General features: G+C 38.6%; 2 protein-coding genes across 9 annotated transcripts; one reads left to right on the plus strand and one right to left on the minus strand.

Moving 5' to 3' along the window:
* Positions 1-16,493: 16,493 nt before the first annotated feature.
* Positions 16,494-29,520, plus strand: ZNF518B (zinc finger protein 518B). Of its 3 annotated transcripts, XM_041123808.1 has the most exons (4): positions 16,544-16,613; positions 17,168-17,347; positions 18,979-19,054; positions 23,429-29,520. In XM_041123808.1, exon 4 carries the CDS (start codon positions 23,637-23,639, stop codon positions 26,871-26,873), a length of 3,237 nt encoding a protein of 1,078 aa, XP_040979742.1. In that variant the 5' UTR covers positions 16,544-16,613; positions 17,168-17,347; positions 18,979-19,054; positions 23,429-23,636; the 3' UTR covers positions 26,874-29,520. The 3 variants fall into 3 exon arrangements, with proteins under 3 accessions (XP_029872605.1, XP_040979742.1, XP_040979737.1); XM_041123803.1 differs by lacking the exon at positions 18,979-19,054; XM_030016745.1 differs by lacking the exons at positions 17,168-17,347; positions 18,979-19,054 and having other exon boundaries at positions 16,494-16,613.
* A 951-nt stretch (positions 29,521-30,471) lies between these two features.
* CLNK (cytokine dependent hematopoietic cell linker) lies at positions 30,472-80,040 on the minus strand. Of its 6 annotated transcripts, XR_003923784.1 has the most exons (19): positions 79,874-80,040; positions 65,107-65,178; positions 64,038-64,087; positions 60,192-60,229; positions 57,604-57,766; positions 55,754-55,833; positions 55,415-55,460; positions 52,592-52,620; positions 52,229-52,248; positions 50,627-50,755; positions 47,469-47,496; positions 43,780-43,798; positions 42,500-42,575; positions 41,274-41,314; positions 37,044-37,177; positions 36,586-36,663; positions 36,302-36,457; positions 31,127-31,273; positions 30,632-30,714 (listed from the first exon to the last, which is right to left on the minus strand). XR_003923784.1 is itself a non-coding variant. In XM_030016766.1 (18 exons), the coding sequence occupies exons 3-18, from the start codon at positions 64,060-64,062 to the stop codon at positions 30,568-30,570; spliced, it is 1,209 nt and encodes a 402-aa protein (XP_029872626.1). In that variant the 5' UTR covers positions 64,063-64,087; positions 65,107-65,178; positions 79,874-80,040; the 3' UTR covers positions 30,472-30,567. The 6 variants fall into 6 exon arrangements, 5 of the variants coding, with proteins under 5 accessions (XP_029872626.1, XP_029872638.1, XP_040979745.1 ...); XM_030016766.1 differs by lacking the exon at positions 31,127-31,273 and having other exon boundaries at positions 30,472-30,714; XM_030016789.1 differs by lacking the exon at positions 30,632-30,714 and having other exon boundaries at positions 30,888-31,273.
* Positions 80,041-144,179: the final 64,139 nt, after the last annotated feature.

Below are 144,179 nucleotides of genomic sequence, written 5' to 3' on the forward strand. Positions count from 1 at the left end.
ACCACAGGGCTAAAGTTATGTAATATTATCCAGAGGCTGACATCCCATTTCACTTGATTTAGGGTAAGATAAGTGGAGTGGAAAGTATGTATTTACAACATCTCAGACAGCCAGGACAGCTACACAGTTACAAGTGTTTGTAAAAGGCACCAGTGAAAAAAAGAAAGAAAGCTGCGCTTTAATCTTTTTATACAAAAAATTAAATCTCAAGTCTGTCTGCAATCAGCCAACCTATTGTAGGCTCTTTGCTGGCCCACAGTCAGGAACTTCTCTCTTCATCCAGGCTTTCTGTCAAAGGTTACATTTATCAGAACAAATCTCCTTTATTGGCCCCTTTCTTGAAGTTCTCCTTATTCATCTCTAACATGCTTGGAGATTGCTCTGACACTCCTCCCCTAAACTAAGGAGTGTCTCATCTCTTTCAACAGAGGTCATTTTGGCAGTTCTGTTATGTTGGTTCTTTATAAAGAAGTAAACATTACCCAACTTCTACTCCAGTAAAAAGTATGTGTACCTGATGAGCTATAAAGTTTGTGTATATGACAAGCATTCTTGATACAAACATGCAAGTGAGATTCATCCATGCAGTACATCACTGGCTTCTAGCTGAGAACAGACAGTATGGGAGTCATCTACTTTAGGGTGATATTAGCATTGTGATGACTGAAATCCAGATCCTATCTTTGAAAAGGTGTGGTAATAATAGCATAACTTCAAATGAAGCAAGCTTCTAGGTGTGCATCAGGCATAGTGCCAGAAACAACCTTAAGAAATATAACTAGGGAAATAATGATGGGTGCTGCAAGGGAGGGCGTGCAGGAACTTTCTAGGAGGTTAGCTACTAAAGCTCTCGAAGAGAGTCATGGTTCAAGAAGTGTCTGAATATTTTGCTCTACTGTCAGAATAGTCATACAGGAGGAAATAAAATTCACTTTACTTCATCTGGATGACTTTTCCATGACACATATGAAGCCTTTTAGGCAGGCAATGAAATCCCGTCCACTCAGCAATGGGATGCACTATCTATGGCATATTCCATCTATGAAGGAATACAGCAACAGTTTCACAGCTCAGCAGTCATTCACTGGTGACTATTGTACATTAGATAGGTAGAATCCAGTTATCTACTCTGGAAATATTTTTTTGTGTGTGTCCAAGTGTCAGTTTTTTAAACACTATGAAAAAAACAGTGAGATTTGTTAAGTCATTGCTTCATCTTTGTCTCTCTCCTCTAACAGGTATTTTCACAGTTTATTTCACCATCTCATAATTTTAATTTCAGTGTTAAACCGTTAAACATTTCCAATGCACGCACACCATCATGACTATTGCACCCTATTTTACACTGGTTTGGTAATAAATCACTGCAGTAATAAATCATGCTGTCCTGTGGGAAAGTTGGAGCAGAAAACAGAGACACACAAACTGCTCTTCAACATACTTATTTACTTAACCTAATTATTTGATAAAAGAAAACTCTTTACATGTAAATGCTGGATCACAGGAGCAAAATGTGGGGGGTGGCAAATCAGAAAGTGCTCCTTCTCTACTAAAGGTGAGGGAGGTGGCAGCTGTGGTGGAGCAGTGACATTACTCAGACATTACTCCTCTGTAACTGGAAGAGAGGATACTGGAGCAATTCCTTTATTTCTGCTCTTCCTTTGTTCCCTAGTAGGGACTGTGACTGTCACTTACACTTCACTGTTAACTTCTTTGTGTTTTCACTGTATATGGGATGTTTTACATATGTTAGATACATCTCTGTTCTCTTTGTGATGCCCTAAAACCAGCTCTGCCTGGCTGCATTCCTGCACTGATGAGTCATTGACCTTCTGTGGTTTGTGTCTGCACCCCAGTGTGGAGCCTGGCTTCTGCTGTTCTCCTCCTCCTGCACTCTCAGGGGCCTTTGCAATGCTACTGTGAAATCCAGCAGGCTTATGGCACACAGTGCCAGATCTTCAAAGGGGAGTTGCATCCCGAAGCTCAATACTAGCACAATAAGCCCCATTGCTCAAGCTTTCTGCATAGTCAGTGTAGAGAGATAAGCTCTCCAGAGAGAAATTTGAAGTGGTGAAATTGGAGTTTCACTCCCTTCTGAAGCTCTTTCTGAAGGACCCCATCTCCGACTGTTGACACTAGAAGGAGCCCAAGAAGTTCAGTCTCAGTAGGTTATATCAGCCTTTGAACATACTGCCCACCATCCATCATCCCCCACCTATTGCCTTCACAGCCTTGCTAAGGAAGCATAATTGTTCTGAGGAGCAATCAGTGTGGGATTGCTGTGCAGAACTGACAGGCGATATGAACAATAAATCTTCCCATATACTAGTTCAGCCAAGGAACTGAATTCGGTTATTGAAAATACAGAGAAGAACAATAACATTTGAAGGATACACTTTAAACCCAGTAAAAACAAAGGAGTGAGTTTTTCCATCTGGTATTGTTATAGTATCACTACAGTCTTTATAAGTCTTCTTGGAGAACCTTTCAAGGGCAGAGAGGTTTGTCTTAACTGTTCTCACTCATCAGTCATCTTACTGCTACATCTGAAGAGATCTTTTGGACAGACCTTCTCACTGAGCTTTTCTCACTTTATTCATAGCGTACTTTCCTAAAGAGTATTCACACCACTGGTGTTCATTCCTATGCTTAATTAATGAACTTCTTGTCTCTGACTCTAAGCTTCCACCATTTTTAACATCCAAAGTCCACAACCATAGCGTCTCAAGCTTTGGATCAGTTCTTCTGGATTATAAAATTGTTTTATGGAGGAATAATATAGAAAAATATACAGCAGGTATTCATATTATATAAAATTTATGAAGTAATTATGCTTTTTTCTGAAATCCGAGCCAAATATCGATGGGTAACTTGAATTCCCACATGCTAAAGAACCCCAAATGCCTTTGGACTTCTAAGTTACAATCTTATTATATCACTTTTTAACTTCTGCTCATGTGGTAACAAACGTGCTCTTATGTAAGACATGCCTATTGCTGTTTTCAATGGTAAAATCACCACCAATAGCTTATTACTTAATTATAGTGTACTGATCCCTAGCAACAGCTCTCTGTTGCTCCTGTCCTTTCTTTTTGACAGGGTGGAAGATAATTTGTATTGGGCATCAACCTGATGCACAATACAAATTAATTTTTTTTAAGATACAAGCACATAACTGCAGCAGCCCGAGAGTATAAAAATGGCATGTTAGGCAAAAGGTCCTTCTAACCCAGCAACCTGTAGCAACCAAGAGCAAATGCCTAGTGCAGAGTACAAAAAACAGTAATCGTAGTGAAATTTTCTGAGTGATGTCCCTCTACTTAGACCCCCGTGGATATTTCTTCTTGCATTTGCCCAATCACTTAATGAATCCATATACACCTTTACAATGAACAACACTATCACTAGAATTTTTGTAGTTTATTTACTCATTGTGTGGAGGATCATCTCCTGTGGTTTGTTCTGCATCTGCTGCCTGCTTGCTTTATTTGAGAAGGATACCACTGTCTCTTGGATTGTAAAAAACAATTGTCCTCTATTTATTCTCTGTGTTGCTAATGGCTGCAGACGCCTCTATTGTATTCCCTCCTCTTCGTTTTCTTTCTCATGTCAGCACTGGTTCCTCACAGAGCCGGTGCAGACCCTGATCATCCCCGTTGCCCTTCTCTGAACCCATTCTAGTCCCTGGGATGGGAGAGTCATAACATCCCAGAATACCCAAGGTGCAGGCACACAAATTTCATACAGAGAAAAAAATAATGTTCCCAGTTCTGTTCTCTATTCCTTTCTTTGTCATTTCTAGCATTTGATTTGTTTGTTTGACCAGAGCACTTGAGCACTTAGTTGACATTTTAATAAAATTCTCAATCCCAATGAAAAAGATCTTTTCCCTGAATGATAGTAGCAGTCAGAGAGGCCATTATTTTATATATAAAGTTTTCCTGTGTGAATCACCTGATCTTTAATACTTTTCTCACTCTTGGTTTTGTTCCCAATACTCCTGACCTTTGTTACCAATAATTCAGTGATGATTTTGAAAATCTTGTTTTGCTTCAGATCATTTTCAGCTGCTGCCTGCTTTGCATGTTGGAAGTACAGATCCAATTATTTGATGTAAATCAAAGCTTCCAGGCTACTACTCAATTTAAATTCTGCTTCAAAGCCATGCCTAATTTGAATAGAAAAGGTTAATATCCCCTCTTTTTATTCAGAGACATATTTTAATTCAATAAGGTTTTCTTCACACAAGACAGTCCTGAGATTTCTACCTTAGACCATATGCAGTTCTTTTTTAAAAATAAAATGTCCTTATACTTTTTCTCATAAAGAAATTTTCATCAGGTTTTTTTTTTTTGCTGTTAAGTTAGATCTATCACCCTCTATTTTGATTCCACTTTGCTTTTCTCATTCCTTGGAATTCCTTCATAAGTATCCACTTTTCCTTCAGTAGCATGTATTTTCCATGTGGAATGCACTGGGTATGAAATTTCCTGAATTTCTGGATTCTGTTTTTTTACAAAACTTATGTTGTCATCTGACAAACTGCACTTGGTCATGCTGCAATATTTTTTGAGATTTAGGCATCTATAAAGCAATTCAGAGCTCACAGACCTGTACAAAATTCTGTATTGTCACTAATTCTCCTGTCGTTACCTATCTTGTGCACTTAATCCCTGAAGGATAGAGATGCTCTTCTGTTGTGCAAAAAGATTCTCTTGTGTCAGTGCCACAGAGCTGGAAACTGCAGCAAATGTGTTTTCTGTTTGTCCTGTCTTCTTTCACAACAAACACCTTCTGTTCTGACCAGAATTCGTCATTAACTGCTTGCTGATCCTACTAAACATTCATTAAAGACACCTCTCTGGGGAAAAAGGCTATCGGCAATTTTGAAGGCACAACACGTGATGTTTGGATAGGGAGAAGAAAGGAAAAAAGGAAATATTTCTTGTCCTGGTGGTGGTGGATAAGAGTCAGTGCACTGAAACAATGTTATATGTGATTCAGAAGGTATGTGCAATTATACGCTAAAGAAAAAGAGGCAGCAAAAAGGCTTTTGAATAGATTTAAATTTCTTTATGACCATATCTCATTTCTCTACTTGCAGTACTCCAGTGGAGATGTACAGCAGTATCAATCCAGTATATTTTTCCATTTAACAGTTTTCAGGCTTTCAGGCCACTTAGAATATTGATTCAAACAATCCCAGGAGAATTAATTTTGTTTTCTATTGAGTTTGTTTTTCCTCTTCCTGTTCTTGCAGTAGCATGGAGGAAAGTATTGTAATGTGTGGGTGTTCTGTAGAGCCTTATTCATCTGCTTCAGTGAGTTTGCTCATTTTGCATCCAAGCATTCAGTTGCTAAAATGAGCAGTATGTCTAGAGCCTCTCTTGCATGTCTTACAATCTGTATAACAGCTGATACAAGAGCAAATAGAAATTTCAAATGATTTGTATAGATTCTTAAAAATTTAATTAGAATAAATTATCATGAATTCTAAACACAGAAACATACTTGGCAATTGACACTGAAATAATTAGTATCTCCTTTTGTGCTGACAGATGTGACATTTGCAGTAGAAGAATTTGTGTGTGTGTGCTGTAAGAAGGGACCAGAGTCCTTAATAATTTTTGTATTTTTTCTCATGAGAGATAGTGTAAATTGAAGATCATGCTGGGATTATGAATAGACCACCAAACATATTTACTAGTTGCAAATGTTATGATAACATTCCTAGAGTTGAACATCAACCAGAACCACATGAGGCTTCTGTACTGACCTTCAGAGGAATTTACCATCCTAAGTTTTGGGTCACCTTTCTGTACTAACAGCTAATGTAAATGGCCAGTGCTCTGGAGACAACAAAGCTGTGATGGTTTATTATAGGAGGGCTCTCACCTGAAGTCTCATCTAGGTTTATGAATGTGTGAGAATTATGGTTTCTTTTAGAAATGGTCTGCAAAGGTAATAGCTTGTCTTTTCTTTTCATCCTTTGTTATTTTGTGTTTCAGAACTGGTGTGCCCACCATGCAATGCCTACTTCATATTCAGCTTTGCTTTGCTCACATGCCAGCTGTTCGCTGTGCTTATCCTGTAGTTTGGTGTCTCTTCCTCTGCATGGGGAGGCTTAGACTCATCTTGTGAACATTAAAACTGATGTGGCCAGTAGCATAGCAAACATTGGTGATGTCTTTTAAAAGTCACTTTGTGTTATATACCCACTTCTAAGAAAGACATGTGTATGTTTGGGTAGTAAGAAAAAACCTAAGACAGTTCAATTCAAACCTAGAAGCCTGTGAGTGGGAGGAAAGTGCAAAGACACTGGGCTGCTGGGCAGAGAGAAGCAGCTGGAGGCAAGGATTGCCCCAGGTGGTCTGAGAGGACCACGTAGTCTTACTGATGGGGTGAAACTCCCTTCAAGCTTACAGGTCTTTGCACTGCGCTCTACGTTGTGTGCATGCATCCATTTTGCCAACATAAAAAGTAATTGAAAACAAAGATAGGGAACAGAAATAGCATTCTTAAGTTAATTCTAAAATGTTCAGTTTGTAGCAGGTTGTACCAAGAGAAATCAAGATCAGAGAACTAAGGTAATTAAATGACTCTTGCATGGCAGGCTGTTTCAGGTCTGTCTCTTTTAAAATCTGCCTTTTACTAGTGTGCTGTTTTATCAGTGGTCTATCCAGTATAGTGAGATTAAATGAGAATTTTGATCTACTTCATTGCTTCTGTAAACAAGCAGATTCAATGAGTTTCAGCTTGTTCATTGACATAATTATCTAGGTCATCTGAAGCTTGACCAAAGCCCACTGAATATCAGTGGAAAGACTTCCATCAGCTTTAGTGGATTTTGAATCCTGCCTTTGGAGCCTGGAATAAAGATGACAGTGAGGAAGGAATCCAATTCTGAGCATAAAAAGAACAGATCATACTTCCATATTTTGTTTTGATCAGTTAATGACTGACCTTTAAATACAGAATTGAATACAGACCTCATGATGTTTCTGATTGTGTTATGAAGCGTCTTGATAGACATTTGTTATAAAAAAATAGGAATATAAATGAAATAAATTTAATATTGGTAAAATTGGGTGACAGAATGTAAAAGGAGGAGTCATTTGCACTTCTTAATTTTAGTTTTGAAGAATTATAGTTAAAGGTACTAGCAAACAATATAGCATTTTGTGTTATTAAATAAGTAAGTCAGTGACGTGTGCTGGGTAAGGGCTTTAAAGTTCTGTTAGTAGCTAAAGAGATAGATGGGGTCTTGGGGCCATTTAGATATATAAGCACTGAAAGACCTTAAATAAACAATTTGTGGAACTCTTAATAGCAAAAAATAGTAATTTAAATAAATCTGTGGTTGTTGAATACTGCTGTACAGTTTTAGGGTTTTTTTTAGGCAGGACTCCCAGAAACTCTCAGTAATGACATAAGATTTTATGCAGAAGAATAGTTCACTTTAAGGACTTAATGAATTTAATCAATTTTAACTCAGGGCCATGTTTTAGCAGTATCAGTGCAGAATAAAATGCACGACGGTAAAGTAACACCATAAAGAGTGTCTCCATTGGAATCTTATTGTTGTTGGTTCCCTTTATGTTGAACAGTTTCCAGGAACGGAGACGGAAGACTACATTGTTGAAAAAAACCACCAATTTGCAGCTGCTAGGAAATGTATTCTAGTCTTAGAATTCTAATTTGACTAAAGATTTCCCTGTTGCAAACCTCATTGTTTTATGAAATTTTTTAGTGCAACTGAAAATATCACTAAGGTTGCCTGTTGAGACAACAAATTGACTTTGAAAAGCCAAATAAGCTCATTAGGTGTATTCAGAAGATTAGCTGCATCCATTATCTGTTTGAAGTCAATTAACTGACTTTTATTTAAAACCAGAAATCCTTTCTACAACTGTGCACATTTTTTTTCAGTGATGATTACAAGACTAAACATATGTAAAAAAGTAATAAAATATCAGAATACATTTATAGCTAGGTCTCTCCTCATCACAAGCTGCTTAAATCTATTTCCTTCCAATGTAGCTTGTAAAAGCTGCAAAAGAAATGAGGTATATCAGTCCTCAAACAGGAGTCTCTGGGTATCTAATATTCTGCCAGCATGGTTCTCCTCCCAATTTGAGTTGTTCTCTGAACTGTCCAGACTGGTGCCATCAAACTAGACTTAGGCAGCTAAATGTTGAAGCCTAAGAGACTCCGACTCCCTCAATTACTCATCCAAGGTCTTGCACAGCACCAATTATGTTTGGCCATTTGAGATTGTCTATAGAACAAAGGAGGTTTAAAGTTCCAAAGGGGAGAGACTAACTTTAAGTATGTGGGCCTGAAAGTGGTTATACTAAAAAAAGCTTATTTTTTAGCCTTATCTAAAGTAATTTATTGTTTACCACCTTTCTCTTCTGGGCACATTTAAAATAAAATACCTATAGTTGTAGTGTATAGGGAGCGAGTGTGATAGTATTTATCAGATCTAATTTCTGATAAACAGTAGAGATGATAACCCAGAATGTATAGTATTCAGTATGTTGTATTTGATGCTCAACAAATTGTTTTTCAGACTTGTGAATAACCAAGATTTTTGAGGCTCTGTTTTGGAGCTGTTTGGTAATGTGACACAATGTTTCTTCTCACCACCCTTGGGACTATGTCTGAAGATCTAGAACTAGATGATCTTTAAGGTCCCTTCCAACCCAAACCATTCTATGATTCTACAATCAAGGAATTTGGTGAGAGTTCTTTTGTGACTGTACAAATCTGGAACATTGCTTTTTTCTTCCTTAATATTAGATTGGAGAGTGAATGATTACTATAAAAGAGCAATGAGACTCTTTGAATGGAAAAGGTAGTTCACCACAAAGAGAGTTTAATAGACACTTGTGACTCATCAAAGGGGTATTTAAAATGCATTTATTGCTAAAGTTGCCATAGCAGCAGGAAACTTTAAAACACCATGTGTCTCAAGTATGGAAAATCTGTGATTCTGCAGCATTTTCTAAAATTCAGGCTCTTTTGCATCAAATGATAAATGGGGAATAAGTTCTACAGTAGTAGGCTTGCTGGAGGAAGACTGTCCTAAAAACTACACTCTTCTCTCTTAAATTGTAAGGGTGCAGTGTTGGCACTCTTAACTATTTGATGTCTGAGATACTTTCCAGCAACCTACAGGTTCAGGAAAAAAGTAAGCCAGAAACTGTATAAACTTTTAATCTCCTCATCCCTTTCTAAGATAAGAAATTAAAAGATGCCCCTTAAATGTGATTTTGATCCAGAATGAGGCAGTTTTGATATCACATCGTGTCTCAGGGTTGTATTGAAGGGCTTGTATTTCATAAAGCACAGTCCTGCCTGATGCCATCCTCAGTGCTCTGTGCTGACAGAGCAGCTCCAGTGGTTTGGGATGTTGAGCAGGAGAAAGAACGTGCAGTTCTCAGGCTTGACTGAAACACGCATTTACTAATTATAGAACCTTGAGAATTACTAAAAACATTTCATTCTATTAATTCATCACCTTTACTTCTTCAGGAATTAAACCCCATAGATACAAAAGTAAAACACAAGCAATAACGATGACCTGAATTTCTGAGCTACTGGAGAAAAACAAAACCAAAAACGGCCCCAAACTCCTCTTTTGCCCTTCATTTATTCTAAAGAAAAAGGCACACACTGAGCAGTCTTCTTCTGGATTTATAGTACTTTTGAATATTTTCTTTAATATAAAACTAGAATCCTTTTATACAAAGTCATGAGGTAAAATTCTTTTAAATAAAAGAATGTCATTTAAGATCTCTATAGCTTTAACAGGGTTTAAATATGTATAGATTTAACAGGGATGATCTTCCACCTGTCTTTAATTTCCTCATAGATGACAAAAGAGAAGCTTCACAGAATGGCTAATTATCTGAAAAAGCTCTTGTAATAGTTACAATACTTAAAAGAGAAGTGTAAGGCACCTTTGAAGTTTTGGTAAGTCACCAGAATGAGGCCCCTACTGCAGTGGGGCAAATCTGCTTTCACAAAAGTATGAAAACAGTTAATTTCTAAAGAAAAAGATATGTAGTTTTGTTATCACACAGCAGCTAGCACTAATACAGGTAAGAGAACACCCACACTGATTTTACCACTTGTTTGCTCATCACTGTGTGGAAAGCCTCTCCTATTTCTCCCAGACAGGTATATTTTTCCTTGTATGAACAGTCCTCCAGAGGATCTGAAACAGATAAATTAAGCCTGAGGAGCCAGTGTTGATGGAGCGATTCCTAGGAAAGCACTGGGTGTTCCTGAGATGTTGGAACAGGATTACTGCAAGGTTTGTTTTTACCAGATTATGCCACTATACAGTAGGAATGGATTGTGTTACTGCATGTGTATATATTTGGCAGTGAAACAAATACCTAGCAGAGTATTTATCCCACTTAAAATATACTATATTGTTGGTGTTTTATTGAACCTGCAGACTGTATAGGAAAAGAGAGAAAAGAGTATTAGGACATGTTAATGATATCTGGCTAAGTGCTATTTTTCTAATTTCTGTGTAAAATGCAAGACTATTCCAGATTTCTCTTACTGTATCAGTTTACAGGATACATTTTTACCATGAACACATTTTTTTTGCTTGACTAAGACTGTTATTCTATCCTAAGGTAGTTTCAAATGTTTTTAAGGCATATCTTCAAGCCACAAAAATAAGTGGTGAGAGAGAACTGGTCACTTTTAACTGTGTGTGTTTTTAATCTAGTTGATCTACTTTTAATTTTTGCTTTCACTCACTTCGTATTTCCTCCCCATTCTCCTTTAGGAAGCTGTGGGGTGCACTGGGATCCCCCCCGCCCCCCGCCTGTTGGCTTCCTTCCTGGGGGCTGCCACTGGAGATGTGCCAGCTGACAGCAGCCTTGCTAGAAGGGGCTCTGGCTCAGCTTTGGTCTCTTTCTTGCAGGTAATCATTGCGTGCTGCCCTTCACAAAAGTGCCCAAGTCACCTCCAAATTAATGATTGCTCAGTCTGTCTGTTGAAAAGCTGTTGCAGAAGCTCCCATCTCCAGTAATTCAGAACGTCGTTTCAGTTTGTGCCCTGACCATACTCTCGACTGGCTTCTCTCTTCTTTGCCTTTAACTTTCATCTGTTAACCCGATTCCCCAAGGGAACAAGGCTTATGTGATCACACAGCCCACAACCTTCACCCTCATGCTTAGATTTTTTTCCAAAATTAAACAATTCGATAAATGAGTAGAGGTTTACATGAGAATGAGTTCCCTGTAAGACTGTAAAACCTGGTCATTTGCTGGAGAAGCAACAGCTAAATTAATCCAACTAGTAGCTGTTCTGCCTTGCTTGCTACTAGCCCATCAAAACATGTTTTGCTTGGCGAGAGGCAGAATGAGGCACTGCCACGTAGCTCAGGAACAGGGGAGCGAGGCTTTGTCTGTGTATGTTTGGGGGCGGAGAAAAGAGATAACTATCTGTGAGTTGCCGAGGTCACTGACAAATAAGGATGTGGGTGGAAAGATTAGAAATGTTGGGGCAAGAGAAGATAGAAAAATGCAAGAGACTTGTATTTTTTCTTCCCCAAGGCTCGAAGTGTAAATTTCCTTAAACTGAAGGTGAATGTCTGCAGACGAGTTTATGATGTTACAGCAGCACAGTCTGATAACAAAACAGGAAGGCAATCTTTAGAGAGTGTAGCAGTAGGGTTACACGTTGGCCACTAGAGAGCAATAGATAACCAGTAGTCGTATGCTTGGTGCAGCAAAATCTGAGCACCCTCTAGCCATGTAACGCTTTTAAAAATACAGATGCAGAAATTAAAGTCAGAATGTAAAATTACCCTCTTGACACTTCTTAATAGTCCGAATGCCCTCCAATCAAACAAAATAGCAGGAGGGAGCACTCTGGTAATTAGCAGCAACCTGTATCTAAAGAAACCTCTAGAATGTATCATGTAATTTATGCGCTTTGCTTAGCCACTTGAAGCGGGAATGTAACATACAGCATTACGATCAGCTGCAGAAATGCAGAGCAATAACTAAGCTGGTTCCTTCAGTCTCCAGTCCAAGCCCGCATTATCAGGGGCTGGGAAACCTTCAGAATTGAAACTTCTTTTGCTGCTATTTTTAAATCCTGAGTATTGTCATTGTACACAGTTTGTGCTTGCACATTTCAGAAAACAAAGATTGCATTTTTCTTTTCTAAGCGCTCTGAATGCTTACAAAGTAGTGTATTTTCATCCTGGAAGCCAAAATGTTCCACTCAACAGAACTGAGATCTACAAAGTGTATTCACAGAATATATACCCAAAAGAAGCTCTTTCCTCTGCTTTCCCAGAGCTCAACAGACAGTGCTATTGTATTATTGCAGCCTATAGAGTGAAAAACCATATCCACCTGACTATAGTTATGATAGTGTCCTGAAGGGGATAGAAGCTGTTATGTGAGGGTACTGCAACGTCTCAGAGAGAAATTCTGTGTGTCGCCAAAAAGTGCCTTATTTCATTTTCATCTTTGGTTATCACTGCTGGTTTTCTCAGGTTTTCCAGTACGTTGCTTTCTTACTTTTTGGGGAGGGCTTGTGAATTTAGTAATGTGCAAAGCAAAACTGTTCCAAGAAAAGCTCTGAGAGCAGCCGATTTATCTTGTAGCCCATTTACTCACCCTCTTTATTCTCTTTCCTCCTGACCCTTCTCCAAACACAGCTGTTTCACAGTTTTGCAGTTGAGCTGCAAAGCTGAAGCTCTACAGCAGCAACTGTCTCCCTGTGGCTCTCATGGCTCTAGAAGCCATGATCAGCATTTCATGACAGATAATCTTGTTAGAGGGTGGAAAGATATGCAGGCTGACAGCAGGACAAGCAGCAGCAGCAGAGGAGTTGTGGTGAATTTCTGGTATGTGGGTGTCCCACAGCGCATGACAGGACCAGTCTCACAGGGGATAGCAATGGTGCAAAGGATGCAGTAAAGGCATTGTGTCTTTGCTGTAGAAACTAAGACCCGCTATGAAGTAAAATAGGCTACTTGTTTGGATGCTGCTTCTATTTGCCAATTAGTAGCATTACCACCAGCATCTCCTACCTAGGTAACAACACTTACCATTACTAAGTGATGACCCTCCCTTCAGGGTCCTCATCAGGGATGCTCACAAGTGCCTAAATAGCATTGCGGGGTGAGTGAGTCACAGGACAAACTGAGAAGGAATAAAAGACCTCACCAGAGCTGGGAATTCAGAGCTCACTAAAGATGACTGGCAAATGGCAAATGAAAGGCGAGTGGTTAGGTGGTAATTGCAGCAGAATTACTCCCTCTCTGGTAGTCTAAATAGGTTCAGGGCTGGAGACTAAGTGAGAAAGAGGAGCTCTGATCTGATCTGACCCATTTCTGTGGAGACAGCATGGAATACCTTTGAACGCAAAGTTAGAAAATGCAGGGAAGGGACTGAATTTATGTAGCTGGAAAACACTGAGGAAGATGCAAATTGACTCTCAAGCTTTCCATAACAGAACTTCCTCTGGATGACATTGTTTAGTCTGGCCTTATTTAAATACTGAATAATCTCTTTGCATTTGTTACAGGCAATTGCCTTTCTAACTTCAGAGTAGGCTAGCTACACATATCTAAGAAAGAGTGGTGAAAGTGCTTAATCAGTGTTGTGTATCAGATAACTGATTCCATTTTACCGATATGAAGTATATTTATCGCACTCTGGACTGTTTCAGATACAGATAGATGAGCTGAAAAAACACACTTTCACCAGAAAACTATTTATTGAATTATTACTTGTCTTACAGAATATAATCTTTTATTTTAGGAAAGTTTCTATTTTTTCCTGGTTTTGAAGAAAACAATCTGCTAAGTGTGGATCACTGTTAACAAGTATTTGCAACTGGCCCATGCAGACTGAGAGAGGCTAGGAAACAAAGTATTGAATTACAAGGGTAAGTATTTATTTGTGTGCATGAGGTGTCCCAGACAAACTGGGTCACCCTGAATGTGGTTTTAGACCGGGTTTTTACACATTTCAACCATTCAGGTACCACACGATTTGACTAATTACTAAGACCCACACTACTGATTACTAATCATAGTAAAACTTTGCAAAGTAACTGTATTTCTGCAGCATTCTTGCTGCTTGTCTATTGATCCAGATATCCCTGAAGTCAGTCTTGCTAGAGTTACTTATCTATGATGCCAGATGACACCAGGTGGGTTTCAAAGACGTATTAGAGGGGCTAGGATGCTGGCTTTATCTGGGTTGCCCATGGGTGTCCTTTATCCTTCGTGGACAGCTCTATGCTTCCACGAAGCAAAGTCCTTATTTCCAGGGCTGGGCTGGCCTTTAGTTTGTTTTAGTTGAGCATGAACAATACCAAAGACTCCAGTAAAATTCCACTGCCTCATTACATTGCAGTGTATAATGTGAACTAATATATATTAACAAAGTTAATAGACTTTAATATTATAAAGACTGATTGATATAATAGTTAGGGAAGTGAATTTTCATAACACCACATGATCACCTTTGCAGAGTAGCTGACACAAGTCAGTAAGTGCAAATTGTCCCTGGTGGCTTTCATGGGATCCACATACACAACTCCCACCTGTAATGGTTTACATCACAATGCATACTCATGATTTTTAGCCCTTTGTTATATCAATAGTCATCTTTTTTTCAGAGAGAAGCTTACTTTGTTGTTCCTTACATGAAACCTGAGAGCAAAGTACCTTTGGTCATCCTTTTTACCTTTCATTGAACCTTTTCCACTACTATTCTCTCTTTCCTGAGCTGAGGAAACTCAGAACCACAGCTTCCAAGACGTGGTCAAATCATGAATTTACACAGCAGCATAAGGATGCTTTGCTCTCTGTTCCTTTTCAAATCTCAGCATACAGCTTGTTTTTCTGAAGTCTATTAAGCACTGAAGTGAGATTTTCACTGAAACGTACTGTAATTCCAAGATTTTCCTCCTGCACAGTACTAGTCAGCTTGGAGCTCATCATTTTATATTTGAAGTTAGGATGTTCTTCCCCACTGCACATCACTTTTATCTACTCAAAATGTAATCTGCCATTCTACTACCTAGTTATCCAGTCTCATAAGGTCCTTCTGCAGATCTTCAGTGGGCTTTTGTCCTTAAGACCCTGAATAGCTTGGTATCATCAGAAGGCTGCCACTTGAGTGCCCAGCTCCTTTTCTGAGTCACTTGTGAGTATGTTGAACAGGTCCCAGCAGAGACTGCTACACAGTGCACCTGTGACCTCTGTATGACAACTACCACACACTCACTCCCACCCCCTGTGCTCCATCTTTAACCAGTTATGCATTCCAAGACATTTGGTCTTATGCCATTACTGCTTGGTTTCTTTGACGGTGTTTGTCAAAAGCCTTCTAGAAATCCCAACAGGCTCTATCAGCCAGAAGACCTTCTCAACAAGTTTTAAAAATGTTCAGTAACCTACAGTATTCCAAACTCCACCATTAACAATGTTTTCTTATACTGCTGATCGAGAGATGTAACAGACTCTGATGGAAACCTCTCATTTTAGAACTAAAAAATTCCTAGTTGAGAGGATTCTTTTCCCCCAAAGTTCCCTGTCTGATAGCTTTAGCTTTCCCTTTCCTTTTTTTGTGACCCAAAGAGGCTATCCCAAAATCCAAGATCCCTGAAGATCCGTGTTCATGTCTAGACAATGGTAAGGATAGGTCAAGCCCTGTTTCTGATCACTCAAGTACAGAATTGATCAGAAGATGCAACTTACTTGTGGTTCCTCTTATCACACAGAATCCATGCTAACAGAACAATCAGCAAAACAGAGTTTAACTTTGAAGTCATCTACCAAAAAGCTCAATTTTAAAGGTGCCACCTGGAAAAACTTTGGGCCCCATGTTAAATCTGGTTTCCTTTTTAAGCAGTGGGGTTAGATACTGCAGTGACGTCAAAGGTACTTTTAAAAGGCAAGATGCTGGTAGTTAAAATCCTTTTTTCTCCCTTCAAATTTGACCAAGAAGAGTTTATTTCATGAGAAATTTGGATTTTATAGGAAGCATCTGAACACACACGACGTGCTACTTAACCAAGCGATCCCTGTGAAATGCGTGCCCACACCACACGCTAATAAATCACGGTGGTATCAGGGGGAACATAGAGAGATTACTGGGAACAGCAGCTCTTCCTTCGGCCTGTTGTCCTGTCAGAATCCTTGAGGGTCGGCCGGCAGGCAACAACCTGAGGGCGCACCTTCTTACATACCCTCGCCTGCCATCTTGCAGGTGATCCAACACCAGCCCAGCTTCGTTCCCCGCGCGGTGCTGGGTCCCCACGCGGGTGCGGGCTGCGCTCCCCGGGGCTCCCCCAGGCGTCCCCTCCGCGTCGGGGCCTCCCCCGCGGGGCGCCGGGCCGAGCCGAGCCGCGCAGCGCGCCTGCGCCGCCGCCGCCGCCGCCCCCGGGGCGCCTACAGTAGAGCTCTACACGGCGCCGCCGGCGGGAGCAGCGGTGCGGCGCTGGCCAATGGGGCGGCGCGGCGCCGCAGCGGCCGCTGAGGTCAGTTCCGCTGCCGCGGTGGGCCGTGCTGAGGCGGCGGAGGCGGAGGGGGGCTCGCCTTCGCCGTCGTTGAGGTAAGTACCTCAGGGCGGAGGGGGGAGGGCGGGAGCTGCGGGCCGGGAAGGATGAGGATCGGCGCTGCCTTTTTTCTGCCTCTGGAGACGAGGGGAGTGGTGGCGGCTGGCGGGGTCTGCCCCTGACGGAGGCAGCCTTTTTTTTTTTTTTTTTTTTTTTTTTTTTCCTCCTTGTCCTCCTCTGAGCACAGGTGTGGCTCCCCCGCCCTCGGCCCCTGCCAGCCGACTCAGCACCGCGGCTGTCGCCGGCCAGCTGCCGCCCTGCCCGCCGGCGGAGGACGGGGGGGCCGGGCCGGGCCGGGCCGGGCCGGGGGTCCCAGCGGCGAGCGCGGGCCGCGGCCCGGCGGGCCCGCGCGGTGCTGCCCCCTGCGGGCCGGCGGCGGCACTGCGCGGCGGCGCGGGCGGAGCCGCCTCCCCGGCGGCGGCGGCGGCGGGCGAAGGTCTGGGCGGCCTGCGGAGGGTCCGGCGGCTGCTCGGCCGCCTTCGCCCGGGTAGCGGCGGGGCTCGGCCTCCGGAGACGGGCCCTGAGCGAGGGAGGTCTCTTTTTCCCGGAGAGGCGGCAACACTTCTGCGTGGGTGGGCTGGATGCCCAAGAGGATGGGATTTTTTGGTGTTGGCTGGCGGGCGCTGCTGTCGCGTGGGCGCCATCAGACTGCTTTAGACTCGCCTGGACTGTAAAGCTGTTGTCCAGGTTTGTCATCTTGGTCTTCTTCCCGAAGAAAAGAAGCTTTCGGGTTAGTAACTTTATTACTGAGCAAAATAGATCATCCTGTGTTTTGTACGTAAATTGTGGTCTTTAGAGTGTTTGGGCATAAGAGTCGTTTAATTAAATCCTACGTTCAATTTTGTTGCAAGAGAATCGATCATAAAAAAGTATTACACTGGACACTTAACATAATTTAGACGTATAAAATGACTTGGATTTCTTCTAAATAAATGATCCAGTGTTACCGTAGATGTAGCCGAAGTGTCCTGAAATACATGTTTAATAAAAAAAGTTTGGTTTATTATTAAAGAGCCTAATTTTATTTTACGGGATTTTGCTAGCATTCTGTTCTGCATTGTTTCTACAGTAAATGGTTACAGTGAAGGCCCTTTCATTGCACATACAGATAGTATGTGGCTAATTTTAGCAGGAATTAAATCTGTAGAAATGAATTTTAGCATTTACGTGAGTGTTTTGAGAACTGGGCACAGAGGGATATGTGTTTTTAATGGGACTTTCCCCCTTCTCTCCCATTTTCTTCAGTGCCATACTTGCTTTATTGCTTACAGGCCTTAAAGCTTAGAGTAAGGTAATGCTAAATGCTAGTCTGTATGCTTTGGATATACAGAATGATTTTGAAAATGGTTGTAAATTGTGTGAAATGATGAAATGTGCACCATAATTTTAGAAGTTGATCATACATCTAATGATAAACAACTGTATAAACATCTCTGAGCATTCTCTAAAATACTGCTTTTGATACAGTAGTTATTTGAGAATGCCTTGCTTATCTTATTGCAAGAAGACCGCCAAGCAATTGAATGATATGTTAGAAATGTGTGTCTTTCAGATACAAATAAAGGTAGGCCTCAGTCCTAGAACCAGAGAAGCAGACCTCCATTTCAGTAGAATACTCTATAGTCCATATACGTACCTGACTTCTTACAATGTCAATAAATGTCGATAAATTGGACAGTTTTTCACCTATGCGTTCTAAAAATAGTGATTTACTTTTAATCCATATTTTTCATAACTTTATATTATAAATAGTAAAAATTTTGAATGTAATTAAATTTTTTCTGTAGAGTGAAATACCTGTATATTGTATAATAAAAGTAAGCTCTGAAAACTTGGTGCATGGTCTTTGCTCTTCTTAATTCTCTGCACTGACATTCCTTATTCATGCTGATGGAAAAACTTCATGTGAATTTCAGATTTAAAAAGTGTTATGACTGTGTGATTAGCTGTTATTGTGAAACAAAATGTCTTTTTAAGAAGAAATATTTGTAGATGAAATTTCTTTGGTGTATTTGAATAGTTTGTTTTTAGTACAGAATCAATTCTTTTAATTAGTACAATACGTTATACTTGAGTGAAGCACTTTGGATCTCTCCTAGTCATTAGGCCTAAAATTAATGACTGATAATTGTGGCTACGTAGCTGGATCAGTAGAACAGTTAACTCTGCTTGACAGAGATATACTATCCATTTAACGTTGATTGACTATGGCATATATATAATTGTAAAATACAAACAAGGTAATTTTAAGCTTACACAGAGATTAAGTTTTTCACAGAGACTCAGATTTTACACACTGTATTTTCCTGATGTAGTGATGCACAGTGTCTTCCAATTCTGTTTAAGGTTTTCTCTTAACAGATGACTTGTATGAGCTTTTCAGTACCAAAGCAGGCCTTGATTCTTGGATGCAGCCTTTGAATTTAGTGTGTGAGAGGTGGGTGCTTTGCTGAAGTAAGGTCTTACTTATTTGATCACATACAATAAATGCATGCTGCTTGTCACATACATTTCGTTGATAGCAGCATATAATTTGAGATGAAAAAGGGATCTAAAACACTGGAAAAAAAATATTTTACTTTGAAAAGATGAATGAAGTATTAATGTATTTTAAGTAAATGGAAATGTCAAGATTATAGAATAATGGGAAGACACTGGCAATTGCTGTCTGACAGTGGCCACATCAGTGGTCTGTAATCTACTGCAGTGCAAAAAACTTGTACTGGATGAATTTGCCATAGTCAGGCTGCAGATGATGTTTTTGCCTATTTTTCTTGTTTTTAATTGGTCTTTGTTTTTTAACTTTTGTGTAAATGTGATACCCACTGTTTAGAATGCCTTTTCACTCCTGCAGATCTATTGATCTCTGTGTCTTGAGCAGCAGGGTCCAAGATATACTAGTGTTATGTGAAAGGCAGGAGTATTTGCTTTTATTAAATGCCCTACTTTTAAATGTCACTGAATTGCAGATGTTTGGTAGAAGGAGTGGATGAGAAAGTTTGGTTTATCTTCCTTCTATTGTTCTTCTTCCATGTACCTCCAAGTTTCTGCTTCCAATCTTTTTCAAAACTAGGGCCTCTAAATTTTTTTCAATTTCTCCTAATTCAGATACCTTATTGTATTTCAAAGTATTTTTACAAACTTTTCCTGAATCCATTCCTGTAAACACAGGGACTGGAACTGATATTAACACTCCTAGTATCTCTTATTCCATTCTTCATCCATCCTGTTCTTGTGTTTGCCATTCAGGCTCCTTGTAGACTTTCAGGTCTTCCTTTAACAATATCTTTGGATTGGTCTCTGTGCTCTGTATTTGTAACTTGAAAAATCGAGCATCTATCTTTTAATTAAAATTTTCTGAAGCATATTCCCCCTCCCCCATACTGCCCCCCCCCCCCCCCCCCCCCCCCCCTTCCCTGGTATGGAGTGAATGGATGCTGGATTGCACCACCTTTCTGCGTACATTGGTCTCGTTTTTCTGAAGTAATCAGAAAAAGCAAATCATTTTTTCAAATATTAGAATGAAATTACAATGTATGTTGGGGCTTGTTTTATCCAAAATAATGATAAAGCAGGCCTGTTTGCATCAAAACTTTTCTTAACTATTTAGTATTCAGGAAAGACTGGTGCAAAAATAGCCAGGGAGACAATAGCGGTGTCACTTCAGCATTACCTGGTTATTCAGTTCTTTTTCACCCTCCACTGGGTCTGGCTGGGATGGAGTTAAATTTCTTCATAGCAGCCTGTATGGTGCTGTGTTTTGGATCTGTGGCTAAAACAGTGTTGATAACTCACCAGTGTTTTGATTGTTGCTGAACAGTGTTTGCACAATGTCAAGGTTTTCTTTTCCCCCCTTCTCTGCCTCCACTGCAGTGAGTAGGCGTGGGGTGGGCAAGAGATTGGGAGGGCACACTGCTGGGACAGCTGGCCAGAATTGGTCAAGGAGATAGTCCACGCCATATAATGTCATGCTCAGCAATGAAAACTGGAAGTAGAGGAAGAAGAAGGGGAGAGAGGGGTTGGCTTCCAAGGTGGCTGTTGCTCAGAAACCGGCTGGGCATCGATCTGCTTGTGGAGGGTGCGTCACCTCCCCACCTCTTTGCTTCGCCTATAAAACTGCCTTTGTCCCGACCCATAAGCTTTCTTGCACTTTTTCTCCAGTTCATTCCCCTTCCTACTCAGGGAGTGGTGGGGAGCCAGCAAGTGGCTGTGTGGCTGCTTGGTGGCTGGCTAGGATCAACCCACTGCAGGTCTGAAATGCAGTTGCAGTAATTAGTGAAACCTGGATTCTGTCAACATGGTATTTGTCACAGGTCTGAATGAAAGCTTGGTTTTGGGGTTATATACCTATTTTTTCTTACTTTCATATATAAGGATTTTTGAGTTAGGAAAGTTTAGAAGGATTAAAAGCCTGTTCTTTGACTCATCTCTGTCAAATTTTTCTAGTGTCCTCTTGGACTGAGCAGCCCAGATCTGCCTGGTAGATTGAAGCATTCTTAAAACATTTGACAGTGTGTTTCTTGTACTTTCTTGCTCTTTAAAGGTGGTGGATCCTTTTTCCATGTTGTCCTGTAAGGTGACGTTTACAGTGTTAAAAAAAAAATATAAGAAAACACACCGTGTTTTTAATACTGTTTTTTGTGGTCAAGGATGTTGATGGCATAAAGTGGCCTATGCTTGTCTTTTGGTCGGTTCATATAGAGGGCAGTTTCAGTATCAATGGATAGCTGTTAACAGCAAAAAGCAAATACTGATCTACATTCACCCTTCCAAATGCAATTTTAGTTCTTTCTTAAAGCTGTATAGAAATCTTCAAAGCATCTTTGGTCTGGATCTTGAGCTTATCAAGATCTCTTATTACCTTTCTCCTGAAATAAAATAGTGGATCTCCTGGACATAGGCCTACCATCACACTTGTGTGTCAACAAGGTTCATCTTAAGTCTAAGAAGTGATATTAGCAGGGGGAGAATAGTCCATCTGAGACTACCACAAATATTTGTTTTTCTTTCCTCTTTAGAATCTGGATAATAGAGGGCATAATGTTACCAACATTAGAACTGCTTAAAAAAAAATAATCTTAAGATCATGATGCAGTAGTCATGTATACTTTCCTCCTTCCCTGGAAACTGCCATTGATTTGTTTTTCACATCGGGATATAGAGGTTTTTCACACAGGGTTGTACAGTTGTCTGCATTGCAATGAGGTGGGATTACTACAGTCCGAAGAACTACCTACTGAGGAATTTTACAGGTGTACAGCCATCCATCTGCTAAGGAGTGAAAAGCCCATTATATTGTCCCTAACCATTTTTCTAACTTTTACTGTTGTTTGAGGTTATGTCAGTATATTGCTCTTTGGAGAGCCCCATCTTTAGGGCAGCATTCCTGTAGCAGTTAGGGATATTGGCAGATGGAGCACAGGGAGATGCAAGAAAAACTTTCTGGATCAGATGCTTACTCTTGTCAAGCCAATGTGGAGATGTACCATAGTGTAAAGTTTTCCTCATTCATGTAGGCTTATTGTAATAGGATGCTACCTAAGTGATCTCAGCACTGAGCTTTTGTAGCCCAAATCAGGCCCTGGTCTCTGTAGATAGACTTGGAGAGGAATTGGATTTCAGAAGCAGAAGCCTTCTGTAGGATATATTGAAATCTAAAGGAATCTAAAAGTAACCTTATGAAATAGGGTCTATACGTGAATGCAGATCTGTGCAACAGTATGCCTGTAAGTAAGAATGTTTGAGTAAGAAAGATGTTGAGTAGATTTTACTTGCTGCTGTTAGCTTTGGACTTTGTTTTATGTATGTCTCAAAAGGCTAATTTAGTTGTTTATTTTCCAAATAAGAGTGGTCTCATAGTCTTGGCAAAAGCTTAAAGGCTGAAATCTTGTGCATGTTAAATATAGAAAAGAGACAGTAAGAGCGCTGGAACCTGTGGGGCCAAACATACTGCAGAAGTTAACGTGGTGGTTTTACACTGATATTACTGTTTGCCTTCTGCCTTCTGTTGCATTGTTTATTTTGATTGACACTTTCTGTATTATCAGGATGGAGTGAATTATTTATATGCTTGTCCACTTACATAGAAGTGATTACACTGTGATATTAATAGAAGTGAAAGTAATTAATTTTGCAGCCGCAGATTGTTTTGACTCCATTACTTTGAGAACATGTGAAGTATAAACCGCATCTTGTTGTGAATTAGTGTTCAAGACTCCTTGGATCTGAAACATTGGCACTGATTAGAAAAGAACTTCCTTCTGTACTTCAGGAATTTCCATGCTAACTTAAAAATCCTTATATTTAAAAACAAACTCATAGTTATGTGTTTCTCGTAACCATTGTAGTCACTGTCCTTTTTCCTGCTGGGATTCACAAATGAGTGGCACTTGCAGTGTTTCATAATATCTTTTCCTGAGTTAAGGGCTGTATATGAACCAAAATCATATTCTGCTGCTCAGTTTTGTTACCAAGTATCTTTCTTGTTAGGCTTATAAATACATTTCTTAAATGTAAAATTTTTCATGACATGGAAGAAATAGCATGAACTCTTTAGGTTTTGATGCATAGCAGATAATTTTATGAATTTATGAACATTTTGAATAAGAGCAAATGTTAAAAGATTATTTGATTTGGTATGTTTTGCTTAGAGTTAATGGTTCTATGTGCAGAATACAATCAGTGGTATATTCACAATAGACTTGCACTCTGTAATTCAGCTGTAGTCCACTAATAGTTCAATTCATAGTTCATTGTATTTCAGTGATCAGTGAATCGTAACTGACTTAATCTTCTGCTTTTTATTCTTTAGTGCTGCAAGTTGATTGAATAAAATTAAGAACATGGAATATAATATGGATGCAGTTGCTTGAGCACCATTTCTTCCAAAGTGTATATTCTGCAGATTGGTGGCCTGAAGGATTGATTGATAAGCAGCATACACAAGACTAATATCAAGAAAATATTCTGTCTGCTGCTACTGTGTTTGACAAAACTGATGCAGAGTCACGTCTTCTGAAATGCAGTTGAAAATGAGGGAACTTTTACCAAGATTGTACCCTGGCCAAGTTAATGATAAAAATAATTCCTTAACTACATCCCCAAAGCAATCTTCTGAGGATAAAACAAATCCATCAAAAGGGGATGATGACCAAAACTGCTGTTACCAAGGGACTGAGGCTGAGAACAGTAAGTTGTCACTGATAAGCTGCATAAAATGCAGCAGCGTTCAGAAAATTTCAATGCAAGATATAGAAAAGCATAAGAAGCTTGGGTGGACTGAAGACAAAAATTTCATCTGCAAGAAGTGCAGTCATATTACACCACCAGCTTTTCATTTTGTTCCTGAGGGTGCCAATGCTGTAGACTTTGAAAAAAGTGAAAAAAAATCCCCAAGTAAAACCCAGAAAGCATTTAAAGTTAAAAACTTTCTGCCAGGTAAATACTATTGTGATAAATGTAGATTTTCAACAAAGGATCCTTTGCAGTATAAAAAGCATATAGGTCAACATGAAGAAATTAAATTTATTTGTTCCCACTGCAGTTACATATCCTACACCAAAGGAGAATTCCAGAGACATTTGGTGAAACACACTGGAACTTTTCCGTATCAGTGTGAATACTGTGAATATGGTGCTGTTAGACATGACTATATAGTAAAACATACGAGAAGAGTACATGAAACACCCACAAAACGGCTGTCAAATACCACCATAAACCACAAGCAAAAGAAGCCGAGTCCAAGCACTTTATATGAAAAGCAGAAATATGATAAAATTCCTTTTCAGAATGAACTCTCAAATTCATCTTCAAGTGTGGTTTGTGAGATTCCAGGTAAAGCAACTAAAATGGTCTACTCGTCTCATGATGTAGAATGTAGCGTAAACACAGCATCAGTCCAGGATAAAACAATATTGGAGGCATCTGAAATAAGTGTATGTGAGAATCAAAGTGTGGAAGTTGAGGTTTATTCTCCAAAAATGGAGCCTTTACAACCTGGGATGCCTTTGACAGTAATTGCACCATCTGAACTTGTAGTTCCTTCTAACTGTTTAGCTCAGATAGTAGAGATTAAAATAGTGAATGGTGCACAACAGCTGGTTCTTAAACTAATTCCTATGAAAGAAGCAACGTACAAACCTGTGAATGGTGCTGAAGAGGAACTTGAGAATCAAGGTATAGAACGATCTGCAGAAGGAAAAAAAACATCGTCTGTGTCTCAGAATGAGTTACTAACCATGGAAGTGAATGTAGACAAATTATCCAGTGTTAGTAACCAGCTTAATTTGGATAGTACATATGACAAGAATTCTGAATGTCTTTGTTTTCCTGATTCTCAACTCTCAGACTGTAACTCTGTATCTGTACAGAGGGAAGATGCATCAAAATTATGCTTTCATTTGGTGAAAGGTATTGATGTCCATTCAGGTGTTATAGAACTTTGTTCTCCGTCTCTGGTGATGAATACTACTGAAAAAAGTAATCTTAAATCCTCAAGGTGGGAAGTAGATGGAAAAAATAACTTACATTATGACTTGTATTGTTATGAAGAAGGTGTGGATATACCCCCTCCAAAATATGCTGCTATTTCTGAAGATAAAAGTTCCAAGAACATTTCAGTAGAGGCTGCTCAGAAGGGCAAAAATTCTTCTGCAGTCCTTGAACAAAAGGATACATTGCCTCTAAAGAGGGATGACAACGACTGTAGGAGTCTGCCAGTCAGCTCTACAGAAACACATTTAGCTGGTAAGGGTTTTGATAAAAAATCTGTAACATCTTCTGAAGCAGGAAAAAACTTTAATGTCACTAAAACTCCACCTTGCAAGAACATGACTTTTGGCTTTAGCAAAGTAAAGAGAGCTGAAACCAATAGTCAAAAGAACAGTCGTCTTCTGGAATCATTAGAACTGCAGAAGATGGAAAATAAAGGCAACACTTTTGAGGGACCTGTTATTTCGTCTGTATTTTCTCTTAGCGGTGGGGCTGAAAACGTTCCAGAGGGCGTCAGATGGGACAACACAACATGCAATAAGAAGTCAGCAACATTGCTCTGTAGAAAGATTGCTCAGCTCATGTCTGCTGCTGAATCTAACATGAAATCCATGCCTTTGAGATGTCAAGCTTCTAGTAAAAAGGTGCTTTTCCCTCAAGAAAATTCAGCAAGCTGCGAGAGAGTTGTTCCTGCCACTGAAGCGGAACAGTCTACATCTTTGCCTCAAGTGCATGGTAGAAACAGTGTGATTAGTAGTGAAGAACACAGTAAAGATCAGTTGCTTACATTTGCAAGAACATCTAAAAGCAGGGTAACTAAAAATTCCCATGTTGCTACTCCAGTGTTTATCCCTAAAGGGACAATGCTGAGAGTACTGAATGCTACTAGCAGTCAACACTCAAACGGAACAGAAAACAGGAGTGAAACATCAGCGCCTTCTATGTATTGCAATGAAATGTTTCTGCCTCGCCCAGTTCCCATCAGTGTTTCTGAGACACTTAGCAGTAATTTGCCATGTTTGCCTAATCGGAGTGAACCGAATGCTGAGTCCCGAAGTATATCACTCAGGCAAAGACCGAAGCGAGAGGCAAGCATTAAAAATAATAGCAAACAAACTGGTGTACCATTTCAGAAAAGCAGTGATGTGAGTAAGCAAAGCAAACCCTATTCAAAAAGTCAACTAGGTCCCAAAAATAAGGCAAAACAAGCAAGCTTCAGGGAACTTCCTAAGAGGAAAACAAGAACTCAGTCAGAAACCAGTTCAAGTTCTGACATGTCATATCTGTTGACAGCAAGACGTCTTCGGCTTGTCCCTTTGAGAACGAATCAGTTGATAAAATGCCCTCGTCGTAACCAGCCAGTTGTGGTACTAAACCATCCTGATGTTGACTCACCAGAGATAATTAATGTCATGAAGACTATCAACAAGTATAAAGGTCAAGTCCTGAAAGTAGTCCTGTCAGAAAGGACAAGTAGTTGTCTTGGTGTCAAACGTTACCGAAAGCGTCTTACTCTTCAGAATGTTGAGACAGGAAACCAAGCAAAAAAGCAGAGTATGCTAAAAATGAAGCTTAAAAAGACCCATAAAAACAACTACCAGGTGGTGGAAACTTCACCAGCTGAAACACTTCAGTGTCTGTTTAAGTGTTGGTTTTGTGGAAGAGTATATATGGACCAAGAAGAATGGATAAGTCATGGACAGAGGCACTTGATAGAGGCAACCAAGGGTTGGGATGTTCTTTCTCTTCCAGCAAAAAAGCATTGAGAGACTAGGGGAGGTTTCCCCTCTTATTTTTAATGAGTGCCACTAACTTGCTTGGAAGGGACGATTGAAATAACTGCTTTATTTTGCCAAAAGGTTGCTACTGTTAATGAAGTGGAAGGAGAGCAGAGTTAAAAAGATACAGAGAAACCGATAGTGAGGATTAAGCACTACTTTGCACTCTTATGTTTGAAATTTGTATTGGAGGTCAATTTCATCTGTTCCATAGGAGAAATTTGAAAAAGATTTGCTATGCAAACATCTTTCTAGTTAACCATTCTCTGTGCTAGGATACTGTGCTGTAACTGGTTTGTGGTAGGTCTGTATGGATTAAAATCTTAGACAATGAGATCTTTGTAAATTTAACAGGGTTTAGTTTGCTTTATTACAGCATGGTGTTTCAGAGAGCGAGCATATGTGTACTGAAAAGCACCTTTGATCCTCTGTGGGCAGCAAGTGTGTATCATAGGTTTTAGTGGCAAATTAAGCACCATGCATAAAAAGTAAAACTTAAATGCAAGTACTGTTTCAGCAAAACAAAACCACTTCTGCTGACTTCAGAGGAGATACAAGGGTGTAAACAAGGAATCTGTGGGATCAGAGTTATTCCCACTAGCTCGGATAGCACTAAAAAGTTAAATTTTGTTTAGTACTTAGTCTTTACCTAGCCTGTATTCCGTAGATGTGAGATAGCAGAACACTGTCAGCTTTCTGTACCATCTTTGTTCGGGACAGGCAGAGCCGGAGACATCATCAGACTTGGAGCAATAGGAGAGAGAAGCTTTTCTCTATATGGTGTCAAGGCTGTTCTGAAATCTAAGGATGTAAGAGCCAAATGTAAACCCTCTACCACCATGTGTGTGTAGCCTGATAGAAAAACATTTGCAGAATTGGGCATTTGGTTAGAATTCTAGTTAGTGAGTTAATGCTTATTTAGAGGGGGAACTTGCTAGAGATGAAGATTTTTCAAAATGAAAAACCATGCTGCAAAGCTTTTACATTGACAGTGTTGAACCAGATTTTCAGTGCAATCTTTCATCCTTCTTAAGAATTTAGATGTTAGAATATATTTTTTGTAGGCCTAAATTCATACAAGCATGTGCCTAGTTACAATGTACATCTAACGTGTATCTACTGACTTCAGTGCAGTGTAAACATTGCTCAGTTGCTTAAACACTTTCCTAAATTAGGGCCAAATTTCAAGTTTTTAGTGAAGAGGAGGGATGGATGATACTGAAGTCTAATGTTTTTTTACATGAACAATAGATGTTTTTCTTCATCTTGTCAATTTTATATCATTTTAAAATCTGAATTATATTGAAGCACATATTTACAATTAAAATCACATCTTACATTTTTACAGATAAGAAGATCAATACTGACCAATGCTGGATGTGTGTTCTATGTTTGAACTGGGACTACTCTTGAAAAACTGGTAGTCCCTAACTCTTTTCACTGGTGCATTTTTGTAAACAGTTTAAGCTGGGAATATTTTTTTATATACTCCAGCAAATGATACATTGTTTTGATAAAGTATGTATCGTATCTGCATTGAAATGTAAATATTTTAAAACATTGCTTTCCCCTCATTTTGCAATACAGTGTTAAAACCCTTCAGATAGTTGGTGCTTTAAGTCAGATATTTTTCATCATATACACATGGAAAATTTTTGTATCATTTCTATCAGACTAGCCTATTCCATGGAACAAACTTCTTTTTGCCTGTTTTGTCAATAATAATGAAATGACAGTTCTCATTTTGTATTCAAATGGAATTATATTTTTTTAGATGGGTACACTAGTAGGGTTTTTTTCACTTCATATACTTTGATGCCAAACCTAACAGTACTATTTGCATTTTCAGTTGTGAAAATAGCTTCCATTTTAAGATTCTGGCATATCACATACAATAAATATTGAAATTCTTAACATAAGAAAAAAACATGGTTAAAATTCTTTCTTTCTTTTAATTCCTTCAGTCCAGGTTACTGTTTAAATTACTTTTGTTTCTGTAGAAGCTACTAAATAAATAGTTTTGAATTTGCTTCATAATAGTTGTCACTGGCAAAATTAGAACATTCCCCATGAAAGCTCTACTGGGGGGGGATGGGGGAAGTGTTGCTGCTCAGCTTTATAAACTCTAGGTCGTTTAATTATACTAGTAATGCTTGTCTTTTGTAAGCAAGTTTACCGTTTTAGTAAACATCTGCAAAGCTTTGTATGTTACTGCCATAATCTGCTATCTAAATTGTTAAGACACTTTTTTTCCCATGGGTTTAATTTAGAAAATATTTTTTTTCTTTTAACGCGAAAACCTTTTGTAAGTTAAATTGTATGGTGGCTATGAAACTCTTAAAGCAGATTATGTCATGCCTCTTTTCCTTTTTATGAGCTCTGCTAAACTCTGCTTAGCAGCTTCTGTTTTGTTAATTTTCATTCTTATTATTAGATAATGTCATGTCAGAATAATTTCCTTCAATTTTAACAGTCTCAGTGGTTTGAGAGAAAAAATTATAATGAGTGTTCTCTTGCATTTTGATGCAGCATCGAGAAATAAAAAGTTTGCAAGAAAGTAAAAAACAACTGCTAAATTATTTTAGAGCTAGTTTGTGCCACTACATACTACATCATAAATTGGGTTGGAATGTCATGTTTTGGGCTTGAATGTTTTTATTCTTGTTCCTGTTCTGTAAGGACAAAGTAACTGAGGTTCCTTTCTTGGTATATTCGAATTACCTAGTCAAACTTCTGAGTGTGCTTAGAAAGGAAGACTGTGGATGCTTTGCAGAAAAATACTCAAGTTTGCCTTTCATATTTATAATGAATTTAGTTAAGCCTTCCAAAACTCAAATTATATGAATAAATATTACCATATTTTTTTCTGAAAAAATATTACCTTCTTGTCTTCTTTGATACACACTGGAACATGTTTTCTTGCTGAGTTTGAAGCACATCTACTGTTCCTACTCATTATTTTTACTTCTATATTTGCACATGGTGTGAATTCAAAGGGATGCATAATGGTCCTACAGCGTGTCTGAAGGCCTAGATATGGAATGCAAGTATCTGCTACTTAAGCTAAAGAATAAGTGTTAGTTAAGTAATAGAACTTACATAATTAAAGCTAGCTTTATAACCTGCTTCAACACCTGTGAGCATCAGCTGACGCCCACTGACTTCAGTGGCTGCTGAGCACAGCTTGTTGTTGTGCAAACACATACACACATTGAATGAAATTGTTAAAGAGTTGAGTACTCAGATAAATAGCATTTCATGTGTATTTTTAAAAGCAAGAGTATTTTTGTATAACCATAGTATGCTTTATTAGATTTTGCTACTACCTGAGCTTCAGTGACATTTATGTAAGCAAGATTGACTTCGGTTTTCGTCTTGTGTTAGAAGGTAGAGTGCAAAATAAGCAATTGCTCAATTATTGTCAAGATATCAGGACTAGTCACTCTTGACACTTTTCTGTGAATTAATACAATGACATATACTTTAACTGTATACTCAAAGTTAAATTACAAGAATCAAAAAATGGAGTAGATCTGTATTCTCAGCTGGAGAGAAGTTTCTTAGTGGAGCATTTAGTATGCTTCATAATGTTATGGGGAGCTCCTCACTCAAAAGGCTGATCTGATTTTTGAGACATTTAAATAATTGTTGTATTTACATTTATACAAACAAATCGGTGACATTAAGGCAGAAAACATCTTTTGCACGACTTGAATGGATATGTAAGGTAGCATTGTTCTCTCTGGATTCCTGATTTATCCTTTCCGTCAATGAGTGTGATGGGAACATTTTTGTAGAAGTCAATGATCTCTTTCACAGAATTAAATTTCTGGGGGAAAAAGAAAAATTGTAATCAGTGACTGAAAATGAAATTGCTAGATGGTTTTTATCTGTAACATTAAAAGACTTGCAAATGACAGTATTGGAAATAGGTAATACTTCGCATAGAATTATGATTAGATTAGATGGAAGCAATCATAAAAGGAAAAGGACCAGATTTTAATCTTATTTCCTTTATGTGTCCCTGTCTTGTGTAGGAGAAAGCAGTTGACTGCTTAGGGCAAAAGGGGAGCATGTCTAAGCCCTGAGAATGCAGTATCACCTGTAAAAGTTTGTGCTGGCAGATGTGATGATAGATTTTGAAAAGATGAAGCAACTGTAAATCATTACTAACTTTACCCTGTCAAAAGTTACACTTAATTAGTAGTACATAATACTTTACACTGTGAGTTTCTTTGTACCTTTTTAAATGTAGCTTTTATTTTCCCATTCCATTCACTGAGAAAGTTGCTACAAAATCCCTTTAAAGTATGGAACAAGAAGGGTCTCACCAGGGTTTTAGTCTTGTTCTCTGGTGTTCAAAACAATGACATCCTCCAAGCCTGTTCCTAAAATGATAAAGGTGTGGTTCGAGATTCCCAAACTGATCAAACAGCAACGGAAAGCTATCCAAGGTATTTATCCTCATCTGTCCTGGTGGGAGTTTCTTAATCCTGCCATTCCAACGGTTAGCAGTCCTTCAGTTGAAATAGTTCTCTTCCCTGTGTGTAATTTCTAAGCTCTCATCACACCACTAAGCTGTCATCACATCGCTATTCCTTCTCTTGAGCTATTCTTTGGACTCATTGGCATTGAATCACTAGAACTGTACACAGTAATGCAAGCCCACTGTGACATTTAATACTTATCTTTTGTCTATTACATCACATTTACTGTAAGCATGGGCATTCATTGTATGTGTGATGATATCTCATGGTAGTCTTTGTCATTTCCACCTGATCCACACCTAGTTTATAACAGGAGAATCTGATAAAATCTGTGATTTGGTGAAACTGTTCCTGTATTATTTTAAGATGAAAATTATTTGATCTCAAAACCAGTGTGCTAATTTTTTTAAAGTTTTGTTTTGATAATTTTTACTTGTATGCATTTGTTCCACTTTACTGTTTTGTCTTTGCCTTATGTTCAAGGTCACTGTTGCTACTAGAAATCTAGGCAAAACTCTGGTTTGTATTTCATGCTTTACTGAAGTAATCCTAACTTTTTTTATTCTAAACTTTCTCTATCAGCACCAGTTCTTTTCCTGTTTTCTAATGGTTTTTTTTGTTGGTTGGAAAGTTAAAAAGTCTTACTGTAATTGTTCATGTCTGGAAATTTAACTTGGCTTCATTTGGCTAATGTCACTATTTTTCATCACTGTACCTTTAAGCTGTAGCTCTTTGGTAAAGAGAGAAAGACCTCTCAGGTGTTACTTAGATCTTTTTTCCTATTTTGTTTCAGCCTGTACTCTTATTCAAGTTAGTGAGGTCTAAAATATTAAGCTTTTGAGTCTCTTCATGGATGCTAGAACATGAAGATGACTTAGACATCATAGTGATGAGCACTGATGTTCCGGAATTTCATGTTTCTGGCTCTTTTAATGGAACCTCACACTTTGTTTGGTGTAAAGACACCTAAAGACATAAAGATGAAGAAAATTTAATACTTAGATTTGTTCATTTCCCTTCACTGTCTGAAGAGACTCAAACTGATCTCTGCTGTCATAGGAATGTCCTATCTGCTGGTCTCCAGACTGTTCTGGGGAGATAAAAATATGGTCTCAAGGATTGCTCATGAAAGGTGTAGTTTTGAGTTGCATTGGGGTGGTGGTAGGACTGTAGAGTACGTCACACATCCTGAATGAGAACAGTTCATTTTTGAACTTTCATTTAAGATGTGGACAAGATGTTTACCTTGTAAACATCTCTCTCAGTTGAAAGCATTAGCATCCCCTGACAGGTGTTCACTGTGCGCATTTTCCTGGCGGTAACTTTTGACAGTGCTGTCACTGGAAGGCATTGTGGAAGTTCTTCCTCATCTACTCTGACGAGTCAGGCCAGTTTAATGGCTGATGAAGGTAGATGGAGCTAATCCATTTGATTCATTTTGAAGTTAACTGAGTTGAAATTATGTGACTTGTATGACCGATGGTTTGAAAATGAAAGTTAGCTGCAAATAGTGATAGGGAGTGGTGAGGATGGAGAAAACATCTGTGGCCGGAACAGTGAGATCCAGAGATACACATCAGGCTGTGCTCTGAGCTTCTGTGTAAAACAGGCACTAAGTTGAAGAGCCTACTTCTGCCTTTGATTTTTAGTTACTGCATTGTGAGTTGAGCCTGATGCTGCAGACGTGCTAAAAGCATGTATTTTGTGTGTGGCAGATCTAATTTTGCAAAGGAGGTGAGAAAAATACTTAAATTTTCTGTCACGATTGGCTATAAATGTGAGCAAGGTTTTGATCTCTATCTTCAAAAGAACTATGTATGTGAAAAGAAACAGCGTTACAGGTGTCTCTGGATCTTTAATACTGAAAACTGACTGGAGTAGAAGAAGGCAACAGTCAAGTAAAGGATGCTCAGGACAGCAGTTTTGAATGTAAATGACTAAATTCCATATATGTCCCATTTGGGGATCTAGTCTTTATAGCTTTATGTGATTTGGCCTTTAGTGAGCTCAGTATAATATATTAAATACTTACGTAGGTGTGAACATCTGTGGCTAAATTGCTAGCAAAAGATACAGCTCTACTAACAGAGTTAGTGGTGGTTTTTTTTTCCCTCTACTTGTATTCATTATATTCCAGCTTGATGCTAATTTAGCTGCATGGAACTTCAGTTACTTCTAACATAAAAGTCTGATGATCAGCACTTCCCCCCTCCCCCCCCGCCTATGGCCTTATAGGGCTACATGAGGATTAATGATGGAAGCACTCATGAAAATTGAATTAAATACATTTTAAAAAAAATAATTGAAAACCTTCTTTGATGATAGAAAGTGTTAACAACTCGTAAACTGTATATGAAAAATCAAAAGTTGCAATAGGATAGGGAAAACTTTGAATAATTACATTTACATGTAAGGAAACCTGTGTTTTCAACGGATGAAAACAGACTAATCCAAAAGCGAAAACACACTGCAGAAAATCTGTAAGACTGAACCTTTGAATAAAATCACCAACTAGGGAGAAATGTAATAGGTCTGCACCTGTTGTTGTTGCTTAGGTTTCTTTCTCTGGCAGGTGAAGAGGGAATATTCAGCTAATCTAGATAAAGCAGCTGGTTGGTCTGCATTGCATACTGCAAAATGTGGTGTGGCAAAGGATTTCTCTGCAGAGGGACAATGCAGAGCACTCTGGAAAGCATTTTAACAGGCATCGGAAAATTATTGGCAGCAATTTTGCTGTAATTCACAGCCTTACAAATTGTTTTCACCCTTCTGATAAAAGAACCTTAAGTGAGCTGCAGAAGTCGAGGTGACAATTATCAAGAAAGAGCATTTTTTGGGATCCTTTGAGACTGCCTGAGATTGAAGTAGCTCTTCTGAGCAAGGTTGGTGCCACTGATTGTTCATTATTGCACATGGGCTCTGTGCCCAGTTAATTCTATTTTCATGTCTGCTGCTGAGAGTAATGCATAGAAGTAGGAGGCTGTCATCTCTGTGGCTCCCTGGTACTACACATCACTGACTAGCAAAACAATTCTGAAATTTTCCTGTTGTAGTTGATCTACAGGAGGATTTCTGAGTTAAAGAGAAACAATACTCAAAAAAGAAGGCTTAAGTAACATGTCATGATTACAGATTTGGCATGGTAGACCCAAGTGTTAAGATGTACTGTTGGTTGTTAACTAGATGCTTGAAATCCTTGTTCTGGAATTGTAACTTTCCAGTTTGACTGTTGTCAGTCCAGACCCGCTGTTTTAAGGTACATACTTTGTGCGCACAAGTTGGAACAAACAAAGTCATGTATTTCTTGAGATGGTAGGGATTGTGTTCTCTTTCCTTTTAATTCAGTAAAAATTGTTCACGTGTTGTTCAGCTAATTTCTAGTTGCCTTAATTGTTAAATCTGTTAAAATGATGAAAATTTAGTTTTATGTCTTTATTTGTAGCATACCGTGCACATACTACATTATCCTGTAGTGTACCATATTTCAGTTCCATTCCACTTTTTTAGTCATTCATTGTTTCTAATGTGAACCTTTTTTTTTTTATCAGGGCCATTATAGGAAGACTAAACAATGTAAGAACCATGGAAAACTAAAGTTGCTTTCTCCTAAATCATACTAAAACTCCAGGAAATTATCTGGAAGGTTCAGTTCAGAAATGCAGCCAATGTTATACAGAAGACTGATGGTTTACTAGTACCTGCAGTAAAGTTCTCTATTTGTTCTACCCTTCTGCTTCCCAAACTGTTTCAGTGTGCTTGAACAATGAAGGATATATTTTTCCTCATTATTAAACCAACGTTTCTGAAGAACAACTTGCCAGTAAACCTCGCCCTTCATCTTTGAAAGCTCATGAATCTTTTCCCATGTTTTCTAGTAAGAATCCAAATGTAAATCTTGGCCCTGCCAAATTTCTTAAGTTAGCTTGGGCCAGTTTTGATTTCAGAATTTTTTTAGTCTGTCTATAGAAAAGATAAGTTTGGGAAGTATTGACATGCATGAAAAAGACGAAATTGAAGATTCAGCTACAGAGGCTTTGCTGTTTCACCTTAGTTGGATTTCTGTCTGTCACTTACATAGCTAATAACCCTCATAGTAGGTTGTTGCTTTGCTTTTTTTGCTGCACAGCTGAGCATTCCTTTAAGTTTTAAATTTTTTTTGGTGAGTATCACATCTTTATAGAGATGACTGTTTCAGTTTTAACTTTTTTCTTCTGTGAAGGACATGCAGATACAGTATATGTTATTTAACCATATAGGTAGAATAAGAATTAGACTCTTATCATTAATATAATTGATTTTAATTATGCAAAAAAGCATTGCTAATCTAAAGGGATTTTCTAATTGAAATTTACCGTATCTGAAAGACTGATTGGTGGGAACCCACATGATTTAATTGCTTCTGAATATCCATGACCACTTTTGTCCTATTTCCTCATTTATTTTTTTTTAAGATACTAATTCCGCTTTTGCTGTATGAGAGACAGACAATAAGAGACATTATGCAGCAATAACAGCAACAGGCCATACTGTCAGATATGTGGAGTTGTATATATTTTAAAATATATGCATATATTATAACAAGTTAAAAAATATGCTAAAATAATACACATACGTGGAAAGGGAGGACTTTTCTTTCCCCTTTACTTTGCAGGTGTTAGAGTAGGTAGAAGTATTATAAGTAATTAGGAAATTTTCACATTGATTTAAATCTGAATCTGAGCATGGTATGTAAAATTAATTTTTAAAATTATTATCCTGAAGTTGCTTGAAACTTTGAGACATACTTGAAATGAGAGTATTGTAAAAGAAACCTTAATGAAACAACAAGTTTGTTACGTGGGAGAGTTTGTAACTAACCTTTAGTATTAAGAACTTGTGAAGTGTGACATAAAAGCAATAGACCGTAACATTAGATGGGATTTTACTTACATCATCTCCTCTGAGCCCTGTTCCCAGTGCATATTGTTGGCTGTCTTCCAGAAAACGTACTTTAATGTTGTATACTTTTCTTCCGTAATAGACAACCAAAACGTATGGCTCAGCATTTGATTTCTTTGAACAATCTCTAACCAAGAATGTCTCATCCTGTATGACATGTTTAAATTATGGATTGAATGGTTAGTTCACAACAAAACTTGTAAGCCATCGTGGACAGTTTACAGACATTTTGTCTAAGAGTTTAGACCCCAGGTTTTGAGATAAATTGTACTTACAGTGTTTTCCTGTAACAGTGCCTTCTCTGCTTCATGGCGATCATATTCTCCAATGTACCATTCATATTTGTTTAAATCCTTGATTTTAAGATAGCATAATCAGTGTACAGAAATCAACCACAGTTGGCAGAAGCAAAAGCCAGTGACAACAGGTTATATCTAATCTGCATTTAAAGAAAGTTTAGCAGAGTTTATAAAAATAATTGTAATGCATCTATATTGAGAAGTCCTGTTAGGAAATCTGAATCAAATTAGACATTTAAATTCTTATCCATGGTTTCAAGAGCTCATATCGGACTTGTTTTTAAGGGTGCTGAATACCCACAGCTTTCGGACTGTTTAACGTCTTGGGGGAACGTTTTCACTAAACAGCAGTTCTTGTGCTCTTTGTGTGTGCCCTATAGTGATAATCCTGTTTTCTAAAAACCTGTATCTTTATGAAGCAAAGCGTTTTTTACCTTTTCAGTGGGTTGGGTAAGAGATTGCATTTCCTGTTTTACAAGTGAATGTTTTGATTTATTTTTGAATGCTGCATATGGTGTAGGAGGTGTTGACCTCTTCACTGACAAATTCTCCACATTTAACATGGACCCTGTAAAAGTAAATTCAGAAGGAAAAAAGTTGTATTTTTTTAAACTTAAGTTATAGTTTTATTTTACCTTATCAGTTTTATTTAGTAAGTCTGAGAATAGCATTTACCATTTAGAAATACAGTATTGTGACACTAACCTTTAAAATTTAGAGCTGTCAGTTATGAGTGGTCTTGTGCTAATGCAGCATCAGCGATTTCAGATTCGTGCCCCAAGAGATTTAACACATTAGTTTCCTGATTTTTTTTAATTGACATCACTCTGCCAGGTTCTTGCACACATCACAAAATATTAAAAATAAACTATGAATAAAATAGCAAATGCTAAATAACATAATAAATATGGGACAAGTGTAATGGTTCATTCTGTTCTACTTTCACCTTTTGAGCCCCTTTTATTTGTGTTGGATCAGAGCTGCTGTTATGTTGGATCATATTAAAGCCCCTTATTATCCCATTGCCAGCTAGCATTGTTTCTGCCAAGCTGTTGAAACCTTAAAAGATTCAGAGGTTCTGCCATGCTGATGAATTTCAGTCTGCTCTGCAACTGGTTTCAATTAATAAATGTAGGACCAAGAACTGCAGTTGCTTTTGCATTAAGAAAAAGATGAAGGTGGTGGTCCTCTGCTGCATGTTCCTGCTCCATACTGCTCTGCTGAGAAGACAGCTGACTGAGGGAGCTTACATAGCTGAAAACCATCCTCCCAAAGTAAATGTGATTTGCTGTCTGTAGATTTAGGGCTGCCATTTACCAGCTGGACCCAGCTCGCCATGTCACCGGGGAGCTGTGTGAGCGCAGGGGATGGGGCAGGAACACAAAGCGTGGGATGATGTAGGAGGCTTGGACTGAGTCCGATTAGGATGCAGGAGAAACAGCCTGAGAAAAGCAAGGGCTTGCTTTCAATGTATAGGTCAAATGCAGTTTGCAGGTACATGACATGGTGAAAAAATGGTTAATTGAAGATAAAAACCATCATAGCCTGCTCTACAACAGAAAGCATTTTTGTTTGTTTCATGCAGTGCTGGTGGGAGAAATGACCTAGTGTGTCTGTTGTAAGAGTAAATGAGAAAAATGTGATTATCAATGGCTTCCATCTTTTCCCTCTGGTTACTGTCACGAGAGACAGTAGTGTTTGCCAAAGCAGTATTTAATTATGTTTTATCTATTGTTCATGCTTTATCAGTTTATTATTTTTCTGCCTATACATAGCACATGACAGAATATTTAAGAAATTTTATTTGGAAGACATTCTTTTACAGAAGAATAATAGTTTTCACAGTGTTTCACTCTTTCATGCATACATGTACCATGTTCTGGTTTATAACAGCATTACATTTGTTTTTAAGACAGTAAACAGCATCCACTGATCTCAGTAGACAAACAGCCATGATCTTCAGCAGGCAATCAGTCCGCTCAGAAATGAAATCCCTGTTCAAAGGGTCTGGGACCAGACATCTACATTTTGTTTCGGCAAACAATTTGAGTTGTCGAAATGCCAATATGTCAGCGTTCAGCTTATCGGATCCTGATTTTTGGCATTTGTGTTCACATTGCATTTTTGGTGGCTATCCCCAGACACTTTGTGTTTAAAAAGAGACCCCACAGCTAGGACCATGTTTGCTTTGTGACCAGTGCTGTGTATGTTCTGTGGAATTTTTTCTGGTATGCCTTAAGCTGTGGGACAAGAAGTGGAAAATTCTCTTGCAATTCTCTTGCAATGGGTCTGGCTGGGATAGGATTAACAATGGCTTGTCGAGAAATTGAAGAAGGTTTTAGACTTACACAGAAAATAATTTGCTTTCAACAATAAAAGTGAAAACTACCAGAGAGAGAAATACGGAGTCATAGAATCATTTAGGTTGGAAAAAACCTTTAAGATCATTAAGTCCAACCGTAAACCTAACACTCATGTACTTACATAGGATAAAAAAAAGGATATTTGCATAAATTTAATAAAATTAATATTTCATATTAACATATTTTTTAATCCAAACATGGACTTTAAAGGCAATTGTAGGGTAGCAGGGACAAAGGCTACTTGTTTGTTCTCTCCCTGTTGTTTCAGGAGGGCAAGGAATTTACAGAGGGAAAAGGAGAATGTGCTGTCCCAGAGAGCCTGAATGACCAAGCGCAGTGGTAGGGATGGTAGGAAGTGTCTGAAGTGGAGATGGGTATGGGGCACCTAGGAAAAAGACTGAGAGGCTCCTGAGAACAGCAGCAAACAGAGACCTAGATGAGCTTTGTGGATTATGTAAAGAAAGATTTTTAGGAGGTATCCAGAGGAGAGTATGTGGACTTGCACCCCCAGCCCAAGAAGGATGTTAATAACCAGAAGTGGCTCAGTGGAGGGCCACCACCAGAATCAGGGAGCTGGAGCCTGTGAAACAAAGCTGGGGGAGGTGGGCTTGTTTAGCCTGGCAATGACCAAAGTTAAAGTGAATCCTACTTTATCTAAACAAATAATACAGTCCATATGTTCTTCCTGGTGGTATTTGCTTTTACCATTATGCAACTCTCAGTTTCTTGGTACAGCTTAAGGGTTTGGGTTTTTTGATACAAAAGGGCATTTGCAGAGGCAGTTAAGGGGGAATATAAAAGTATAAGTGTAGTCAAGGACAGTAGGAAGTTACCAGCATGGGTTATTCTTACAGCCCCTCAGATCCCAACGTCCCTGGGTCTCCCAAGGCACGAACTCTCTTTTTGAGGAATGGAGATACAGCATGAGCTAACTTGGCTGGTGCATTTTAATGGCATTCAAAAAACCAGAAAGACCAAGGTCATGGTATTTATATGTATTCCATCTAAGGTGTAGATACACCTCTTTACCAATCAATCTATTTATGAAAGACAAATATATCAGAGAGTTTCCTTTATAGCATCTTTTATCTTTAGTATGCAGTTCTGCAAAAAGAAATCATACTTACACAACAGAATAAGTGTTTTCTTTTGCTTACACAATTCTTATCATGAAGTTTGGCTAATAAAGGGATTTTGCTCTTCAAAAGTCTATAAGTATATGCTGGGGTGTTTTTGTCTCTTTTGGGTTTATGGAAAGAAATACTTTTTAAAGCAGGTGTAAGTATATTGAAAGGTAGGGATGAGCTATATAGCAATTTGGGGTTAAATACTAATGAGGCCATATTTTTCTAGAAGAAATTAGGTAGAGGGGTTGGTGGACAACAGATACAGTATGATATGACAGCAAAAAGCTAACACAACTTTTAATAGTGTTTGTAGAAGTATTGTCTTCAAGATTAGAGAGACTGCATATGAATCTAGTGAAACTACTCCTGTGTGTTGGATTCAGTTCTGGCAATCTTAAAGAAATCCAGGGAAAATGAGCAGAGGGACATTGCCATGGTTCCTGGGCAAGCCACACCACAGGCCCTTTCTTGGCAGGGCACCCCACCAATGTTAATGTTTGCTTCCAGTACCTTCCCTTAGGTAAAATCACACAGTCCAGGGGAAGTCCTGTTTCCAACCGTAATTGACAGACCTGACTGATAATGGCACCTGCAAGTCCTTCCCTCTAGGAATCTGGGATAAATCTAAAGCAATTTCTTCAAAGATCAGTTTACGTGTTTACACAATGGCGTTAAATCCATAGTAGCTGCTCTATAATGTCCTGAACATCTGTAGCTTCCATTTAGCCCAGCTGATTGCATCTCTGCCTGGAAAAGCAGAGATGGTTGTGCTCACAAGCATGCTCGCTCTTTGTGGGTGTCTCTTTGTATGCCCAAGCAATTTGCCTTTTCTTCCTCTCCCCATCGTCTTTCAGTAGCTTGTCCAAATCCCCATCCTTTTCTGGGTGCGGGGGTCTGCAGTGGTTTAACACTTGCGTTCTAGGTTCGGCATTTCTTAGCTTGAACCAGGCATGGGGTATAGCCAAGCAAGTAACTCTCTGCTTGTTTCTTCACTACTATTGACTGTGCCATTGTTTCCCTTGCTTTCTGCTTGCTTTCTTCAGCAATCCCTTTGCACTAACTCCATGCATTGAAAATCCCCAGTGCACTCATACTCACATAGAAACATGGTTCTGTTTCTTATTCTTATTTATCCATGCCTGGTTTAGTTTTCAAAGCAATCTCTGGTTCTTACCTGAGCTGCAAACCATTTTAGAGCTCCGTGTATATTGAAGGCTAGGAAAAAGCAATGAAAGAAAGTAATGTCAGAAAACTATTTCTGTTAGTGGTAGTATTTAAGTAACAGTAAAATTATAGAGCAATGCATAGCTGCGCTTCCCCAGAATACCCCTTCCTCTACTGATTGCAGCTTTGGGCCTTCCTGGGTTTTGGGTGGTAATTTTGTATTTAGCATCTTTTGACAGATTTCTCTTCCATTAATTTCACCAGCCACTTTTTGAAGTTATATAAATTTTTACTCTCCTCAAGACTATTTGGCAAGAGTTTCACATTTTGACTCCATGTGTAATGAAGCACAATTTGCTTTTGTTCATTTTGAGCCTGTTCCCCGCTAATTTTACCTGATGTTCCTAGTCCTTCTATTGCAAGACCCAGGGAGCAATTGTTCCCTGCCCTGATTTTCTAGACCACTGCTGAGTACCCAGCTGGTATTTTGTTGTGCTATTAGTAAGAATGGTTACACTGGGAAAAGCACCAACCAAATAACTTCACATAACAGAGCCACTGGTACCACACAAGAAGCAGCAAAATACTAGGGGTCACAAATACTGTCACATTTACTCCAGTCAATAATTTTATCCTGGAGAACTGGCATCATTGTAAACAAGGCTAGATGAGAGATTCAGTATTTGTCTAGGAAACATGTTGAATCATTCATATACTTTCTATACTTTATCCCATACTTTTGGGTTTTGTTGAGTACTGTAGGAGGATATAGATTTAAGAGCACACTTAGAAAAGAAAGATTTGTGTAGGTTGGAAAAGAAAAATAGAAGCAACTGTGGCAGATTTCTATAGAAGAATAATTGGCCTTTGAAAAGCCAAGTATGTATTCTTTGTATATGAAAATAGAAAATAAGGGGGAGAGGAAATGCTGAGGCTGGAGATGGCAGAGCTTCTTTATACAGTATATTTAACACCCTGTCACGGAAAGTGAGGCAAAAATGTAATATAGTAATATGCTATTAAAGATAAAAATTGAATGTGCAATTACAATACCTTGAAAGCAATTCCCAAAGATGGTTCTTGTCATGCATCAGGGCAAAACATAATATATCACTACCTGGCATCAGAAAGTGATATCATCTTGTTTTTATTGCATAGTGAAGTATCATTTTCTAGGACAGAATGTTTAGTCCTTGAAGCATCCAGTACAAACTCATTAAATTCTTATATTCCTACCTGGCTTCAGGATGATGCTTTGGTTTATACTGTTGTGCTTGAAAAGATGCTTCAGGTTTCTCCCCCAAATCTGTAACTATTAATAAAAAGAATAAGAACTTACTATTTCCTCTTATGTGTAACTTTGACAGTATCTAGCATCTACTGTGAAATAAATTAACTTAACTAAATTTGTATGTAAGGGGGAGGCAGTTCAATAGAAAAACCTAATAGGCTGCAATCAGTCTGGCTTAAATGAGTCAGGTAATGATTTCAGTGGGGAACATTTATACTAGTACTGAATGTTACATGGTGAAAGTTACAGGTTTTGCTGATGCCAAATATGGCTTAACATAATGGTAAGTAATGTAGAATGCTGTACTAGGAGTATATGGAAGGTTCATAAATCGCTTAACATAATGGTAAATAATGTAGAATGCTGTACTAGGAGTATATGGAGGGTTCATAAATCTTTCTTATAGGACAGGATAGATAGGCATTGAATGTATTAATGCAGTCAATACTATTTCTAGCTGAAAATCAGGAAACTGTGCCTTAATCCGCAAAAGGAAATGCCAGAGGAAATTATGAACTCATGAACACAAAGGTGTAAACAGCGTAAACAACACGTAGCCTGTAACTATCTTCAAAATATTTCAGAGTAACATTTTTTTCATGGACCTTCATGTGCACATACACAGCGAGTGGCTTAAGCTGGTTTTTCAAAGCTGTATATACATATAAAGAATTGACATGTTTTAAACATTTTTTTTTTTAAATCCTGGTTTTTTTAACTTTAAATACCTAATTCTTTTAAAAAAGTTTCTTTCAAAAGTCTCACCCTTGAATCATGGGAGAGGAGCAAGATGGAAAGAAGGGTGATGTTCTCTGTGCAGATCAGATTAATCCAGTCTTTTCTTTTGGGGTTATCCTTCCCTCAGTTTTTTAGGTTCCAGCACTCTTATTTTCCCCAGAACCTTAAGACTTTGATTTGCTTAGAACAAATGTGATACCCTGGTACCCCAAACAGCTGTAGTTAATGCCAAGTTAAATTCCTTTTTTCTGCTACATCTTCAACAACTGTTGAGGTCACTCTAAATCTCTCTGTTCTCAGCAGACATACGCCTGGGGGATGTCTTTTACTCATTTAAATATAGAGCCAGATGGCCTGATGCTACTTGGCAGGGTAGAAGTCAGGTTCCTATACTGATTACTTCAGCTGGAATTTTAATGATAGAATATTTTGTTCTTGGAATATGAAGTAAAGACAACAAATTAATATCATATTATTAAATACTAACCTTGTTCTCTTCCAGGTGCCTATATAAAATGATAACATAGACAGTAAATATTTTTCAATTACCAACTTGAACATACCCCAAAAGACCCAACAGTCTTTTAATTTTAAAACAATTTATAGACATTCAACCATTAATTCCTGATCACTTTGTCAAAAACTCAGGCTGAATGCTGATTCAGTCCACTGCCATCAATGTGAACTGAATTTTTAGGGGTATAGGTGAACATACAGTGATCATACGTGATCACCATTTTGTGATGACTGTTGTGCATCAGTTTAACTTACAATATGGTTTTCCTTCATTGATCTTGTATTAAATCAAGAGATTGATTTTGATAGACTGGAGATACACTATCCAAAGATTAAAATGAGTAATTTCTTTTCAGGCTCCTTAACTGACCGTACAACTATTTTTACTGTCGCGGCAGATACTTCATTCAATATCACTGTGTAGAGAGTCTTAGTTCAGTGTATTACGTTACAAAGAAGTGAATGGTAGACAGGTGTCTAAAGACCAGAGTTTGACTCATAAACTTTCACTATATTTCTGTATTATTTTGATTCACATGGGAATAGTAATTATTTTGTTTGTTAATTTGATACACACAAGACTAAAATACATAAAAATCAAAGAGAAGAATGTTTTACTCTTTGTAAATGTTGCACTTTGAGTCTTCCTTAAAAGTCACTTCCTCAATAATGTTTATCCATTACTTAGAAATTCATAGTCTCATTCAGGTCGGAAGGGACCTAGGCAGGTCTGTAGTCCAAGTTCCTGCTTAAAGCACAGTGAACTGTGAGATGAGGCCTGGGCTCAGAGCTTTGACCAGCTGGGTCCTGCAAACCTCCAGAACATAGATTTCACAGCCTCTCTGGGCAACCTGTTCCAACACCCTCATAAATACCCTCATAATTAATTTATCTTCCTTATTTCTGGTTGAAACGTTCCTATTTCAAGATCGTTGCCCCTTGTACTTTCACTGTGCACTCTGTCATGTGCCATGCTCTGCCTCCTTGATAATCATCTCTAAGGCAGTGGCAGGCTGCTATTGGGTTCCCCCAGAGCCATCCCCCCTCCAGGCTAAGGGAGCCCAGCCCCATCAGCCTCATTTCAGAGGGCAGGTACTGCACACCCTGACTGTACTGGTGACCCTCTGCTGACCCACTCCTTTCTGTCAACTGCAGTCTTGTGCAGTACTCCAGGTGTTGTCTAATGAGTGATGAGTAAAAGGGAATAGTCCCTTCCCTTGATCTCTTGGCTATGCTTGTGTTGATACAGCTCGATATTCTGTTAGCCTTTATGGCCACCAAGGGCACACCAGTGGCCTACGTTCAGCCTGTGGTCCCCAGGTGGTTTTGAGAAGAGCTGCTGCCCAAGGGGGTGAGTCCATCCTGGGGCAGGATTTTGCATTTGTCCTTTCTGATTTCAGGAGGCTCCTCTTGAGCCTCTCCTACAGCCTGTCTGGGTCCTGGTGAAGGGCAGTCCTGCTCTCAAACCTGTTGACCCACTGTTTGGTGTCCGAAACCCTGACAAGGGCACACTCTGTCTCCTCTTCCAGGTCACGCTGAAACTATTTATGTCTTCAGATCTATATGAATGGGAAGTGATCCAAATTAAATTTTATCTTTTCTGTATTATGAGATATATGATATTTCTCCTTAAGGTGTAGCCAAACTAAGAGCCTGTTAGGAGCTGCAGTATTTGTGCAGCTGTACGGTGCCCAGCCAGAAATATTAATTACAGATGTAAGATATTTATTGTTCTTGGGAGTGTTTTCATATTTGGTTTGTAATGAGTCAGTATCTAGGAGAAGACAAAGCTTTTTGTGTTAAAATATTATCTTTCTTGCCAATATATAATTTTTTTAGTATTAAATGTTAATTACAATATTGCAATCAAACCATGCTTTCTAATGATCTTTCAAACTATAGAGTTTCTAACCACAGGAGGAGTGAGGTTTGGGACAGACTCCCAGTCAGAACTGTGGAGAAGAAAAACCCAAAGGATTTGAAAGTTAGAGCTAGACCAGTCTATAGATTTCTGCTACAGCCCACTGTGGTAGGATACAGCTGGGCTTAACTAGTATAGAGATTCCTTTCTTTCCTCTGTTCCCTTGCAGTGAGATAAAACCCCAATACAATAGAAATGTATTAGTGCAGTAAACAGAACATTCAGTAAGAAACACAAAATGCCATAAATTATAACCTATCTCTGAATTTTACAAACATCCTTAAACACTCTGCATTACTGTAGGGACTGTATCTCTTAATACATCCTCTAGGCAACCACTTGTCATAACTAAACCCCTTTATTGCTAAACCCATTTCCTCTGCTTCACTTCACTGGCCCAAGTAGAAAGTGAAGGAACTTGTTAAAAACTTTTTTACAGAAACTAGGATCTGAAAAAAAAAAAAAAAAAAAAAAGACACTTGCCTTTACCAGTCTCTCTGTAAAAGTTAGTGCTTTCTGCTTTATATATGCCTATAGGTGCATTCCCAGCATCGCCCCTCTCAGCTTCTGCCCTCTGGACACAGCCAGCTGGTGCAGGGGTCGCCGGCGGCAGGGCTGCAGGTGGCCGTGCTGGGGGGAGACGTAGTCAGCTCGGAGGTACGGGGAAGGAGGGAAGAGCCCTTTTAGCCTCTCTCAGACCGGGGAGCTCAGAGCTGCCGCTTCAGCATTGCCGGGATTGAGAGCACACACGTCTCAGCGGTGCCTGGAGCCTAGAGCTGCCCTTGGTGGAGCTTTGCAGATGGGCTGGGAGGAAGGTAGGTTGTGAGCTGGAGGATGGGGCTAGTGGGAGATGAGCTGGGGGATGTACTGGGGCTTACAGGGCTGCCCATGGCTCAGGAGGTTCGAGGACATAGCGGAGGGTGAGCTTGGGCGGGTAGGCTGCACCGTGCGGGGCCGTGCTGGGCTCGGAGGGCGGCGAGGACCGGGCATCGCTCTGGCTGGGGTCCCCACCTTGCTGGGGAGGGCGGCGAGGGGTTCGGCTGGGCGAAGCCGTAGGAGCACGCAGGCGTCTGAGCAGCGGTGTGGTGGCCCCCTCAGTTGCTGCCGGAGCTATTTTGCAGGCAAAGCTGCCATTTGTCTGAGGTGACAGATTTTGCAGGGCTTGTGAGAGGCCCTAGGGAAGGAGCGGAGGGAGGAGAGGGAGAAGGGAGCTGGGGGTGATAGGTGAGGTTCATTCTGGATATAAAATTTGTCAATTTTTTGTTTCTCTTCTTGCAAAGGGTCATCTTATTTTTGAGGTAGCCTTGTAGTTACATCACAGTAATACTATTACACTCCGCTATTGGCCTTACAATTTCAGTTTTCTGCTTTTAAAAATCTGTGTGGAGTCTCTATTTCTCTGAAAGAGAGTGTCTCTCCTGCTGCTCACCGTTCGTAGGCATCCGCAGCATCTGACAGTTATGAGATACGCTTTTATGTGGATACTTGGGAAGGTAGCTTTGCAATGTATGTATGTTTTTATTTCTGCAACCAACTCCAGGAACTTACCTGCCATTCAGAAAGTAGTGGTATTGAAAATGCTACACGCATTAAAGACAGATACATTTATGACCCAAAGCTAATATGATTCTTATAGTATTTTTACCTAGTAGGCTAAAATACTGTTACAAGAGAGGCTGTGTAGCCATGGAATGTGTACGGTTTTTATGGTCCTAATATATACAACGATGATTACTTACTTTGTTTAGTTCCTTAACAGATATATGTCTGGAAAAGAAAGAATTATATGCAAAACATTTCATTATCATAAAATAAAAATCACTTTGAGTACTTAAATACTTTGATTACATCATCACTGAAAATTAACAGCCCTTGGCAAGGAAAGGATTTTATTACTGCTATAGAAATTCAGAGGCTGGTTATTTTTTACATAAATTATTTCCAGGAGAAGGTTATGGACTTCCATAAAGAAGAATAGCATCCACTGAATTCATTATGGTGAATGAGAAAGTCTTTGCTAAGGATTTATTCTGGGAGGAGGGGAGAAGAGATGTGAATGATTATCAGCTTTCTTCAACGCTTTTCATCTCATGCCAGAAAGTCTTATTATGAACTTTAAAGTCAGCTATAAATGAAGGTAAGTTCCCTGAAGACTCAAGAGTTTCAAAAATGAAACATTCACAGAGGCAGAATGGAAGGTGTAGAGGAAAGGAGATGCAAACCAGAAAAGAGAAATGGAGAATGCTCCTCACAGTCCTGATTCAAGTAGGTGTTTAGGTATTTTTCTGCCTTCTCCTGATATGCCTGATCAACAGCAGTATCTTCCTTTCCTGAGTTTTGTCAGAAAATATTCTCCCCGCAAAAAGAGACAACATATTGAGTCTGACATCTTTTGTTAGATGTCCTGAGTATGATGAACACTCATGCTTTTTAGCAGCTTGTATCTCATAATAAAAAAGATAGAGGACCAGATTTTAGAAGTTATTTAGCAACATAAGGTGTGGATAAGGATCTAGTAGTTTTTTGAAGGCTCCAGGATTTAGTCCTTGCTTAGCTTACCTCCTGGACTGAGAAAATACGACCGATTTATTTTGCTAAATCAGTCAGAAAGAATGCAAAAGGAAGATGGTATAGAAAACCCTGGGAGCTGCCTTTCAACACTTGGTCAGCGAGAAGGGGGTCTTTTCCTTGTGCCTGTGCTGAAAACATCAGCATGGGGGGTTAAAGAGGCAAGAAATTTGGGAATGATCTGTTAGGGGAAAGTTTCAGGAAGGCTAGGAGAAAGGAGAGGAACTGTTTGGGGTTTGGATAGTTGCTTTTGTTTCAGCTTCTGCAATTTGTTAGCTTGGTCTCCAAGGTTGTTATTTGACGTGTGAAAGCCTATATTCAGGACATTGGGTGCATGGTAAGGTTAAGCAGTAATAAAAGCATGCTTGCAGGGCTGGCCTCCATCACGAGGGGACATGCCACTTGCATGGCCTGCTTACCACAGGCATGCAAAAGTTTAAATCACACCAAAGCTTCTAAGATACATTCCAAGATCCTTCATATGCCTATTTTTTTTTATGAGGCTATTTATAGAGTGTATAAATAATGATGTGTTTAATTCTATAAGTCTTCCAAATCTTGTTAGAAAACAGGACTTGCACTCTTAAATCACATCTGCGGTTTGACAGCTTTGCTTACAGTCTAGCAGATAATGGCTGTAGTGCCGTACTCCTCCACACTGCAGCTCATATGGATGTTTTCTCCTTACAAAGCTGTGACTGGACTGAAAATAGGTGAGAAATATTTTGTGTGAAGTGCTTGTGTGGGAAATTCGTGAAGTGCCTTCCCCAGATCATGTGTGGTCTTAGTCTGTGCCACTCCTCTCTTACTCATGTGATTAAAAAACCTAGTACAATAACCCCCCCCCCCACCCAAGAAACTATTAGAAATAGTTTGGTATCTATAACTGCAGTGAGAAGCGGAGTTAGGTGGTTATGATTTTTGCTGCTGCCTTTTACTTCTAGCATGAGAAATGACATGTATTTACATTACAGAATTTGGCCTTGTTAATAGGACCTATCAAATCCAAGTGCTCTGCATACTGATGTCTGCTGGCAAACACGGCTTATAACAGTTCTCACGCAGCTTTCAACGTATGTGCTGCCCTACCGAGGGAGAGGATCAATCATGGGATTTGGAACTTAGTAGCTATAGGTCAGGTCACACATCTGAATATGAAGCTACTTCATATTAATAAAATATCTTAACAACCAACAGCTTTTGGAACCTAATCCATGAAAGAATTTAAGCACCATTCAGGAAAAAAAACCCCAACCCATACTTAGAGCTCACTCCTTAAGTATATACTTAACTCTAAGCAGAAGATTATATCATTGATTTGCAAGCTTTCTTTTTCTCCCATGGGATTTGCAGTGACCTTTGTAAAATGAAGCAAAATTCCATCCTGATGAACTGAAACTGAAACCATTTAAGGAAGGATGGACAGGATTGACCCAGCTCAGTGTTGCCCAAACTTCTGGCTGCAATAGGTTTTCATTGAGAGGCATTTGAGCATTATAACCTGTGGCCCCTGGATGTGTGTCGTTCCTCTTCCCAGCGTGCATCCACCACCATCCCCATTTATGAATGTGCATTTTGGTCATACAGCAAGAGCACATATGCATCTGGTTACATGGCAGTAAGCAGCGTACATACATGTTCATCTGACTAGACACGTGTGTTGTCTGAAAAAAGCAACCAGCCTCATAACCTGACATATGCACATGCTTGGCCATACAGCTGGACACAAGCGGTTTGTGCTTCAGGACCGAGCGCTCATCCACGCTGCCGTGTCAGGATGCTGAATGAACATGGGTGTCGTATGATGGAGGAGGGCAAGATGGAAAGGACAAGAAGCGATTTGTAGTCTGGATTCATTGGTCTCATGGGCTGGACAAGACTTCTAGCTACAGATCAGTCATTTCTTTTGCTGAATGTAACAGCCTTGCATTGTGGAGTGTATTTTTGTATCTCTGGTGTGGTCAGTGTATTTCCCCATCACTTGGTTCACCAACTGTACTAAGCAAGTGCAATTGTTTCTACTTAGAACTGGCTGCAAAACCTCTAAATGTTAGTAAGAAAAAGTAGGACAAACCTTAAAGTGTTCATGAAAGTTCTGCCTACTTTTCTACTCCTTTTCTTCTTTACCATTATTTTGGCAGTTTTTTCTTTAAAACATGCTAGTATCACATTACGCTAAATACCACTTCTCTCAATTATTCACAGCTGTCTAAAGAATAACTTCTTTTTCTTAAGTAAAAGCAGCAGTGCAATGGAGGTAAAGTCTTGTGGTTTGACTGGGGAGAGCGTTTTGGTTCTCAGGGAATGAGGATGAGGAATGCACCCGTACCTTGTGACTTTTGCTGATATTGGAAAGGTGTGAGCTTGGCTGAGCGTTTTCCTTGTATGAAAGAACTGGCTGCTTATCTGCGGCGCTGGAGGAAGTGGCTGATACTGCTTTGGCAGTGTCTTCAGAGGCCTAGAGAAGACAAAGGAGAATTTGAAGAATTATTAGGGAATAAAGGAGGCACAGGGACTGTGTTGTAAGTGCAAGCTCAAGAAGTAAAACGCAGGAATTTTCCGAGAGCACTTCAATGTATTTGTGCTGAGCTTAGCTCAGGTCCAGAAGCTTCTTGGGGCCCTTCAATAGCAACAGTAATTTTGGATAATATTCTACATTTGCAAGACATTACTGCACTGTGTTACGAGCCACTTAACACCGCTTTCGTGCGCTTCACCAGTATGTGCCAAGTACAGCTCTCCAGTGTTGATATTTCTGGGTGGATATGGCTGTGTATAAGGCCCAGCCAGGGAACACACTGCAGTTCAGACCCACAAGAAAAAAATGCTCTTCATCCCAGAAAACTCACAGCTAACACGTGCCCAGTGTTTTCTGGCAGATGGGGGCCTGCTCTGCCCATGCTCTGAGACCAGCCGGTCACAGCCCAGCTCCAACTGGAAGCTGTAGCACGGAGAGCTTGGGTGAGTAAAACTGGAGGTGCATCCCCGCTGCACTGCAGACCTGCCCTTCAGCGGTGGCTCCTGGGGAGTGAGCCTTGGGCGTTTGCATGGCACAGACCAAAATTAAGTCAGCTGAGAGAATTAAGAACCATTCTCGCTACCCTAATACAAGCGGAAACAAATAGTGAAATTTTGTAGAATAATGGAATGTTCTTATTTCTGTGCTTTTACAGTTTTGGATTTGTGAAGCTACACTGTCCTTTTATGCTCTTATTTCATATTTTAACTTAAGGAATAATCTGAATCTGTCTGTAATGCTAATCATATTTTAAACTTCTTTATAGCTTTTACGGCAGTCAGTGTAGGCACGGAGGAAGAAGCTTGTCAGTCCTGGATGACCTTTTGGAAGGATGTCTTAATTGTAGCAGTTTTTGTTTGGGGTTGAAAAGATCAAGAAGCAATTAATTTTTTGTTTGTGGGCATATCATAGAAAAATATATTTGTGAAATAGAGCTTGGTCCATCTTCTGTGGGAGTAAGTGGCAATATTCACATTGATTTCTACGGACATGATTTAGATTTGTAGCAAAAAAAATTGGCAGAAGGATTTAAGAGGCAATGAAGTCAATATTATTATGGTGAACAGAGCCTAAGGCACCAGTACAAATTGGTGGAAGATTTTTTTTCCCAACAATTTATATCTGAGTTGAACCAGATTCAAGATTTCTAGGCTTTTGACTGGGTTCCATGCTCAGCCAAGTTGATTTTGAAGATGCAGGCCTGAGCTCCTGCTATGAACACTTGCGACTCATGTTTTGTTCTCCCTAATTTCATATCAGAACATAAAATAAGTCCAAACAGAGCCAGATAGTAAAAGGATACCGGCTCATTTCCAGTCTTCTCATTACCATGAGCGGTACAGATGGATGTGAGCTTTCATTAGCATTCCCCGAGGACCGCAGGTAAGTAAGTGATCTCTTAAGTGATCTTACCGTGGGGGAGGCACAGGGTGCTGGAAAAGAGAGGAAACAAAAATCTGTGTAAGCTTTTTTCCTTGTTTTACTAAGAGAAATGTAAAGAGTTTAGATTAAGCAGCCATGCCTGTGTCAACAGTCAAAGGGTTTATGTACTCTACAGCACATAACATCATACTTTAACATGCCGTTTTAAAATCACTGAGGGATAAAAGACGTCTACATAAACCATTAATGCAAGTAAGTGAGATAATGTAGGACTGCAGATATGAATTCTATTATCCTTTAGTTAGTGCTAGCAAAATTGCAGCCTGCTTTTAAAAATATTTTAAGTGGCAAAATGACCAGTAAAAATTTTAATTGATGAGAGATTCTGCTTACCTGGGGTCCAACTATTTTCATTCTTTCTCCTAAAAATAATTATTAATAATCGTTAATAGAGAGCTACCCATATAATTCACAAATAAAGGTATAGCTTTATTCTGGTATTGTTATTACTATTGACCATCCAGGCCCATCCTCCCCTCAGCCCCGGCTCTACCTCCAGAATTCTTTGCTTCAAAGTCACATTGCTGTCCCCACAGCATTCATCCTACCTATCACATCTGTATCTCCATAACTTTTCCTGAAACTGAATGGAGAGCATTAATTTCGGTGAACCTAGGAGAAGCTGGAAGCTTTGGAGGTTCAGCGGAAGATTGTTATGTGTGGGAATTGGGCAAGTCACAGCCTAGCCTTGAGACAGAAGTCACTGAAGTGCATATTTATTCTGTTAGCTGTTCGGCACATGAGGCCAATGGGCTCTGAATGAGGCTTATTGGAAGTAGAGTGGATTTTGTTTGATCTGTAGTTTATTTAGCCTTTCTTAGGGTGGATTCACAGATGGATTCAGGTGCAACTTATTCTCAACCATTTGTGCTTCTCTCCATTTAAAACACAACCCTAGGTGTACTTGGATAATTAAGGCAATCATAGAAGTGTTGGGAATCTTCCTGGGCTGTAGCCAATAAATCTTTTTAATATCACTCACAAACATTCATTTCATGGGAGACATAACTAAGAATCAGTTAAAGTGAAAGCAGGAAAAAACAAGTATTTTTTGTTTTTTTCAGCTTAAATTATAAAACAAAGGAAATAAAAAGTCATCATGATACTTGATAAAACAGAGTGAACTTTGTTTTTACCTCTGCCTTTCAGAATGAAACATTTGAGGGTGATTTTTATTCAGGTATTGTAAATTTGAATATTGTTCAGAGACTTTATATATATGCTTATCAAGTTGTTTGGGATGCCTTTTTTGTCTGTTTTGATTTTTGTACAGACGTTTATAAAAATCTTGAAAAGCAATGAAAGTAAATCTATTTTTTGTTGTTTTCAAATTTACCAAAATATGACTGATTATTTAAATGAACAGAGGACATCTAAGTAATGCAAAAAGAGATGCAATATATCTTAAGTTCTCCTTCAAGTAAACCATAACAAATTGGTCTGAATAAAAGAATGGTACCTTAAATGTTTAACGATTCTCAAAAATAACTATTGACAAAAATTCTTCTGTGCTGTTCATGCCATCTTGTGGCAAAACCACTTAATAGCACTGGGCGTGAGAGTAAACGTTGAAACATTTAATAACAGTGTAGTTATTATCTAAAAATAATAGAATCCTCTATAAGCACTGTTAGCTCAGGATGTACTAAAAATATGTATAATTTTCATTCTCAAACTGCAGAGTTTAATTTACCTGCCTGCACTGTCTTTGGTTCATCTTTCTTAATGTCAGCACACATCTCATGGAGGCAGACAAACATGTAAATCCAACCTACTAAATCCTGGTGGAATTTGAAGCTATGTGTAAACTGGCAAACTGTCAGTGGGACCTTGCCTACCGATTTCTGCAGATTTTGAAGCTGGCTTACTCAAATTTCTGTCAATTCAGCTTTTTTACAAGCTGCATCAGGATTTGCTCACAAGAGGCAATCTAACCTCTCATTTTGCACACTTTATAGTGTCTGCTTTCTCATAATCTGTAGGAATTATTTGGCTCTATGTTTTGTATTATAGTACAAACTAAGAGGAAAAAAAATTCTGTTTTGCATGGAATTCTTTGCATTATTTTTCTGGCTGGTCAAATATAATACTTACTCTATGAAAATCAGCTGTTACAGCAAACATACAAAGGAACATATTTTCCTGGCTTGGCAATTGCATTCTTTTTGACCATATTTAGCACATGGTTCAAAGATTTGAAAATGATAAGAAAAAAACCCCATTCCTTTTCAAGGTTAATCAGATATTTAATCCTTCAGTAGTTGACTTCATGAGATATTGCTACATCTAAAGTATATCAAATATAAAAAAAAGTATATAGAAACCTACTTTTAAAATAATCTTATGAGTGAGTAAAACCATCAGTTAAAGTATATAATAGTTGGACACCTCATTAGATTCTTGAAGAATAAGATAGCAGTCTGTCTCTGATTTCACCACAAGAAACAAAACAGAACAAAGAAAAATTAAAGGTACATTTGTGACTCAAATTTATAGGATTTTGAAGCAAATTTGCAGTTAAAGGTAAAGTAGTGGAGAAAAAATATATGCTAAGTGATATACTACATAATTAGCATATTCTTAGTAGGAGAACATTGTCAGATAGCTTTTGTAAATAGTTACCCTAGGATGTAAATCCTTAATAGGAATTGCTAAAGTTGATATTACTATTTAAAAATAGTTATTAGATTATGCTTTACAATATATTCATACAAAATGCGTGAGAAGGATAGGGAGCCAAAAAGCATGAGGTCATGAGAAGTAAAAAGTGTAGCAGGGATCTTGCAGCTTTTGGTGGAACACTTCAGGAGACACAGGCTCCTCCCCCCCCGCCCCCCCTTATGTCTTTATAATTGTAGGGAAAAGGAAAACCTGATTTTTAAATGGAATGGCTTGTTTTTCTCCCCCTTGAGGAACAGGGAGCTCATGAGATAAAATATATCTCCTTTTGTAAATAATTACTTTGATGTTAGATAGATAGTTGAAACAGTATTGCAAATTTGCAGGTTGATTATTTTGGAAAGCAGCTGCTGTTCTGAAAACCATGTCTATTCTATCACCTGTAATCTCTGCTTATGTACAAAAGCTAAAATGTGGAAGCAACAATTTCTATTTCTATTTCTATTTTTTGCAGAAACGGGTATTTTTTTATTATACCTCTAACACTTGGCACGCTTCGCCCCTCCAGAACAGATGTGTGCTTCTGTTAATAAAACAAAATAAAGATGTGAAGTTAGTCATCATCCTTGAAACTATGGCTAGTAGAGATGGTGCTGCTCCTGAGTGGGATGCCTCTAACACTTGGTAAATCCCCAGCAGTCAGTAAGTGAAGGCAAGTGGCGAGGACATTGGTGCAAAGTGAAACAGGAACGGCTCACAGGAACTTGCAATCGAATGTTACATGGCTAAGACTTTAAGTAGACTGCACTTAACTTTAAATGATATTACAGAAAAGGGGAAATCTGTTTGTGAATAGGGTTTAAGATCTTTACTTACAGCTGAATATTGAGGGGGCTGAGATGTGTGCTGGCTGTTCATTGGGGAAGTGGTACTTGAAGGCCTTAGGCAACGTTTATCTGTAAAAGAGGAAGAAAAAGCAAGCCTGAGTAATTCAGTAATACTATGGTTTAAGAAGAAGAGGTTTTAATGTTCAAAATATGTTTGTCAGGTCAGATCTTGCCATTTTTATAGCATTTTAATTTTTTCCTTTTCAGAACCTAACCATCATTTTAGTAGCTGTGTTGAGGACATAAGCATGTCCCTCGTAATAGTTTTATAGTTAACCTCCTCACTGTGGCAAAAAAAAAAAAAAGCCTTCATAAGCTGGTACACAGTTAAGGCAGACATTTGACCTAAACTGAATAGATTAGTGAATCTGTTTTTCATTTGAACCTTTGCTCTTGGCAACACTGTTGTGCTGTTCTGGTTTTGTGAGGGGTGTGGGGGAGTTTACTCTCTAGAAAGCTTTTTAATTTTTACTTTAGATTTTAATAAATACTGCACCGATGGCCCTCTAAAAGAAATGCAGAGGTTGTACGCTAGCATGTGTTTTCGAGTCATTAATTTGATATCTCAAGGGCATTGTTATTTGTCTAGGAAAGATGGCAAAATGGGATGTTAGCATTGAGTTATGCCTTTCTGAAATATGTTTTCAGACTTTTCCTCACTCTTGTATCCTGCCACATTATAGTTACTGGGCATAACACACAGGCAAAAAGCAGCTTTTTGTTTAATGTGTTTTCTCTGAAATCAGAAAACAAAAATGGTGTGGTTTTGGTATTTCAGGACAGTCTTACATAAACAAAGGATGCTGAATGCTGACTGAAAGTCTTTATTACTAACCAAGATAAAAACAGCACTTGGAATTTACTTCAGATTTCCATATAAAATGCACAAATGAGTCTTTGGAACATAATGTAGACTATCTGGATGTTCAGACTGATTGTGATCTGCTCGCACACCGATAAATTTACTCACATTCAAAGCCATCTATTTGTTTAGACATCAAACTAACTCCCACAAAAATCAGTAGAAAAATCTTTGCTGACTTCGATGTGAACTGGAGCAAGATTTCATACATATATTGATCCTGTATTTTCAGATATTTGTGGTTTCTGGTTTCCATTCTTCCTCATCTAGGATTCCCCCCCCAGATTTTTAATGATTTAAAACCTTCACAGAGTGTTTATAATGGCTTCGAGCAATGGATAGCTGGGATGACATTTCACTTCCGTAAACAGGATATTAATTGGCTATGTATGTTTGGGCATTAAATGTGACTTAGAATGGCTTTAGTAAACCAAAGCTTGATTAATGCAGCTATCTTGCAAGGTTAAGAATGCCTGAGAAATACACTCAAAGTAATCGCTTATTACTGCTATTGGAAGTGGCAGAGAACACCTTAAAAAAGAATACTACATTTCTTCGTCTGCAAATTATCATCTGGAGGAAAGTTTCCTGTGTTCTTTAATATGTTTTCCATCTTAAATGTTTCTAGGCTTAAATAGCAGTGGGCTTTTCTGAAATGGTTGTGGGTTTGACCAGTCAGTTTTTTGCACGTTCCAGGTGGCATGGGATCATAGGATCATAGAATTTCTCCCATGAAGGTAATATTAAAATTACAAAAGCAGCATGTAATTATTTATTTAACATAATTTAATGGAAATAAGGGTAACTGTTGAATATGAAGATGCAGACAAAGCTCTTCTCTTGTTCCTGCCCACCAGTGTTTTATTTTGCAGTTGAGCCATTTAATTTTAAAAAATATCCAGACTGAAAACCCCAAGTCTGTACTGTTCCTATTTACTTCTAGGTTTGGCTCACTTTCTGCAGACAGCAAAAGTTACCTGCATATTCGGATTCTTGTAGAGGTTTGGCAGGAAGGATTCTCAAAGCATGGATGGCCTCCAGAGTGGAAGAACTTACAGTCTCATAATCACCTTCTTCCTCCTCAGATACCTTGGAGGATGATTGTAAGTCACTCTTGCCCTTCATTGTTAAATCTTTGTTCTGGATAGAAGAAGAGATACAAAGATAATACAAATAAATTTAAGTTCAGTATTAATTTCAGATTTGGAAATATTTGATGAGCAGAACCAGACATTTTGGTGCACAGGAAATTTTCTGATGGAAATTGAAGGGTTGGAAAGTAGCTGAGGAAGGGTTTTAGGGATCTAAATTTTTTATTTAGATTCATAAAATATCCATTCAGGAGGCAGTTTAGTTCTCTCTCTGAATTTGGCCTGTCACCACTCTTGAAAATATAATGAGAGTGTTTAATTTTATGATCATTGCAGACATTTGAAACTGTGCCTTTCATTATAATATTATCCATGTGGTATTTGTATTGTACTGACTGTTTACATATGTTACTTGCAAGAATATATTAACTAGCTCATCACAAATGTCACACGTTAAAATATAAATATGCAATGTTTGGGGGAATTTGTGCTAGCAAATGTGCAGTCCAAGTGAATGCGATTGCAAGTATGTATTGAAAAGTGGAGTCCACAGAAATGTGGTGCTGAGAGTGACTCAGAATGTGTCTATACATTTGTACTAGGTTTGTTCAAGATTATTCTCTGGGGTCCTGCTCCACCCTTATACTGACTGTTTACACACTGGAACCTAACTGCTGGCTTCTTTCAGAAGGAGACAGGCACTAACAGCACAGAGCTGAGATTACTGCTGAGTAAACTCAGCTGAGGGTACCCAGTGTCTTTGTAAGTCATATTTTGCTACCAGAGACAGTACAGGTGCATCCCTGCACTTGGATCTTCCCCAATGTTTGTTTTAATCTCTTCTTGAACTCACTAGTAATGGGGAATCAATAGCTTCCTGAGGTGTCTTCTTCCACTAGTTAACTGTCCCTTCAGTTCATGCTTTTTCTCTTGAGTGCTACAAATTAAACCAATTTGTTTTACCCTCCAAGGACACTAAAAAAATTGATTACTAGCCACTTTATTTCACCCTTTATTATGTTTAATGCCTATAATTATATTTCCTTTTAGTCTTCTAAGTAAGTACAATTCTTTAAAGCTTTCCCAAGTTCTCAACCAACTTAAAAGATTTTGAACCTCATATCCCCAGAATTACTTTCCTGTGAACTCTCTCCAGGTTGTACACATCTTTATTACAACATCAAGCAGACCTCCGAGAAGTGTTCTTGACAGTACATTTCAGGGTGAGGTTTGTCTTTTTATAACAGTACTTAAAAAAATACCACCACACCAGACAGACCCCTGCAGGATAACTGGGTTTGCAGGCTCTTGTGCTGCATAATTCTTTCCAGTTCAGTAGCAGACTACTATCAACTAGGCTGAGAGTGGATATTTCTTCTGTCAATTGTGCAAACACTTCACACATTTTCATCTAGACCAGGTTTCTACTTGTGAGACTGTCTTCTAGGAAATGCCAAGACCTAACAAAAATCATGATACATCACATCTTTCTCCCCATTATGGTTGTATTTCTGCCGAGAAGGAAATTACTTTGGTCTGAGAAGCTGATGAGATGTTCTTCATATTCACATTAGCAATTTTTTACATAATCAGACTTACTATTTCCAAAAGATGCTTTCAGACTGACTTTGTTTAATAGTCTCTCCAGGTATCCAATGAACCCTCAGGATTTGCTTGCTTTCTTGTAAGGAATTGAGGTTACCACTGTTCTTTTCCATTGCTTTAGGAACTCAGGACTCCTTGGAAAGTTCCCAAAGATAATCAATTAATGTCTCAGAAATTACTTCAAATACTTCCTTAAGTGCTTTAGCATAAGTAAATATTATCCTGGATGTTCTTTCCCTGTTCCGCTCTGTGCTATTACTGCCTTCTAGTTGGTATTAATCCCATATAGTGTCTGGTTGTAATTAACCTTTCTATGAAAACTGAAGCAGCCAAAGTATTGATTGCATCAACCTTCTTTAGTCACCCTTTACTTGTTCAACTTGCTTATTAAGCAATAGACCTCTGCTTTCTTTTCATCTTTCTCTGACTTGTAAGGTATTTGCAGTCTTTTCTTATACGCCTGAGCTGAAACTCAAAACCAGCTTTCAGGTACAAATGGGAAGACATTGAAATGTGTACTGTTAGCTTTTCAGCTTTCATTTGCATTGGTTACATATTAAACTTTGAGGTTTATGACTTACATACTTGTTCAGCTTGACTTCTGTTATTTTCACATGATTTTATGATAAAGGTGCATTTTAGATTCAGATCATAAATAGAGAATTGACTAGTGAGTGAGTCACCTCTCTAATCAAGCTCCCACTAAAACAAAGTTTTCATATATACTTCAAAATTCTCGTGCTTTATTTTGCATTAACAAGCAGTGAGGATTACATTTTCTGTTACCAGCGTTATAGCCAAGACGATATTAACACACATCAGGAAGTAAAAGAAAAGTAAAATTTTAGGAGGATCAGTGTCATACTTACAAAATGATAGGCATTAGCAGGAATAGTTCTTCTGTTTTCTGTATGAAATGGAGAAAAAATGTCAGCAGGTATCATTCTGTAGAAAATAATATAATAACTAATAACTTATATAAAGGAACAAAAATCTGCCAACTGCACAGTATTTTAGATACTAAAGCAAAGGAGATGAAGCAAATCCACCCATGAGTTTGCTGACCTATACAGTGCATGAGGAAGTAGCTGAGTGGAAATGGGATTCACAACCACTAGCATGTCTAAGCCCTCCCACAGAAAATACCCAGAGAAGGATGTGCTTGAACTCCTCTCTCTTCTGAGTTTTGCTGCTTGGTGCAGAACTGTAAGGGCTCACCCTGGTGAGCTGGGGATCCTGGTCTGGAAGTTCCTCTTCTGAATAGAAACATACCTTGTTCCTTTAGTGGCAGAAGAAAATCTGATCTCCTGCTTTCAAGACTGAACTGGGAAATAAGTTGTGCTGATGTCTGTTGTGTAGTTGCACAGCACTTGCCCAGGAAATTGGAGTCCTGGTTTCAGCTTGAGAAGCTCCAAATTCACAGCTCCCCAAACCGAGAACACTCCAGCTACCAGGCTATAAACTATTGTAGGTAGTGGCTGTCTGCCCATGGAAGTTGTCTCATGGTATAGCCAGGAGAGCATGAGTTACAGGGCCAAAGAGCTGGTGAACGGGAGAACAGGAGAGTGAGTTTACTTGAGAGGACTCCCAAGTTCTGCCCTTAACCTGATTTACACATTTAATCCAGTGACTGTTTAATGCAAAACAGCCATGGTATGTCCTTGGCTGGTACATGCTCTTGTTCTGGACTGTTGAAGCAATCCTTGCTTAGGCTGCTTGGTAGCCTCACCAATCTTGCATCTGTGGCTACATAATAGGCTGATTTCAAAAGCAGAGCATGAAAGTCCTTCTATTAAGCCTAACCTATAATATATAATTATAGCATGCTCTAATGCTTAGGAGGAAGGGTGAATTGTAGACTGAAACCCTTTTATGCCAAAGGAGAGAGTTAAAACCAGACCCACTTCTTGTCTGGGTGTTGCACCCTGTGTTGAAGTGAGTGAAGGATGGGCAGCATCCCACAACCCTCCCTTCCAGCTGTGTTTTGAAAGGAGCCAGTCTTTACCTAAACAGCCTCTTTACATTTGTCACTATTGTTCTTTTAAGGTCTGAATATTGCATGAGCCTGGTATTGCAGAGTTTTGTATACCCCAGCAGATGGCATTGAATGTTCATTTATTCAATATATGTAGTACTTTTATCTCTGCTCAGAGGGTCATTCATGTTGGGGCGGGGGGGGCGGGGAGAGCTATTCATGCAAACTGGTTGTCTGATTTTCTGTTTAGTTCTGTTGGTGCAAATCAGAAGTAAGCCCAGTTAAATCAATGACATTACCAAGGAAAACCGATGCAGACGAGGATAACTAGGTGGTACCAATATAATAATGAAAAAAGGCAGTCAGTGTCTTAAACTGTAGCCTGTTTACTTCTGTTAATAAATAATGGTTATTCTATCCTCAACAATAAGAAATTAATAACAGTGGTAAGCATCGAAGCTATTAGCCATGCATTTCATGGCTTAATGCTAAAAGGGGACTGTGACACAAGACTTTGGGGTGATTTATTGCTATCCAACATCAGTTTACAATTTGAAGTCCAGGTTAGTTTATAATCTATTCTGTTACACAGGAATCACCAGAGTTTGGAGGAACTCCAGCCCTCCCTCTCCTTTTATTCTAATGTGTCCTTTGCACAGCACGAATGAAAGGAGAGGCAGCATTGCTGCTCTCCTGTGGGCATTCCCTTTACATAAGGTGAATGACCAAATATTTGCTCTGTGCTAGCTGAGGAGTGCAGATCAGCAAGAAACCACTCCTCCTGTTATTTAAGGATGACATTTTGGTAGTGAAGATGAATATTTCACTCTGTCAGCTATGCTGTACTTATTGGGCCTTCAGAATGAGAAGTGCTGTGTGCCATCCGGGTAGTGGAAGACCATCGAAGAGGCTCACCACTTTGGGGGAGACTATTTCTGCTCTTTCCTATATATATCACCCTGGAACATCCAATTTTCTGCCTTCTGGTGCACTGACTGTTGTACAGGGATGAAAGAGAGCAGAATCTTTGTGCCAGGTAGTTGCAATCAGCTGGACCTTCTGGCATCAGTATTTCTTCACTGCAAGCTAAAGACTCAGAGCTGGCAGGAGTCAGTCTCCTCAAGCTATAGGGACTGGTCGTATTTTATTCAGTCTGAAAATTTTTTGTTGCTTTGCTACATCCTCTGTGAAATTAATAAATGGAGTATATCAGTTATAACAATAGCAAGGTGTTGTATTTCTTTGTCATATGCATGGGTGTGTTTCTGCCACTTGAGAGAGAATGCCTGATGTCAAAGGACAAAAGGGAAGAAATTAATTTCTCTTTAATTTGCAAGGGAATAAAATGGTGTGCATTTTGTGGCAACCTTGCCTGCTTTTCATAGTGACCTAAAAAAAAGTCTGTTCAAAAGGTGACAGGTTAGCAATTTGTAATGAAAACTCAATGTCAGAAACATAGCCCTTCTTTAAATGAGAAAGCAGAAAGTAAATCTCTTCCCATTGACTGCTGTGAATCTATGAATGCACAGTGGGTTTTTAGTCACTGTTTTTGGTGTTTCAGCCAGTAACAGAAAACAATCAAGTATTGTGGGTTGTGTTTTAATAAATCTTGTGATCCTGACAGGGTGTCTCCTAACCACTTCAGTAGAAAAAAAATGAGGCTGGCAATGCTGCAAGGAAGCACCTCCATAGAAGTTTTCAGAGTCACATTTTTCTGTTTGGTCCAAAAGTATCGTGTAAAACCTTGTCCTGTTAAGTATATGGGCATCTTCCTCTAGCTTCGAGAGGGGTTAGGTAAGACAAGTAGAAACTTCCTGAATTGCATAGGTTTAATTCCAGGACCAAGCAAAAGGCTAGGCAGGCTTCGCTTCAGAGGCTGTGAAAAGGGCATGTGAATAAATGCCAGTTATGGTGAGCTTCTGTGATATGGCCAGCTATCCACAGACAATAAAAGATTTGCAATAAGATGATAGACTGCTGGGTTTTATTTTTGCAGAACAGCTTTTTCCAGCCCTAAATCTAAATCTTCTGTATTATATGGATATTGAATGCATTTAAGCAAACTTCACATAACACAATAAACATATGGTATACCAAATAAATTTGTCTGGCTAGTTGTGCCCCTATTTAGTTAGATAATTTTATATGCTTTGCATTAAATATCTCTTAGCTCAGCTACTGTTGTGAAATACAGTATCATTTTCCACTGATTTAAGTAGGAGCAGGGTTTTACTTTTGAAATCAATGTGATTTAAACACATGCTTACTACTGACCATAATCTGTCATGGAATCAGATTTAGAGATCCTGTCTTATTGTCCCATTGTTTTGGAACAGCAAACAGCAAGAAGAGGGGAGTCCTTCACAAGTGGCGGCAGAGGAAAAAGGAAAGTTCCCTCAGTTGCTTTCCAGAAGTCATCAGCCAACATAATGTTTTCAATCTTCAGCAAGAGGATGACTTATTGATGGCTTTTTGCAGTGTATAATGTGAAGCCAACATTTTTTGGGGCAGTCTGGAAGTAAACACCTTTTTGCTTTCTTCATTAGTGCATATCCAATTTCCACTTGGTGGGTATCCATTTCTTTTCCTCTTTTCTTGCAATTCATTTTACCTTTTATGATCTTACAATGTTCTTATCTGTCACACCTTGCATGTTACAAACTATCACTGTCTCTGAGTAATAAGTATGGTAAAAAACATGCTACGGTACTTCCTTTTTTCCGTAGTGAAAGAATTTTACCTTTTGGAGGTACATCCAGATTCATTGCTACACATATGTTTGGACAAGATCTAAAGACATAAAAAAAAAAAGAAAAAAAAATCCACTTAAATATTAGAAATTGCTATTGTTCTATGAAGCTTCTCAAAGAGTCTAACTTAACTGAATGACTGAAAGCTGCAAGGATAATAATTAAATTTGAAAAATGATTTGGCAGATTTGGAAATGCAACAGTCTTGGGTCAAACCTTGCATTTTTGTTCACTTACAGCTCCAAGTTTGGTGCAGTTACAGAAAGCCCTACTCTTTTTGCAAACATTCATTTTAGACATAAATATTGTAACAGCCTTATTGATGCTTTAGCATATTCAGTATATTGTTGGAGGGATGAATTTGCTTAGGGAGATAGGAGCTAAACCTCTCTTTTAGCATGCAGCTGTGCCACTGCACATGGCTCCCTTCCCATTCTGCCAGCCAGCAGAATAAGTATAACAATTTCCCCTGGTCCTGATATGGTATTCTTCCATCCTGCTACTACTCTGCCATAGGAAATATTTGAGATATATTGAGTGTGGAAGAAACACATAAATGGATCTTGACCTTACTCTGGTGTCCTGGATGATGGTTCTCTCAGTATCACCCTCTTTACCCACTGGACCATAGCTCTGTATCAGCACGTCCAGCAACATTTATGGATCATTGCAGTAGTAGTACTTAGTATTCAGAAACAACAAGAAGAAATATTTTGCAATGAAGATGTAGCCAGGGATCACATTAGGACTGCAGTAATGCACACTTATTGTATCTAGTATCTAAGCATCCACCCTTGGAATTGCCTGAAGTTTGTGAAATACCAACAAAATCTTTGAGTTTTAACTGCCCCACTCTTCAGATTACAAAATAATTTAGGTTAGCAACAGCTTTTGAACAAAGAGTGAAGCTGAGTGGTTTCCTGTTCAGTGAGCAGGCTGTAAACCACACTAGAGTCATCTGGTCTTTCGCTGTCTGCTGCTTAGAGCATGGACACATCAATAATAAACATTTTATTGATGTTACTTATCAGTGCTTTAAAAAGTAATTTATTTACTTACTTATTTTTTGGCAAAGTTGTCTTCCTGCTGTCTGAATCTGCTGGGCGATGTACTATTGTTTTCCTGTTAGCTCTGACAGAATTGAACAAAGTTTACCGTTAGCAAGCAGCAGTAAGTAGGGAAGAAATGTGAGTGCAAGCAGAGCTGAAGAACAAATTTTCAAATCTGGGAAATGCATATATGTAAATAATTCCCTTCTTCTCTACCTCAAACACTTCCATTCTCTGAATATTTTGCTGATTTTCTTGTTTTCAACTATTTGGAAAAAAGAACAATGGTTTCCTGCTGAGAGAAGGAAAAGCTGGAAACTGAATTCCTGCATCCAGTGTTTTGGTTTCTTTGGAGTAGGGTACTTAATGAATTCTTGTACAACTGAATAGGAATTAAAACCCAGGGGCACCTGTCCAAGATCTCTACTGCTAGTAAAATACTTGCTAAACACCAGTGAGGTAGCTATCAAAGCAACAGAGATCAGACCTCTTGGGCTCTCTAATTCTGGTTGCTCTTGAGCCCCACTTAGAAACAGAACTCCTTATTTTACTCATGTGAAATAATAGTGATCTGTAAATCCTTGAAACAAACACTGAGATGATTTCAGCTTTTACCCTTTGCCTACCAGAGACTTCAGTGTTCGCAGCAAAAGAGTTAGGATTATCTCACAAATAATTCCTACAGATTGTAAACATGGTCACGTTCTCTTGAACAAATGTCACTTGGACCTAGTCCTTCCCAAATTCCTTTAAATTTACAGTTCCTATAATCAGTGTTGCCAAATCAAGTTACAATTTTTCTTTGTAAACATGCCCCCAAATCCTATTAAAAAAAATAAAAATTGAATGTGCATATTGATAATTAATTTCTCTAACTCAGCGTGGAAATACTAAAGGGCACAAATGCAAAGTGCAGATTTTAGAAGAATGAGAAGATATGATTTTATTTTCAGCTGTGGAGTTAGTGCAAGAGGTATGATTGAACAGTTGCTATAACCATAGAGAATTTTGGTTAAATGGTTAAATCTATACTGCCGAGTTATCTCTCTGGAGCATCAGGAATACAAACAGGTAACTGATTTCTGTCATCTCTATGCTCTTCATCATTCATGTATAATATTTTTGTCCTTTAAAATAACAATTTAATTCTTTGCAAAACTCTTCCTCCAACTGCCCCTACAGCAGTGTGTATTACAAAAGCAAAAGTCTATTGCATATGAGTATTATACATACAGTGAATGTAATTTTTGTGTGTTTGAATTTACTGCATTCCTCCCTGACCCTTCTGGTGGTGAATTTCCCAACATGGGCCTGAAAAGTGACCTTCTCCAAGTTCTCCCTTGCCTGCTGCAGGGAACGATTTTAGTCTGTTTAGTTTGGGTTTTGTCTGTGTGTGAGATGCAGCACTGAGGCTGAATACCTCTTTTGCTGGCTACCTCCATGAGTCCTTCAGAACTACATACATGTTACTGGTAACTAGTAGCATAAATGGCTCAGAAATACAGGATTTGTCAGAAACTTAATCATGGGTTCAGACTGTGAGGACATTCGGCACCTTTTGGGTGATCTATGTTAATAAAATCCCCACCTTGCCTAGAAAGATTACAAAAAGTCTTTTTCACCATTTTTGCTTTAAAGCACGGCTATGCCATTTTTAAAATCCCCATGTCTAATTACAGGGCCAAATCATTTTTCCTTCACAGGCTTTCCTTCATTCTCTGGTCAATGCTACAGCAACATCGTTCCCTCCTTCTGCAAAAAGGTGGGACTTTTTTCTATGCAATTTAAGAGACTTTCACCTCTTTTAACTTAAGGGGAATGTGGAATTTCATTTAACTGGCTATGTTCTATAACTTTTTCCATTTATGATACTCATTCCAGACTGACCAGATACAAAACCCGAAATTGTGTGTCTGTGATAGTGCAGTTTAGTGGCACAGGCAGAACAGCAATACTCATTCAGCTCAAGATTCAAGTTACATTATGTATGGCCAGAAGATATACCGGGGAGAAAAATCAAAGGTAGGCTTCATTTTAAGTGATGATTGACAAATATTTAACTGCAGACAAATTGTAATGGAGCACCTACAGAAATAAGGATGACATTTACATTAGTGTCAACTGAATTCATCTTGATGGGTTCTGTTGCAATAAATTATGATTAATTTATGATGAATTGGATGTATAAAAGTTTCTGTTTCAAAAATCTTAACATTTCCAAGACTTATTAGATAAATTGTAAGACACTCCGTTTGAAAGTTTATTTACTTCACTGCATTTAAGGGGATTATTACTAGGGTAAATTTTACTTGCCAGGAATAAAAGGTGGCTAAGTCAATAACAGAAGCACAGATGGTTAAAAGACAGAAAAGTCCATTTTGTCTTATCTTTATTCTCTCTCTTCTGTTTCAACAGTGAAACAACAACAACAACAAAAGTAGGTATCATATTAAATAGCTTTCCTTTGACTGCAATACTTTACATGAGTAAACAGTTAAATATTGCCTAACGTTTCGTTCAATCAATTACTGCATTCCAAAGGCCCTGCCATACTCGTGTCAAATCCTTCTTCATGAGACACTGTAAGTGGCATGACTTGGCCCAAAATATTCAGAAGCAATTCCTTATTGGTTACACATTATTGTGGTTATCTCGTTTTGTAGTTACTTATTTTTGCAGTTATTTGCATATTTATTTGGTTTTGCAGAATATTGGAGAGCTCCTATCATAGAAGAGATCCTCCTTGTGCCAGATGATTCACAATCGTAAAGTCAATCCCAGTCCAAAGGATGCATAAACCAAGAGAAAACAGGTGGATGCAACTAACAAGTGAGGGGTAAGACGACAAGCTGAAGGTAAAAAAAAGTTTTACTAGAAGGAAAGGAATAAAACATGGAGCATGCACCTCTGTGCTGACTGTAGACATCTGAACGGGGTCAGTCCCTAGTTTGAAAATCCAGGCACATGTTAGGCCCGTGGAGAGAGAAAACCATCTTTATATCATTAGTACTATTGAAAGAGGTCAGTATTACATTTTATGGTCTACTTAATACGACAAAAGGATCCTACTATTTATCACTGATTATTGCGATACATGGCTTAAAGCTATTTTCTGAATAAATGGTTACCAGGGTGATTATTAAGGGATGCTAACATTCAGAAACCAGCTTGTTTCCTGAAATGGTGACTAAAGGTGTTATGTGCACTGCATATGGCAGTGTGATTGGATTTTGGGGGACTTCGCAATCACAAGGTAATTCTGTTACACAGTGGTTTGAAAGTGCATTGTACCGTTCATTTTGTTTTCTGGTAACATCTGTCTCTGTAGATGCTGTTACTTAATAGTGGGGTTTGGGCTGGGAGGAGGCTTAGCCATGTCTGCTGTGGCTCTGATTAAGCAAAACTGAAGTCAGTAGGGCAGAAGTATTTTTAAAACAGTTTAAATCTAACAACAGATAACATTGCCAGAAGACCCTAAGGGAGCACATAGCAGAGAGTTCACTTTTGGAAGTGATACAGGCAAGTAAGAGAGATCATGAACCTGACTGGATTGGGCTGTCTCACTATTGAAGATAAGCTCAGATTTCGAAGTTGCCTGAACACAGGTGTGCCTTGCCATTTTGGGTGCCTGGGTATATCCTGCCTAGCCTCCAGATGCTGCTCGGGAGGGACCTAGGTCTTTTGTGGATCTTGGACTGAACTTCTTTGGCTAGTGCCTGTAGAGTTACACACCTCAAAGAAGGGTCCAAAATCTCAAGCTTGCTGAACAGGAAGCTGCCATGAGCTAGCGAAGAGCAGCTGCCTGGAATCACAGCCTGGGCGTTGCTCAGGCTGCAGAGGAGGTGCATTCCTGTCCTTGCAGTATGCAGCTGGGAGCATAAGGGGATGCTTTCTTCCGAGGAAAAGAGAAAAAAATACATATTTTGTATGAAATAGTCTAGTGATCAGAGGAGGTATGTAGCTTAGTACCTCAATCACTACTGTGTTCTGCTTATATTTGCTCTCCACTGAAAAGAAAACACAGGTACAGGAACCTGGTGTGGGCTCCTGTGCCCCAGCTGAGCACATGTACCTCTTGGCTTTTCACTTACAGCCTGCTCTGCTACATGTGATAAAGGAGGGGTGGTTTTTCTGCATGGCGGTCAGGCAGGCGATGAGTGCTTCTCACCAAAATACTTTGCAGTCCTCACTCTGTGGGTGTGTTCCGACAAGGGGGCTTGGATCCCCCAAGGACTTAAGCCGAAACCTTCCTTTGTCCGCATGCTGTATCTCGTACAGAAGGGCAGTGGGAGAGTGTCACTACTCTCCCCCATCCCTCCTATGGGGCAGCAATGAGAGGTGACTTTGGGACTGATCCTGCCAGTGGATGGGAGGTCTACATGGGGAGTACACATCTGAGCAAGGCTGTTCAGGGCTTTAACAGGCTGAGACAGACCCTCCATACCCTGACTTGCCTGTGGTACACGCTCAGTTTTTAAGCCCGTTTGAGGTAGTTTTGGACAGGCAAAGAGTTGCCTTTCTATGTTATGTGAGATAATTTGCAGTGTTTTGTACTGGCTCTGGCTGGGATGGATTTAATTTTCTTCAGAGCAGCCCATATGGTGCTGTGCTTTGGATTTGTGAGCAGAACAGTGTTGACAACACACTGTGTTTTGGCTGTTGCTGAGCACTGCTTGCACAGCATCAAGGCCTTCTCCTTCTCCTGTTCTGCCCTCCCAGGGAGCAGGCTGGGGTGGGCAAGAAGTTGGGAGGGGACACAGCTGAGACAGCTGACCCCAACTGACCAGAGGGATATCCCATACCACAGGACATTGTGCTCAGCGATAAAGACCAAAGGAGGGGTTTTTTGGAGGCAGCCACAACTTAGTGATTGCCTTCACACCACTTGTTTTGTTTCGTTTTAATTCTTTCCCTTTCCTTTGCTTACTAAACTGTCTTTATCTCAACCCACAAGTTTTTCTCACTTTTGCTCTTCTGCCTCTGCCCCATCCCACAGGGTGGAGGGAGTGAGCGGCTCCGCAGGGCTTTGCTGTTGGCCAGGGTCAGCCCGCCACATGCACACAGGCAGGCAGAGCTTAAGGGAAGGCAGGGAAGAGTCATTTGACCTTTCAGCTGTCACAGGGGTTTCAGGATCATAGGTTTGATGCAGGCATAGAAGCATCGTCTGGGTCTGAGGCAAAGGCCTAACCACTTTTCTGAAATATGTCCCAGATACTGCCCTAAAATGGAGCGCTTTTCTTTTTGCTTTTAATTTATAAAGGTCAGGTTTATGAATCAGTAATAAGATCATCCACGGAAGCATTGTACTCAGTGTTGTGACATTAGAAAAAAACTCCATAAAACAGATGCTCATATGATTAACGTATTTAAACTACTACAGCTGTGGTCCTCCAAGTGTGTCATGTAGGAGGAGACTTGTTCTGTTTTTTTACCTAAAGTAAATGTTAGGACATAATAATGAATATTAAAGGCTATATTCTCTTAGCATAATTATGTAACTGATCACTTGCAAAACTATTTAAAAATTATGAGTGGTACAATTAATTTTAATTATTTTCTTCAAAAAAGAGTGCTCTAGGTTTCCCTGGCAACCTTTAAAATGGTATGTACAAACACACCAACCAATCAGCATAATATCAGTTCAAATAACTCCACAGAAACACAAATACAATGAACATTAATTAATTACTGTACTGGTTAAATGCAGATTTTAGAAATGTCGAATAGAAACATTTCCTTAGTGCCAAACTGCATTAACAAGCTGCAAAATGCCAGCTCCTTGCCAGTCCACATACAAAATATTAAAAGATATTAAAACTAGCTTTATCAGGGAAACAGGTCCCCCGGCGAATGTGTTATGAATCCCACCTCTCTAGTACTGGTTAATACAGGTATTCAGGCTGACAATTAGGATACACAGAATGCACTTTTATTTGTATTACAGCCTCATCTAGTTTGGAATTGCTGTAATGAATCCCAGCCAGGTGACTTTGCACGGGATGGGAGAGATTAAAAAGAGAAAAAATGATAAGCCATTGTGGCTGAAGAAAAGGATGGCACTATACAAAGGCATGTTTCAAGCCAAGTGTTTGTGATCTTGTAGGAGAAGAAAATATTTTACTCAACCTTAATTGCAAATACTCACAGAGACTGGCCCTTTTAAGCCATTACTGTTGCAAAACTGAGATTTGTTTTTTGTTGTTGTGCCTGACACCATGCTGTGCAGAGAAATGCCTGGAAAAGATTTGGTGTTTGGCATGGTTTTCTTCCCACAACTCTTCTATCGCATCAGACAAAACATATTCACACAGCAACAGAGTGGTTTGGGACACTTCAAGCCAAATGCTGCAATATAATCTGAACCACATTGCAAAGATTCCTTGGGGAGGTGTGGCATGAAAATTTTGCCCCTGAATAAAATAATATGAACCACGAGCCTGCTTCCTCCTTGCCTTACCCTTCCTGTATGTCTCCTTAATGGTATATATTGCACAAGGCAGTACCATGCAGCTTCATTAATAATATGTACTTGTTTAAGTAAGTGTAGCATCTGCCACCTCAGTCCACACACTTGAGACCAGCATGCATTTAGTCAGGTTCATGTAGTTTGAACTACTAATAAGTTGTCAGGCAGTAACTTGCTGGCTGAAGAGATGCTGTCAGGAGAGACAGGGGCTGTGTGTACCTGAAAGGTAACCATAGACATTTGACTCTTGGAAGAATGCTAGTAGAAGGCTTTGGTACCCGTGGTTACTGTTCATATTACTGTGCATGTTTATGCCAAGCACTTGCTTATCTACAACAGCAGCTCTGCCATGGTACAGTGTAGAGCAGCGAAATTAGGCAAACAGTGGATTGAAATAAAAATGCTTATTAAGTGTGAATAGAAATGATCTCTCAGTAAGTTTTGCTAAACTCACCTGAAATCATGTGTTCTATGAGAAGATGAGGAAAAACACAAAAGAACCAAATCTATCATGTGGTTAGAGTTTTCACATTTTTCAGTCCAAGCAGCTAAATACTGAAGTGGGCATGACTGAGGGAAGTCTTTAATGCATCTAAAATGGTTTACAGTAACATAATAATAATAAAAAGATGCTCTTGAATCACTGTGGTTTGTCACCATAGAAATGGGAATCCTTCAATTACAATGCCTCAACTGAATTTTGTCCTGGGATGATATTAACATTTTGTAGAGGTTTAGGGTTGCATCACTGCGACTATTTTCATTTTTACATTTCTTAGCTTCTGTGTGACCTCTTAGGATTTTTCACATCTAAATGGTAGAGAGTTTCTTCTGGAATAAAGAGCAAAGATGTGAATGGGAAACGAATGCGTTTTACTTTTTCATGAAGATCCTGGAACACAGACACTCTCAGGGGTCACGCAAAAATTGAAAACATTCCACCTAAAGATAATTCTGCCTGCAATATATGTCTGTCAGAATGTTCTCATATATATATATATATATTTTAAATTATTTTCTCTTTTGCCTCTCATAAGCAGTATAGTTTTCAGACTTGTTCTGTATTGTTACCTACCAAGTTATTTTTACTGGCTTTTTAAGTCCATACATCGGGATACATTGCTTATCTCTGCCCTTGCATCTTGTAATGAAGAGTGCAAATCCCTGTTCACCCAGAGAAGTCAGAGGGAAAAATATTTAACTTCCCAATTCTCTCACTAGTGCTTGATATCTTGGGGTTACCATCTGCCAGACTTTTTGGGGACAGCTTGGTGTGAAAAAGGAAACTAAAGCCTTATAGCTTTCCACTTGCCTAGAGAATACTTAGGCATCCCAGTCTCGGTGGTCAGAGGAGCTGAAGGTTTATCTCACTCTTCCTCCGCAGATGCCCAGCATCCTGGGAGCAGACAAGAAGCCAGGCAGATGATAGCTTATCTCGGAGGATGCGGTGCTGGCTACAGATACTTGCCAGAGAATCTGGAGAGGTGCTGTGCAACCCAGCACTGCCCAGGGTGTTGTCATTACATGTATAGCTCTTTCTAGCGTATACCAGAGTCTGGCAATCTTCCCTACAGCCCGAGGCAAACCTGCTGTTTCAGCAGACATTTGACTCAGAGTTAAGTGCCTGAATCAAAATTCCCTCCTTATTCCTGTTATGCTGATGGTTTGCTGCTTCTCTACAATAGCAAATCATAAAATAACCTGAGCAGACCTATTGCACATGACAGGCAAGTAACGAGATAGAACTCAAAGAAAATGCCGTTTCTGTCCTTCCTTGCTATCTGCTGTCAGGAAGGAGCTAATAGGTAAGCAGCTTTTAATTTAATTTCACTCTATCTGAGTTAAGGTGGTGTAATCTGCATATAAATATAATAATGCGAGTGCTTGATCCCTGCCTCACAGACCTAGTCTAACCTAAAATATGGCTCTTAGTATCCAGGGAGAATAAAATTACCCTGCCCAAGGTAGGAGAGAAATATGTATCTAGAGAAGAGAACAGCATACACTGAAGCACTACAGTTTACAGCTACTGCACTGTAAACCTATATCCACATCCTTAGTATCTGTGAACCCAACAGCATTACACTGTAGTTATGGGCTGCCAGTGAAATCCAGTTTATAGGTGGATGAAAATGATTGCTCCAAGTATTCTCACAGGAGTGGTTTCCATGCTGTATTAGAGGTGAGTATAGCAGTCATTCTTCCAAGTAAGAATGAAAGCAAGCAAGTACCTTCATAGCTGGTTCTTTCATTTATATGCATATTGTTGGATTTTTTGAATCATCAGCAAATAACAAAAAAAAAAGAATTAATTTGATGATTTCTAATTTTTTTTTTTTTTTAAATTACCTGTGTTTTGTTAGAAAAACAGCCATCAACATTTCCTAAACACAAAGTTCTTTATGGAGGACAGCAAATAGTAAACTAGTGGTTTCTGTAGGGGTCTGACTGGAAAACAGTATCTATTAATTACTTGTAAATTTCACAGAATATTTTGGTGTCTTGATTCAGGAATCTGTAGAACTCACACTGAAAAATCAATTGTAAGAAATGCTACAGTTTGGGAGAAAAAGAAGGGGCTTTGCTGAATAGGTTATATTTGCTTATTTAAACATTCATATCACTCAGATTGAGGTCCTGAAATATAAATTACATGTTTGAATTAACCTGCTGTTGACTCAGTGTAGGATTCATGTTTGATCAGACTGGCTTTTCTCTAGCTCTAGCTAAGTGCCCCTGAAAATGAAAAAAAACACCCCTCCACTTAAGAGATTTTTTTTCTCTCTCTTTCTCTCTCTCTCTCAATTATCCAACTTGATGTAAAAACTCATGCTCTTGACCAGTCCTAGATTACCATCTGCCTCTGTTCCTGAATAATCCCAGATTAACCCTCTTCTTGCTTTTGACAACTCTTCTACAGTTGTACCCCACTCGGGAGGGCATAAACCCTGCAGAAGTCACGGCTGGCTATCTGCTCAGCGCTGCCAGCTACCCAACCTTGTGGCTTCCTGGGAATTCAGTTCATGCTGCCTGACAGCTACAGACATGTACCTAGGTGAAATGTTGGATGTCTACATGAAAAGCTTACTAAAGGAAAGGGACTGGGGTGGAATAGACGTTGTGTTTCTGAAGCCTTTGTGAATAAGTGCCTGATTCTGGTAGCTGGCAAAGATGAAAACCGGACACATTTCACATGCAGCACAATGTCCTTTTAGAAAAGATTTCTTAAATCATCACTTTCAACTGCAGCCTAATATTTAATCTTTGTCCCAGTTCTTCTGTCCTTGAAGGCCATTCAGCAGAAGCAGAAGCAGAGTCCAAGAACCACAAAGAAACAAACTATTCTATGAATAACTGGGCACTCTGGATTTTCAGAATGGATCAGCACAAACTTTTAGGTCAAGTTTGTCTGTGATGCACTGGGATTTGAAGGTGATAAAACTTGAACAGTCCTCAAGTTGCCCATCCTTTGTGCATGAAGTGGTCTTTGAATCAGACCAGGTATGGGGCTTGGCTCCACACTGGGCTAGTTAATTTCTTCCAATTATGCTCAATGGTTTATTTTTTAGTTCTGTATTTATTGCTTGCATGTAGCAACTTTAGTTTCTGTCAGACATTGCTTAGAGAGACCAAACATAGTGGTTTTGTACCTGGGGAGAGCACAATGGTTAGGCTACTTGGTAAAAATCGATAGTGCTAAGTTAATGGCATAACCTTCTCAAAACACCTCCTTCACCTCTGCTACTTCTGCAGTTAATGGCAGAATCATTAACATTACATCATTCCATCAGCAAGCTCATTCATAATCTAATGAATGACCTAGAATGAAATAAGTTTATGGGAAAAATTCCCATTGATTTCAAAAGGGTTTTGATCAGATTCCTATAATTCATTTCTTTGCAATAAAGGTCTGTCAAAAACCAGGATTGTAAATATACTGCTTTTCCAACTTGCCATTTTCAATAGTGATACCATTACTGCATGCCCTTATTCTAGCATACTGCAAAATACTTTCTTATGCACATGCTATTGCGTAGATATACATTCTGGCTAAATTAAGGAATACAGCAAAATGGACTGGAGATTCACCAATCAGCCATAACATGACACTTAAAAAAATGCTATCCCAAGTGTCTAATGTTCAGACATTGTGCCTAGTGAAACCAGACTCTGACCTCCGTGCCCAAATTAAACAATGCAAGGTTAAATGTCAAGGAAGCATGTCCAAAATATCTGCAAATTAAAATTTATGCTGGGAAAGGCCGTCAAATGAGAACTGGTAGGCTCCACTGAAAGGAAAAAGATACTTCAGCAGTATCTTTGGTGAAAGCTGAAGAGAATTATGCTAGGTATTAAAGTAAAGCTTAATCCATTTACAAAAAATGAAAGTTTCATTCAATAACAGCTATACATCCAAATTGACCAATTTTGGTATTCTTGCCCCAATTAGAATATGGAACAGAACCTCGAGAAAGAGGTCCAGGAGAATCAAAAGGAAAGCAACGTTTATCCTCATCTGTCTTGGCCATCACTATAAAACTATTCCACAAACTCCATACCTTGCTCAGTATGTGTGTACGCTTTTTCAAAGGAATTACTTTCTGTTAATAAAAACATCTATTCTCAGGTTGTTTGATTTTGCATTTGTATTCATGTGCGTCAATATTTTTTTTTTTCCTTCTTGCTGTCAAGGTGTCAATGATAACCATAGAGATATTCTCTTTTGACAGCAATAGACATTTCAAGTTGGAGACAGAGGGCTGCAAAAGTCTTGTACTTTTCTCTACAGATGTCACTAGCAGCAGCATCAGGATGCTACTGAAAGGAAAAGGAATGCTTTGGCAGCTTAACGGCTGCCAAAAGTGAGCATGTGCTGGAAGAAGGGAAGATGATTTTATTTTACTAACATGAATTAACATACTAAAAACTGGTTTATAATAATGCTTTTTTGCACTATTAATCCTGTAACATAGGCCTATAATTCAGTTGTCTTTAATGTTTCTATAATATCTATTACAGTAAAAAATGAACAAACTGAATTTTCATGATGCCCCCATCGGAAGGCTAGATTAGTCTGAGGAACTACTCCTTCCTTCCCTACTGGAGAGAACATTACTTTATTTGTTTAAAGACATGCCTTTTTTTAATGGAAGGCTTTGCAAAATTTGATCAATTTTTCCTGTTGTGACAGCAGACTCAAAGGTTCTTCACTGGCTATATAGGGCCCTCCAACTTTCAGTTAACCCACTGCCACAGTATTAGTGCAGGCTTTGCTGCTTGTCCTTGCTGATGTTCAAAATGCTACCAGCAGAATTACTTTCAAGGATAAGGTCAGTAGGCTGTACCCAGGTAGCTTTACTATGATGGTGTGCCCAAAATGGTTACCTAAGAAAAATCTTGTGAAAGACTGGCCAGTTTTCCATCTAGGTCAACAGATCACTGGAATTGCTAAAGCCCAGATGCTCTGGTTTCAGCTTCAGACATAATATTGGTAAGATCTAACACTCAATAATGTCAATTACAACCAAAACCTCTTTGGAAGGGGGATCCACATTCAGTATTTGTCTATGCTAAATTAACCACTGACACACACACAATAAGCCAACTATTTTTCTGAAGCAATAAGTTTAACCAAGCCCCCCATCCTTGCTTTCATCCAATCTGCAACTTATTCCTGTTCACTCCCAGAAAAAAAACTCCAGAAAGCCCCCCCCCCTTTTTTTTTCTTTTTTTTTTTTTTTTTCCATTTTAGCTTCTTAGTAAGCTCAACCAATACCTGGATTTTCATTCATTCCCAGTTGGCAGAAAATGTGTCTTAGCCCTATAGAGAGACACTGCAAGACAATCTATTCTCATCCTAAAACTAAACACAACTCAGACAGCCCCAGCTCTCGTCCTAGCCTTGACTGATCCAGCACTAAACCATGCCTTTTACTACACCACTTATTCCCTGAGTGGAACTTGGTCTTAACTATACTTGAGTAAAACCTTCCATAGACCTAACCACGCCACTGCTGTCAGCCCACATTCTAATTCTGTGGAGTTTATCTGACACAGTTTAAAGCTATCTATCTCCTCAATCTATGTCTTGAGCCTCAATCCCAATTCTGAACCTTAAAGGCAGCTCAAGGACTCTTGTAACTACTCATCATCATCTACTGTGAGGGCCCTGAGGGCACTAATAGGCTTTAATGGCCCTGACCAGCCTCACCAGGGGCATCTCCCCACCCCTGCCCATGGCCCAGGAGCCCCATTTCAGCTCAGCTGGCAGCCGCCAGACCCTACCCAATGAGCAACATCATAGAAGTTTCAGTCTCCAGCTCAGCCATAGCCTTGCCCATATCTGGCCATGGGCCCTGTTGATTCAGACCCCAACCCACAAAAGGACTTTCCAGCCTGACTCTGAACCTGCCCAGCATCCACTGGGCTGTGTCTGACCCTGATTACTCTCATCAGACATGATTGTAACCCTGACCAGCAATCTGACTTCCCAGCTTGGCCTCAGCCCTGCCTCACTGCCATCAACTCGTCTGATCTGGACCCTTGGCTGAACCTGGCTACCATCCCTGGGTGTGCCCTGCTTGTCCCACTGGGGTGGGATGATAGGCCCTGGCTGGCAAGGTCCCTGCCCCGATGGTCCTACCATCCCCCTTGGCTCCTGGCTCTGCATCCCTTGGGGCAGTTCTCATCCTAATTCTACTGGTCCGATCAAATCCACTGGCATATTAAATTCGGTTCGTGCTCATCTAATTGCCTCACCTTTGCCTCAGATGTTACTGTGTCTCAACAAACCATATTCATCTGTAAAGTCACCTTCAATAATATGCATTTGCTGGCCCTGTGGGTCTCACTGGCATTCAGCAACACAACCATCTTTTCAGTTCTTACTCTGTGAGAACTTTACACTAACTCCAGTTCTAGTACTAGTTTTAATATAGCCTCAAACAAACATAAGCTCTTTGTCCACAGCAGCAGCAGCCTTCATCTAACCCCAAATGCATTGCAGAGTCCTGTAATAAACAAGCTCTGGTTACTTTAGTCTCAAACTCCAGCCCTAGATCTGATTGTGTCCTAAATTTAAATAATGCTCCACAATCCCATCTCCACACCCCACCCATCAGTAACTGGATTCACACTTCTACTGACTGTTTTCATCTCAGCCCCCAGTTCTTTCCACGCAACTACAGTGGCTTGACAGAGACTCATGGATACTTGGCTGCACTTGAGACATTTGGCCAGAGTATTGTTATGAGGGAAAAAGGTGAGGTCCACCTTGCCCACTTTATTGGATACCTTTGAGTGATTAGCTCCCTGTCGCGACCAATTTCATATTTTCAATAGTTTGTCCTGAAATATCTTGTATTTCTAAAAACAGAACTAGAGTGATGTTGCATGTAATAAGGGAAACAGCAAAAAAAAATCAGGAAATTCCAATTCTGTGGTAAAAGCTTAAGTATTGATCCCTGCTAAAGCTTTGCTCTCTCAGCCAGGGTTCCTGTCTTGCTTTCCCAGGGTCCAGAGATGGCATAAGTACCTTAAAAATAAAAACTTTTAAGTGCTTGCATGTGAATTGAAAGGTGAAATTTTAAGCATACAATTTTTGAAATAAAAATGTTTAGTATGCGAGGGAAGGTGGATGAGAAGGAAATCATGAGTGTGTTCAGATCAAAACCACAGGAGCATCAGACACTCTAGCAGTTGCTGGAAAGTTGACCTTAATAAAGCTACGACAACTCGTACAAGCTGGGCTCTGTACCACAGAGCAGGGAGAGCCATAACGGCTTTGAACTGTATGTTTTCCACTCCTCCCTAATGCAGGCTATAGTTATGCTGGATGTACAGAAACTGCTCAGAATGAAGAATTAGAATGAAAAAGAACATTGCATTGGGGGGAAAAAAAAGGGTAATCAGCATTACAAGCATGTCTTTGCTGTGACACAGTAAAATAAAACTAATGTTTAGTACCAATATATTATAATTTTTGCCTGCTCCCCCAATCACGTGCCGTCTAGAAAAGCATTTTCTAACATCTCATAGTGATGCCTTACTTTAAAACTTTCAGCATTAACTGGAAAATCCAACATACTTTAATAATAACAGATGGCTATGAAGTGAATACAGAGCTGTATTTCACTCCTGGGGCTTTGTGGCTATTCAGAAGCCACTTGAGTTACATGCTCATGGTTAATAACATCAGCAGAGCCACTCCAGTTAATTACAGCATTATATTTACTCCATAGCTCTCTATTATACTTTAAGTCGCACTAAGAAAAATGCAAGCATATAATCCCTCCAAAGACATTGTACTGACCTTGTTAGAAAGACTGAAAAAGCTTCATAGCTGTAGACAAAATGTAAACCCCAGTATGGAACAAGAGATACTCTTTAATGTCTCTTGCACAGAGCAGCTTAATTGACAGTAATTCCAGACTGGCCAGATAGCAAACATTGTATTGCTTCTCATCGCGGGCTAGTAAAATGGAGTATTGCCTCTTGCCCAGAGGAGGAAGGGAGGAAATGGGAGGTGTAATGACTATGTAAAAAGGACTCTCAGGAAGCACCAAGCTGTCTCCGGTTTCATTTAGTTTTTCCTCCTGATTTCATCCCATTCTCTACATTTTTGTCCTCTTTTCATTTTATTTCTGAAGGAGAGGAATCATATAAATAAAGCCAAATAAACTAGAATGCTTTGTTCATCAAGTAATTAAGATAAACTAAGAAGTTTTTTAAGAGACCTTTTTGTCAGCAAGGCTGTAAATTATTGACTTAGCTTTTTAATTAAAAAATAAAAGGGCAAACTCTTAAAAGTAGAGCTTCATTTCAGAAGAAATAAATGCCATGACTAAAAAAATGGAATTGACATCCCCCCAAAAGCCTGTTCTTAAGATAGTTTTCCACGCCTTCTGTTGGCTCAATACCACCTGTAGAGAATGGACCAGCAGGGAGTTTTCATTTTGTGTCCCTTGCCCACGCCTAGATCCTCTCTTTAGACTCCAAACTCAGGAGACAGAGGATGGTAGAGCTACATTACATATCTGTGGATCAGGGATAAGATGGGGGGTCTGTGGATTAACCTAGGAAATACTATTTAAAAATGTATCATAGGCATTTTTTTTTTTTTAACAATATTACAAAATCTGTGCTTTTCCCTGATGTAAACCGAGCTTCCCCTGAATGCAGTGTCTCTGTGGTGAGGAGCTTGTTCTCACCCACCTTGCCACACCTACAGTGGCAAAAGCCACAGCCTTGCTCTTAGCTCTCCTTTCACATGCCAAGCTGTGTGCTTGAAGGGTTTTGGTTATTTCTGAACAGTCTGGGGAATAATGCTGTCTCTCCGTATAATAGCACTGGCCTTTTTGCAGTGAATACTGTACTTGACTAGATTGTGAAGTCATTCCTCAGTATGTTATATAAATATTTCAGAGGCCTTGACTGATCATAGGAACAGTTCTACCTGACATGCTAATAAAGACAAATCTTACTTTCAGCACCTTACAAAACTACAGGAAATATATTTGTTATCCTTTGGAAAGGAAGGCCTCTGACAAATGTAAATAATTCACAAATCCTAAAACGTCTGCTTCATCTAAATAATATTTTAGAGTGTAGCTATATTTAAAATTGCAAATTAGTATTATAGATGACTTCTAATTTGTTAAAATGTGTACATTCATAAAACTGATGCTGAAAAACTTTGGATCATAAAACCTAGCCTGTATTGAAGCTGGCATCTTAATTCTAGCTGTAGTTCCAGCTGTGGCATCTATGCCTTTAAAGTACTCACAGCTGGGGTTGAAGCTCCTCTCTGCAGACAAAGAAACCCACTGGCTTAAAACATTGGCTTTAAATTTGCTGTAGCTTAGTTGGAACTTGACTTAAAGACTTGCTTCTCGATGCAGAGAGACATCTCTGTATCTACTTCAGAGGCAGGTGATAGCACAACCTCTTCAGTCTCAGGTGTATTTAAAAATCCACTCCCATAGCAAAGGTAAGCCACCAGTCTTAAAGCACAGGTTAAAATTCAGTTTATAGCTAGGTTACAGTTAGGTGCAAAGACCTTAGCTTAAATTTGAGCCTCTTTTCCATGCAAAATGTCATTTCATGAATTGCAGTATTTCTAATGTACCTATCACCCTCCTATTTGAATACCTCTGTCTGCAGCTTAGCAGGAGTTTTTCCAGAACAAGCAGAAAGTAAGCTCTCTGGGTTCAGGCTCCGTGGTTTAAAACAGCAGGGCTTTCTCTGCTGAGCTGCCCCTACCTGTGAGCACTTCAAAAGAGCAGTCGCAGCAGGGGCCGTAGCTGAAACCGAAAGTGGTGGGTTTATCTAGCATGGGAGGTTTCACGAGTCTTCAGCCTCGAGGGCAACTTGTTCATTAAAAAAATATTTTTCTGAAATGATATATTGCATGGCTGTTATAAGACCTTGAAGAGGATAATAGTAGCCACACATTCTTTCCCTCTGGTCAGCTTGTGAGAAAATGAAATAAAAAAAACAGAAAAGAGGATGAGTGCACTGTTCCAGAAACTGTGTTAACCCCATTTCTATACTGCACCCACAGAGCGACAGTATGTGGAAGCATGAACCACAAAGGTTGTTTGTTCTCTTTGATGTTATTTTATGATGTACAAAGAAAGTACCATTTTAGACATTATTTTCCTTCATGGTCCTAGTTAAAAATATTTGTCCTTTTTGTGCTAGAGAACTGACTGTGGTAGGGTTTTGAGAGATTTGGGGAATGTCTTTGCTTGAGGATGGAAAAGAATGTAGACTTTAACATAGCTCATGGATTTAAAGGTATTTAGGAATTTATTTCCAATTGATTTTCAAGTTAGAGGGAATAAATGGCTTTGTTTCTCTTATGATAGGAGAGAAAAGCAGGTGCATCTCTTAAGGGTTTTGTATTATTTTACTGACTGTAACTCTGATAAGACAAATGCTAAGTGACTTTATGCACATGGGGTTTTTCCACAAAAATTATACTGATCAGGCCCACAGGCATGTGTTTTACTGCCAGCAGATCTAGGGACTACAGTAGTTCATTCAGTGATTACTGAATTTCTGTATTTACAGAATGCTGTGTGTTGTGGTCCAAACTCATACATTATCATAATTTTGGATGTTTTTTTAAAACACCTTCAGAATTATAGACTTACATTGGGCGAGTCCTGCCACTGATCAGTCAGTCTCAAAAAGGTAGGTAAGCTAGGAAGGAGAGCTGACTAGCGACATATTTGACATCTATAAAAGCTATAGCAAAGTATATATCTGATAAACCTGGCAAGACCTCAAGAACTGTTCTTAATTTTCTAAATCAGATTTGCCCCTTCTTGTTCCTAGGTCCAATGCCCCATGAAAGTCTAACTTTCTGAAACATGCATTGTATTTTTTTGTGATAGCTCAGAAAATGGGTATTTATAAGGCCTTCTCATTTAGCTAAGCCTGAGAACTGATAATTGAAAAAGTCTCCCTTACCCCAACTGAACAAGAAAAAAATCTGCAAGTGCAGCATAGGTATCACTTTTCAGGCAGAATGCCATGATACTGGCTATTATATACACAACTTTATTGTAAAGTTGACCAGAGTTACCTGCCAGAACATGAATTTGTGCTAGGTTATTATGTTAGTGCTCCTGCACACCCACAAATTCAACCCCCACCCCATGCATAAAACCTAATTGCATATCTTTAATTTAGTTACTAGAGGGACTTCAGCCAAGGTGAATCTAATAAAGCTAGTTTTAAACTGAGAGCTGCAGGCCTTGCCTACTCATGGGGGTAAATACTCCAGTGGTTTGTTTTATTGAGCAGTAAGCTGCTGTCAGTATGTTACTATCAGTAGTGAGCTAACTAGTTTAAGCTAATTTCACTATTTCTTTACAAGATCTGGTAGCTACAGGGTGTTTCTGCAGTAACATTTTCTTGGTGTTCTTGGAGTGCCTAAAAATAACCACAACAGAAAATGAAGTAGACTGAGCTTTTCTACAGAAAAAAACTTTTCTGCAGATCCTTATCATTTTTACCAGGGTGGTAAGCAGAAGCTGCAGGCACCCTGCTCTTCATAGAAATGTTGTGAGGTGATCCTGACTGATGGACCCAAGCCTGAACAAAGCTTAAAACCATAGCTTAAAAAAACCCCAACAACCCCCTCCCATCGCCCCCCAAACCACAACCTTTTGCTACTGCTGAAAATAATGTCTTCTGAAATGCGGCTACTCTTGTAGCCTCTGCGACACGCAAAACCTGAAGGTTTTGCAAGCCTGTAACTAAGAAATTACATGGCCTCCCTTATGTTCCCTGTGAATTTCAGTTCTACCCTGAAGCCAACAGATGAAAAAAGTGAAATGTGGTTGTGTCCCTGGGAGAAAACTACCGATTAGCAACATTCAGAACTTGAAGCAAAATTAGATGATCAGCTATTACTGCTCTCTGAACTGCACAGCTCCTACACCAGTCACAGGGTGGATTCCTTCATCCAAACACACCCCCCCACCCCTACTCTGGCAATTAAAGTATGTATGGGTTGCGATAAAATCCCTTCTAACATGCTGTTAGAAGAATGGGAAAAGAATAGGAAAAAAGAGTTGCAGTATAGTAGGATTTGCATATACATATATGATTCATCCTCATAGACAAGCTGAATGTGGGTTAGATAAGCAGGCAGTGAAGAGGATTGAAAACTGGCTGAATAGCCAGGCCTAGACGGTTGTGATCAGTGGCATGAAGTCCATCTGGAGACCAGGCACTAGTGGTGTACCCCAGGGGTTGATACTCGGGCCAATACTGTTTAATATCTTCATTAATGATCCACACGATGTGGCAGAGAGCAGCCTCAGCCAGTTTTCAGAAGATACAAAACTGGGAGGAGTGGTTGATACAGCAGTTGAGTGTGCTGCCATTCAGAGGGACCTCAACAGGTTGGAGAAATGGCAGAGAGGAACTTCATCAAGCTCAAGAAAAGGAAATGCAGAGTCCTGTGCCTGGGGAGGAACAACTCCATCCACCAGTCCATGCTGGGGCTGGAAAGCAGCTTGGCAGAGAAGCACCTGGGTGTCCTGGTGGACACCGAGTTAAACGTGAACCAGCAATGTGCCCTTGCGACAAAGAAGGCCAGCTGCATCTGAAGCTGCATTAGGAGGAGTGTTGCCAGCAAGGTTGAGGAAGGCGACTCCTCAGCGCTGGTGAGGCCACACCTTGAGGATGGAACTTCAGGCTAACCAGTAAGAGACAGACATGGACTTGCTGGAATGAGTTCAGTGAAGGGCCATGAAGATGATTAAGGGACCGGAGCATCTTTCATACAAGGAGAGCCTGAGAGAGTTGGCACTGTTCAGTATGGAAAAGAGAAGGCTTGGGGGGATTTTATAAATATTTATAAATACCTGACGGGAGGGAATACAGAGGAAGCCAGGCTCTTCTCAATGGTTTGCAGTAACAGGACACAAGGCAATGGGCACACACCGAAATACAGGAAATTCCATTTAAATTCAAAAACCCCCTTCCTTGTTCTGAGGGTGGTCAAACACTGGCACAGTTTGCCCAGGGACGTTGTGGAGTTCATCCTTGGAGATATTCAGAACTCATCTGGACACAGCCCTCAGCAACCTGTTCTAGCTGATCCTGCTTGAGCAGGAGGGCTGGACTAGATGACCTCCAGAGGTCCCTTCCAACCTCAACCATTCTGTGATTTGTCCACTTACATATTACAGCACATTAAAGCTTTCCAACTGTTGGAAATACATTTTCATGTTAGTAATCACAGGAGCTGTTAAAGGAATGGAAGTGTCTTTAAAGGAAGGCCCTACATGGTGGCTCCCATCATTTGGGAGCTCTGGAGGAAACATGGAAAAACCCATGGAGAAGAGGCAGTGTGTGAAGAGAGGCAAAGGATAGAGCAGGAGAAATATAAAGGAGAAAGAAGGTAAAGCTATGAAAAGTCTGAGACACAAAGATGTAAAACCAAAGACTAATTTGGGGTGTCATTTCCCATTGTCAGTTTTAGTAATTACTCTCAATTACCTAAGGCATGTTTTGAAATAAAAAAATACATTCCTGGCAGCATTTGAGTTGCTCTGTTCCTTCTAACTGAATTGGTCTGCAACAAAGGGAATAAATTTCAGTACTGAATATTTCCTTTCTGTGTGTGCTGTTGAATCCTGATGCAGTACATAGCACTTCCAGGCAGTCAATATGCTGTTAGATGTTCACTACAGAAGAAAATAGGGTGGGGATTGCTAAGAGCAGTAAATGGACAGTGATTTTGTGATGCTACCCAGAAGCAAAGCCACCCTAAAATGAAGATAGAGAAATTGCAGTGGTACAATGTTGCAACACCAATGTAAGCGGTGTAAGTGAGGTAGCCTGAGCAGCCTGAGCACATACTCACTATGTGTAAGAGCATAAGATGCCTCATAGTAGAAGAAAGATGGGTCACCTTATTAGAGAATTAGATTTCCTTTGAGGAAAATATCTCAACAGCAAACACAGAAGTCCTTTTCAGTCTTTGCCTCTCAGTTCTATCTTAATATTTTTTGCAAGACGCAGATATAAATTTGGAGAAGTATGCAAGGAAAAAAAAACACATAAAGAAAGTGAAAAGTTATTGACTCCATCTCCCCGATGAGTTGTTCACTTTGGATGCTTACACAAGAGAAATATTTTTAGGGCTAATTTGTGACACAGTAATAATTTTAAAGTCTATTTATTACCCATGGAAAAACCCATTGGCTCCAGGTTATTTAAAACATATTCTTAGAGCTATCCACTAATACATGACTCTGGAACTGCTTTGAAAAACCTTATCTTTAAATGCTCCTGTTGAAAAGAAACACAGGAGGCAATGTTTCTCAGTGAAGGACATCAGAGTGGGGTTCAGAAAGCTTGCATTCCTTGCTAGGACATGCTACTGAATCCCTATATGACCTTGGGTAAATGACTCTGGCCATGCATTCAGTGTATTTTAGCTGGCTTCAAAATCAAGCCTAGGCTTTGTTGCCCATCCACACTGTTACTACTAGAGGTTCCTACAAGATAACTCTAGAATGCTGCAGCTGTTTTCCCCAAGTATCAGAAGATCCTTAGGTTTCCTTTTCTCTGAGGTCTGCTCAAGGTTGCGTATGTGTAATTTGTTCCTTGCTTCACTGCCTCCCTGCATCCCATCAGCACTGGCAGTAGCATTGTATGACTAGCATCAGGTTGATGGCTCTTTAGCCTTCTTTAAAATCCCTGAAATGCTCTGCTAGAAAGACGGATGAGGTTTATATACTGAATACTAGAGGTAAGTATAGTGGAGTTAAGGATACCCTTCAGAAATCATCCTGGAGGACTGATCTAAGAACTAGGAGATAAAGCAGGAGAGGGCGATTTCAGAAAGGACAAAAGTAGAAGGCAGTAAGAGATTACAGAAGATGTGGAAAAACTGTGAGACTGCCACGTAACCTTTAGTATGAGTGAAGCATAAAATTAACATCAATAATCAAATGCAATAACAGATAAATATGGAGTGCCAAAGAGATGTTGACAAACATTCAGGTACAGTACTTACTCCTTGTTCATGATTCCTGACTCATGGAAATGCAAATCTTCAAAAGAGTCTGTGATGAAAAAGTAAATATATTGTTTATTTAGAGTCTTAAAAATCTAATGTATGCATCTGTAGTCTCCGCTTTTTTTTTTTTCTGAATACTTTTTGCTAAACTAGAAAATAACTTAATTTGAAGTATCATCTATTCTGAGGAGAAAATGCTTCAATTTTGACAGGAGTTAGTCTGTTTGAAGATGTGATGACAGCTATGACCAGCATCAGAAAGTGTATAGAGTAGTCACATTTTTAAAGGTAACCTTAATGATATCTCCACTTGTACATGGACAAGTTTTCATTTATGCATACGTTGTTCTACCATTACCATCTGTGCAGTCAGTAATGGAATTTGTACATACAGATCTGTATTTATGTGAGAAATTGTGAAGTGAGATCGAAGTTTTACAAACCAAGCATAAATTTTGAAAAGGATCTCTGAAAGCCAAATCTAAACATTATGGGTCTGTGAAACTCCTTGGTCATAAATGAGGGAATTAAAATATATATGTATATATACACACACACTTTTTAAAAGTTTGGGTTTGCAGTTTTGTTGGAGAAATCTAAAATTCTAAAAGCTGTTTCAGAGTTGTCAGCTATTGCATTGCCAAGTCTTTTAAGCTGATGATTCAATAAATTTTCCTATTGTCTGCTTGTCTCTGCCTGATACTTCCTAATAGAAGCCTTAGTAGTCGCATAATTTGGACATAAAAATGGAATTTATAACTTTTCCATTTACTCTGTCTCTATCACTGTTCACTGCCATTACTTTCTCTCAGCTTAATAACTGTAGTGAGTGTAAAAAATAGTCTTATTGTCTTCTCTCCTAATGTGCAGCTACTTGTCAAATGGCAGGGCCTTGCAACCTCATGTATACCAACTCTTTCTGTACCAGATTTTTACTATCCTCACCCTATTTCACATTTTTGTGTTAAATTGGCCGTAAATTCACAGACAAAAATTCTTAAGCTTTCTATTTACAGGGGAGTGTGCACATTCAGATTAGTTTAAAATGCCTTAACCCAATTTTAGATATTGCTGAATGATATTGGTCGTGAACCAAAATGTTTTATTTTTCTACAGTTAATTTTCTCCTGCTGTTTTTCTGATTATATTTATTCAGTGTTTGTGGAAATCTTGGTAGATATCTATGGCAGGTTGCTCTTTATCTGAAATCACAATAATGTGTTTGTGATAGCAGAAATAGCCAATGGTAGCTTGTGGTTTACAGTAAGCAGTCACAGTAGAAGCAGATGGACATCTGACTGAGGGAAAGGGTTCCTTATTTTCTTTTTAAAATTAAGACAGGATTAAAATTCTGGAAGATGTGCAAGAAACAGCACTTTTGTCTAAATGACTGCTTTTTAAAAAGTTCACCAGAGAGTGTTGACTTGTCTTATCGTGTAACAAGAGAAGAAAAGCTATTTTTCCTGCCTTAAATATTGGACATTATGCTTCAAATATCTGAAAAGAGCTTAATGTGCTGAAGAAAGCTACCTGAAATTTGGCTACCGAATGTGAGTACAGGATCAAAAGATCATATATGAAAAAGTTTGGCCCCCATTTTCTCTGTTAGGGTCTTTGCACTTGTTAAACTTGTTTCAAAATATTCAAAGATAGCATGAGCCAAATTGTAAATTTATAATAATTCCAACAATTACCAGTAACTCACAGTATTGCAAATGAGGGGATTATTATGAATTTAATAATTACATAGAGTTATATAATAATCTCTTTTTTGGAATATTTCTAAGCATTTTGGTGGAGAATGGTGCTTAAAAGTACAAGGCCTAAATTAGAGGGAGGACAAAAACAGAAAACTCAATGAAAAAAATCAAACCTTGCAATTTTTCTAAGGCTTGCTTTGAGAGTATTGAAAGTTTGAAGTTGTCAGTAGTGGGGATGTAAGACGAAGTAGGGAGAAAACTTCAAAAAAGTTAACAGATTCAACTGAGAAAAAGATGCCGGGGAGCTCCAAGTAGAACTTAGCTGATGGATCATCCAAATCCTATTCAGCTAATTCACAGAAATACCTCCTTATTTCTTGTAACTAAACCTAATTGGAAATCACTCACAGCATGGAAGTAATACTATACAAAGTTCCCCTATACAACTGTTGTGATAAGCCACTTTTTTGGCAGTCTACACCTACTGAATTTGGGTGGCTGCCTTTACTGTGGGTGGGGGGGCCTTTTGAAATAAAATTTGTGGAATAAATACAGTTAGTCAAATTACCAGACATGTCTGTTATTCATTAAGAAGAAGTTTTGCAATGATTTAGACTAGTAAACATGGCCCAAATTGTAAATGTAGATGTTCCATGGATTAAAAGAGGAGTAAGTGACAATCAACAAACCGTAGTTGCGTGTCTGCTTTTCAGCAGGACCACAAAAATCTTTTGCAGGTGGCCAAAATGCTGGGGCCTCATGATGTGCTTTACACTGCCTTTCTCCCGCTGTCTAACGTGGTGACACAGAGACATGCAGCGCATTGTGCAGGAGTCAAGGAAAGTGTCTGTTTCTTTTGGCTAAAACCCTGCGGTGCAGAGGACTCTTGCCAAGCAAACTGATGCAGGAGCACATGCCAGTCATGCCCCTGTCCTAAGAGCACCATCTTAGTCAAAATAACCAATAAAATCTACTCTCCTGTAAGTTGGGCTTGGATGGGATGCTTCCATTCAACTTAAAAAGAGGCAATAAAAGACCCCAAGCCACCAACATTTTGTAAAAAGCATAACTGTGTAATAAGAAAAATGAGAATTAGTTTTTATGTGCTGTCTGAAAAAATAACTACAGTCAACATATGAAGCATAGTTAAAAAGCCAGCCAAGTACTATTTGCCGAGAACAATGAAAACTGACCAAAAACTTTCAAATATTGCTACTTGAATGAAATTTCAAAATGAAAGTCAGGGAAAAAGTGAAAACATGTACCTTTGCTTTTGTTTCAGCTCTGTTGCACAAAATGCAGCAGATTTCCTAGGTCTTTTACTTCCAGAAGAAGGATGCACAATGCAAACAGATTCCAGGCAGCTGCAGGAAATTTCATGAGTTGTTTGCCCAAATATCAGAATGGAGCAAATCACAGGAACCTGCAGTTTCCTTGGGGTGGCCCAGCATCTTAAAATGCTGAGCAGAGATGTTTCATTTTAGAACTGAGAAGTTCACTGTCTGTTTATGTCGATAGTCAGTGATAGTTTGTTCTATAAACAACTTGCTAGACAGTACGTCCTAGTTAGTACTTCAAGGTTTTTATGCCATTGTTATTTGAGTAAGAAGAAAATCTACAGGTTCTGCATGACATTTAAATTTTTCTTTAAAAAAACCCAAACCTGACGGAAAATGACTAAAACAAAACCTACATGTCTTTGGTGCAGAAAAAAATCACTTTTTTTCCAAACAAAGGTGAGTTAGCAAGCACATAATTTGCTTCTGAAAATGGGACATAAGCTTCTAAATCCTTTAGACAGCTTTGAAAATCCAGCTGACAGCATAGCCAGACTCCTTGTCAGGCACCACTGGAGGAAGAATGGAAGAATTTGGATTTCAGTTCTGTAAATAATTAACTCAATCTGTTTCATATCAATTCCTATAAATAGCTAAAAATGTCTACCAGAAACCAGATCTTCATGCAGAGATTGCAAGACTACAGAGGCACTGTGTAAACTTTATACTGGTTATCCTTGCCCTGTATTCTCACAGTAGTTCAATGGAAACAGATGAAAGTTGCTGTAGACACTACTATATGCCTGGTTCAGAAAATCAGGTGTAAGATTACAGTTAAGGTGCAGGAAATGTTAGGAAGCTTAGTTTTTATGCTGCCAGTGTCCTGCTCTATCTCCTTTTGAAGTGCTTTGTGGTACCAGGCCAATTGTATTCAGTACAAGAGGGATCAGTGGTAGAAACAGAAACAGTCATTTTAGCAGTAAGTGTAAAGCAGCTGTCAAATGGCTTTGTCAAGATTATTTTCAAAGTCTGTCTTCACAACAACAGCAAACAGTCATATGTAAGAGGAAGTACTTATTTATCTGATTTAAATTAATACAATCTTGGTTTCATTAATTTGTTTCTGGCAATAATTAGCATGTTGCTCAATTTATTTTAATAGCACATTAATTTGATGCCTTCTCTTGCCAGAAATGCAACCAGAAGCTTCACAGTAACAAAATACATCTCTAATAGGAGCTGCCAAAGTTCTCTGTGAAGACAGTTATTTAGGAAACTATTTGCACTGGTTTAATAAGTGTAACTTTATAATGCAGTTCTAATACATTACTTCTACCCAGAAACATAAATTAGCAATGCAGAAAATGCATACAGTGGAATTAGGCAAAAAAGGCCCAGTTGCTTGGTAGAGGCTCTATTGATTTGCTTAAGGGACAAGGGAAGAAAACAGTTTAAAAAGGCGGGTACGAGCTTTTGCTATATGCCACGAGGCTGCCCAAGGTGGCAGGCTATTTCTAGGACCTGCACCCCATGCAACCCACATGTTTCAAGTCATAGTAGGCATCTGCTGGAACAAAAGCAGACTATGGGACACAAGCTAATCCCTTGGTTAAAACTCTTTTATTCAGCAGAAACCTTTTAAAATCAGAAGAGCATAGGAAGAAACAAGGGCAACTCACAGATGCTTTCCGTCAGGGGGTGTGGGTTCGTAGCTAGCACAACGCCCAGATGGTTTCCCCTGTAAAGCAATTTTTGTGCACCCTTGCTAAGTGCTTCACAAAGCTATCTGAAGGTCAGTGATACTGATGGGTTGAAACAGTGCAAGTGGAAGAATACTCTGCAGGTTTTTGGTGAGTTTCCTGTGGACGGCTACCATGCGCCCAGGCACCAATCAGCACTATGAGACCTGACCGGTGGATACCCATTGTTTCCTCTCTATGAATCTGCCTCAAAGTGAGATAAGACACAGAACATGCTCTCTCACTCTTGTCTACATTAACCCATATTCAACAACTCTGTCTCCATGGCAATAGCCATTTCAAAGGTTAGCACAGAGAAAATAAATTTCTTTTGATAGGCTGCTGCTTGACTTTAATGGGGGAAAATAGTTATTCCTCCTGATTGTCCTGGTTTTGGCTGGGATAGAGTTAATTTTCTTCCTAGTAGCTGGGATAGTGGTATGTTTTGGATTCAGTATGAGAAGAATGTTGATAACACACTGATGTTTTCAGTTGTTGCTAAGTAGTGTTTAGACTAAGCCAAGGATTTTTCAGCTTCTCATGCCCAGCCAGTGAGAAGGCTGGAGGGGCACAAGAAGTTGGGAGGGACACAGCCAGGGCAGCTGATCCAAACTGGCCAAAGGGATATTCCATATCATGTGATGTCATGCCCAGTATACAAACTGGGGGGAGTTGGCCTGGGCGTGTGGATCGCTGCTCAGGAACTAACCGGGCATCGGTCAGCAAGTGGTGAGCAATTGCATTGTGCATCACTTGTTTTGTATATTCAAATTCTTTATTATTATTATTGTTGTTGTTATTATTATTATTATTATTTTGTTCCTTTCTGTCCTATTAAACTGTCCTGACCTTAACCCACAAGTTTTACTTTTTTTTTCGATTCTCTCCCCCATCCCACTGGGTTGAGGGGGGAGAGAGCACCTGCATGGTGCTTAGCTGCTGGCTGGGGTTAAGCCACGACACTGATTTAAATTTTCTCATCTTTTCCAGCTTTTCAAAGAGCTTATAAATGATTTTAAGATATGTTTAACTATTTTCATTATTATTTCTCAAAATAAATTAATATTTTGGGAACAATGTACTTACTCTTACATGATGGTTTCAAGGGATTTCAGTAGATTTTTGTACCTATGTATAGGACTACAGTGTAGAAGGTGAAGAGCATTTTTTTCTTTGTATTGCAAAACATAAGACCTATATGTAAATAGAAAAGATGTACGTGATTTTTAAAAAGATACACTTTAGTAAATATATTTTTTTCTATTAAAAATAACATTTTGTTAAAAAAAAAAGTTACTGTGGGAGGAAGCTGTACCTCCTGAAAACATCTGTCCACAGTATACAATGAGGAATGGTGTCCAGCATAAGAGCATAGCAGCATTTGAGACAGCCCAGAAATCACCATACATGGGGCACTCAAGAATAGCCCCAATAAATCTTTGTAATGGAATTTTCAAAACAAATAGTTCTGTTTGTTGTAAGCTGACTCTCCCTACAACAGCTTTGTTGCAGGCTTGTTTTATTTCTCAGGAAAAAAGTATATTTTATCTGAAAATCTGCTCTTCATGCAAGGAATTAGTTAAAAGTGGAATAGGTAATTCCAATTCTCAATTAGTTCAGCATATGGCCCACAAACCAATAGATATTTTGGCTGTATTTGGAAATCATGTTATGTTTTTATTTGGGATTTTTAATGCAAACATTTGAAGCCATAGTGTTTATGATACTGTGTGTATAAATAAAGTATTATAATTACAATGTTGCATGGAGCCATCATTATGGCAGATGGACAAATTTATATGCTGCAAAACTACAGAGTCCTCATTTAGCATAAACTGGAGTCAACAGGAGTCCTATTGTCCTCTTTAATTGTTCTTTTAGAGATTGAAGATTCACCCTGTGACTTCCTTTGTAAAAGAACCTGCAAATTCAGTTTTCTTCTTTCTTTTCTTACTGTGCTATGGGCAGTCCTAGCTATCCTGCTGAGGGGGAGTGACTACAGGAATTCTTAGGAAGAAATTTAACGGAGGAACAACAATGGCATGATGGCACTAATACTGTCCATTGCAGGATGGACCTTTCAGGTTGCATATTGCAGGAGTGCCTCCACAGCTGTTCATCCTCTCTTGCTTTCTGTTCTCATCAGGGTTTCATCTGACTGAAGCAATGCTAATATGATTTTTGTTTTTGTTCCAGAAGTCTGTCCTTGCTCATGTTTTACAGAACAGAAAGTTCTGGAGCTGTGAGGCAGTTTCTGGTGGGATTGTGTCTTTTGTGCTGTGCTTATGACTCTATGACTAGGGTATTTTTTTTGCCTAGATTTATTTGCTTTAGTTGCTGATAAAAATATTTTCAGTTGACTCATGTCTACTTGCAGACTCAGTTACCATTGGGTCCCACTAATAGTTCAGCTGAAGAAAAAATGAAAAAACAAAATCAGCCATTTTGAAACAGTTTATTTTGATATTTCTGAAATTAAACATTTGGTTTTTCGGACTATGTTCAGAAAGTTCACATAGGTACCATTTATAAACGCACTATTTGACGTCAAGGGAACAAACCTTCCTTAAAGACTTTGTGGATCATACAAAAGTATTTGTGACAAATGTGTATCTTTTTTAAGGCTGAACAGCAATATACATGCCACTGCTGAGGAGTGACCAGTCTCAAAATTTCTTTGTGTAACCATCATCCTAGAGAAACAGACATTGACAAAAGCTTAAATCTGTAAGCACTGATCTCCTATTTCAATCAGGGGAAGTTGAAAAATCTCACTTCCTCAGAAAATTTCTCAGCATCTTGAAGTGGTTAGCTGCTAAATTCCCTCAAAGTCTCTTTTTTTCAGAAAAAGTTCTTTTAACATTATAATTGACATTGATATTACTTTGCCTTTAGTAAATGGTACATTGCTACTTTAATATCCAGGCTGTTCACTGTAAGAAAATATCTCATTTACAGTGGAGGGACTCAATGGCCGTGTCTTTATGCTTCTGAAAGAGCAGCATCCCAGGACAGATGTAAACACAGCATGATTTGCCTCCTGCAAGCTTTCCAGCTGCACGGCTGCCTTGGTACACAGCCTGTAGACTGCCTGCGGGACAGGCTTAATGCACACAAATATGCTGGGCGTCCTTGGACCTGCCAGTTCTTGTGTACTGTGGAGGATGCTCTCCTGTCCCATGTAAAGCTGCTCTTGCAGGGCTACCATATTGAAGAGTTGAGGCTTAATAGGGCCAGTAGAAGTGCCCTTTAATGAACTACATAGACATAGAGCATTTTTCTCTACGAGGTAGGGAAGAATGGATTGTACATTGCCTTTTCTGTTTTGGAGCACATTGCCTTTTCTGTTTTGCAGGGCATTGCCTTTCATTTATTCCCTTTAGTTCTTGGATGAAGAACTAAAAGCCCTACATTCAGATGTCCGTTTTACCTCCCTTTCATTTCTGCACCTTTTATTTTTCTTTTTAGTCAATATTTTGTTAGTCATTACACAGGGACATCCCTCACATTTTGAAATACTATAGGTAGCCATCAACACAGGATGAAACGCCAGAGTCACCAAACCCAGTTTCTAACAATGTCATTATTTTTGTGTGTGAGTGCTGACGGACTATGATGGGAAAGTAAACACAAAGAGACAGTTTATAAAACACAATTTAGAGACACCTAGAGAAAATGGAATAAAGACTAAGCTCAGCTTTGAAATATACAGAATAAAAATTTGTTGCATTTCCCATGTCAGTGAAAGGGCTAAAAAAAGGATTAAGAGTATAGATGCTTAGGAGGAATCTTCTGTCTTACCTGGGTACTCCAAACTCTGCGCTGAGGAAAACTGAAATGAGTAAATGGTGGGGCAAGACCTGTTATTTATACGTTGTTTATGTTTGTGTCCTAGAGGTGACATGCTGTAGGACAGACATTGTCTTTATGTTTTGGTCAATGGAAAAAAACCCACATTTCCCCATCCCTTTTTTTCCAGTTTATGTTTTGATGATGGTTTTATGGATAAATCCTATTCATAATAATGGAATTTCTAGTAAACACAGAATGTGTATATTGTGTATTGCTTCCCTGAAGCAATAATAAGCTGCCTGTAGCATTACAGAATTATATTTAAACCTTTCTAGGAAGGTTATTCAATCACTTATAGATTTTTTTTTGCCATTCTGCTCCTTGTAATACTGCTTTGAAAAACAAAGTATTTCCTTCTATTTACAATGCATTTTGCTGACTTCTCAGTTTTCTTTCTTATATATTCCTCAGTGTCACTTACAAGGCCAAACGACAGACCAGTAAATCCTCCTGTATGTTATGCTAATATAAATAAGGCTAGCATATCTGATTGGCAAGCTCTGTGTAAAATGTGCCTCTGCTATTTTTTGAATGGAGACAACCTCCATATTAAAATGTCTATGTGTTATCAAGATCACAAAGTCTGCAGCAATAGATAAACTCTGCCAAAATAAAGGAGGTCAGAACATATCTTTTTAATCTAAGTGTATTCTTCTTCCAAGCTAAATTAAAAGATCATAATACCAGGGAAGCCTTATGGGAGCCTTTGCTTAATTACTGGTCAGGTGAGGTTGCAGTACACTACTGCTACTGTAGTTTCATATAGTTTGTTAGGGAAATTATGTCAACAGAGGTGGAAAAACAATGGGTATTGCTTTGGTGGACTGAATGATAAATGAAAATAAACAGGAAAAAACTTGCATCAATTCAGGTCAAAATGAAAGAAAAGTAACTTACTTCTGGAGAAGTGAAAAAGCTGAAATTTTGGTGCACAATGACATGTTTAGCTTTGTTTCAGCTAATAACTCTGTTTAACCTTTTTCATTTGTATAATCTAAGCTTTAGGTGCCAAGCTTAACAACTGAATAGGAGACTGCTCATTTTATGGTCAATGGAGGGAGACTGAGTTTTTCTTAACGATTCAGAGCAGCATCTTTTTATGCTCTCTGAAGTGCTCTGCCTATTTCCATTCTCTGTACAGGGAACCTGGAGAGAACGTAAATTTCCAACGTAGGTCAATACGAATCCCTTCTACTCATCCCCCTAAGTGTTGAAAAGTTTTGCTTTGTTAAATTGTATAATTGTTTTTTTTTCTTGGAAAAATAAATGTTGCCATTTTTGGACCAGGACATCACACTTTGATCAAATATATAAGTACTTTTGGTCTCGTTCTTTTCATTACAGTCAATCCACTTTCCTCCAAGTTGACTAGAAATGTGGTATTTGCATATAGCAAAAATGTCGGTCTGTGAGGTACAAAAATTTACTGAAAAAAACAATACAGGTTGTGACTGGTAACAGATTAAGTTTTCATTCAGATTAAGCCAATTAACTAACTAGTGTGGGGTTTGTTTTGGTTTGCTTTGTTTTGTTTTTCCAGAGACACAGTATTTGAAATCTGCACACTGTGCTGCCAGGAAGCCTGACTTAAATCAGATGAAAGTTTTAACACTGTTTAAGAAATAAAAACCTATCAGGTCTGCTGAACAATGAAAACAGTGTCAATTCATATTTTATTCCAATTCAGCTACCTCTAGAATATGGTAATCTAAAAACTTAGCACAAATCATTAGCACCTTAGCTCCTTTCAACTTAGGTAGTTGTTTGTACTCAGCTTGTGGTTTTAAATAACACAGCTGTCAAATATGGGCTTGGGTAAAAGTTGCTGAAATCAATTCTTTTGCAGAAAGAAGGGTGTTTGGGTTAGTCCATGTAAATTGCAATGAGTATCTCTGATCAAGCTTGAGTTTGGGGAAAAGGAGTTTAATGGTAAGTTTCAAGTAAACCCTGAGATACCTTTGTGAAATATTTTGAAATTGCCCATCAATGTAAGCATGCTTTTGGGAGCAGGATGCACCCTGTCACATGGCTGCCTGGTGTTAATGTGGGATTGCCAAAAGGATCAGCAAAGCGTTACTGATTTCTCTGCCTTTAAAAACATGAAAAAACCTACTTTATTTCTGTCTCTTCCAGTTCAGCTGATATGACAAGATAACTTATTCAGTGTCTCATGTCTAATTGGGGCATGAAGGAGCAACTGAGCAATTGGGGCAGTTGCTTTTCTGTATCTTTTCACTCATCTATGTTTCAGTGTCACTATCACACTCCTCAGGTATTAAAGTAACATGTCATATTCTGTCTTTTCATTTTTTTCCAAAGCAAAGTTAACCTGGACTCCAAATTCTAGAGTTGACAAGCATGGTCTCCCCCCCCCCCCCAGCCCCGCTCCTTCTTTCTTTCTTTTTTAATTTTTACCTCCTATGAAAGCTCTGAAATGGTCTCATATGAAGGTTTTCAAGCAGTTAAAATTAGCTCACCAGTACATTGTGTACCTTGGCATCAAGTATTGCAGACATAAATACAATATAGCACTGATTTAACATTGTCCAGGATAGATGCACAGCTCTCATTAGGCATTTTACCTGTGCATTTCAGACGATCACTGTGACGGTAGCTGGCTAATGACTTTTTGCCACCCTGAGGAGCATGGGCTTCTGGCCCGGCATGCAGTTGGAAAAAAGAGTTAGGTAGGACTTGCTGTCTGTCCAAAAGGCAGTGTCCACCCTCAGCACAACAGACTTTCAGCTGATGCTAAGCTCAAAGCTCAGCAGGAAGCACAAGTCAGGAACCAAGACAAGATACTGTTGACCAGGTGATCACTTATCTTTTCCTTTGTGAAATGTAACGCTTGATAAGCTGAGCTGGCCTGTCTATATGAAAATTCAGTACCTCTTGTTGGGTTCCTGCACACATTCCCAATTCAGGTGTTTTCCACCAGAAGTGGCACTTAGCTGATGTTCTGCGCAGAAAGAATAAGTCAATGGCTGAGACAGTGAATTCTGAGCGCTGCCTTTGTGATGTATGATTGCACTGTAATTTTAGAGTTTTTTCTTAACAGAATTAACATATCGTGTGCTGGAGTCTGATCCAAGACCGAGTACTTCAAAATTTTATTGGTGATACATTTAACCAATTCAAATGGGAGTTGACCAATTTTAGAAAGCGAGAAGTCAGTCAGCAAAAACTCACACTGTAGTTAAAAAAACTTGAAGACCTCTGCATATGTTCATGCTTTTGGTAGGTACTTTTCTTTCAATTTAAACTTGTTGTGGTTGGTCATATTTCCTGGAACAATTACCAGGTTACCAGAATTAAGCTTTCGGTTAATAAAAATACTTGCTGAAAGAACGTTCACTGTAGAGCTTGGCGCCTAGATTCTCATTTAGGTGAATGTAGAGATTAAAACACATCACTGGAAGTATTATACATTAAATATATATGGTAAAACACATCTAACTGTGTTCTAATCTCTAAGACATTACACAAAGATTCAGCATTAGAAGAGCCTTGTGGAGGCTGCACAGTCAGCACTCAGAATTTAAGAAATGCCATAATTTCTGTGTGGGCAAACTTATTCAGATTCCCTTTTCCCCAGTTTAATTTCTTATTTAGATTTAAAAAAAGCATTAGGATGCCTTGCTAAATAAATTCAGTGAGTGGGATTTGCTCAGAAACAGTTTATTCTTTCTTCACTGTTCAGTTTGTGCCTCATCTTTTTACTGCATGTTGTTGGGAACCTGCTTTGAAGACAGAGTAATTACTTTCTTGACAGACCTTCCTATGGCATCATCACTGTGGTATCTGAGTGCTTCATAAACATTAACTAATAAATCTTCACAGCACCCTTGGGAGGTGATGGCATGATATTATCTAAATTTGACTGATGAGGACCTGAGGGATTCAGGTAAAAAGCTTCCATTAAGTTTGGGAGTCCACTCTAAGGTGACAAAAATCTAATTTTTCAGAGTGCTTACCTTTCTATAGCACTCTATTTATCCAAAGCACAGCTCTCTTTGAATTCAGTTACCAAACGTAGTCACGTTTTCAATTTTCTTTTTTAAAATCAAGAAAACCCTGTTACCCTAAATGTTACCCTAAATGTTTCATTTGAAACCTCTCATCTTTGAGAAAATATCAGTGAACGCAACAGAAGGTGGACAAAATCTCTCCTGCAATTACAATAGGTTACACGCTGGTTCTACAGCTGTGGGAGAGACCCACACGATGCTCTGACACAAGATAGCTGGCAGCTCTGAATATGAAATCCTTGAGTACCTTATTCCCCAAGGGAAACACTGCATTCTGGAAACACTGGTCCATTCTGCCTGAGATCTTCCCAGAGGCAGGCAGCCTGGGAGCTCTGGTGACCCAGCTCTGGGGCAGCCTGCTTGATGTGAGTCCAGAGGCCACAACCTTAGGCAGCACCATTTAAACAGAACCTCTCTGGCTGAGGAGCCCAGGCTCTAGCCACACAGCTCAGCTCTCACCTTCACAAAAGGGAGCCTGGGACCACTGAGAAACTCAGTGTAAGTCACATCTCCCTGTTTCTAGATTCTTTGCTGTGAAGTTGGGACTTAGGACATTGGAGGACTCCAGTCTGCAAGGAGGGGACTTCTCAGAGTCACAGCTGGCAAGATGCCCCTAGAAGTCACTAGGAAAACTTGAATCTCAGTTTATCTAAGCAACTATAGATTTGTGGGACTATTCAGTTTGCATAAAATTTTGAAATATAGGTATTCTTTCACAGTAGAAAACACATCTGTAACATAAATGTCATTTCTGTGTCCCAGACTTTCTTTAAAGTCTGGGTGCTGGAATACTAGATTTGTACATAAAATGGTGAAAATTGTTTTCACACAGTTAAAATATATTTAAAGGTGTTTTTACATGGGCAAAATATTATAATCATCCTTAGTATCCATCTTAGAAATAACTAACTGAGTCATTTGGGCCAAGGCAGGAAATGACAAAGATGTTTTTCTTGGTTTGGATTCTGACTTTCTAAGTGCAATAGGAACATAAAAATGATAAGAAATGGATTAGCAATAGCACATACAGAAATCTGATCATATTTTAGTAGCACAAAGAAACGGAAAGCTATATTAGTAAAATTGCTCTATTTAGGCACATTAATCATATTTGCATACATATATATGTGTGTAGACATTATGTATATAAAACCCTCACCTTTTGCTTACACTGGCTGGATGGTAAATGCAAGTTTTTTAAATTTTTAAATTATGTTTAATTAATTTAATTTAAATTAATTAATTAGGCCAAAGACCAGTAGTCCATGAGAACATCTTGTTTGATCTTGTTTATTTTACAGATCATCAGGCGAGACCAAGTATTTCAGTACTCAGAAAATAAATGTTTACCACATTTAAGAATGAAGTCAGTTTTCTGCAGTGACAAGGACGTGGAGAGTAGAGTTACTCTTCTTAAGTCAGAAATTGTGAAAAATGAAGGTTTCTACCAGTCCCGCTGGAGAGGAAATTTATTTCCCTACACCAAATTAAATTATTTATTTATTTATAAAGTATACTAGTTGGGAGCCTCAGAGGTTCATACTTCTGCATGTCTTACCCTTCCCCATAGCTCAACTTTGTTGCTTCTGAGGGAGGCAAGAACCCTTGCTCCCTTGGCAACAAATAACATGTCAAGGAAAAACTGTTATTTTCAATACAGGCATTTTGACAAATCCCAAAGCATGAAATTTGTAATCCTTATCTTAATGCAGAACTACAGAGCATGTGGGGGATGTGCATGCAAGTCTTGGTCTCCCTGGGGCTCAGAAGTAAACGACATGACTGATATTAATCCAATCCAAAGAGTTCAAACCCAGAAAGATTCTCCAGCCTTACTCTTCCTTTCATACCATCATCACAAGCCAAGGAATTTCTTCCAAAAGAGAAGTTAATTCTGCTCTGGAGAAATATATCTAATCTCACTTTACAGGCTCAAGGTGTTAGTAAAGCTAAGTTGTTGAAGTATTTAATCGCTGTCATTTCTCTGAAATTTCATCTTTTGTGAAATTTCAGCTACTTTGAAGTCGAGTTGTCTAATTTCCATTTCTAGTCATTGGATCTTGTTATGTCATTGTCAGCAAGGTTCAAAGGCCTCCCACTATCAAGAAGCTATTTCATGTATTCATGATCAAGCACTTATTTTATAAGTTGAGCTCTTTAAGTCTCATATCATGGGGCTTATTTTTCCTATCCCCTAGTTCATTATTTTGGCCCTCCTTTGAACTGCCTTTGCATTTTCACATCCTTCATCTGTGGACAACAGAGAAGGTACAGCATTGCTAGCAGTGGTCTTCCTAACACTGGGTGTTGGTCCATAATTGTTTGTTGACAGAGCCTCTAATTAGTCTGTCACTGTTGGCAGTCTCCTATGTACTGTTAGTGTTGTTACATAAAATAATTTCCAAGTTAACTTTTCTATAATATTCCTCTCTTAAAATATAGAGGAAATGCCACTCTAGGGGTCTAGCTGTATACAATGTATTCACTATTTTGCAAGCAAATCTACAGGTTAGCTTTATATATTTATTATTGCTTTGCATTTGCTTTAGTTATATTTTCTTTATATATTTAATATGTTAAAATGAGTCTGTAAATTATTTTAATCTCCAGTATATAATTCCCTCCTGTATACTACAGGAAAGGTATTTTTTCTAACATGGTAGTACAAAAGCTAAAAATGCCTACCATCATACTAAATGAGATCAAAAGCATTTAGCAAACCAAAGGAGAACGAGTTCTTCAGTATAAACCAGAATAATGAGTGTGTCAGTGTCTTCTTATGCCGATGTCACATATGTGGTTTTAGCTTTTTATTTTGTTCTTCAGATTTCTTTTATAAGTTCAGTCCTTCAAGACACTGAAGGATTACTTATCACTACTGATCACATAAGACTCTGCTTCTGTGCAGTTACCACAGCAGTTTTCATCTTGGCCCACACTTCCTAGTGTACATACGGTCCATCCTGCTGACTGGGTGTAATTCAACAGCATCCTCCACCTAAAGCCAACCTTTCCCAAATAACAAGCAAGTTCTGAACCTCACAAGGCTGCTGAGGAGACAAATTTATTGAAAATGTTTTCTAGGACCTTGATGTCAGATGCTTTGAGTTGAATGATTGTGTCAACTAATTGGGCAGCATGTGTATGTATATGCATGTCAGGAATACACACCAATGAGCAGTAGCATACTTTACCACTACCTGTATAGTGTAAATGTAGACGGTTACTTCAAATAGCCCACGGAATGATTCCTTAAAGTGCATGGAACAAAATAGTGATAGAAAAGAGCAGGTGTTTTAAGACAGATGACTCTATGAAGATTTCTCTGAAATAGTAGCCTGCAGAATGAGAACTGAGTTAAAGCAATGAACAGTGTTACTAGTGGAAGGCTGATCACAAGCTAACTTCCAGTAAATACTTCATTCCACTACTGCTGTGTGTGAACACAAGAGACTGATTTGGATAATACCAATCTTTTTCAGTATATTTTTCCCAGACAATGATTATTGCTTCTGGGCACTCAAATAATCACTTTCATAAGTGGCTGGAATTTCTAAAACAACAGATACATCTGTTTCAGATAATGTAATGTATTTTGTTGGGATTCTCAAGTAGAACCTAGCTCAAAGCACACTGAAATCACTGAAAAGTAAACTCCTTACTGCATGCCGCAATAAGGCATCATGGTATTAAGTACTGTACGAAAAACATCATTATCTTATGGACAAAAATATAGAGTGTGACTCTCAATTTCTTACAAGTTATGGCTTACAATTATTATTTTATGGTGTGACTATGTTTTATATTACGAAAAGAAGCATAGCAAAGCCTCACACTTCTTATTCATTTTTACATGTTAATACTGCTGTCTTTAAAAATCCATTTCTACAGCTTACTAAATAATCACTAGAGATACATGACATGAGGAAAATAAAATAAGAAATAATGTTTATCTTGTCTCCAACAGAATTTCTTTTATTGAGATTCAGAGAAGCTTTTCCTCTTAAACAAATATTATTCATATTTGTCTACAACTTTCTTCCTCATTCTGGTTTTCAGGGACTATGCCAACTTAGATTTGGCTTGTAGACTGCATATGAACAGACTTTTATACAATTGAGACTGATAGAAATATTTGTCACATTTTATTCTGATTTTATATATATGATTCCAAACATTCTGTTATGATGATTGAAAGACCAGCATTGCACTCCCAAAATAAATAATGAGGGTTCTTAAAATCAAAAAAATACGGATTTTTTTTTAAATTTTAAAGGCAATGGAATACAATTTTAGTGACAGACATATTTACAATCATGAGGCTAGCAACAGAGAGACCCTAAAAATAAAATTAAAAAATTAAAAAGATTAATTTGCTCAGTTACAGAGAAATCTGGAAAATAAACTCACAACAGAAATAATATTCTTTCTACTTAATCTTTAAGTTTTTCTTAGTCTAGATAGGTGAAGAAATCTGGGGTATGGAGCTTGATTTTCTACTACTTCATATCTCTTAAATCATTTCCAGCTATGCCAAAAGGCAGTAAAATGCTGTATGCAGATGGGTTGAGCAGAGAATCAGGCTAGTGGTTGTTAAAGAGACGGTATACTAACTTGGAGACTTGAATTAAAAATGTTTTAAAACCCTCAACAAACTATTTTCTTGAAGTGGATTACAAACTACTCCAGCAGCCTTGAATATTCAGTGATTTCTTTCCCATCCAAAATCCTTCCAAACGCTTCAATTTTTGAATGGCCTCATTTAGCAACGTTGCTTTGAATGTCCAGATATGACGATCAGTGAGGCTACCTACAGATGAGCAGACACGTACTGCATACTCCCATACTGGGCTTCATAGTTGTCAAGAAAGTGAGGAGTGGCACTGGGGCTTGAGTTTAGTGCTGGAGCTGAGGAGCTGAGGTTAGTGTGGGTTTTCTGTTGGTGTTTTTTAAATAAAAGGGCAGGGATAAGCAGGAGTAAAAGTTTGGAGAGGGAAAAAGAGGGTGAAGAATGGATCTAGGCTGAGCTGGAAACTGAAAAACTAGCATTGAAAAGATAAGAAGTTTAAAACTATTCAGTTTTACCTCTACTAAAATTAGCTGGCCTTGACATTTTGTTGCTTTTGCTTTGAATCAGGCTGATGAAAGCTGTAATGCTGATGTACTCTTATTGAGAAAAGGCATATTCTGGAAATGCAGACATGGGCTTTGAGGTAGAAGGATGTGCTTTGTAGCTCTTTTTTTCCCTTGTTTTTTTTTTCCTCTGGCTTTCCTCTTACTTGAGACCATGACCGATACAATATTCATAAAGAATTGTCTTCTCATATTTTGGAGTAAAGTTCACAAAGACTTCAAAATGCGGATTAAATTAACACAGTGCTCCAGGAGTCAATGGAGTTTAGTCGGAGATGGTTGAAATTGGATAACTCGCATTTACAGCCACTGCTACATAGTTAAATGTAACCTATTTCCCAGTGTTTTCAAAACAAGTGTACCTAAGGAGCTGTCAGAACATAACGAGGTTCTGTTGAGCCAGCCACAAGAAGTAGTCTTGCATTCCTGTGGGTGAGGCTTCTGTACTAAATTCTCCCTGGAATCATATCTTGTTGGGAAGCTGACTTTAGGGGGACAACTAATTGAAGAATGGATAGAAAACAAATTCATAGAGCTGTAGATTGAAACAGCTGATGGTTTAAATACCATGATATACCTTCATCCCAAAAGCTGCCATGTTAGTCAAGTTTATCTGTAGTAAATGGTAGGGATAGAAATAACCTATATCCTGCAATCAGGAGAGACAGAAGCATCTAGCAGGAATATATGGAAAGAAACATGTTCAACTTTAACATTCTTCTTAGTTGCATGTGGGTGGAGCTCATGCTGAGCAAGGTTTGTTTGCACATTCAACCTATGTGAACATCACAGGGGAAATTAACTTCTTCTGAACGTCATTCTAAAATAGATTCAGAGTCCTGCAGTTTGTGGTCCTAGTCTCAGATCACTCTAACACAGACACATCTTTAAGCTTGCATGAAATGTCATTGGCTTTGAGTTGTAATGCTGTACCATGACTGAAAATTTTTAGGCATATTATTTTATCCTCCAAACTGTGGGTTATGTTATAACAATTAATTTTTTCTGATAGCTGCTCTTTCAGCAGAAAAGTTAAGTACCTGTTTAACTGTTAATGTGAAGCAGATAACTTGTTGCTTGTGAAACAGGAAGACAGATGAGAAACTGGGCATAAAAAGGTCTGGTAGGAGAAGTCTATTTGTCTTCAACATTTGGAAGAAAAATCTGGAAAGTTTATTTACAACAGATTACATGCTTATGGCTAGAAGATTTAAAAAAAAATTCTCACCTTCCTACAGAAAACAGGATAAGTATCATTCTAGAGAACCTCAGTTTCACTGTGAATTTTTTACCAGAACGTCCACAGGATTTAGCTTTTCATAACTTTTCCCTATCATTGATAGTTCTTTGCTAAAGTTTGGCTTAAGGTGGATGTGGGTGTGTTTGTGTTGCCATTACTATCTGCTTGTTCTTTGAGTGATCTCAAGTCTGTTTTCCCTTGGAAATCAAAAAGAAGAGAATTACAATGCTCAACAACTACTTTCTCATGAAATGATTTCCCAGCACAGATCCTTAAGTGAATATTGTTGTAGGCTGGTGGGGAGCAAGAATGAGTCCTCATATCTTACCTGGAAATAAGAAATTGAAATGCAGCATGTAAGGAGAAGGGGAACAAGACGCCTATTTGATGAAAATAAACAGCAACAGCTTATATAAGAGAGTCTGGGAGGAGATTCTCTGTACTAGGAGGGAAAATAACAGGGAGGGAAGAGTTATTTAAACTAAACAAAATTGTCACAGGAACAAATGTGTATGAGTATATACATTTGACTAAAGTTAGAAGGTAATATAAATTAATGAAAAGAATTTGTGTAACACTTTCAAAGGAGGGCAGTTGGAGGGAGAAGCTCTTTTCTTTCTAAGATGGGAAAAAAATTGTCTTTCACAAGAATCAGTTAGCTGCTTAAGAGGGGCAAAAAACCACAGCAGTGCTATGAAGTACCTAGGAGCTGGGGACACACAGAGGTTGGAGACCCCAACCCATCCTCTAATGCAGAAGAAACAAAGCCACATTATCGCATTTCATAGGAGAGAGGCCACCAGCTGTTAACCATTTTTTCACTCTCTAAACTTCCTTAAGGACCACTTGGCAGAAGAGGAATGAAAAAATTTCTCTTTGTCACAGAGGAAGATGAAGGGTTTGTTGGTACTGCAATAAATATCTCTCAATACCAACAAATACCTCTGATAAATACTTCTTTTTTTTTTTTTTGTAATACTAAGTAATTTGAAATATGCAAGTTTTACCAAGACAGTAAAGATGCTGAGGTAAAAAAGGTGCTCAAAAATCCAGTATCTAAATGGGAAACTCAGAGTGAATAAAAGAATAGCCTATTTTAAAGAACAGGAAATAAGTTCAATACTTATTAGTAAAAAGCTAATAAAGCTTAGAAAAGCTTAGCCGAGTGTGGATATAGCCCTGCCCTGAACTTATGACTGCAGAAACTTACAAGATAAAATTTTCCAAATAATAAAAAAGGCATATGTATAATCACTTAAAGGTTGGAGCTATTTATGTGGAATGTTTTTTATTTGGTCTATTTGCACCAGGGAGGTATTCAGAGAGAGGCAGAAGCAAGCCAGAGCACAGAGGGAAAAACTGAAGATGCCAAAACTTGCTATGACTACAAAAACACAAGCCTTGAGAGAATTTGCGGCAGAGTACTGAATAAAAGTGCCTTGTAGCTGTGAGACACAAAACCATCTCTATTTCTTTATCCCTGAAAGGCTTAGTAAAACCCCAAGATTGTACCAAAGATCCCAAATCCAGTTATTGTTGTCAGAATCCAAACTAGTTATTCAAGTAAAAAAAGGATAATACTAGATTAAGTGATCCAAAATTTGTTTATTTATCCAAATCTCTTTTTTAAAAAAGTGTTAGCATATGCCCAGCTTGGTTAGATACTGATGAATTGTTTAGGGTGCTTTTCTTTCAAGAAAGCACTCTGGGATCTGATACCACCAGAGTGCTGACTATCGCTTTCTTCCCACTGGCTTCCCTTCAGCTGCCCTCCATGAAGGAGTAACCTTCCCCATTTTCCAGGTTTCCTCAACTCAAGAATGTACATGCTGGGCCAAAGAAAATGAAGCAGCTTTTCTACCTGCTGCCTAGGCATAACTTTGTAGAGGATCAAAACATGTAAACTTGTAGTAATTGTGAATAAATAAATTAAACAATTACATGGTTTGTAACAGAAAAGGTGTGAGGTTGGAAAACCTCTTATCCTTTGGAGCCTTATAGCTAGATAAACAGACATAAAATAGCTGAGTGATTTGCTCAGGGTCTAATCTGTGAGTATGAAGTATCAGTGCTTTGGGAGAATTCACTTTTGCAGGGAGATCCATGTGACATTTAAAAGTAATATTTTCTTTTAAAAATGTATGAAGATGTTTCCAACAAACATGTTTTGTCCCTTTCTTCCCTTTGAAACTTGTTATTCTTCCTTTTTTCTCCTTTTGATGTCAAATCAGAATTTAGGCTGGCATTATAATCTTGAAACATCTGGAAACTGTAAATCCAGAAGGAAAAAACTTTCTCTTGTTCTGAGTAATTAGAAGATCATAAAATTCCTAAAGGTTGATTTTTTACTTTGGCTTTCATATCTGTGAAGAAAAGGATTTTTATGCTTTTTACAGCCTAGTGACACAATGTTCTCATGAGGACGTTCCTTCCTACCACCACTTTTCTTCAGAAAACATACCTTATATTAGGGGCAGTTGATTCCAGTTTGTCACAAACTGTATTTGCTACTTCATCACTGACTTCAGTGTTAGAAGACTGGGTTCTCACAGTGCACATCCCTGACTCCACCTGTGCAGGACACTTTGATCCTGCTGCACCATTTTCAGTGATATTTGCCAAAACTGATGGACTGGACTTGCAAAGTAAGGCAGACCTAGATGTAAACTTCCCATTATTTATGAGGAAATATTGCCCTGGTATTGGCTATTTTCTATTTTAAAATCTATCTTAAGAAAACTGACAATTGACAGTGCTTTCATGTGCTAAACAGCAGACTGGCAAAAAGCTTAAATTATTTCCATTAGAAAGTAGGTGTTAGTGGAAAACAAACACTGGCACAGTAAACAGCACTATTAAAAATACTGGAAATACCAGTTTTAATGATATTGATAAAAATAAACTGGTCTGGATCCAGGTGTAGATATAGGCTAGACCTATCTTAGAGGGTAACAGGGGCTGCATAGTCCCAAAAATCAGGTTATCACATGGCATTGGATAGTGGGTTTTTTTGGGCAGAGATTTAACTTTCTCCCTGAAAAATCCATGCTTCAAATTCACTGCAAAGTCCTGAAGGTTTCATATGTAAAATGCCAGTTCATTAGTTAGTATCCCCTTCCAAAATGCCTTACCCTTGGAGATTGATCAGGAATGAATTTTTCCAAGAATCCCTTAACAAATTTCCTGACAGTGTTTTTGGACAAGGTTTGTAGCAATCCAATGATCAATACCGTGTCTGGCCATGTAGTTCCTAAATTATTCTATCCTAGCTATTAATGCTTGATAGGAGACTGGTTCATATTTGAATTTAACAATCAGGCAATGCATGCTCATTTTTCAAAACAAAAATACAGAGCCTCTTCAATTAAGTGACAGTGTGTTCCCAACACAGCTTGTGGTAAAACTGCAAAATGGTTAAGTAGGAAACATATTTAGTAAGAGCTGTGTATCAATAATAGAGCTGAATTAACAGTGAATTAACATCAGCCTGTTTGTCAAGGCAATCAGAAGTGGGAGGTGAAAGAGGGAGCACTTCTTCCTGCTTGCAGTATGCTTGTGGGAGTCTCTGAAATTACGGACATATAAGAACAGAGCACATACATAAATGTGCTTACAGTATGCTAAAGGCTAAAGCAATGTACCCTGGAGTTACATAGTAAACCTTTTAACTACATTATAGTCATATAGATATGCTATATCTACATTACAACTGTTTCAGAATGTCTAAAGGAAGTCTTAGAAAATAAAATTTTCTTCTGAAGAGGCTGCAACACAGCAAACTGGAAAATTGAAAGCTGTATTTTAAGAAGGAAAACTGAATTAAAAAATCTGATGCTATCACATGAAAAGTTCAGTTCTAAGGATAGTTTTCTGTCAAGAAAAGGGCAATAAAAATTTTGAGCTCTGTCACCTGATACCTTTGATATTCTGGGTTTGGTTACTGTCTAGCATCTTTAAATCTCTCATTTCATCCTTTTCCTTCTCCATTACTCACTCCTATTGCATTGCTGATTCGTCATGGTGATACAAATAATTGTAATATCACATACATCATTTACAGAAGGGGGCCTCACTTATCTGCAGTTCTTTGCACTAGCTAATTCTATTCGAGAGGCTTCTGGAACAGCTATACGCATAGATCCTGGGACAAGTATGTCTATGGAGGGAATATCATCACTTTCTAAAATGTGTATTAATTGCTTCCTATTTTTAATTGTATGTTAATTTTAATTAGTAGTAGGATTTCATTGTGTTGAGTCATTCTTCAGAAAGGAAAACCTGAAATTCAGCTATTCATGCAGGATTAAAGGTATTTCTATTTATTCAGAGATTTCAGAACAATCAGGATAGATGAGTATTTGTACAGGGAATAAGGCATAGCATTGGCAACACCTTTGGAAATTAATTAAAACATTTTACAGGTAATTTAGTTGAATCAAGTAATGAACTGTGAAGACCCATGTTTTTAATGCATGTCAGGAGCACTTGGGTATTTAAACATTGTCCCAACTGAATATTCATTCATTCATACCTTCCATTTTTAAATACTTAAAATTGCCTTTTAGCCACGCAAGAGCACTCTACTCTTCATTTCCACTGGTAGGGGACTTGAGTGTATTTGAAAGACTTAACTCTGAGTCAATTGCTATTGCAGACCCATCAGAATAGAACCACCTTTTTAAAGGAATCACCGTAAGCTCATTGTTTTGTGTTTTGTCTCTGCAATACATCAAAATGAAAAGCAGACTATTGATTTAATCTAATTTAATCCATTTCTAGTGACACAAAGCTGAGCTCATACAGCAATGGGAACCATGCAAAATTTTCGGACTTAATTATGTAATTATGAAAGTACAGGCACATCTAAATTTCATCTGATTTACTTCTATAATAGGTTTTCTTTAGACTTTTATGCAAGGATGGAATGGGAAATGTAAATAAAAAAGTATTCTTGGAAGTGATACTTCCATTTTAATCTCAAAGGGAAACAGATGCCATTTAGAATAGACATTTGCTGGCTTCAAATAATTGTTGAACTTTTGAGGTCACATAGTTTCAAATCTTCCATTCTGACAACTCTGCAAAACCCTGAAAAAATTTAAAAAGGTGACAAAATTGTCACGTTCTACAAAGCAAATGAATTCTAATTAGTGCTAATGGAAACCCGTGAAATTTGTGCCAATTGTTGACAGGTTGGACTAAAGGAACAATTAAAACTTCCATTCTGAAGAGAGGGCTAAACAAAGACACATTCACTAGGTTATGTAGTTATCATCACCATGTTTCCTTTGTGATATAACCACTCTGTTTTAGGAATTATCCATATAAGATTTAGAATTACAGAATTACCCTTTCTTCTGTTGAGAACTTACCAAACTAGAGGGTGAACCCAGCTCTTCAGCAGCTTTAATGTACAAAATTCTTAAAATAATAATACCATAGAGTGATGTTTGCAGGTCACAGTGCTAAGGCCTTTTCAGTCCTAAAATCCATTATGAGGAAGGCAGGCATTCCACTGGTTAAACAGAACCAGACTACAGACTGAAGTAAGGTATTTTTCTCATCTGCAACACTTTAAAGAGGGCTGAAAATTATCATTGCTTTGACAAACCTTGTTGATTTTCCCCCCACTGAAACTGGAATTAACATTGCTGATTTTGTTGCAGAATCACAGCTACAGCTGAAATGACACTTTATCTTGCCAAAGCATATTTGGTTGTGTAGTGCACCTGTTTCATCACTGATGTCAGCTGAGCCCTGGAAAGGGTGATTTCTAGATACACACTACTGTAGAACCTGCCATGATACTATACAACTTACAGGCAATCGCTCTGTTTCCACCAGAAAAAAAAAAAGGGGGGGGGGAAACAAAACAGCAGGCATTAGCTAGTGAGACTGTTAGCGCAGCATTTACCAGCATTATGAGGGAGATGTTAACTGCTCAAAACACCAGTATTAACATGTTTTAACCGCTGAAGTGGCCCACAGGAAGTTAAAAAACTTCTCTGCACTCTCACACACCTCACACGTGTATTTGACAGCTCCCTGTAAAAGCATCTGGGGCCTGACCTAGTTTGCAGGTTTCGGTTAGAAAAATTAAGTGTGGTGTGAAACACCTTGCAGCTCTCTGTCCATACGCGTGCTAGGTAAGTCCCCAAACATGAGCTAGCTAGCAGGAACACGATGACCCTTCTGAGAAGTTCTAGCAGGACCTTGCACACAGCAAAAGGCATAAGCCTTACTCCAAAGGCCATTTCTTTCTACCATCTTTGGCAAATTCTTGACAGTCATTTAAACTCAATGAAATGTCTTCCAAATCTTAACTAGTGAAATAATGACTCATATTTACAGAAGTCCTCTGATAATCAAATTATTAAGATTTATGCTTGAATATATTAAAAAACTAATTATAAAGCACTGAATTTTGTTTTGAAGTATCAAATACTTTCTTCTCTTTCCTCTGCCTTTCCCATTCACACTGCTTCTTGTTTATTTTTCCTTGTCTAATTCCTTGCCCACGTAGAAGTATCACCAAGTACTGACAAGCATCGTGAATATAAAGCCAAGGTAGTGATTCCCACCTACTCAGCTATCTGGAGCGGTCCACATTCAGGTATAAGCTTAAGGAGACTCTTCTAAGCACCCTAATATGTGTATTAAGCTCCCTTAGACTTGCATCTAATTATTAACATTTATCAAGTGTATATTATTATGCTCCGTCCCACCGCATCACCTCTGGCCACAAGCTTTGGCTGCACTAGTGACCAAGGATCAGGCTAACACTCTAGCTCCACTTTTTCTGCTTTATTGCTGAGCAGCACCACAGGCTGTTTATCAGCGCTCGGTGTCAATAAAGTTACAGAACCCTAACTGGGGTGGAAAGGGAACCCCGGAGGCCATCTTAATCCACTCCCCTGCTCAGACAGGCCTTGACTGATCGGGGTGCTCTGAGCCACGTCCAGTTCAGTCCTGAGCTGCTGCGCAGCCTGCCAGCACTGACCACAAACAGCCGCCTGGCACCCTGCCCCCCGCAACGGCCGCCCCCCTTCAAACTGCCCCCCCCTCAACGGCCGCCCCCCTTCAAACTGCCCCCCTCCAACGGCCGCCCCCCTTCAAACTGTCCCGCCCCCAACGGCCGCCCCCCTTCAAACTGCCCCCCCTCAACGGCCGCCCCCCTTCAAACTGCCCCCCCTCCAACGGCCGCCCCCCTTCAAACGGCCGCCCCCCCCCCGCCCCAACGGCCGCCGCGGTCCCTCAAGAGCGGCTCTCCCGCCGCCTGCCGTCCGGCGGGACAAGGAGGCCGCGGCAGCCCTCGCGGCGGCAGCGGGTCAGCCAGCGCCTGCGCGGCAAGCCAGGTACGATAGTCCTGATTAAATCTGGTCCTGATTAAATGAGCATGAGGTAGAGAGACAGCGGAGTGTCACTAGACAAACCAGGTCAGGCGCAGCCTTCCTGTGCAGTCTGCAGCTGGTACTGATTACGCTTACGAGAACCACAAACTGTGACTCGCCAGCCGAGAAATAACCGCCCTTTTCTTTGTTCTCAAAGAGGAGTTTGAACAAGTTATTCTCAAGGCATGTGGCAAACTGTTCTGTTAACTTACCTGGTTTCGTACTGTTTGTTACCTCTTAGGTGGCACTGTGTGTCCCCTAAGCAGAAGGATGTTACTGATAATTCTGGATTTGATGAGTGGAACATATTTGACAGGTTGGGGTTTTTTCTTTTTTTTTTTTTTTTTCCCCTTGGAGATGAACAAGGTGTACAAAAATTTGTGAAGAATTTGGGATTTCCAAATACTGCCATAAATAAGCAAGTCTGCAGAATATTCTTGTGTTTTTGTCACCAGAAAGGTACCCATCGTCCAATCAGTAGTGTTATTTACGGTAACATTTGGTATCACTCAGTAAAAAACATCAGAAGTAGCAAAACTTGGCACTTTTATTTATTTATTTTTTTAACGTTCGTTGCTAACAACTAATAACTGAGAGATAGGTTGCTTCTCTTTAATTACTGACCAGACCAAGATTCAAGTTTCTTCACCTATTACCTGTTCTGCGTGGTCTTCTATACAAGTGTTCTTCTGAAATACTGTTCATCCAAATGCTGTCCAGCTCCACGGGCTGTTGATGTGCTGCTGGCTGGCATCAGTTCAGTTGTGCAGAGTGGTCTGCTAAAGGCACAACCAAGGTCCAACTCATTCCTCACTTCTCCTTTGCGTTTGCTCCAGAGAGGAAAAGAGCGATAATTAAGCAGAAGGAACGTGGAGTGATTCCTATCCATGTGCCTTTGGGTCCAAAATTACCCTGTGCAAGTTTTCACATCTTTGTGTGTCAAAGCAAGAAGCACAGGCCCAGGCAGGATATGTACTAAACTAAAACCGAAAGTTATTCTAGCAAAGAAGAGCAAGCTCCTAAAGCCTTTCTGTTGAACTAAAATAACATTTTTTACTAATTACTTAATGCTAGCTTTCCAATATGATAGTGCCTATAGATTTGTCTTTTAAATAGCCATTAACACTAAAAAGATAAAATGGAAAAGTGACAGAATTAATGAACAGAGATTTTACATCTCACAGACCACTGTTCAGACTATTTAAATAAACTGAAATACTGCATAATTTATGATGTTGGGTTAAAATAATCTATTTCAAAAATTAAACAGTTGAAGGGTTAGTAGAAATTTATTAGACTTGAACAGAATACGGCATCTTTGAAGAAATTTATATTAGGCTAAGTAAGGAATGTTATTGAATTAAAATTAATGAGCAGAGAAAATGTACTCATCTGTACTGTTCCCAGTGATTGCAGGTAACCTGAGATGAAAGAAAAATAAATGGGTTGCTAGAAGTTCTAGTAATTTTTACCTAGATTAATCTTATTTTATTTCAGCCATCAAAAAAGTTACGGCTCTAATCTAAGGTAGTCATCCAGGCTCACTCTCTTAGTCAGTGGAGAGAAATAGCTATCTCCAGAGAGCTATTCATTCCATCTTAAGATGGGAGTGATGAATTACCTTTTTCAGCGTCCATCTCTCTTCATTGACTACAGAGGAGTGTAGATGGCTAATTTAGACTAAGAACGGGATTTATTTCCCCAGTCCTTTGTTCTCCAAAATCTAGATGTCTAGTGTAAGGACTGGGCTACAACAATTCAAGGCTTTTTACTTTTTGTGAGTCTAGATGGCAACCCAGTGAGTATTTCATAGTTAGCATCTCTGCAGGCATCAGTCTGGCATCCAGCAGCAGGGTTTATCTGGTAATTATATAGCTTCCTTTGTGGCTGCTATTCCAACCAGTGCGCTGAAAGCACAGTCAAATCGCTTCCATTATAGGAAGGCTGACTGGGTTCTTGTTATTTGGAACCCATATATTCTTCTGGCCTCTTGTGTAGCCTGTACCTGCCATGCCTTCTGATTTGGGCTATGGAGCTGGTGACAGAAAGCACTATTTGAAAGCAAAGAAGGTGAAGAGGCCATGTGGCAACTCCATCTGCTACCTCCTGTTTCCTCCCTCCCCCACAGTACAGGTGCAGATATTTTCATATAGGGTCTCTGTGCAATCCCCCTTCCATATTTTTTTGTGTATATCAAGAAAATATCTTTTTTATAATCAAAAAGGATTATAAATGCTAGTCACAAGCATTTATTTACATTTACCAATAATTTTCTTTTCCTTCCTATAGCAGGTTTCACTTCTGGTGATAAATCAACACTTTATCTGTTAGTGCTAATTAGCTTGTGTTATGTTCTCCACAGGAATATCACTTAGGAAGCACGTTCTTTAGGGAGTCGAGTAAAATGCCAGATGTCAAAAGTTCAGACAAAGACCAGTAATCTACAAATTGACATTCAGCCACTCTTTGATACCTTAATGTTTCTGCTTAAGCATCTGATTTCTAAAAATAGACACTTAAAAACCCCAAACCTTCACCTTTAACTAAATTAGAATTTCTAAATATCAGTGCTTTAATAGTGTTTAAAGAAAAATGACAGTGAAGCATGAATGGACTTTCTTAAATCTGGCATATTGTACTGATATGGCAAACAGGACAACACATGAGCAAAATGAGACTGAAATAAATCAAGAGATTCTCTGTGTAGAATGATTAAATTCTCCGCCTTCCCCACCCGTTTCTCTTGTGTGTGTAAGACTCAAATTTAGTATCACACATAAAGATACTAGCAATTTTTTTTAAAGGAAGAGACATATTGGTAGGCAGAAGGAGTACCCATCAGTGTAAAAAAGTATTATAGCCCTTATTTTGAAAAGATGTCCAACATTATACTTCAGGGCTTAAGCTGTTCTGTTAGTATTAACAATCGGGGGACAGGCAGAGATAGTACATACTGTGGATGGTCATTTTATCTGACCCAGTGTGGAAATTCTTACTTTGCTTGGATTGTTGGATTGTGCAAGTTGAAAATTGAAGTAGAATTGAGGTAGTGGGGAGGAAGAGAGGAGAGAAGGAAAAGAAATAACATACAAATTGAGTATAGAGTATGACACGTAACAAAGGAAAAAAGGAACATAACAAGGTTGGCAGGAAGCTGTTAAGTCATTCGTCACCTAGCTACATATGTCTACAAGAGGTAAACTATCCTTCCGTTATCATTTCCCTTCTCTTGTCCCATGAATCCCACTTTCAACAGTTTCCCAGTTTCAACAAGTATGACAACTCTATGATTTTGATATGCCCGTGAGGAAAATTGCCTCAGTAAGTGATGTCAGGCCCAGTCCTTATACTTCCTGCATCTCATTTAGATTAAGTGATTTCAGAATTGTATAGCAGCTGACTAGGAAAGTGCTCTGCAGAGATCACTCATTTTTGCTGTTGTCCTCTGGGGCTTCAACAAAGATTCTCTTTGCATAGGAACTAATAGTTCCTATGCTGAACCATAGAGTCCATATGACACGAGCAGAGAACTAATATATCTGAGACGCTTAAGAAAAAATTTCTGTTGCCAAAGCTGAATTCCTGGTTTTAGGATGGAAGTTATTCTTGCCTAAATGAGTTTAACTGCTAAGTAGTGCTGAGTGCATGCTAAGTGATGGTGGTTCACAGAGTGTCTTTGGAAGATACCTGAGTAGAAATCTTGTGCCAGTGAAGCTGTCTTTATTCATCTAGACAGGGGTAGAAAATTCCTTCATTTTGGAGCTTCTATTACTATCTGAGTTAAATAACCCATGTAGATAAAGCAGCTTTGAGGCTGCTCTTTACCCTGCCTGCCAACGTAAAAAGCTCTTCATTCTCCACAGCAGCTTTTTTAAACACATTCATAGGCGACCTTATTTCCACACTCTTGACCTTATGTCTGAGGTCTGTCATCAAGCCTTAATTCATTTGATAGTCCAAAATAGTCTTAAAAATGCATAAATAAATATAGGTAAAAGCTTAGCAAAGCATAAGTAAAAGTTACAGATAATACAGCCCCAGTATGGCTTTAGTTATGTGAATAGGAAATAAGATGACTAGAAACTTGTCAAGAAGAACAATCAGAAATAACAAATGATTCAGGGTTTTTCAAGAGCAAAGATTGAAAGGCAGCTTGATCCAAAATAGACCAATAGTTTTTTAAACATGAAATAATTTAAAATTAGTAATGTATTTATTTGTCTTAGGTAGCTGAGAATCATATAGAAATATTCACTTACCTCAATAAAATAATTCTGTATTACAGACAGTATTATAAGGAAGTGCTGTGATTTTATGGTATTTGCTTTGCACTAAACTTACCTTCAGGAACAGGCTCAGTTTCCATTGGATTCAGTCTCCTGGATCTTTGAAACTGTGTCTCTAAACTGAAGTTAGCTGCCTTTCCAGTGAAATGGCCATTCATTAGTGATATTCAAGTTAATATCTGAAGTTTTGAGTACTAACATTTCTTTTTCATTTATAATCCAGACACTCAGATTTTATACTGCATTTGTATGTAAATTCTCTGTGTTTTATCTGCAATGCACTATTCTTTATTCATCATTGTATTCTGAGTTTATGATTTTAAGTGAAGTTCTTTGTTCGTCTGAGAGCCAGGTTTCTCTGGCAGCTGTCGTTTCCCAGCTTCTATCAGGTTATCAGCACTCCTGGTTGCAAAAGCCACTTCTGCAATAGAATTTCCATCAAGTTCATGACTTAACTGATAATTTGTATGACCCCAAGATGCTTTTTATCTCTGCTTTGGGAGCTCTTGGTCTAGCACCTCAAGAGTTTTAAGAGCTAGTTTTAAAGCTGGTTTTATTCCTTCTATTTTTTTGTTTTCATTCTATAATTATGTTTTATATTCATTTATGTGATTTTATTCACTCCATTTACCCATTTTATTTATTGTTTATTTTTTCTCTCATCAAAGCTCTTGATGTGCAATACATCTGCTAAAAATAAGAAAAAAAAAGAATGTGTTTTTTTTAGATTGTACTCTGAAAAGAAACCTGTTTCATGCTGGTTTCAGACTAATTCTATCTCTGCTTTGGAGATAATATTTGAGGAAGGGTATAATTTCTTCACATATCCTTGGAGGCGGCAATGCACCCTTATCACAAACCACTGAAACAGAGCCAGAAAAATCTTCAATGTGTGAAATACCCATTTGCTAACATTTACATTTTAGGACCTCCAAGTAAAATTACGATGGAAACTACACCCAGTAATTGCAAGTATGTTGTAGTACCCCTTGATTAGGGTGTCCTTTTCTTGGTTTGTATGTCCCTTTCTTGGTTGGCTTGTATGTTGTCTAATCCACACATCCAATCCATACTTTATATGTAAACTATATGTATTTAAATTACAAATTAAGAACTCTGTGAGGAAAGCTACTATTGGGAAAAAAACTTCCACATAAGCAAAAGCTATATTTAAAAGACTATTTTCTCCTGCGTAGAAGGGAAAAAGGCGTAATAGTGACCTCTTGGTGTTATGTAATAGAAAGAGTAGAAATAGGAGAAATACGTATAATCACTGTCTCCTTAAGAGGAAACAGTGAATGTCAGTGACCATTTCAAAATGAGGAAAGAAGGGCCTAGATTGTGAACATGGGTCAGACTTTTACGTGAAATTCAGCCTTGCCTGGACGAAGAATGCATGACACGAGTTTCTGGGATACTTTAACTTAAAAAGAAAAAATGGAGGAATGTATGGATTTCAGGATTTTGAAAGTCATAGAATCATAGAATCATTTAGGTTGGAAAAGACCTTCAAGATCATCGAGTCCAACCATCAACCATGCCCACTAAACCATGTCCTGAAGTACCCCGTCTACTCTCTTCTTTAATATCTCCAGAGATGGTGACTCAACCACTTCCCTGGGCAGCCTATTCCAATTTCTGATATCCCCTTCAGTAAAAAAATTCTTCCTAATATCTAACCTAAATCTCCCTTTCCTCAACTTGAGGCCATTTCCTCTCGTCCTATCTCCAGCCACCTGACAGAAGAGACCAGCACCCACCTCAATACAACCCCCCTTCAGGTAGTTGTAGAGAGCGATAAGGTCTCCCTTCAGCCTCCTCTTTTCTAGACGAACAGCCCCAGTTCCCTCAGCTGCTCCTCATAAGACTTGTGCTCCAGGCCCCTCACCAACTTGGTTGCCCTTCTCTGAACACACTCCAGCAACTCAATGTCTTTCCTGTAGTGAGGGGCCCAAAACTGAACACAGTACTCGAGGTGCGGCCTCACCAGTGCTGAGTACAGGGGAACAACCACCTCCCTGTTCCTGCTGGCCACACGATTTCTGATACAGGCTAGGATGCGATTGGCCTTCTTGGCCACCTGGGCACACTGCTGGCTCATATTCCGCCGGCTGTCAACCAGCACCCCCAGGTCTTTCTCTGCTGGGCAGCTTTCCAGCCCCTCTTCCCCAAGCCTGTAGCGCTGCATGGGGTTGCCGTGACCGAAGTGCAGGACCCGGCACTTGGCCTTGTTGAACTTCATACGATTGGCCTCAGCCCATCGATCCAGCCTGTCCAGATCTCTCTGTAGAGCCTCCCTACCCTCAAGCAGATCGACCCTGCCTCCCAACTTGGTGTCATCTGCAAACTTGCTGAGGGTGCACTCAATCCCTTCATCCAAATCATCGATAAAGATATTAAACAGAACAGGTCCCAACGCCGAACCCTGAGGAACACCACTTGTGACCCGCTGCCAACTGGATTTCACCCCATTCACCACAACCCTCTGGGCTCGTCCATCCAGCCAGTTTTTCACCCAGCGAAGAGTACACTTATCCAAGCCATGAGCCGCCAGCTTCTCAAGGAGTATGCCATGAGAGACAGTGTCAAAAAAGTCCTTCTGTTGTCTCTCTGGGACAGTCACTCATGAGGTAAAATAACAGAATGTAGCGTATAGCCCTGATAACTTTCAGAATTTATATATGCTAACATGTAGCTGGTGTAGTTGTACTGAGTGTCACAGCTCACAGCTGTATTACCCACATTAGTAACTCTAATACAGTCAGTGCAACTACTATACCAATGAAGTTGGATGATTTCTGTCATAATTCTGTATATGGTGCAGGTACTGAACCACTAGAAGCTGGCACTATCCTATATATACTGAAACATAACTGATGTAGTCCACTGATTAGAATAAATGTTGTCATGGAAGGTGTTCTTAGGAGGTGGAGAGAAATAGATGTAGGAGCAAAAGGAGGAACAATGTAAATGTCTAAATAAATGTTATTTTTTAAGCAGTGGTAAAGCTAGCAGTGATTTTGGTCAAGTCCAGTGACTGAGTCCTTTTGCAGTATGGATAACAGTACTTTGGAGCATTGGAGTTATTAAAGACTCTGAAATAGTCAACATACCAGAGTGAAGAAATACATGTTAGATAAAACATAAGGCTGATGAGTATATCTCAAGAGCGTCATAACTTCTAGTTAGGAAAACAGGCCCTACTTTGTAAACAAATTAAGTATATCTTCTTTCTTTGCCTTTCCCCTTCTCTTGTAAGATAATGACAAGATAAATGCAGACAGGTGAGGAGGAAGAGCAGCATGAGACATTATCTCTGTAACAGTGAGTACATTTCTGCATGCAGTAGGTTTGCTTAGACAATGGAAGAAGTTACAATGGCTATCTCTAACCTGTTATGTCAGAAAACATACTATGTGCCCTCTGAATTTTTTAGCTGTCTATCAGAAATGGTGTGAAAAAGTGTTGTATCTCTCAGTGCTTCTGCTTTGCCAGAAAACAAAGCAGACTTGATAGTAAATCATTCTAGCTAGCAGTATTCAGCCCTGTGATAAGAGTTGACTTTGTGTCCTTCGTTCATCTGATCGGATAGAAAATCTTGCCTCTAGCTGAAGTGTCATGGTATATGCTTTAGAGGTTAAAACAATCCCCTGAATTTTCATGGTGCTCCCACTGGAAATGGACAGTGAAGAAGTTTACTTTATGTAAAAGGCTTTGTCATTTTCTATATCGACACGTTGGTTCAGAACAAGATATTTGAACTTTTTTTACTGCACATAAAATTCAGAGTTGCATCCAAGTACATGTAACTATACCTTAATGGCACTATTGAAAGTAACCTGTGTAAGAGATCCAAAAAGCAAAGTTTAAAATCAACCACAGACAGGAGAAAAATATCTATATTGTACAAAAGGGTCTTATATCCTCTCTAATGCCTGACCTAAAATGTGTACTTATTTATACTTTTTTTTTACTATGAAATTAAAAATAAAAACAGGTGCTGTCACCAACTTATTAGCTGCAAGGAGTAAACAGCTACTGGGAACAAACAAAAATAATTTCATATTTTTTTGACAATAAAGAAAATTATATGCCACATAGCTCTGTTTTAGTTAAGCTGAGTTAGGAAAATACAACAAATCATTTAAAAGACTGCATTCAGTTGTAATGGTCAAGCCTAAGGGCTATCTAAATCATCTGAGTTTTTGCCTATACATGGAAGTTGTAATATATTAACTGCAGTCATAACACTGAAAAATGTCCTTGGGGATATGTTTAATCTAATATAACACTGCCCTGAGTTAATACAGTTTATACCTCTTTCCATATGGCGATGAAAATGTTTAGAATGGCATAATTGCATCTGGTTGGTGTTGTATGAGTAAAAATATATGGTAAAATCTCTCCTTCTAAATGACCTCATGAAACTACAGAATAGTCCCAACTAAACTTTCTAGGATTCTCCTATATTAGCAAAGGCTGGACGTATTCAAATCACAGCAATTAATTGTTGATAGCTTTAAGAAAAACTAAGAAAATCATAATTATACTGTCTTTAATAGGTTCTTTCTTCATATTCTGCCTGGTGTTCCTTTTACTTTAGCTCTTGGGTAGAACAGGAAGCCTCAAAGATGTTGAGAGGGATGAATCTGGCAGCGGTGAATGGAGTTCCTATTAATGGCTGGAAAGTAGAGTGGAGATCAGGTGGGAGAGAGGCAGAGAGGTGTTACCAAAGGAACAGAAAGAATGTGGATGTAAGCCACAGGTGAAAAATGTGAGCAAAATACCAACAAAAAGAACACTCTAAAAAGGTGAGAATTTGGGCAGGATAAAGATTTGCATAAGATGAACACCTGATGGAGCAGAAAGTATGGTCTTCTGGGAGTGGCTGAGAAGAAAAAATAACAAGGCAAAGGAAAGAAGGAAGAGAAACAGAAAAAATAAAGAGAAGGTTAAAACCCAAACCTAAGTAAACCCTCAAAACCCCCAAAATGTGTAAAGCAGAAGCTGCTGCAGTGTAGAAGAAAATTGTCCATTGTATTGGACAGATACATATTGTAAAGAGGAAAATGAACAACTAAACTAAAAGGGAGTGCAAAGATCAAAACTGAAGAGGAAAGATGGGGAAGTCAGAAAGGATAGATGCTGTATCAAAGTGGGGCTTTTTGAAAAAATTAGTACACTTGGATATTCCTGTGCAGACCTAATTTATTGTGTTATGTGAGGTCTGCGACCAGCCACATGCAGATCATCAGTGCAATACTTATACAAAACAAACATTAATTTTCGAAGGTGAATTTTATTTCTTTCTTTGCCATGCCTTTCCCTGCAAATGCTATTGGTTTTGTGCTACTCAAAAGTCTTAGGCTACTAGGAGCTGAATGGTTCTTCAGCTCCAGTACTGAACATCAGTATTTGGATTAGAGGAATCCGATTCCCATCACTAATGTTATCTGTTCTTAACAGCCTGGGATCTTCAACGAAGCTTCCATTGTAGCACATGAAAGGTAAAGGCCAGCAAGAGACCTGCTGTTTACTGAAATTATAAACTGTGCTGTTAGGTTAAGGTAGTGGTATATCCTGTTACATCCATCTCTTACATGTGAAACTTAACAGTTTTAGGGAAGTGGTAGTGCCATGGATTCTCAAATTCACTCTGTCATTTTTAAAAGGTCACTATTTCTATTACTATTACTGAGCACTGAACATTCCATACAATTTACATCATGTCTCTTCATAATTTTAGTTGTCACTTTACATGGAAGTATTTCAGATCTAAATGACCTTCTATAGCTGTTTAAACTTTGCATGTTGCAGGACTGTACTCAGACCATGTTCTTATTCTCTTCTTAAAAAGACTCATAAACCTGTTTAAAACAGCTTATTAAAATGCTGGGCTGAGTGTATTTACAGCTTTTTAATTGCCATATTAGTCTATAAGAATTTCATGTAGTCCTGTGCAATGATGTGAATGGACTGGGTTTAATTTCAAAGTAGAGTCCTGTGGTCTGCAGATTGCTTTCCTGAAATCTCTGGAGCTGTCGGGGTTTGTGGCCCCTTTGGGCTGTGTCCATACTATACTACTAAGAAAAGGAGGGCCAAGAATTGACTATTAGTCCTCAGTATAAATGCCAATGACTGACTTATGTCTGAATGTCTTAGGACTTGTGTCCTCTATAGAAGAGTATCTTGGAAAGAGCTAGTTGGAGTGAACCAAAGCAAAGCCAATGCTGTCTAACAGTGATACGATGCAGATGATTGGGGATCCACTCCCTCTTCCATTTGTGCTTGCTCAACTTTCTAATGAAATCAAAACTGTTCTTATGTATAATTTATTACTGAGTTTTTACTATTACATCTATTACAAATAGGACAAAAATATGGTCAAATCAAAGCTGTAATTAAGGTTCACTTACTAGATCAATGATTCCCATTAGTCACATCAGCAAATGGATTTAGTGGATAACCAATTCTGTTTTGATTATATGGTTGGAGCTGAAAGATACTCCATCATTTTAATCCCCTCTTGCTGAAATTTAAGGAGGGACTCCCAGATACAGTGTTTTAAATCATGAGGGTGCTGACCTGGTGAAAGTATGTGTAGATCATAAATTTCCACTAGATTATATTTTATTCTTAGAACTTGAACTAAGGGATTAAAGCTTGCTGAATCCTCCAGAATGGAAACATTGTAAAGGAACTGTGGATGCTTGTAGGTCTCTAAAAGAAATTGGCTTGTAGATGGCTTCTGATGGCCAGCTCAAATGTGTTTCCCTAAAGACAATATGATAAGATTGTGGCTTGTCTTCATCCCTGAGAACAAGGGCCACTTGTTAAAAGGTGTATGAGACTGAATACCTGTCTCTGTAGAAGTGTACCCATTGCCAAGACAGACACTTTTGAAGGAGAGAATGTGGGGATTTGAGGAGACTGAGTTGTGGAAGTAAAATGAGAACTATTAGAATTGAAGATTTGAGAGTCTGGGAGCCATTTAAAACGTTGGCTTCAGGTGCATTTATGATAAAAATCTATCATCACAGAGAGCTATGCAAATGGCATAATTTTAGTTCTATCACTGGTTTTCCTTTTTTTCTGGTAAAAATCCAATAGTTTTGGGACTTCTGTCTGTAGTAGAGATGCATTATTTTATCCATTGATTTGCTGAACTACATATCAAATGCTTTCGCTCCTAGAACATACAAGGTGAGAAGGCAGGCTATGGAACTTGGGCAGGTGTCTCTGTTAAATTTTTGGAGGCTGGCTTTTAGCATCCAAGTTGATGGTGCACAAAGAATCCACTGCATACTTTCATGTGTTGTGCTGAAAACAGAATCCTGTCATACTGAAAGGTCACAGATTGGGAGTGAAGGGGGAATATAGTGAGAGAATGTAAAGTAGTTATCGTTCATGACAAGTGATAAGAAGCCAATGAGATAAAATAACCAAGCCTTTCCTTTCTTCAATACATCCATACATATTTACAAAAAAAGGATAATCTTGAGGCTATTTCCAGTTTCATATATTCTTTTGATTATTGTCAGTTATAATCCTTACAGTTTAGTGAAGGTACCTCATGCTGTGTCCCTTATCCTAAATCATCAATGCCATGATTGCCATGAGTTAAGTAAGATTAAGATTACATTATCCAATTGGTATCACATGCTAATTTTTTTGCTTTATAATTTCATTTAATACATTTTCATTTGGGGCAGATTTTTTAGAAAGAACTGGACCGGTAAGTTGTTTCTCTAGTTATAGCAAGTGTGGATATGTGGTATGTTGATTTGAGCTTTTATAAATGTTGGTGGATACAGTGAATATTAGGAAAGAAGAGCAGCACTAACTTGAGGAGTTTCAGTATAAAAATTGCAAGAAGGTCAAATAATTACAGGAATTGTTTTGGTCAGTTGAAAGTAGTAAAATGGAATCTTGTTTACAAATATTTGTCAGTTTAGAAAGGGATGTGAGAGAGAATATCCAATCCACCTGTCCAGAATCAGGCTAGGATACCAGTGATAAAATAATGAAGAAAAATCACACAGTAACTTCAGTGACTGCTAATGATCAGCAGCTCAGTTTTATTTCTAAACTGAAGGTGGAACCCACGGGATGCACTTGTTTAAGCCTGACCTGCATTTTGTGGTAAGTGCTCAGTATGTGTCTAAGCTTGCCCAGGCAAATCTGCTATGATGTGTTCCACAGAAGGTTTGTGACAGATTCTGGAGGGCTTGTGACTGGGAAAGCATGATACAGCAGCTAAGGACCATTGTCTTTGACTGCTTCAGAATTACTGGCTGAGCTCCTCATAACAGTGGATTGTCTCCTCAGCAGCAGCTTGAGCTGCTGTGATTATTCAGTTTGCCTGTATGGCAGAAAGAAATGGCTGCTTTTCTCAACAGAGGAACAGATTATCACTGCAATTCTGCAATGCTTTTAAAAGGCAAGGACGCAGCATATTTCTTGGTTAAGCCTGGCTTAGCATGGCAAGTTTGTGCTCTCATGTTTTCTACTCTATTTGTCTAAAAGAAGGCTTAATGTGGAATCCAGAGAAGCTAAGGAATAACTAGTAAAAGACTACATGATACTTTGACCAAGAGCATGCGAATGTAAGTGAGTGTGGGCTCAGGCTGTCTAGGCATTGATTAGAAGATCTAAAACAAGTGCACTGCAGAGTTTTATGAGCTGAACAAGGACCCCAGTCCACGGTCAGAGTTTGAGACCATGCCTTTGGCCAGTCATGCTAGGAATGATGACTGAATTGTGCCTATCCTCAAATGACTGGGAAGCACTTGGTACTCTGAGTGTAGGTTTTTCCATGCCTGATGCATGGAAAGATGAGGGGTAGGTCATGACATCAAACATAGAATATGTTTTTTTGTTTTGTTTTGTTTTTTTTTTTTCTGTTAAAGGAAATCTTTGGGTTTAATAACATATAATATGCAGAACTGTTTGATCTTGAGACAGAAGTTTCTAATGTGCTTTATTTCCAATTCACAGCCTTTCAACTGAATTGCACAGGGATGTGGAACATTGTTTGGATCTGAAATCGACTGAGAAAGTTAGCAATGTTGAGGAGATTCACCCATCTTAATTTACAAGCACACCAGAGACATAAGTGAAACCCTCTCTTTCATATTGGAAGGGGAACTTTCTATAACTTATACCCCTTGCTTCACAGTAAAGTGCAGTTGCAATTGGCACCCCACCCTCAAAGGACATTTACTTCATTAAACTGGATGTAACAGAAGTTTCCAGGCACAGCCATACAGTTTGTTCTGTGGGCCCTGGTGCGTTAATGCATTTGATTCAAACACAGTAGGAAAAGGTTCCAGTTCAGAGATGAAAAGGATTTACCTAAACTCATTTAGCTTTTTAGAGATGTGAATGTGCTGTCTTGGCACAAAACAATGGCCAAATGCATCTTGAGAATAATACCATCAATTTACAGTAGAATTGCACCATAGTTTTAATTTGGCCTACTGCTTTTTACTGTAAATAAGTTATTTGTAGTAGAATTCCAAAATATACTAACATTTTACAGAAAACATGTTAAGAAAGAAAATATTAATGGGTAACTCTTTTGCTTACAATTTTTAAACATGGTATTGGAGATTTTATTTTCCCCAAATTAATGTGGACTTGAAGAACAAAGAAAGGAAAAATTATACTAAAACACTAATCATTCTAACAATAATTGCTCCCGGGGGTGTGTGTCCTTCCTAAAGATTCGAATGTTAAGTGCGTAGGTGGTTTTCAGCATAATCTTAAGAATCATGCTAAAAGTAGTTTAGTGTTCCAGAAATTCCTCTCTGCAGAATTCAGATGACCTGCCCATCAGAACCCACTAATGAATTCAGCTATCACTTCCTTTGAGTTGTAATCACCAGTAATGAGCACCACCATCCACTTGGGAAATCTAAATGCCATTGCACTGTCTCTGCCCTGTGCTTGCTAAACTTCCCATCGCTAGAATGGTTTTGTGGGCCAGTGAACTGTGTTCAGGTTTCCTGGAGCCACTGCTTAATTTTATAGGTTCTGATATTGGAATTTTTGGCATTGAACTTTGTAAGTAGTGATGTATTTATTTATGTTAGTATATGTGACAATAGTAGTGCTGCTTGTGAATGTAAAGAAATGCATCTTAACTGTCTCTAAATAATTGAAGGGTCAAGGTCTGTGTGAACAACTGATAATTTGATTTGTTAATGCAGAGGTTTTCTGCAAGAACTTAGGTTTAGCTGTCTCAAAGAAATGATAGACCAGTGGAAAAAGGATTCCCATTCTTGCTGTATGGAACTTTATGTCTGAGTCAAGGAAGCTAAAAGTTCATTACTCAATATAAATTTTCTAATCAAATTTTTAGTATATGCTTGCTTAAAATGTCGGATTCCTGGATTGTACAGCAGTATCTGTAGTATGCTTTCAAAAGTCTTGTATACTAGATTAGAATGTGCGCTCAAATGTATTTCTGTCTTCCTTCTGAAATATAGATGCCCTAAAGGAAAACATCTGAGTATCTCCCATATGGCCCAACTTATGAAGCTACAGAATAATTAATAATTTTCATTATTAAATGAGATTATCTGCATGCCATGTAAGCATAGTACTTCATGTAGATACATAGAGAGCTTACAAAACGTATTGTAATACAGCAATATTACATACAAGAGATGCTTTGACATTAAAAATATTATTTATTCTTATTTCATTAGGCTGCTAAATCTTAATGGCAATATATTCACATCAAACCAAAGTATGCATCTCATTACCAATACTATTCAATGGTAGTAATAATAATTTAAAAAGCTAGTGAATAAGTCAAAGGGAAAAGAACAAAATAAATATTTTCAAAATTAATTAATGGTGCCCTATTACCTCATTCCATCTTTGTTCTGTTATGGATGTTTGTTTTACTTCATATATTTCAGTCAACTCTCAGATATTCAATCTGCAGAATTTTCCCATTTCTAATCTAATGACTCTATCTTTCACTTGTGCTGTAGCTTCCTATATTATTCTGCTCATTCTAATACTTGAGTTGTATGTTATGTAAAGAAGAAAAAGTTATCATAGTTGAATATTATCCAAGTTTTTCAACCATTATATAACAATTTGTTTCATCTGGTGAGTCTGTAACACGTGACAGAGGAAATGTGACAGTTACCTCAGCAAGATACCTAAAATCTGACCTAGTCCTCAAGCCTTTATTCCTTTCGTCCTTCTTGAGGGTGATGCATTTATTTTATTTTTCATGTCAAATGATCCTGACTGTTTGCCCCCTGGTATCCATGCCTTTGTTCTTGTGAGGGTCCTAGGAGACAAGCAGTCACATAATTTCACTTGGTACATATCTTTTTTTATTTTCCCGGACTCCTACTGGGATAGAAGACATTGGTTAGAATATAAGAAAAAACATTGTATTTGTTTCCTAGATAGCTGTATCAATTTGTTGTGTGCTGTAACACTGTCAAGATAAACATACAGCTATATCTCATGCAGTTGTTATAATCATGACCACTTAATCATATTTCAGCATCGGGCTAGTAAGGCAATTAACAATGCACAAAATTACACACAAAATATTTCTCTTAATCAGAAAATGCATGCGTTTCAATAGAATAGCTAATTTACACCTTATTCCTGAAATTGTACTCACCAAAGGCACTAGACTGAATAGGTGGATGTGAGTGACGGGCCTCTTTATTTATTTTTATTTTGGGGAAAACAAATGGAAAAACATACCCTGGTGTCATGGTATAAATGTCCTACTGTAACTATTACAACATTAGGAAGAACTGCAGAATCTGATGCTGATTCCTGCTATTCAGCACACATAATTTTTAGTCTTGCTATCTCAATTAATGCAAGCTGTTTAAAGGGATGATGCCAAAACCAGAATGATTTTCTGAGGATTATGGTTAGTAAGAGTCTAATAGCAAGACTCCAGAAAAATCTTGTAAGAATGGGAAATTCCAGTTGATAAAGCTGAAGCAGGTCATTTCTCCATTTGCCCCCATAAGGGAATGTATCACAGAGGGATGCTGTTACAGCTCTACCTTTTACTGAAATTTGGTTGTGTTAAATTTTCCATGGAGCTTATCTAGTCAGTTGATAATTTAACAGAATTAGTTAATAGCTATTCCATTTGGTAGGAAAGGAAAATCTGAGCATGCTGAAAATACCCAAATATATTAAAACAAATGCTGAATTTTCACAGAAGAAGTAATTCAATTATCTATCATAAGTTAGTGCTTATCAGTGAAGTTGCTGATGATTGCAATACCTCTAGGTGGGAAGTAATAGTTTCTTCTTGAAAAATGAATGTTGGGAACCATTGTATACTGTTTAGCAAATGTACAGCAGAGCAGTCTTCAAAAGCTGAATTTTCATAGTGTTTTAAGGTTATTGCACTACCTTTTGATTTTAGTTTTACTGATGTGTGAACAATTAAATGATTATCATCTTATTATGATATTTCCTGTCTTCTCTATTTTGTTTCTATCATTAAATCTCAAAGCAATTTGCAGTGAAGGTCAGTATTATTATTACTGCTTCACAGGAAAAGCAGAAGTGAAATGACTTGTCCAGCACATGCAGAGGCTGAATCAGGAAGGGACATGTAAGTGCATGAAATAAAATCAGGAATTGTTGTCTAGTGGGACATGCTGTCTCCCATGCACAATAGAGCGCAGGGGGGGAAAATCCTATTTGTTTCATCTTATTTATGTCATAGGGTAGGGGGTTGTTTAAAGAAAAGTGATGGTCTGATTCAACAGCACATACTGAATATAGAATGACTACAAGTTTGGCATGATTAAGCACTTACCTAGACTATATGGTGGTTTCATATACCGATGCTGTACATCTGACATCATCTGCAAGTATTTTAACCTGGATATTTTAAGAAAGAAACAAAATCCCATTGGAATTTCCTTAGATTAGGTTCTGATTGGACATCTATGCTTTAGTTAAAAAACCATCCCAAATAATTATGAAGTTTATGTCTTTACTATAGCAGACTTGAGTAAATGGGACCCTCCTTTGAAAATGTACTTTTCTGAGTTAATTAAGTGAAAGCAAATTCATCCTTGCTTTTGCTCACCACTGATTTTCCTCTTGGTAAAAAATTCAACAGCGCTCTACTAAAGCTACTCAAAGAACATTGTGCCCCTTTGGCACAGACTAGTAAACAAGTCCCACAGAGCTTGGAAGATTATCAGCTGCTGAGGAAGCAGACATTTGACTGTGAGCCTGCAGACACACACAGCAGGGTGCATAAAATAAGGTAAAAATAATTGTGCCAATGTGTCTGGTTGAGAAATTCAAAATTCCTGCAAGTGAGAAAATAAACAAACATATAAGGTGGAAAATTGTCGTAACATCAGAGTGAGGCGGTTTGTGGATTAGCTGCTTGAGAGCATGGTTTTGCTCTTTGTATTTTGCAGAGAGGAGCAAAACAATTGTGTTGTGGATGTATGACAGCAAAAGAGGAAAAGGATGGGAAGACAAAGTTGTAACTGAAAGTATAATTTAGAATAATTGTAGATGGGAGAGAGAAAGCAGTCTTAAGACATTGATCCTTAATAAGCATGAATCAACACAAAAATCAGTGGACTGATTTATACCATTTATACCAATTTTTGTAGTTATCCTTCCTGAACTCTATCCCCAGAGAGAAAATAATGACATTAAATCTATCATAAATTGTGAGAGGAAAAGAAATCCATGATTTAAAAATAGTAAAGAAGTTGCTTTAGGTTTTTGCTTTTTACGTGTCTCAGGGAAGAAGATGCGCTCCATAGCTTTTGCCTCATATACTGCAAAAGGCGTAAGATTCTCCATGGTAGTGACTTTGAGCCGCTAAAGTTTGTGCTAGAGTAAGAGGGGTGGTATTGAGACGAGGTTGTGGCTGAGATCTCAGCCATTCTGTTGTATACTTTCTTACAGAGGTATGCAGTCAGAAGAGACAGTGTTTGAGACCTTTAGGCTATATAAATACTACTCATAAAAACATAATCTCAGGAATGGCAGGGCTCATGGTAGGTTGTCTCTAATGAATGGTGGCCTTAGGACAACATTTGCATAAAACCTCCAGGTAGGACTGTCAGCATACTGTGATGGGGTATGAAGGCCAAAATAAGGCAGAGGTACGCTGAGGAAGAGTGTGATCCAGAAGGCAGCTTCTGGGCACATCTGGGGTTTTGCTGACAAATTAAAGCAAGTGGATCTGGGCTTGCAGGCATCTTAGGTGCCTGTATCAGCAGAATAGTATCCAACATAGTCACAGAAAAGAGCCAGAGCACATATGGGTAGACTCAATATGTATGTCTGATCATTTCAATCATGCAAGAAACCCAGAGCAGAACAATGAGAAAATAAGTATTATGTGAGGAAACCATAAAGTGAGTAGTCAGGTAAGGTTTGAACAGCTTTCTAGCTTATTTTTCCTTGTGCGTACTCACTCCAGAATATCCATTCAGCATACTTTGATGAATATTCCCACAGATTATTGTTGCTGTAAATCACTTTCTTGATTTCCTCTTTTTCACAAGGGTGCCTTGGACTGCGCTTTTTGTTACTGTCAACAACTGCTCCTGTAACACTGCCTCACTGCTTTCTTTTGTATCAGGGTGGCCGTACATCTGTAGGAAAGAAATCAGACATGAACTGTGCAATTTACTTGGTTTTCTTTTTTTTCACTGATTTGTCTTCTTTTCGCATGTTGCAGCAAGTTTCCCTCTGCTTTTGGTGTCTACTAAATCTTTCATTTACCTGAAAGAGAATAAGATACAAATATAAAAAAATGAACTTGTGTGACATACAAAATCCTCTTCTAGATTTTCTTCTCATTTGCAATACGTTTTGTGTTATTTCTTTTTTTCTACAACATTCTAGAAAGCAATGCACAAACTTATTTGGGCTTATTTGGACTTACTGGGATCACCAGTACTTGGTGATATGGACTTACTGAAGTGAGTCCAGCAAAGGGACACAAAGATGATTAAGGGATTGAAGTATCTTTTTTTATGTGGAGAGGCTGAGAGAGCTGTGACTGTTCAACCTGGAGAAGAGAAGGGTCAGGGGTGGATCTTACCAGTGTGTATTCCCTCCTGAAGGGAGGGAATGAAGACAAGGGAGCCACACTTCTCTCAGTAATGCCTACTGACAGGACAAGAAGCAATGGGCACAAATGAAAAAATATGAAATTCCATCTTAACACAGAATAGCACTTTTTTATTCTGAGGGTGACCAAGCACTGGTGCAGGTTGCCCAGAAAGCAACTAGAAATGGGTCTGGGCAACTGGCTCTATGTGACCCTGCTTGAGTAGGAGGGTTGGACTTAGATGATCTCAACAGGTCCTTTCCAACCTCAACTATTCTATGAATCTATGATTTCTTGCAGTTCTTTTCCCCGTATTTTGTGCTTAATGCTCGCCTGAAAGACAAAGTTTACATCATTATTCTGTAATTATTTGTTAATAAGCAATCTTTTTACCTAGTAGTCCTGAAATGTTCTTTTTTTGCCCTCTCCATTACATCATATTTACAGTTCCATGATAATCTTTTTTCAGAATAATTCCATATAATCTTTGTAAATTTGTCTTTTATTCAGGGAACTGATATTAATAACACTCATAATCCTCTAGGTGTAGAAATTAAATTTCACAAAGTCAAGTGCTTGATTAATTTCTACTCGGCAAAAGCTTTTGAAAGTCCTGCATTAATCTGGCTGTTCTAGTCTTTTCTGAAACAAACAATTGTCATTTGCATGTTAAGGTGATCGAACAGTCTAAGTTATGTGTGGTCCTTTCCCCTTTCAATTCTTGGTCTAGTCTTGTAATCTTACCTCTGTTACCTCCTTCCTTGCTCTTCAGGATCAGTGCTGTATCGACTGGGAATTTTCCCACTGTGTTTCAGTCCACCTGTTTGACTAAAGGGAGTTTGTATATGTTACTATAATAGCAATAATTTACATGAGTATCTTTTGAGAACTACATGTATCAAACAGAAGTAGAGTTATACACAGGACAGTGGCTGCCACTTTTGGTTTTCTGAAAGGTGCAGAAAGTTTACTACTAGACTCTGATGCATTTATTCAGTTATATTCCATTTTAAAGGAATTTGCTCATCAATATGGCTTATGGATGTACTTTTTTTAATCACAGAAATACAACTTTCTAAAAATCTCTTGAATGCTCAAATAATATTCTTATTTTCAATTTGTGTATCACAGATAATTGTATACAGCTGCCAATCAAAGAATGGTGCAGATTAATGATTGACAGTAGTCCCTATTATTTAAGGGTTTTGCACATTTCCCAGTACATCAATTCTGTGCCCTTCCTCACATTTTTGGGGGGATGGATAAGGACTGTTGTTGCACCTTTCTTTGATCAAGAACTGAGGATAACTCAGCTTTATATAGAATTTGAAATGGTATCTCCTGACTTGTAGCAAAACTGGATGGCTCTGGGTGGTTTTTTTTGGTGCACCATTTTATGTTTATTTTTTTACATAGATTATGAATTTTCAGGAACAATCAAGCATATGCTAGAGGAAAAAGGAGATACTTATACCATACTTTCTATGTTGTTTCTAATACCAAATTAGCAGTTAATGAGATGGAGTAGTTGAATATTTGAAGTGAAACTGAAGTTTTTGAAACTGTTCAGGCTTTTGGAAGCATTAATATCTACAGTTCCCTCTTGTCTCTCCAAAACAGAACAGCTTTGACATCAGTAGTTACACTCCTTCATCTCCAAGGCCTATTTGCATATGGCTTTGAAGGACATTTAAGGTGATTCCAGTTATCCCATGACTGAAGTGTGAGACATGGCAGGAAGTATCATAGCACACCTACATAAGTGATCACATAAACCAAAAATGTATTACATGAATTTTGGTCTCTGGCATAACGATAGTTCAAAATAAGAAACACATGAAAGATCAATGTAAAATAACTGGACATGTCAAGTAGAATACCAATGAAGAGTTATTTTCATTAGCTTTAAAAGCTGTCTGCTGTAAGGCTGTAAAACATGTTTATATGTACCATATAAACTTGTGATAACTCTTGTCAGTGTTTTTTTCCCTTATTCTTATCAACAAAAGGAAAAAAAATATCTGTGATATTATGTGTCAGTTAATTACATATATTCAAATCCTTCACTCGTGTTCTTGTTATCATGACATGGAAACAAGTCTTATAGTATGAGTCACTATCCAGAATGAACAGGCATGAAGGAATTAGTTCCTTTATCTGATTATACAAGTACAAACTGGGACAAGCTAAGTAGAGCATCACCAAACTGAATGGCAGTGATAACCATTGATGGTGATAAGGAGAAGATGAGAGGTTTAAATAGTATATTAAACAATAAAAAGGAAAAGCAACATATGGCTATGGAAAAAGTGAGCAAGAAGTGGAGTTGTAGCTTAATTTGGAAAATAGCTTAAAGGTTTTGGACCCTTTGTGTGTGTTGATTTATCTGAAATAGGTTTCCCACGTGCTTTGAACCATTTGGAAGAAGTCAGGTTTTCGCAGTCATCTTAGTGTGCAATGTGGTGCAGTAGAACAGATGCTCTATTTCAGTGTCCTAAGGCTCAGCATATGGGACTCATGGCTTACTGAATTAAGATAACCAATTGTCAGCTTGTGGGGTGTTTTTCAGGGCTTTCTGATGTGATCTGGGAAGATATATTCTGAGATACAGATCTACTTTTATACTTGGGTGTCTAGATCTAAATAAAAGTAGATCTAATCTAAATAAAACTATCCTATATTTCAGAAACATCTAAAGAATCAGTGTTTGGAAAAGGAGACTTTGATCTTCACTGAAATGGAAGTTTGTATTAATAGCATGTCATAATATATGGATTCTATAAAATATGCAAGTGTATCAGCACAACTTGGAAATGGAAGCTGTTAAGGTTATTTTGTTTTGTTTTGTTTTATTAATTACTGTCAGTAGTCAATCGGCAAACACATAATAACTACAAATTAATGTACAGTTCCATACTAGGTTCAGTTACACAGGACTTGATGCCAAGACACTGCTGTATGACTTGTACCTGATCATTGGATCAGGTACAGAAGTTACCAGCAGGTTTCCTTCTGTGGTGAGGTTGTCCTCCTGTCCTTCACAACTCCCTGCTAAAATTCATTCTTTTCTTGCTCTTTTTCCTAATTTCCCTTTTATTACTGTCCTGAATGCTAGTGCCATGAGAGTGAAGTGTCTGAAACTTTGATTACTCAACAGGTTTAGTCAGAATTGAGTGGCACTACAGTATGTGCTCATAGAAATATACAGCATTTTTATTGCCAATGACTGCTCAGTTATAAATTTACTGAAGAAGAGAGTAAACATTGTCATTGTGCTTTCAGACAGTGTTCTCACAAATTTTTTTAATCTGCTGTCTGAATGTCTTTATTTTTCATTTTTGTTTTCCTACCACACTGAAAGAGAGATTAAATCTTAATCACATTTTAGAAAAGAAATTGATTTAGCAGCAGTCTAGGTGTTTGGTTTTTTTAATCACACTGTTTATCTTAGACTCTTCATTTGACACTGAATCTGTATATCTATTGAACTCTGAGCGTTTTGATTCCTTCAGTAGAGACCCTGTGTTCCTCTAAATGTATCATTTCTGTTTGTAAATACTTTTTCTTTTCTGCCTTGCATTGTCCTGCATTTTATTTCTATTGTTAAAGGAAGCCAGGCAAAGTGACAATGCAAATAGAGCACTGTGCTTTGCAGATGAACGCTGTGTCAGGACATGACATCAGCTACAGGGCCCTGGACTGCTCGTTCTTTTTCTGCTTTACTTCACACTATTCATTGACTTCGCTGCTTTACTTCATACTACTCATGGAGCTGTGAGAGAAGTGGATGGAAAGATGATGCTGGTTCTTCTTTAAAGTCTTTCTACCTATCAAAGACATTGTGAAAGTGCAGCATTGCTAACTTCCTGTTTCCTGATGGTACTTCATTAGTCTTACTCTGTCTTTCTTAATGTGGGTTTTTGTTTTCTTTTTTTTCGATTTCCTCACAAATACAATGTCTGTAGAGTCAGGCATCAGCACTGCAGCATCCTCTTTGCTACTTTGGCAGTCTCTGTAGTAACCAAAGTAGACTAAATGCAAAATCAGAAAGAAAAAATGATGAAACATTTGGCTGTTGAAACCAAAATGCTCTGTAGAAAAGTGATAGTTCTGATGACCAAATTTGGGAAGGTTTTCCAGACTCAGGATATGAAGATGAGAGGCCCTTTCACATTCCCTCTTGCAATGCATGAGGCAAGCCTGTAGCTTTTGTTCTGTTTGGTGGGAAGAGGGATTTGAAACTTTGAGAGAAATGAAAATATGTCTTGGTTTTATACTGATGAAAGTTGAGAACAACTGTCAAAATCTTGCTGTTTTTCATGAAATAAAGTTCATTTTTTTCCTGAAATCCTACAGATAACACTGTGTAAGAGTGATTTTTGAAAGCAAGAATGACCTCAGTGGTACAATCTCCCAGTTGCTCTCCTGTCTTCCATTTTATGTTTGTCTTCTTGGAGATATGACAAAACCAGTGGATTTGGGGATGTAGTGTGGGGACCATCAGCAATTCTGCATTGGCACCATGGCTTCTGAAAAAGAATGGGAGAGTAAGAGATTTTCTGGGGGTTGGAAGAATTTTGTAGGGGGAGGAATTCTCTCTGGCAGCTGGCAGGCAGACTCAGATGGATGTCTGATGAAGGAGATACAGTCCTTAGATTTCTTTAGATTAAGCTGCAGGTCACGGTCACCAGATCACAAAAGTGGTTTACGTGAGACCTCCCTCTCTCTTACTGAGTCTGTTCTGTGAGGAGATAAAGGGTAGAGCCAAAGTTCCCAAGAATCAGATTCTACAGGGTTCTGGAAATATTTATTAATTTCAGTAATATTATTTTGATTTGAAATACATGGCAGTTTAAAAAGAAACTTTCTCTCTTAATAAAGTTGTGTCTGGTTGCAGTTTGCTTGCCATTGGTTTTATATTGGTGTAAACCACTGCCTCCAGTTTCCTTTCAGCCTAAGTCTGATATGAACAAAACCAACAATCAAACCACAAAACAACAAACCTACTAGCGTAAGAACTTGCACTAATACTGTTAATGAGTACTTGACTTATTTGTCATTATTGATATCAATAGCTTGAAGTAGTTTGGTCAATACTGTCTGTTTAGCTGTTGCCTTTTGAGCTATTTGTTTGAGAATCTACATCAATTGTCTGTGGGTTTGCAGTAGTGACTTGCATCTTACCTCCCACTTTAAATAGTAAGCTCTTTTGATCAGAGAGCTGGTTTCATCCTAGCGTCTACATCAGGTGTTAATTGTCCTAGTCACCCTTTATAGTCAATATAATCAATATAGTGTGTTTTCAGATGAAAGTAAATATAAATAAAGTAACATGAGCTGTGTATCCACCAATGCCTCTTTCTCATTGTTAAGGCAAAGCAAGGCTAGCAAGCTCGCTCAGATGAAGGAAGTTAGAATTAAGTGAGGTGAATCCTACCAGATCTGTCAGCTGGTTATTTTGTGTGGTGGTGTACATGTTTGTCCTGCCCATTGAACTGCTAGTTCTTAAACAGGCTCCTACAAGTGATCAAGCAGAGAGCGCTTGTCCCTTTTGTGCAAAGAAAATCTAATGAAAGGGGCAGAAGGCATGGAAATGACCATGACTTGTGTCCTGAGACAAGGTCAGTAAATAATATTCAGCTGCCATTTAGAGAATTAAATGAAGTTGTTTTCTTTGCAGTGAAATAACTCATTAATTAGATTTTCTATGTATAATTTAATCGAAGACTTTTAGGAAACATCAGTCCAAGATCTAAGCACATGGAATTTGCAAGATGTTGACAAAACTCTGAGGCTTTGTTCATAGTGGGATTTCCATTGTTGCCCTTTCATGAGAGCTAAAAGACATCCTGAGGTGTCAGCTTCTGTTTCAGGCACAGAGGAGTGTCTGCATTCTGATCCCCAGAATGGGCATTGCAGCTCTGGCATGTGCTGCAGTTACAGTAGGCTCACTTGGCCTTGTTTCACATTTGAGGTAGGTACAGATGTTAGTGGGTAGTTGGAGATCCAGACTTTCCCATGCTACTGAGGAGGAAGTGTATTCATCTGTGCTCTCCTACAGCCGTGAGGTACTTTGCTTCTAACCAGAGCTTTAAGCAACAAAATCTAAGATGATATGTCTGTCTGGCATGCATGATAAAACTGGATCAGAGCCATCATATAACGCCTCATTCTACAAATACTTAGGCGCATGCTTCCCTCTTAAGCACGTGAGCTGTGCCAGAGGTGAAAGTGTTGCCTACTATGTACTTGGAAGATCTAAGCTGCAGTGGCAGAATTTTGAAATCTGGAGAAAGGTTATGGTTAAAATAAAAAGCTTTTATGGAGAAGTAATCTTCTTACCAGATATATCAGTGGCAAAAGCCCCTCTGACTTGAAGACTGCCCAGTTACAATCAAGCATCATATCTGAGGGATAATACATGTCTTGAAGCATATGGATATAGATAAAGACCAAATGCATCCATACCTTGAATTAGAACTGAAGAGAGGTGCTAAATATGTTTGTATTTGACACTGTTAACTCTCCCGAAGCAATATTTGTAAAAGCTTCTAAAAAGTGTTTACATCAGGTGGGAAAATGTGATGCCATCTGTTTACCTCACACAAGCACATGTTGGTTTGTGCAAACTAGTTATTATGGATATTATAACTGACTTGACAAGCAAACACCTGTTTGTTTCCACAAATACCAGTAATGAAGTTTGCACACACTCCCACAGACACAGAGGGGCCATCTGAAAAGTGAACTCATGCTGAACAAGCGCAAATGAAGACAGCATTAAGTACTGGTCACAGTGTAATTTTCATTGTTCCTTATGGATATGAGTAAGTCTGTACTCCATCTTCTTAATTTATAATCATTTCACTATCATTACACTGACTTTCAACCTTCTATTTCTCTTGAATGTTATGCTTATTTCTCATCACCACAGATGTTGGTAAGATGCACATGGGCAGAAATGCCACTGTGTGGAAATTGGAGGGTGAACAAGCTGGGGAGCATGATGCTCTGGCTGAATAGTGCTCTGAAGCCTCTGGCAGCAGGACATCTAGATATGGAACCCTAACAGCAAATTCAAACTTCATGTTTGTGACAGAAGACTCACAAGGCAGGTGGCTACCTACCTGCCTGGAGTCTGTGAGCTATGTATATGTTTTCCTTAAAATTGCAGCAGGAAGCTAGGGTGAGGAGTTGTAAGAAAGGTTATGAGTAAAGACTGTGGGTTGAAGAAGAAAGGCAGAAACTAGCTCCAAAGAGAACACTGGTTTCTTTACCTAATAGAGTTCTCGGTTATAAGAATGATTCCTCCTGAAATATATGGTCTTTTTCTTACTGCCAAATGACAGGGCTGACTCCCCCAGTGGAGCCATGCTAGCTGGAAAAGATCAAATCTGTGTTTCTTTGCCATAGCTCACTGATTGAATCCCAAAGTGTTAAACCAAAAAAATACTTACATCGTTGGGGACAAGTTTCTACATATGCAAAACAAGAACTGTCCGTCATTGCCCCTGATTCTTCTGTGAGCCATTCACTTACTGTCAAGAGTAGCTTCTGAAGTAGATTGGTGCAGTTGGATCATTAGAAGTAGCTTGTGGCAAGTAAATAAGAAAAGAGGAATTGTATAAATCCATCAGATTTCATCATTTGCTTTCTCACTGAGTGCTGTGAATACAAGCAGGAAAACTCTGCTCTTTCTATCCCAGAGAAACTGTAGGCTTGAAAACAGTTTTCAGATATATTCAGATATATTCACAGGTGGAAGCAAATTAATGATTCCTCTGATGCTGTCTCTAACAGGTACTAATGTTGAAGCAAATTGACCAATAGGGGCCAAATTAACCAGTGTGCAGCTGTCTTCAGTGGTATTACTAATGGCTGCTAGATCCAAATGGTTATTTTGTTTGGGGGAATTTTCACTCTTGGCCACTGACCCCCATTTTAATCAAACCTGGCTTTCACTTGCCTGAAAGAACATTTTAACATACAATTAGTGCAGAGGTTGACTTCGTCTGATTTGTAGCCTCTTCCGGATCTGATGGGTTATATATTAGGACTTGGTTCAAGGACTCACCATTGAAACAGTTAGCAGTATAGTGACTTCATTATTGACCAGAATTCATAAACTGTACCTGTGTGTGTTCTTCCAGTTGTCAAGAAACAGGATTTGTTCCAGATTAGGAAATGGAGTAAACTATACTGGAATACCACTGTAATCATGTCATGTAACTCTATTAATATAGGTAATAATACAAAATCTTTTATGGAAACGTCAAACTTCATAAAAATGTAGTAACACTATTGCCAGGTTTGTTAAGTGGACCAGATATTAGGCTATAACAAGAAAGATGTTTCAAGCCACCAGTAATTTTAAGGGATGCAACCAAGGAAGAGAGTGAATTCTTTCCCACTGTCATTAAGAGTACTGTCATATCTTGGCAATTGTCTTGATTCCTGCTCTGATGGAATCTCCATGCTTTCTTTATCTTCCTTTTCTGTAACTCCTTAGAGCCTACTTTCTTAACCTATGTGGATGACCACAATGAAAAACAATGGGCTGTTGTACAGAGTTTAAGAATATTTGATCCTGTAATGTACATATGCATTTCACTTTAGATTCTTATATCTCAAATGTCGATCTTCATGGCATTATTTAAGAAAGATTTTTGCATTTTCTCTGAAAAAGTGGTATATTAGATGAAGAGTGGTAGTTTATAAATGAAACTACACTAAAATAATCTATTTTTCTAAATAAATTCATACTTTATATCTCCAGTTGCGGGTTTTACAAGATAAAACAGTTTTAGAGACTAGTCACCAGTTATTGTCCCTGTCCATGGCAGGGGAGTTGGAACTAGAAGATCTTTAAAGGTCTCTTCCAACCCAAACCATTCTATGATTCTATGATTCTGTGCTTTGTGTAATCTTTGCAGATTTTTTTTTGTTATGGAACAGAAAATATTAGTTGTGTTTTATATAACAAATAAAAGCTTCTTGCATAAGCTTTGCTGTCTATCTGCAAATCTCATTTTCTAAAGCATAGTATGAAATAGATACATGCTTTCATCTTTATCCACAGAGGTACTGTTAAGGGGAAATATTTATAAATAAATGTTGTCATTAATAATGCATTAATTAATTTCTGACCTGAGGACATAGTGAAAGTGGATTAAATGGCCAAGATGAAAGTGCGCATTGGAGCAGAATGTTGTGCTGCTGGTTTTGCCCTGACAGTATGCCTGTGTGCTAGTCTCTGAACCAAGCTGCCTTACTGGATGGAAAGCGATTTCTCTTTCAGAGAGATATGTAGCTCAATGGATATACACAGGTGCTTGGATGAATTTTGTTGTAGTTGAGAAACACAAGTATTTGATGGCCATGTAAGCATAGAAACCTCTCCATAGAAAAGGCAAAGTTTAAGAGGATTCTACCTTTTTCTTGTTTACTGTATTTTATCCTGGAAAACAGAAATTCTCAATCTTTTCTGAAAGCAAACTTTACATGAGATAATGAGTCCGTGGTTCACTGTAGTGACCTCTTTGCCACTTTCCAGTAGTTACTCTCCCTGCTTCAGCTTTGCTGCCTTCTACTGCCATTTGGCAACTTTGGTGCAGAGACTGGAGCTTCTTGACTTTCTTGACTTTGATCTCCTTCCCATCATCCTTAGTTCCTGAGCCACTAAAACTATCATACTCAAAGGGGGTCACAGATCAAAAGTTTAAGGGTGCTAAGGTTTAAGATTAGTGTGGACAAATGCCTGGCTGGGACAGGATATCTTACCGCAATGTAAGCAGGTGGTAAAACAAAAAAAAAGAAAAGAAGCTAGGAAACTGTTGGTAAGACATGTTTGTTGTGGGATAAGCAAAGAGTCACAGAGAAAGCTGATTCCATAGCAAACGATCAAGGAAACCAGGAAAAGAGAACTGCAGTACAGTCCTTTTAGTCACATCTTCCAAATGCACAGGAGAGTCTGAAGATGTGCATGAACTCACAGTAGAAAAAAAAATCAGAAAGCTGAGCTGTGTCAAGCTCGTATAGGTCTGGCAGATCTTGTCTGTACTCCTTGCCATGTTACACCAGCTGGACATCACTGTGGTACAGAGCAGAAATAGAAGAAAACTGTGCATAGGACGGAGAAACATTTTAAGTTAAGGGCATTTCTGTCTCTTCCCCATCTCCCTTGCTATTTGGTCATGACTGGCAAAGATAGTGAAAGGTGTGAAACCCTTATAAAACAAGTAGTAATTAGAGGGAAGTTGAGGAAATGGAAATGAAGAGGTAGTGAATCTTTTGCCTTCCAGTCTTCTGGATCTATTTATAAAAGTACAGACACCAATGTTGAAATTAGAGAGATTAGATTTCATTATGCTGAGAAATTTCTCCTGTGAGAACTACATTTGTCATCCTGTACAATGAAAACCTGATTTTTACAGTTCCAGCTATAAGGAAACACTCCACCGTGCAAATGCTAGGCTGTGACTCATTGTGCCACAGAAATCAGGCATGCATCTGTAGAGCAACTTTCCACTTTGTCTTACCTACTCACATTTTTTTTAATTTCTTTTATTAAGGAAGCTTCTATCCACCATTGTTCAGCAAATAGGATCTCATCAAGTGCATCATCTTCATCCTGATAGAATTGATTCAGGAGCTGAATTATATACCGAGTAATTGGAATGACCTAGCAGAGAATGTGCCTGAATTTATAAATAGGATCTGAACTCAAATAACATGTAAGTAGGTAATAAACCTATCTCCAGATTTCCTGGTAAAGTCTCATTATCAGCATCCAACACCTCCTTGATTAGGTTGCTCTCCTGGTATAAAATCCAGTTTATTACTTTGCCTTTTAAATAACGAATTATTCTATTGGGCTCAGTCAGGGGTTTGTAACTGAAAGATTTTGGGAGCTGTTCTAGAGAGACTGGGATTGTTTTACTATTCTTTCACTTTTTATGTTGTAGCATGACATCATGACATGGGAAAAGTGGTAATTTTTTTTTTAAAGCTTAGCCTTCCAGGTTTCTGTTATCAGACTATGTTTATATAGCAGATTTTTTTCCTGAAATTCCCCATGGGAATGATGTATTCTTGGCTTTTTACAATACATTTTGAGTATTACCAGTTTGAAAGTTTTCTTAAGTTATGTTCTCAATACTATTTTCAAAGTTCGAAAGTTCTGCTTCATGGTTTCTTTATTACTATAATACAATAGATGAGATAGATTGAGAATACTTTTTGAAAATATGGCAAGTGGTTGTGGGCTGGATGAGAGCTTAAGGGCTAAGAAAGGACCAAACCTCAATATTCTGCTTATATTT

The sequence above is a fragment of the Aquila chrysaetos genome, chromosome 1, assembly GCF_900496995.4.
Source record: "Aquila chrysaetos chrysaetos chromosome 1, bAquChr1.4, whole genome shotgun sequence".
NCBI classification, from domain to species: Eukaryota; Metazoa; Chordata; class Aves; order Accipitriformes; family Accipitridae; genus Aquila; species Aquila chrysaetos.

What these genes read in the sequence shown, in the direction of transcription:
- ZNF518B (XM_030016745.1), top strand. Translation starts at nt 23,637, where the DNA reads ATGCAGTTGAAAATGAGGGAACTTTTACCAAGATTGTACCCTGGCCAA.
- CLNK (XM_041123811.1), bottom strand. Translation starts at nt 60,266, where the DNA reads ATGATACCTGCTGACATTTTTTCTCCATTTCATACAGAAAACAGAAGA. An exon ending in AAGCGTGCCAAGTGTTAGAG is followed by an intron (nt 52,621 to 55,414) that starts GTATAATAAAAA and finishes AATTATTTTTAG; the next exon opens with GAGAAAGAATGAAAATAGTT. An exon ending in ATATCAGCAAAAGTCACAAG is followed by an intron (nt 47,497 to 50,626) that starts GTACGGGTGCAT and finishes TTTCTTTTCCAG; the next exon opens with ACATATATCTGTTAAGGAAC.